The 144179-nt window shown below is 37.0% G+C and overlaps 7 protein-coding genes across 15 annotated transcripts; 4 read left to right on the forward strand and 3 right to left on the reverse strand.

The window, feature by feature from the left end:
• Positions 1-18176: 18176 nt before the first annotated feature.
• On the forward strand, positions 18177-19786 carry LOC109076101 (transmembrane protein 158-like). The gene has a single exon (XM_019091906.2). It carries the CDS (start codon positions 18534-18536, stop codon positions 19194-19196), a length of 663 nt encoding a protein of 220 aa, XP_018947451.2. The 5' UTR covers positions 18177-18533; the 3' UTR covers positions 19197-19786.
• Positions 19787-22099: 2313 nt separating this feature from the next.
• Positions 22100-32978, forward strand: LOC109076108 (CUB domain-containing protein 1-like). 4 transcript variants are annotated; one of them, XM_042740394.1, is made up of 9 exons: positions 22100-22372; positions 23038-23261; positions 24420-24605; positions 24691-25053; positions 29433-29630; positions 30508-30885; positions 30992-31345; positions 31450-31531; positions 32479-32978. In XM_042740394.1, exons 1-9 carry the CDS (start codon positions 22287-22289, stop codon positions 32900-32902), a joined length of 2295 nt encoding a protein of 764 aa, XP_042596328.1. In that variant the 5' UTR covers positions 22100-22286; the 3' UTR covers positions 32903-32978. The 4 variants fall into 4 exon arrangements, with proteins under 4 accessions (XP_042596328.1, XP_042596325.1, XP_042596326.1 ...); XM_042740391.1 differs by having other exon boundaries at positions 22102-22372; positions 24279-24605; XM_042740392.1 differs by having other exon boundaries at positions 22104-22372; positions 23055-23261; positions 24279-24605.
• Positions 32979-38128: 5150 nt separating this feature from the next.
• LOC109076110 (fasciculation and elongation protein zeta-2-like) lies at positions 38129-47909 on the reverse strand. Of its 3 annotated transcripts, XM_019091912.2 has the most exons (9): positions 47561-47909; positions 46129-46237; positions 45932-46048; positions 44948-45071; positions 44628-44878; positions 43280-43360; positions 41856-41931; positions 41678-41743; positions 38129-39841 (listed from the first exon to the last, which is right to left on the reverse strand). In XM_019091912.2, exons 1-9 carry the CDS (start codon positions 47857-47859, stop codon positions 39825-39827), a joined length of 1140 nt encoding a protein of 379 aa, XP_018947457.2. In that variant the 5' UTR covers positions 47860-47909; the 3' UTR covers positions 38129-39824. The 3 variants fall into 3 exon arrangements, with proteins under 3 accessions (XP_018947457.2, XP_018947458.2, XP_042596330.1); XM_019091913.2 differs by lacking the exon at positions 43280-43360; XM_042740396.1 differs by having other exon boundaries at positions 44628-45071.
• Positions 47910-49857: 1948 nt separating this feature from the next.
• Positions 49858-54055, forward strand: LOC109077117 (protein cornichon homolog 4). Of its 2 annotated transcripts, XR_006156667.1 has the most exons (6): positions 49858-50014; positions 50144-50212; positions 51363-51475; positions 51562-51702; positions 51792-52160; positions 52618-54055. XR_006156667.1 is itself a non-coding variant. In XM_019092731.2 (5 exons), exons 1-5 carry the CDS (start codon positions 49946-49948, stop codon positions 51817-51819), a joined length of 420 nt encoding a protein of 139 aa, XP_018948276.1. In that variant the 5' UTR covers positions 49858-49945; the 3' UTR covers positions 51820-54055. The 2 variants fall into 2 exon arrangements, 1 of the variants encoding a protein (XP_018948276.1); XM_019092731.2 differs by having other exon boundaries at positions 51792-54055.
• Positions 54056-57820: 3765 nt separating this feature from the next.
• Positions 57821-74140, reverse strand: LOC109061726 (WD repeat-containing protein 26-like). 2 transcript variants are annotated; one of them, XM_042740397.1, is made up of 15 exons: positions 73302-74140; positions 71414-71513; positions 70774-70830; positions 70552-70688; positions 68937-69034; positions 67301-67306; positions 66937-67093; positions 66395-66533; positions 64900-65040; positions 64708-64827; positions 63789-63934; positions 63624-63702; positions 63085-63214; positions 62805-62999; positions 57821-59798 (listed from the first exon to the last, which is right to left on the reverse strand). In XM_042740397.1, exons 1-15 carry the CDS (start codon positions 73550-73552, stop codon positions 59776-59778), a joined length of 1779 nt encoding a protein of 592 aa, XP_042596331.1. In that variant the 5' UTR covers positions 73553-74140; the 3' UTR covers positions 57821-59775. The 2 variants fall into 2 exon arrangements, with proteins under 2 accessions (XP_042596331.1, XP_042596332.1); XM_042740398.1 differs by lacking the exon at positions 67301-67306 and having other exon boundaries at positions 73302-74138.
• Positions 74141-76366: 2226 nt separating this feature from the next.
• On the reverse strand, positions 76367-104025 carry LOC109090165 (adenylate cyclase type 3-like). Of its 2 annotated transcripts, none has more exons than XM_042740400.1 (20): positions 101363-104025; positions 97974-98123; positions 93452-93582; positions 93263-93374; positions 90463-90590; positions 90184-90342; positions 88399-88564; positions 88198-88314; positions 86950-87092; positions 86321-86482; positions 84845-84932; positions 83985-84101; positions 82641-82909; positions 82041-82122; positions 79822-79980; positions 79604-79750; positions 79386-79502; positions 78405-78531; positions 78202-78326; positions 76367-77638 (listed from the first exon to the last, which is right to left on the reverse strand). In XM_042740400.1, exons 1-20 carry the CDS (start codon positions 102035-102037, stop codon positions 77456-77458), a joined length of 3357 nt encoding a protein of 1118 aa, XP_042596334.1. In that variant the 5' UTR covers positions 102038-104025; the 3' UTR covers positions 76367-77455. The 2 variants fall into 2 exon arrangements, with proteins under 2 accessions (XP_042596334.1, XP_042596333.1); XM_042740399.1 differs by having other exon boundaries at positions 76368-77638; positions 88198-88317; positions 101363-104023.
• A 2749-nt stretch (positions 104026-106774) lies between these two features.
• LOC109090727 (prolactin regulatory element-binding protein-like) lies at positions 106775-119422 on the forward strand. The gene is made up of 10 exons (XM_019104567.2): positions 106775-106932; positions 108119-108273; positions 110042-110237; positions 112175-112407; positions 112482-112562; positions 112680-112807; positions 117448-117621; positions 117714-117786; positions 117958-118117; positions 118874-119422. Exons 2-10 carry the CDS (start codon positions 108139-108141, stop codon positions 118966-118968), a joined length of 1275 nt encoding a protein of 424 aa, XP_018960112.1. The 5' UTR covers positions 106775-106932; positions 108119-108138; the 3' UTR covers positions 118969-119422.
• The last annotated feature ends 24757 nt before the right edge of the window (positions 119423-144179 follow it).

Genomic DNA, 144179 nt, shown 5'->3' on the forward strand with positions numbered 1-144179 from the left:
CTGTGTACATAAAAATAAGAAATGACTTGATTTTTGAGATTTGACGAAGATGGAAAAAGCAAGACCTAACAATTGAATTAACTTGCTGTTTGGACTAAAGTCATACAGGTTTGGAACAACATGACGGTGAGCGAATGTTCACAGAATTTTCGTTTATGAGTGAACTTTTTTCACTCCCTCATTTCATTCCGTCCTCACGGATGGTGTACGTGAGGCGACAGTCTGCAGATCGAGATGTTAATCATCGGAATCTTCGCTATTTACGTGACAGTAGTCCGGTAACATTGTATGATTCCTCTCTGCGATCCTCTTCTTATGCCACTCCCACTCCAGTGACAATGGCTTTGATAAACGCGAGATCTCTGGCAAATAAGACCTTCATCCTGAACGATCTTTTTCTTTCTCATGAAATAGATTTTTTATTTGTTACTGAGACTTGGCTTAATGCTGGTGAAATGACTTCTCTTTCTGAACTCTCTCCTCCTGGCTGCAGTTTTTTCAGTAACCCTAGGTCTGTTGGTAATGGCGGGGGTCTTGCAGTTGTTTTTAAAGACAAGTTTAAATGTAGACTTTCACCTTCTTCGTCCTTTAGCTCTTTTGAATCCCAGTTAATTATGCTGAATTCTTTTAAATCTGTGTTATGTGTTTTGATTTATAGACCCCCAAACTCTCATGGGAATTTTATACAGGAGTTTTCTGAATTTTTATCTGGTATTGTCCCTTCTTTTGACAATATTTTAATTTTGGGGGATTTTAATATACATGTGTGCTGTCCTTCAAAGCCCCTGGTCAAAGAATTTTTAAATTTATTAGAGTCGTTTGATTTTTTTGCAATGTGTTTCGGGTCCAACTCATGAACGTGGTCATACTCTTGACCTTGTATTATCTTTGGGATTTTCTATTGATAGCGTGAAGATTGTTGATACTGTTTTTTCTGACCATAAGACTGTTATTTTAAATTCTAGCTTTCCTTGTGTTGCACCGGGTAATACTGTTTCTGCCTCGATTTCGTCTCGCATACTCAATCCATGTACAGCGAGTAGTTTTTTAGCTGTTTTTAATGTCTCCTTTATTTTCATTGATCGAGTCACACTCTCCCTGTATGGGTTTAGAAGAGTTGGTCGATCAGTTTAACTCTTCTTGCTTAGAGATTTTAGATGCTGTGGCTCCTGTCAAAGTCAGGGGAAGAAAAGTCAAATCACAGCCCTGGTTGAACAGTACTACCCGTGCTCTTAGGCAGGAGTGTAGGAGGGCTGAACGCAAATTGGTTAAAGATAAATTACAAGTCTCTTATGAGATTTTGAAGAACCGTTTGAATGAGTATCAAAGAGCTGTTAAATTGGCTAGATCAAATTATTTTCTCTGTCATCATCTCCAGAAAACTGTAATAATTCTAGAGTACTTTCCTCTACTGTAAATGCTGTTCTTCATCCTACTGCTACTCCTGCACTCACTCCCTCTGCTGACATGTGTGAAGAGTTTTTAAACTTTTTTATTGGTAAGGTTGATGGAATTAGATCTCTAATTTCATCTGTTGGCAATGATTTTATTGTTTCTGTTGCCCCTCAGAACCATTTGACCAGTTTTATGCCTGTTTCTTTGCAGCAGCTTAAGGATATAACTGCTAATATGAAGTCCACCAGGTCTCCTGGTGATGTGCTTCCTTCTTCTCTGTTTAAGCAGGTACTTGATTCAATTGGCCCAAGTATTCTGTCTTTTATAAATATTAGTCTGTCATCTGGTGTTGTTCCGGTTAGTTTTAAGCACGCGGTTATTCAGCCCCTTTTAAAAAACCCCAGCTTAGATCCATTTGACATGAGTAGTTTTCGTCCGATTTCAAAATTTGCCTTTTATTTAAAAAATACTAGAAAAAATTGTGCACGCACAGCTTAATGACTTTTTAATTAGGAATAACATCTGCAATAGATTCCAGTCAGGTTTTATAGTTGGTCATAGTACAGAATCGGCTCTTTTGAGGGTGTCTAATGATATCCTACGAGGTGTTGATTCTGGAAACCATGCTGTCTTGCTGTTGTTAGATCTTACAGCGGCATTTGATACAGTTGATCATAACATTCTCATTGATCGTCTTAGGGATCAGGTTGGTATTCAGGGCTTAGCCCTGAAATGGTTCTCTTCCTATTTGAAGGATAGGACTCTTTCAGTCAGATAAGGGGATTATTTATCTTCCATTGCCCCCCTTGTGTGTGGGGTTCCACAGGGCTCAATACTGGGACCAATTTTATTTTCCCTTTATATGCTCCCTCTAGGTTCTATTTTTGAGAAATTTGGGATTCAGTATCATCTTTATGCAGATGATTCTCAAATTTATGTACAACTGAAAAACATGGGCATAAAAGTGCCCATTCAGTCTCTTCATGCATGTTTGGTAGAAGTTAAGTGCTGGCTTGCAAATAACTTTCTCCAATTAAATGAGGATAAGACTGAGATAATTTTATTTGGAAATAAGGGGTGTGTGGATGATGACTGCCTGGGGTTGTTTCCTGGGAGAAAACTGTCTAGCGTGAGGAACCTTGGTGTCATTTTTGACTCTGAGCTTAAATTTGAGCAGCAAATCAATGCTGTTGTTAAGAATAGTTTCTTCCATCTTAGATCAATATCTAAATTGAAATCTATTCTTACTTTTAATGATATGGAGAAGGTTGTTTTCGCCTTTGTGTCTTCACGTTTGGATTATTGTAATGTATTCTATCTGGATGTGAGTCAGGCTTCTCTCTCCCGTTTGCAGCTCGTTCAGAACTCAGCTGCCAGACTTTTAACGGGTACTAAGAAGAGAGAACACATTACTCCGGTTTTAATTAAACTACATTGGTTACCCATACGATACAGAATTCAATACAAAGCGCTGTTGGATGTTTTTAAGTCTCTACATGGTCTAGCCACTGAGTATGTTACTGATTTAATCAGCCGCTGTCAATCCAGCAGATCTCTGCGCTCGAATGATCAGTTGCTTCTTGTGGTTCCACGAACACGTTTAAAATGTAGGTGATCGGGCATTTTCTGTTGCAGCTCCTAGGCTTTGGAATGACCTTCCTCTGTCTGTAAAAAATTGTCCTTCATTGGGTGTTTTTCAGAGTGCGCTTAAAATTTATTTGTTTTCTTTAGCTTTTGACAATGCTTTGTAAGTGTGTATGTCATATGTCTGTTTTGTTTTTTATGTTTCTCTTTTATACTTTCTGTATAGCACTTTGGTTCCACTTGTGGTGTTGAAAGTGCTTTATAAATAAAGTTGAGTTGAGTTGGTATGGCATTGATTATTAAGAAACATAATGCTTATAGTTTTATAAAGCACTTACATTGTTACAGACACGCCAGGTTCCACCTCCATTCAATCACAGCGCACGCCCTCACCTGAGTACTGAGCACTTCCACCTGACCCTCATCAACAGTCAATCACCTCTGCACTTCAAATACCATGCACACGCACTCAGTCAGCGTCCGGTCTTGTTCGCAACAAGGTCTTTCCTTTATGCTAACTCTAAGGACTAATGCTATCTCTACTTACCTCTCTCCAGCGATCTCCAGGAGTTCCCAGCCATCTCCGTGCGTGTGTGTGGTACACCTCCCTACCTTGACATCTCTACCCCTCTACTATGGATCCATTCATCACTGCCAGTCTCCATATCACTTTTCCCAGCACTACCTGCTCCTCTGCTTGTGCCTGAATAAAACTGTCTTTCTGTTATCCTCAGCCTCCTGGGTAATCCGTAACATACATCAATTATTCTGCTAAACCTTGTATAATTTGAGCTGTATTGTAAAGTTGGATGTATTTCTCAAAGTATAATAATAATATTGATAATATGATTATAACTTTATTTTTAAGGAACTTTAACAGTTAACCTCTTTTTTTTTTTTTTTTAAGCAAAAGTAATGAAAGTTTTCAATAATTGTTACATTTTCATTTGATTACATTTTTAAAGTTTTATGCTATTTGTTTACCAGCGTCTTTGATAAGTTTGTATGAAATCATAAATCCTGAAAAGTTCATTAAAACAGTCAACACAGCATTTCTGAGAAAATATTTTTTATAGAGCATTATTATTGTAAAAAAAAAAAATTAATTAACTACTAAATTGTTTTTCAATGTAAAAAATATGTATGAATTCTGATTGATTAGACATGGTTTTTGATTATTACATTTCAATAAAACCATTAAAAAAACTCAAGAATTGTTTATTTTTTTAATTATTTAAATAAATTGTTGATAAATTAATTAAACAATTTCAGATAACTAAAATGTATTTTAACCATTAAATAGAAATTAAAACAGAAAAAAAAAATGAAAATTTGGGGAAAACATAAAACAGAATTTAGGAGAAACAGGAAGCACTTGGAGGTAGCGTGCAATGATTGGGTTGGATCGGTGTTTTTTTTATTTTCTGTTGTTTATTATTATTTTGTTTTTTTATGGTGGAATACTGTCCTGGTCAAATACAAGCAATCTCATCTAGTGTGGTGGAATCTCAACATCGCCAGGAAGTACTCACAGCAGATCCCTAAAATGAATTCACATGACTGCTGACCAGCGAGACCCGCTTAGGCTCATACATTCAGTCACGCTCTCCACGGCAGTTTTAATGATTCATGACGGCTTTGAAGAAGCGTGCCGCACTGGGCAAGCATTAATCAGTGCAGGTCAAAAAGACCTGAATTATTCAGAAGCTGAAAGAGACAAAGACACATTTTGGGAGAGAATGCATCTCCACCAGAAGCTTTTCCCTTAATCCAGTGAATCAGTCTTCAAGGTGGGTGGAAATGGAAACTCTGATAAATTTGGTTCATAAACAATTGAGGTCAGTTTTCAGAGAGTCGACCCCCACTAAAATCAATTCGGAGTGCAAGAGAAGCATACTTCTTTTTTTATGAAAAGCCCAGTGACTGAAGCCCTTAGCGTGGTGAGAACATGTGAAAACTAACAGTGTGAGAAAACAATAGAAAGAACTGCTAAAAGAAAACAAGGCAGATGAAGCAGGACTGCAGCACATGTCTGGGGAATGAAAACAAAAGGTGTTAATGTTCTCAGCTCAGGGTCAGACTATTTTTAGAAACCGTGCCATGAACACCTTCAAACGACCACAGAAATACCACAGCAGAAACACATCTGAGGGTGTTTGTGAAAAAAAATAAAAAATAAAAAACATTTTAAAGGAATAGTTCATCCACAAATGAAAATTTGTTGGAAGTTTATTCACCCTCAGGCCAACCAAGATATGTGTTAGTTTGTTTCTTCATCAGATTTGTAGAAATGTAGCACTGCATCACTTGATCATCAATGGATGCTCTGAAGTGAATGGGTGCCGTCAGAATGAGAGTCAAAACAGCTGATAAAAACATCACAATAATCCACAAGTAATCCACACCACTCCAGTCCATCAGTTAACATCTGGAGAAGACAAAAGCTGCAAGTTTGTAAGAAACATATTTCATCAAATCATTACGATATTTTTAACTTCTGGCAAAATGAGTCCATAATCCATAATGTTGTTTTCTCCGGTGAAAAATTGGTTTGAATTGTTTACAAACCACAGTCCAAAACAGCTCTAAACAAATTTGTTGGGTGCAATTTGATGTTTGAGGACAAAAAGGGATAGATTTTACACTGGAGGAAGCATTATTATAGATTGTGGACTCATATTTTAGCCAGAAGCAAGGGTTTAAAGTTAAAAATGTCTGAATGATGGATTTGTTTATTTCAAACACACAGCTTTTCACTTCACAAGACGTTAACTGATGGACTGGAGTGGTGCGGATTACTTGTGGATTATTAATAAATAATCTCTAAAAAATATATATAAAAAAATATTAAAACAAATAAAAATTAGAATAGAATAAAAAATAAATATATATATATATATATATATATATATATATATATATATAAAAAAAAAAATCTATATTAAATAGTACATTTAAATATAATTTTAAATATAATACATTTAAATTTCATTTTTTGAATAATGATTAAAATGCTTAAGATTAGTGTACGGGAACATACTTTTTATTTTTTAACATTTTTAATAAATCGAAACTCTTCCTTGAAAGTTGTATTGCAATAAACCTTACATTACTTGGGGGCCAAAAATGAAGAATAATAGGGGCAAAATTATTATATATATATATATAATCATATATATATATATATATATATATATATTATATATATATATATATATATATATATATATATTTATTTTTTTATTTTTTTTCATAATATTGCAACCCTAGTACCCTGGAAACGAGTCCATGTTTTTTAATTTATAGACAATTTACATTATATGCAACTGTTGTGTAAATACATGCAGCATTTAAACTATCTGTTTTCTGTAGCTTCTGTTCCAACTTTCCAGTATAAAGATGATGAAAGTATTTTACTGGTGACAGTCTGATGGACTGCAGTCACTGGTTAAATTTAAGTTCTTGCCTACAAGACAAAAACTGCCACCAACCCTGCTTACAATCAATGACAAGTCGACGGATTCATATTGTTTGGCCATTTCTGATTCAGTCACGTCATTCACAGTGTCTCACAGCATGAGCAGTTCATTCCCTCATAAAAAGAATTTAAACACAACCTTGTACTTTTGTCTTTTATTTTCAAATACTCAAATCAAAGTGTTACTGATAGTTATCGCACTGTAAACTAAGTTGTTATTGCACAAAGCACAGTAAACTGTTCTATAAAAATATAATTGCACTACTGTTATTTTACATAGAATACATTTTAACAATACTTTTTGCACATTCATCCAACTGTATTTATTACCAGTTCTCACATTGCTGCTGTTCATAATGTGTACATATAATCCTACATTGCTCTGTTCATAATGTACATACAATCCTACACTGCATTCCTATTTATATTCTGTATATACTCTGCTCAATACTGTATATAGCAACCCCACTGTACATTCTGTAAATCATAGCTTCACTTACTCTGCACTTTTATGTATATAAAACACTATATTCTTGCACTTCTGGTTAGATGCTAACTGCATTTCATTAGCTCTGTACTTGTACTCTGCATATTGACAATAAAGTTGAATCTAATCTAATCTAATACTGAATTAAACTGTATTGGATTCATCTCTGGGCCGGTTGTTTGGACAGATGAAATCTGATCCACGTACATCTAGAACTGAGCTTCCAGTCTTTGAATGACGACATTAATGAATGCAGCTACAACAACAAGCTTAAAAGCCAGCAGAAACCACCCTCCAACCCTGAACAATAAGCAGCTTCTCTGTGAGATTAACGCTTCAGAAGCCAGGCGTCTCTTTTCTCACACAAAGCTTTTTCTTTCAGATTCTTTGAATGAAAATCCCCTCCTCTCGCCTTTAAAAACAGAATTTCTAATGCATTTTCACTTACTCTTGTCCACATAAAGACAGCTCACGCTGAAACTAGAAATGTATCATAAAAGTGGTCTGTATGTTACCTACATTGATGTAAGAAAATGATTTTTGCTGCGTGTTCAATTTATTTTACTTAACTAAAGCAACACAATTGCTAAGTATTTTATCACAACTTAATTGTCTTCAGTCCTCTTCTCATATGTAAAATTTACTTAAAAAAAAAAAATTGGTGTTAGGACTTAATGAATCATTTTAATTGCATTAACTGAAACTACATACATTTAATTTTAGTTCCCAGCATGATTTGCATATTCATTTATTTTTTTACATCTTAAAACTAAATGAAGCCAGGCTCAACATTCTTGTTTTATTTTGATATATTCACGGTTATGTTACAAATAGGATTTTGGATCTCTTTTTATTACTCCATACATCAGAAAATTATGTCAATAAAACATTTACAATGACAGCGTGGCCTGAAGATGAATACCAATACACATATAATTTCATATACATCATTTTCCTTCAATTCATCTGATAGGGTGTATTGTGTTAGAGAAACAGACTCGGATATATTTGTGCCGTAACTATGGCAACATGAGATGATAGTGGAAGGTGGAAATAAACCTGTCCCCTTGGAAACAAATGTTTTAACACCTACAGAAACTCCTAAATTAGTCACCTTAAAGAAAAATCATTTATCAGTGCAAAGACAATGCATGTGGGCTGTGTTTCAAAGAATAAAGAAAAAGAAGAGTTACTTTCTTTTTATTATTTTCTTTCTAGTTCGTTATAATTCATTGGTGGTCATTCTAATAAATTAGTATCATTTGGGTCATAAATGTGGGTAAAAATGACTTTAACAATCCAGTATAAAATTTCAGCAATTTTATATATACAGGTCAAAAGTTTGGAAACATTACTATTTTTAATGTTTTTGAAAGAAGTTTCTTCTGCTCATCAAGCCTGCATTTATTTGATCAAAAATACAGAAAAAAAATGTTATATTGTGATATATTATTACAATTGAAAATAATTGTTTTTTTAATTTATTATACTTTAAATTATCATTTATTTCTGTGATGCAAAGCTGAATTTTTTTAGGATTATTATCACATGATCTTTTAGAAATCATTCTAATATGATGATTCATTATCAAAGTTAGAAACAGTTCTGCTGCTTAATATTTTTTCAGAAACATTGATAATACTTTTTAGTGTTTGATGAATAAAAAGTAAAAAAAAAAAAAAAAAAAAAAAAAAAAAAAGCTATGTTTTTAAAATATAAATATTTTGTAATAATAATATACACTACTGGTCAGTAATTTGGGGTCAGTAATTTTTTTTTTTTTTTTTTAAAAAAAAATCAATACTTTTATTCAGCAAGGATGTGTTTAAACTGATAAAAAGTGATAGTAAAGAAAAATATATTATTAGTATATATATTATTAGAATTTTTTTTATTTTATTTGAATAAATGCAGTTCTTTTTAACCTTTTATTCATCAAGTATATTAGACAGCAGAACTGTTTCCAACACTCATAATAAATCAGAATATTAGAATGATTTCTAAATGATCATGTGATAGACTGGATGTTACATGTGACACTGAAGGCTGGAGTAATGATGCTGAAAATTCAGCTTTGCATCACAGGAATAAATTATTTTTTTAAGTATATTCAAATAGAAACTATTATTTTAAGTTGTAATAATATTTCACAATATTACTGTTTTTTCTGTATTTATGATCAAATAAATGCAGGCTTGATGAGCAGAAGAGACTTCTTTCAAAAACATTAAAAATAGTAATGTTTCCAAACTTTTGACCTGTACTGTACAAATACTTTTTTTTTAAATAATAAAGTATCTTATATTATTATAATTAAATATATATATATATATACCGATGTGTTATAGGCATACAATACAAAAATGTAAAGTGTATTTTGGAGGTTTTTTTGTTTGTTTGTTTTTTTCCACTAGTCTGAAAGAAGACAAGTTGTGGATGTAAATTAGGCCAAAAATCTCTAACTTTTAGCAGTGCCTGAGACAAACTCTAGTGTCTTGCCTTAATAAATAGCAAATGGAATTCATTACTAGAGCATTTTTGCCATATCGGGTCATATTTATATTTTCAGTGGCGTTTAAAATATAGCCTTCATCCCAAAATATTTTTCAATCAGTGTATTAATGTGGCATCATGCAGTGCGACCTCTGACCACTTCAGCATATCTGGATTTCTTTTCATAATGACCCAGTTATTAAACAGCTGCTCATCTGACGCACGAGGCGACTGAGATACATGCTGCATGTATGTCTCCTTCAGAGGACAAAAGTGTTTCCGTCAGCCGCCCACCAGCTCACACACACACACACACACACACACACACACACACACTCCAGCGCTGTGTTTGTGGAGGAGAAGTGAGGAGAAGAAGCAGTGTCCCGTCGCTATGGTTACTCATCTTCCAGTGAGGAAGATCCACAGCAACTTATATGCAAGTCAAGTCTGACGCATTTGGATGCGTAATACACAACATTACAACATTTTATCAACATTCTCCATCGGTTTCAGTAATAAAGCCAGTATTTCTAGCAGGAGAGGATGTCAAATGGTTAGAGCTGAAGAATCGAGAACATGGATCGCATTCTTCTTACACAGCGGGAGCTATACAGATGTACTGCGATCCGTTCAGTGTCTTCGTTATTATTTATTCATTTCGGAGCCGCGTTAATGCGCTCATCTGACAGATCCACACCGCTACACGGGCGCCGCCATGTTGTTCAAATCACTCGAACTTTATTTAAACCTAAACGCTCGCGCTTGAGGAACGATGGAGAAGATTTCAACAGCATTTTAAAGATATATTATTAATGCACTTTGAAGACAGACGGAAGCATTTTCACTGGCATTCTGTTCTAAACATACCGGAGATGCTTCCTTTGGCTTTTTATTACTTTTATTATTGTAAAGAATTAGAGAGCAAACGAAACATAGCCTACTACTTATTCACGCTCTTAAAGGGATAGTACACCCAAAAATGCGTCATCAAAAAAAAATTAAATAAATAAATAATAAATAAAAAAAATTCTAGATGCGTCGCATACTGAGTAGGTACATCTTAATTTGAACGTACGAGTGTTAAAAAAAAGTACATTCTAGAATATGAGTATTATGAATGAAATTCGGATTTCCGTCATTTTGTTACTGTCTTGTGACCTACCAGAATTCATAAATCTTCTCAGATGGGTCAGTGAAATGCATTGTACACTACTAGTAGCCTACACAGATCTGTAGAACAGTATGATACAGAATGAAATGAAATATGCAAACACTAGCTATGAAAAAGTATATGCTATTTAATTTAGAATAGAAGTGCTAAAACATTCATAAGAGCACTAGACAAAATGACCATCCATATAGCAGTGGTTATTAATGAAAACTATAACAGTAATATGTATTGTTGCATCATGAATAATAAACAAATGATCCACCCCTAACCTATAGTAAAGTATTAACACATTTTGATGTGATAAATATGGTATAATTTAACAGAGTGCATCCCTCTAAAACAGAGAAACCGTCTCTTTTCAAGTCTTTATAATGAGTTGTATTTGTAGGGGTTATTGTAGCACAATTCTTAACCTCACTAATTTAACGGCCATGATGGGATCTGCACTTTTCGAATATTATGAATGTGAATATATACTGTTTTGTTGTACTGTTTTTCGCATACTATAAAGAAAGGAATTATTAGATTTCGTACGCAGCCAGCAACTGTCGTTATTTGCTTATCCTCAGGTTGTTCCAGACCTGTATGAGTTTCTTCCTTCTGTTGAACATAAAAGATGATATTTTGAGAAATGGTAGACTATATCCAATACTGTAAGTCAGTTTCCTCGTTTGATGCTGTAACTTTTTTTTATCAAACCAGTGAAGATTCAACATGCTGTAAAAACCAGAAATATTTCAACAGCATCATCTAATCATAAACATGAGTCATTGCTGCTTGGCCTGCAGTGACTGCCACTTACAGCTGTTTTTATTGGTGCATTTTTATTATAGTTTTATCAGAATTTTCTTCATCTTTGAATCTGACTCTGAATCATCACAGTATTCTTGTCGTACAGTAGCTGCCAAGCATGAAAATTCAGTGCTGGATGTTGCTCCCTGTTACCGTAGCAACCCTTTTATCTCTCAATTGCAGATTGTTTTCTGCTGAAGCATTCAGATTTGTGAAATCGGCAGCGAAGCACAGGCTCCATTTCACACCAAATGAAACAAACAGAGCATTGACTCCTTTACTGTAAGGTCAGTGAAGTTCAGTCATATCTTCACCCACAAAGGCTCTGGCATATGTTTCACAGTCCGTCTGCGGTCAAACTGCACTTGATGATTAGATTTCTTTTGTTTACGTCAAACTGAAGGTGCCTGTTTCTTTCAGATAATACAAAAAAAAATGTTTCTGTGGCTCAGTGGTAGAGCATTGCATTATCAGCGCAAAAGGTTGTGGGTTTGATTCCCAGGGAACATGTTAGGTAAAAAATGTAAGCCTGAATGCACTGTAAGTTGCTTTGGATAAAAGCGTCTGCTAAATGCATAAATGTAAATGTACTACAGACTTGTTGTCTTTCACTAAAACTTAAAATATATTTAAAAAAGGACATCTATGTTAATTAGTAGCCAAAGCAACATTTATAATTTTACTTTGGCTACTAAAATAGTATCCTACTAAAATTATTAAAACTTAAAAAAAAGATTAATAAAAAAAAGTTAAATAGTTATATAAAAAATAATAATAAAAATGACAAACTTAGACTAAAATTACAAGATACTTTAACTGAAATTAACATAAAAATGAAAACTAAATCGAAAGACAAATTACAAAAACAGAACAAAATTACAAATACTAAAATTAACTGCAAATTAAAAAAAAAGAAAGAAAAATTCACAACTGATATAAATGGCAAACATATAGTTAAAAAACTGGAAAAGCATGGTAATTTTCCATGTATACAACAAATATAAATATATATATATATATATAAAAATTAAAGTCTATGTCATGATCTAGAAGCATAAATATGAACGAAAAGAAGGAAACAATGCAAAAGCACTGTAAGCAAAAAATATAGATTTATTAGTGTATTGGTTTACTAACTAATGGGAAGCCTGTATGATTAAACGATTTAAATACGTCCTCTCTACTTCTTAAACCCCATATACAGCATATTGAACAATACCTTTTATCAGAGAAGCAACATGCACACATTCTACAGATGTGGTTGGATCTGAGCGTTCTGCCTCAGTGTTATGAAGATCTCTTTGTCAGGAAATGGTTATAATTTCCCTGATCCTATTTCCTCACGGCCGTCTCGTCTCGGGCCCCGGGCATCTGTGTGATTCTCTCTCTGATGAATGATGCTCAGCGCCTCGGGCTTTGTACAGTGAAGTCGAAATCTGAGATGAAATCTTCCTCCCTCATCTGCTTCACTTTCCTCTCCTATCTGTCCTGTTTAGTGTGTGTTTAGTGACAGATTATCATCCTCTGCAGCCCCATCTCACGAGAAAACACCAGTGTTTTACCAGTTTCATTTCATTGTTTCATTTCATTTATGCATTTAGCAGACGCTTTTATCCAAAGCGACTTACAGTGCATTCAGGCTAACATTTTTTACCTAACATGTGTTCCCCTGGGAATCGAACCCAAAAGCTTTTTAAATTGTATATATATACTATAAAATTGCTGCCAGCAACAGTACTAACAGAAATGCAGCCTGAGTCTATATGGAAGATAAAAGGTAGCTATGTAAATCATGTTATATCTATCCAAGCCCTAGGATTTTTAGTATAATCTGAAACAAAATATGACAGATTTATGAAAACATAGTCCTCCTCAGTGCAGCAGCCCAGTGATGTGTGGTCTGTAATCAGTGTTTTTGATGTTTTCCATCACAGTTCCTGTGGATTATCATGCTGACAGCTCCTTCAGTCCCCTGTGTGCGCATCAGTCTCATCTCTCTGCCCTTTTCCCCTTCCTGCTTCTCATTAATTAATATTATTAATTAGCGTGCTGATCATTTGGCTGCCTACAAGATGTGGGGAAGAGCTGGTGCACACAGGGGATGATCACGTGTCCCGAGACTCCTGTGTGGTGTATTGTCTGCCTCAGCTTCCAGAGTCTAGCCATTTTATTCAGCCAACACTATCATTAAAGGTCAGGTGTGTCATCTTTTCAGTGTTAAGACCATTTCTCATATCTCATTTTAAAGTCAACATGAAATTGTGTTGCCAGCCAATTTCCATAATGTGACTTCTTTTCCAAATGAATATTCAACATGAAAAGATGTAGAGTGGGACTTGATTCATCAGATTTAATTAGTGCTGACAAATGATTAATCGCATCCAAAATAAAAGTTTTGCTTGCATAATATATGTGTGTGTGTTCTGTGTATATATATTATGTATATATAAATACACACACATGCATGTATATATGCAGAAAATATTTATATGTATTCACATATTTATATTCATATAATTGATATTATAAATATATATATATAAATATATAAAAATAAAAATTTTCTGAAATGTATACGTGTGTGTGTATATATATATATATGTGTGTATATGGGGAAGTCGTGGCCTAATGGTTAGAGAGTTTGTCTCCTTACCCTAAGGTTGTGGGTTCAAGTCTCAGGCTGGCAATACCACAACTGAGGTGCCCTTGAGCAAGGCACCGAACCGCCAACTGCTCACCGGGCACCGCAGCATAAATGCTCCGAGTGTGTGTGTTCACGGTGTGTGCACTTTGGATGGGTTAAATGCAGAGCACGAATTCTGAGTATGGGTCACCATACTTGGCTGTATGTCATGTCACTTTCACTTTCACTTTCGTTGGATTACAGATAGCCTACGTGGGATTACACAAATTTCCAGTTCTAAGGAAGAATAATTTTTTGAAGTTGGAATGGTACGACGATGGTAATGACTGTACAGAAACACACACAGTCACGCAATGCTGATGTGTTTTCAAAGTATAACAAAAAAATTTGCACGGTTTTATGTGATATGAGCTAACCGATATCGTTAGTTTTATTGTATTGTGCTTTTTTTCCTCAGTTACTTACTCGTTCAGATGACAATAACAAGTGAAAATTCTTATTTGGGTCATACTTCCAAATCTAGAATGATTCCAAAGTATAGTGTTTAAACCAGACAGCCACACATACTTCTTTAAAAACATTAGATTCATCCGCCTGGAGCACAACCCACATGATGAAAATAATTCAGCAAATAGCTGCAGTTGCAGGTTTCAAACAGAGATGGCGACAAAGAGGTAAAACCTACAGACTGCAGCTTTAATGAAACATTACAAAGGCAACACACCAATAATTCAAGCACAATAAGACCACATGTAAACGCAAATGTGACTGTGGTGCTTTCACAACAAAACTCTATTTAAGCATGTGGCATATGTTTATGTCAGGATTCGTTTGTGTTTGTTTTGGTTTTAGATGGTTAGCACATGACCTAGTTTTCAGTTAGTTTCCTTGGCTACTCATTGTTTAATTTGCACACCTGCTGTTCATTTCTTTGATTGGTGTAGTCTGCCTATTTAAAGGTACAGTTCACCCAAAAAATTTAAATTCTAGCATTAATTACTCGCCTGCATGTCTTTCCAAACCCATAAGACCTTTGTTCATCTTCAGAATACAAATTAAGATATGCGTGTGTATTCTTCTGCTCGTAAACAAGGCGCAGCGCATGCGTGTTCTGCGTCAGCTTAATGGCACCAGAGGGACGCAGAGGAGAAGAATACTGATACATACATTCTGATAAAAAAAAATGTACAGCCTGAAGGCACTGTAAGTCGCTTTGGATAAGAGTGTCTGCTAAATGCATAAATGTACATGTAAGAATTGTTGAATAATGTCATTATTTTTGTTTTCTTTGCACACAAAAAAGTATTCTGGTAGCTTCATAAAATTACAGTTGAAGCACAGATGTCACATGGACCATTTGAACGATGTCCTTTCTACGTTTCTGTGCCTTGATCGCGGTAGGACCCTTGCTGTCTATGCAGGGTCAGAGAGCTCTCAGATTTCATCAAAAATATCTTTAGTTGTGTTCTGAAGATGAATGAAGGTCTTAAGTGTTTGGAACGACATGAGGGTGAGTAATTAATAACAGAACTTTCCTTTCTGGGTGAACTATCCCTTTAAGTACTGTGTTTAGTAACTCCCCTTACTTATACTTGGGAAATCTTCTTGGGTTAATTTCTTCTGTTCGGTCTGTCAAGCTCAGATGCAAATAAAAACATGAACACTCTAGAGCTGCTTCATAGTCATAACTGAACAGCTTAACCACTGTTTTCTCACTACTGTCATTTTTGTTGTGTTTATTTTGCTATTGAGAGGAAAGCGCAGAGCACATACTTACATATTCATTTGGATGGCATTGGGATGTTCCATAAGAGTAGGCTAAGCGAAGAATGACAAAAAGTATGGTCATGAGTATACTGGGGCTTTAGGTAATAAACTTTGGTTTGGGTAACTCTATATTAAGTTTCTCATGACAGTTCTTTCAAAACTAGTTATTAAGGCAGTCTTAACATAGTGGCTATGTGACTAGCCCCTGGAATCAATGAAACATCTAGAGCCTAATCAATATAGGAACTTGAACTGGCAGGGGAAAACAATTGGCAGCCAATACCTAATAACAGTGAGTGTGTGTGTAAGTGTGTGTGTGTGTGTGTGTGTGTGTGTGTTTCGAAAGGGGGAAAAAGGAGGTTCTTCAAAAAACATGCCAACCCAGAATTTACAAATATGTCCCACTCTTTTTCCCGATTTTAAAAAGAAAATAAATATTCAGAATCTTTCATACATTCTGCTTTGACAAAGGAGGCTTTTATCTTGGTCCCATTAGCATTTTTGGCACTGGAGCAATTTACATTTTTATAGCATAATTAATGAACAAGAAAGTAATTTACATTTTTCCTCTGTTCACTGTCACACTGTGTGGATAATATATTTTATTTCAGGGGCCAGTATTTGGGAATTTGGACAGTGTGTGAAGGAAAGGGAACGGCAAGGTGAGAGGATGAATAACCCATTCTTCTTTAAAATCCAGTGCAGGGCAGACGTTCCTCTTTCAGGTGCAAATGGAAGGTAATGTGTACGACACATCAGCTGTCTCTTTCTGGGCCGGTTGCATAAACTGTTTAGACAAGTCTTAATAATTTAGTCACCTCATTTTTTTTTCTTCAAGACTGGTTATAACTTTTAAATTCAGTTATGAAAAGGTTGATTGTTCTTATTTGTATTGGAAAAGTAAGACTGATTACCCCTTGACAACTGCTAGTTGGTCAAACTAGTTCTTAAGACACAGTCTTATGCAACTGGCCCCAGATTTGGAGAAATGTAGCATTGCATCACCTACTCACCAGTGGATCCACAGTGACTGGGTGCCGTCAGAATGAGAGTCTAAACAGCTGATAAAAACATCACAATAGTCCACATGAGTCTTATCTATTAATTATGATTTGTAAACAGTGCTTGATCTGTGCATATTTCTCTCCTGATTCAGACGAGACAACTTTTTCATGAGAGGAAGCACTATTATGGACTAGTTTTAGTATTTTGGCCAGATTAATTATGAAATTCAGCTTAATGATGGATTTGTTTCTTACAAACACAGCTTTTTGCGTCACATGATGTTAACATGGTGGACTGGAGTGGTGTGGATTACTTGTGGATTATTGTGATGTTTTTATCAGCTGTTTGGACTCTCATTCTGACGGCACCCATTCACTGCAGAGCATCCATTGCTGAGACACTGATGCAATGCTACATTTCTCCAAATCTGATGAAGAAACAAATTAATCTAAATCTTAAATTGTCTAAGGGTGAGTGCATTTTCAGCAAATTTTACTTTTTGGGTGAACTACACCTTTAAAACTTCACAGGGCTCATTTTTTATGCCTCGTGTGACGGGTCCATAAATATATTAATATTTGGTTAGATGTTACCTCAGGACATAGGTGAGTCTGCCTAAAGGAAGTGTCACGTGAGACAATTTTTTTTTTTTTTTTACTGGTTTTATTCTCAAAAAGAATGAGAACTAGTGCAGCACTTCTGTGTTAAATTATGATACGATATAATGTAACTAACATGGCATTTTGTTTTTATGTGAAATGAAAACCATACAACAGTAAATGGTATTACAGAGAGAATCCCTGCAGACATGACATGTGAATACACATAAATGCCGAATACACCACTGCTAATACCTGCTGAAAACACTTTAAAAATACAAAAGAGAAATGGTGCTTTAAACTGTTTTTGCTATCTTAGAAAATACCTCAACGTCTATTGAGCACTACTAAAAACTACTGAACATTTCTGCCATTAGTGCCCAGGTAGAATATTAATAGAAACAGTTCATTTGTCTTATATTGACCTTTTGTCACACTATCTGTAAAATTTCAGATTTCAAATTTCACAAATCATGAACATACACAAAGGTATGATATGACATAAAAAATATTTCACAGAAAAATATTCAATAATTATTTTTATTTTTATAGAAGCTTGTCAATTTCATTGTTAGTTTGTGTAGTAATATTGTGTTCACTTCTAATGACAAAATAAAATGATTTTGGCATCATTTTAAATAATAATAATTTAAAAACAAATGATAATATAATCAGGTGCAAGCCACTAGTACTTTTGTTTATTTTTGTGTGGAACTTCCACGTGTGACAGCTTGCCCCAGTCTCTCCAGTGCAATGCATAACACACATCATCTGTGTGTGACATGATCTTCATGAGCCCACATTATCACACTGTCATATGAAGCCTCCTACCCCTTTCGACGAGGACATCATCTCATCACGCTAACAGCTGAAGCAGAGAGGTGAAGGAGCAGAAGTCTGCTTCACAGACAGTCAGTCAGTCAGTCACACGCTGCGGCGCGCAACCGTGCGCTCGGTCACTCGCTTCGCTCTCCGTGCGCGCAGAGGCAGCAGCATCAGCAGCACAGCACACACGCGTAACCGATGGAGCAGATAGACGACGAACTGCTCGGCAGCTGCAGCGGAATAACGAGCGAGAGCGAGAGCATCATGCGCCTGGAGGAACCGCGCGCTCTGCCATGCTGAGCATCTCCCTCGCGCTCCTGCTGGCTCTGAGCGCTTCCGCCCGCTGCGCCCACAGCTGGAGCGACGAGGACCTCCTGCTGCCGCCCATCAACTCCTCCGGGAGACTCCTGGCCAGCCTGGACGTGGATGTGGGCTACTCCAAGAGATCCGTGGAGGAGCCCGAAGCCTCCTCGCAGTGCAACGTGAGCGTGGAGAGGCTCCCCACCAAACTCGTGGCGCGCTGGGACAGCAACTTCGGCTTCCAGTGCGACGTGCTCATGTACACCACCAACAGCCACGGCAAGGCGTTCTTCTCCGCCGCCTTCAACCGGGCGATCTCGCCGGTCTACATCGAGCACCTGGGCGTCACGGGCGGCCAGCAGGAGTTCAGGCTGTGCGTGGGATGCGGTCTGTCCCGGTACCGGAGATTCAGACGGGGCAGGTCAGAGGGTCAGCAGACGGGCGACTCTGTGCACTTCTGCTGCGTGGATTTCGCTCTGGACGAGCTGAAGGGGGACCGGAGCTGGAGGCTCAACCGCAAGCCCATCGAATCCACTCTGGTGGCGTGCTTTATGACTTTAGTCATCATAATATGGAGCGTCGCTGCCCTCATATGGCCAGTTCCCATTATCGCGGGATTTCTGCCCAATGGAATGGAGCAGAGACGGCAGAGGTAATAGAACCGGACAGGACAGAATTCAAATGTAGGCTAATATAGGCTCCTAAACTAGTTGACTTGCCAAACATCCATATGCTTAGTGACACACGTGTCATACATGTGCTTAAACCGTGTTTGAAACTGCTATTAAAGCTGCATCTCCTGATGGATGGAGGTATTTTATTATAGATTTCATTTGTTTTTATAAATTGATTGTAATAGAGATACATTATATCATGTGATATTCAGATATCAATTCAAATGTTTGTAATGTTTTTATCTTATACGATTTCTAGTGTTTATTTAAAAATACGGAGAATGTCTCAGGACGCATGTGCGCATAAAGACAAGTTGGTTGGAACATTTATACGAAAAAAAAAACTAGCAGACATATTCCAATGGTTTTCAAATGTTTGAGGACTGATTTCTTGTGTTTGTATTTGTTTGTAATAATAATAATAAAACGCGATTAGACGTTTCTTTAATGTGGAAAACTCGATTATAGCTTGACAGGCAATCTATTTGTAAAAAGTGAACAAATTTGTATAAGGTTTATACTTTATAGATCTGTCATAACTGTTATTAATATCAATAAAAGCATAAAATATTCCTTTGTGGAGGTTTTGTAGCAGAAGAGCCAGACTCACTCTCTCTGTTAGTATTTCAACATTATGTATACAAAACGTTAGTAGAGACTGCAAGAACTAAACTGGGTGTGTCTGATTAAGGAGACATACAAAAGGTGCAGGGGTCCTCCAGGACAGGTTTGGGAAGCACTGGTCTATGGGTATCATGTTTCATTAGGGCCCGAGCACCGATGTTGCGAGGACCCTCTTGGAAATGCTCCGTTTATTATTAAGTTTTGGATTGCATTGAGAGAATATGTAAAAAAGTAAAAATGGGCAATGGCAGACTTTTTTACGCTTTGATAATATTATTTTGATAAAATTCTAAATAAGACATGATTAAAATGAAATAATGCCAATGGAGGGAGAATGAATGAATAAAAACATAGTTTACATGCATTACTTGACATAAGAAATGCCCTAGGAATCACTGCCACCACTGTAATCATAACTCAGCTCTGAACTGTAAGGATTATTGTCTTGTTGCATGCTGAATTTACTCACATGCATTAAGGAAAGCTGTGCTAACTGACCTCTATAATGACCTTTATTTCTGCCGTGACTCTCTTATAGTGCAGCTCTGCCTGAACAAACACCATCTCTACTGATCTCTCTAAAAGAGTGAAATAGGGTTTTAGATATATTTGTGCAAACATATAAACTGATCATTTCCCACAGGACAACTGTTTAGTTTAAAGTGTTGTGTTTCCAGAGCCTTTAGCTCATCTCAGCCCAAACTAAACTAAGTATGGACCAATAAGAATATTAAAGGGCATTCATTTGAGTGAATGTGTGTTTTCTGCCTTTCAAATGCATTTGATGTGTTTTGATAGTACACTTGTACACTTCATTCACTACCATATAGTGCCTTTTTTAAAATAGTACAAATTATTATTATTATATTGTATTTTTTGTGGAAATCAACATTACGCACCAAGTGCGGCCGTGGAGTTTGTATTGGACCTAGATCATTCATTCAATGTGCACACATTTTTTTTTTGTTTCATCTTGCATGTCACAAATATTCTAAAAAGGATGAGTAATTAAATACTGACTGAAAAACACACATATGGTGTTGATAAATGGTTACATTTGTTATACGGGACAAAGATACTGCAATCTGTTTCCGGATGGCATGCACAGACAGACCGACAGGTTTTGGCCTGTTCCCATTTGCAACAAAGTGTGTGTGGGGGGGCTTTAGTCATAAAAGGGTTTTGATGCAACTACCTGGTGCTTTCCCATTTGCCAAAAATTTACATTGTTCTGGGAAAAGAGACAAGGGTGTTTTAAGCAGCTACTGACCAGGACTTACCTGTTCTGATGAATGAGGTTATCAAATTTGAGGCGGGACTAACACATAACACACTTAGTTGCGTTACTACACGCTGTTTACATGACAAGTCGGTAAATGAGTCTGCTTTCAAGTCATTTTATTCTCTGTCTTAAGTTTTTCAGGTGACCCGAGTGAACACGAGGTCGTTTTGACATGTTCTTTAACCATTTTCACGCTCGAGGCGGACTCACACAGGCGGCGTGGATGGGCGACACTTATTTTGTTTTCGATACGATACCGATATTTTTCAAGGCAGTATCATCGATATCGATACAATACTTCTGAACTAAACTTTTAAATTATGAAATTTATTAAATTATTAAATTACTAAGAGTAAAATGGGTAATGATAACCAATTAACTTTGTTTAAAACGCATTTTAACATTCAATACCCCTTAATTGTAACTTATTAGGTTATATTTTTGTTTACACACGATTCAAATCTACAACTACTACAGTTGAACTATGGTCACTTTAGTAAAACCATGGTTTATTTTCATAAGGGACTGCCAGTGACAGGCTGCTGCACGCATAAAATGCAACCTTTTTTGACAGTGTATGATTTATATTAACATTCAATAAATGTAATTGCACAAACTATGTAGGATAATTTCAATTTGTTTATTGTGAAATAAATCAAACATATATGTTTTTTCTTCTATCCCCTGGTAAGCATTGTTCATGGCTGCCGTTCCCATAAGCTTTAATGCTTTCTTATGATACTTTGTGAAGCGCGGCTCTGTTTGAATGCACTGTCAGAAGTGAGTGAACACTCTCTGTCATGGATTGGTTCTGTCTTGCAACATATTTGTGTGTTCAGATGAGCAGGAAAACAGTTCTATCCTACACGATTATTTACTAACATGCGTTATTCGTCCAATGCAATGCATTTTTTTTTTTTTTTTTTTTTGTTAAATAAATAAAATCACGTAAATAAAACACACCGTAGTATCGATATTTTGGATACTCGCGTCAGTCAGTATCGCTATATCTTCGGATACTTGTATCGATACGCCCATCCCCACGGAGCGGGTGACTAATGTCTGTCGCGAACCAGGAAGCGCTTTCTTCTGAAGAACACCGAAGACTAATATATCTACTGTCGATGGCGCACGCGTACACTTTTAGCCCACTGTAAGGAGTTTTAATGTTAAAAAGTCATGCGAATTTGGCGGTTCACGTGCTTTTCACTCTTTTTTGGGATTTTCCTGTCGTCAGTCCCGGAGCTCACAGGTAACAGCCAAACCCACACATGCGAGACTTACCTGCACAGGTATTAGCCTAGGATTCATCGATGTGATGTCCGGGAAACTGGGATTAATCCACTTCTCAAACTTAAACTTCGACTGATTTTATAAACTTTTAAGGAAATGGTTCCAGTTTACACAATTTGCTTTGATGTTTGGTCAGTATTTTAGTAGTTTTTTAAATGTCTTTTCACTTTAGAAATGAATTATGGTTTCGCAAAAATAGAAAAAATACAGGTCAACAATGTGCTCCGTCTCCTGAGATAAAAAAAAAGTGACAGCAGGGTGTTGCATTCATTGATTTATTGGATTTATGCTGGCTAGTGACACATTTCACTGGATGTTTCAAGCTCTTTTCCACACACACACACACACACACTCTCCTGAGATAAAATAAAAGTGACACACACACACACACACACACACACACACACACACACACACACACACACACACACAAACATTTAACTGCTATTTTGGGGGTGATCAACATGCATAATTTTTTTTATTATTCTTTTTTTTTGTGTGCTTTTATAAATAATTGCAGGCTATGATTTTGTCGAAAAGAGTTTACAGTGGTTAAAGTGTCTAATATATATACTTTTTCTATATATAGTCATTCAGTTTAACCTAACATTTTGATGTTAAAAGTCTGTGCATCATTTCAGGTAGTGCAGAGCTCCGTATTGCTGTTGAACCGGACACAACCATTCTCATTAATAGTGCTCACACAAATACACAGTGCACAGTTTGCATCAGACAGGACACACAACAGTTGTGCCAGTCCTCTGCGGTCCTCAGAAGTGACACGCGTTTGGATTTCAACTGCTCACAGCCAGAGAATGTGTTCACCGTACAGATCATCAGAGATAATGGTGAGAGCTTTTATCCTTTACATTTTCATTTAAACATTATATGTGTGTGTATATATATATATATATGTATGTATGTATGTATGTATGTATGTATGTGTGTGTGTGTGTGTGTGTGTGTGTGTTGTAATTGTACATAAAGTGTGTAAACTCTCAGTACCTATTAACCTTCTGGTGGTCCTCACGTGATGGGCAAAAGTGACCAAATTTATATTTTTATTTCAATCCAAATTATTGTACTAAATTGTAGTTGGATTATTTGTTTAATTTAAATGTTTTTTTTCATCTTACTAAATTTCATTTATGCTGCAGTCCATTTATCGACTGTTAACCCCTTTTTGAGCGTAGACCTGAAAATGTAATATCCAACTTAAATAGCCATAAATCTTTAACACTTTGGAACACAGCTGGTGTCTTTTCCAAGAAGACACTTGGAATATTATTGCTGAAGTCAAGTGAAAAATAAAAAATAACAATGGAAATAAAAAATGGAAATTAAAGAAGTTTTTTATTGTTACAAAAAAAAAAAAAAACAAGAATAGCATTTTCAAATGTTATATAAAATATATATCTTCCAAGACACATTTAACTCTAAAACTGAAGAATTAAAAAAAATAATGTAAGGTTGATATCAGAAAAAAAAAAATCAGTAAGACTTTGTTTCAGTACCAAGCATTTCCACTAGAAACCAATTTCCTTTAATTAATTTTCAGTGCTATCATGTATATATATTATTATTATTATTTTTTTATTATTATTATTTTTATTATTATTTTTTATTTTGGTTTACATAGCAAGTGGCAGTACCTTTACCAAGTTTCATACCATTCCATCAAAGTAAAAAAAAAAAAAAAGACTTCAGTCACAAATGACTAAAGAGCACCAGAGGGTTTTAAAAGCTAACTTTTACATTATTCTCCATCTTAAATTACTAAACAATTATAGCTTGCAGATGTTTATTTGTTTTCAGATTAATATATCTACTGTATTCTTTCTTTGACGCACACGTTTGCTCCACAGTGATGTATAACATTGAACCCAAAGAACACAATGCCTTTCAAAAGTTCAATCGCACCTTCATCTGGAATCTGAAGCCGCCAGATAAAAAGACCTTACATTTGAATTTCAGTAGTACTGGTTTACAGCAGATTCAACCCACAGACAGCTGCCCAGACAAACACGTTTACATGCTCGCAGTGGACAATATCAGCGTTGGGAGGTTTTGTCAGAATGGAACCATTAGACAAGTGGATGTGTGTAACGTTGGCAAACTGTCTTTGGAAGTGTCTGGAGGTCGAGCTCTGGACGAGAAGGTTATCGGTGTGTCACTGGGACCTCTCATTAACTGTAAGCAAACGTGTATATTTAAGCACAAATTGTCTAAACAAAGTCGACATACAGTATATGAGAAATGTTGTACTTTATTTTACAGCACTGGCAAATTTCCATGTTGTTCTCCCAGAGAGGAGTTCAACCCAGGACTTCTTTACCCCAGTCGCTTTTCCTGAAAATGCAGAGACAGTGTGGTATTTCACCGTTCCTCAGGCGTACTACACTGATGTGCGCATTCTGAGCTACACTGTTCCAGCATGCCTCCAGCCTGAAAACATCCCTACAATGAAGTACACTTGGCAGGGCAAAGAGCCTCTGGTGAAGCTGATGAATGTAAGCCAGCCGTCGGTGGAGCCTGGAAACTTTAACCTCTCCATTAAGAACTGCAGACTGTCCGGACCACAGCCTCCATCACAAGACCTAATGGTGCGCTTCCAGATCTCTGCCATCAAGAGAAGCAAGGGTAGGTAACATAAATGATTTGCTTTCATAATTAGAATTGTGTATTTATAGCTACTTTTATAGAAATCATATTGGGTCATTCTGTGTCAACTCAACCAGAGGGCTCTGACTAAGATTGTTTGATTTGTTTGTTTGGTTGGTGGAGAAAAAACAACATAAATGAAGACGAGAAGCCAAAATACTAAATTCTATGGATGCATATTTACTGAGTAATCCACTATTTTTAAAAAGAAGACAAAGTGACAGTTCTTATGTTAGACCTTGAGCTACGGGGGAGGAACAATTCTGAAAAAGAAATGGCAGCCTTATTATTTCATTTTTAAACCGAGATTGATAGGTCTAATATTAAAAATCAGTTCACTTCTGCAGTCCCTGTTGCATTATATGCCAAGGGTCAAAAATCACCTTTCACATTTAATTCCAAAGTTTGCATGCCTGTAACTCAAGAAATATAAAATGTCTCAATATCCTTTCTTAGCAAAAATTTCTTTTGGTATCTTCATTTTTAAGGCCCTATATGATTCAGTTCCAGGGATATTAGCTCTCAATGTGGCTCCATACCCATCTGAGTGCCATAGATTTTTTTTTTTTTTGCAAAGTTTGTCTGCCTGTAACTCCAGAAGTATTAAATATATCTCAATATCCTTTTGGATTCTATACTTAACAAACTGTATTTTTGATTTTGTAAATTTTTAAGGAACTATATGGTTCAGACCCAGAGAAATTGTGGCTCTCTTGTGGCTCCATGTGCACATTTTTTAATTTTACTCATTGTCAGTGGTCAAAAACCTTATTTTCATTCATGTAGTTTATATAGTGTAGCCAAAAGTGTGTTGTTCTCGAACACTGGGTTTAGAAGATTTTAGAAGATATTTTAGATTTGTTGCATTTGTATGTGATTGTTTTCTTGACACATTTTTATTATTATTGATTAATAGCTTTATCATTATTGATTTACTTTGGGTACACAAGGCCTAACTTTGATTGAGCCATCTGTTGTGTCATTGTGGAAAACCCAAGCAGGGCATGACTCATGAATACAGGATATGAGAAGAGAGCTTGCTTTCTTTTCAGTGGATTTTGAAGAGCCTCGGGTCTCGCAGGAGTTGCTTCTTAAGCTACTTTAGTCAGCCTTGCTTTTTCACGTTTGATCAGGGTGGAGAAGGATGAAATATAGAGCAGCAGTCATTGAATCAACACTGATTTCAGGCAGTGTTTCAACATCGAGCAGACAATCATGACAAACATTATATCTTAAATGCAGTAGGGATTTTTGCTTTTAATTTCATCCCTTGTTTAAATATTTTTATCATGTTGGAGTAACATGTTAAAGTTACAATTATAGCAAGTGTCAAGTGCGTATATGCTTTGAGGTGAATAAAGATGCATAAAATGTTCTACTATATAAAATATAAAATATTTTTTTATATAAAAATATTTTTTCAAAGTTTTTAAAAAATCATATGCTAACAGTGCCGATTTCAATTACAATTTCATTATTTCAAATGTAGGCGCGTTGCGCGTGGCAAGCGCGCTCATAATGTAAGAGACGCCGGCGCGACCACAACAGTGCCCAACATCAAATGGCAAACATAATGCAAGAGGAACGAAACTGCTCGTTATTGTGTGGTTGACGGACCGTTTATCAGTTTGGACCAGTGCAGCGCGAGCCGATCGTGATCATGTGACGCTGTTACCACACAGCGTTAATAAGAGATCCAGTAAAGAAAGCATTTGAATTTGCCACAGAAGTAATAACATCGCTGCGAGATCTAGAGAGAAACATTCACATTTCTCCGTTATTAACGGATCAAACAGCGCGTGGAAACCAGGAAGAAACATTGTGCCGCGAATGAACTATACAGTGTCCAGATCTGCAACATTCACCATGGATTTACTGTAGTAACACTGACTGCAACCATGAAAGTTTGGCAGGAATAGTAGGCTATAATGCCTTCAAGTAACATTACGTCGGTTTTATTTTGACATTATGAATACAATTGCTGCCCTCAAATGTTAATCTGAAATAAAATAAACCTTGGTTTATAACTACTTACAATATTTCATTTTTTCCAAGAAGCTGTTTTTGTTTTATATGCTCAAAAGAAGAATCAATTATAGCTCCAGAATTACTCAAAGTAAAAAATATCACACTTTATTATGTTAGTTTTAATATAAAAAAAAGAAATCAAGGAAATTTCTCTGGCATTTCTTTCTTTTTGCTGTATCAAAAACGTACCGAACCGTACCGTGAAACAAGTGAATCGTATCGAACCGAACCATGAATTTTGTGAACCGTTACACTCCTTATATATATATTAGTGCTGGGAAAAAAATTAATTGCATCCAAAATAAAAGTTTGTGTTTGCATAATATATGTGTGTGAACTGTGTATAATTATTTTGTATATAAATACACGCATATGCATGTATTAATTTAATTTTTTTTGCATGTATATACTGTATATACATTTATACATAATTTATATTATAAATATAAATAATTTATATATAAATAAATAAAAATATTAAATATATACATGCATATGTGTGTATTTATATATACAAAATAATTATACACAGTACACACATATATATTATGCAAACACAAACTTTTATTTTGGATGCGATAAATTTTTTCCCAGCACTAATATATATATATATATATATATGGGGGGGGGGTCATGGATTGTTAAATATGTACATAGGGGGGGCCCCAAGGAAAAAGGTTGGGAACCACTGGTCTATGGGACAGTCTTAGGGCCTTTACATAGTCAACGCGAGCAAGCAATGCCAGCGACGCGAACGACGCGCTCCCTTTCATAATCTAAACAGTGGACGCAAGCGTCACGGGCGATGCGTGTATGCAATACACCGCTCAAGCAACAGGGGGTAGTAGAGTCGGGTGATATTAGTAGAGTCGGGTCACGTGATATTCAGATCAAAATGGCAACTGAAGAGGAGTGCATTCTATTGATGATTTTACATCGGCGGCAACAAAGGCAGCGCAGAGATAGGCGGTGGTATGTTATACGTATAAGCTCGCATAATTTTTCCTCTTCGCCCGCCATTGTATTCAAACCTTCTTCTTCTGTAAACACAATATACTTGAATTAATGTACAATACTTGCAATGTCACCCTCACCGACAACGCATAGTATTGCATGCAACGGCGCGTCACGTATCAAAAACTAGGACCACACATTTGGCTACGCGGCTATGCACCGACGCATAATGGCGGCCGAAGCGTAACGATGCGTAGCCTTGGGGACGCGTATGCGTACAGATGCGTTGACTATGAAACGGCCCTCAAGCCTCCCTGTTTTCATCCAAAATATCTTAAATTGTGTTTGGGGTGGAGTATCCCTTTAAATTTATGCTGTTTTTTTTTTTTAAGCTGTTTATATGTGGTCAACTTATTGGACATAATTTGTGTAAAATCAAGCTTGTAAAATTCATCCAGAGGAAAGTTTTTCAAATGTGTTGAGTGTGTCAAAAATACTTCTAGAAAAAGATCATTTGAAACAAATTTGAAAAAGTAACTCTGGAATTCAAATTGCTCATTATACTTCCAAAAAGTTATCAGTTTGCAAAACACACATGACTTGTGTTACCCTCGTAACTGATTATGTTTAACACCAGAAATCCGCTTATTGTGAGAAAGCTGTTTACCCCATAAAAGCGGTGTTTTACATGCACTGTGTTAGCAACATATTCTTTATTTATAACACAATGCGGTGCCATAACTTTAGTCCTTCGATGCACATGAACACACTTCAGAAACCTGTAAGAACACCGCTTATGCATTTACACGACCAGTTCTATAGCAGAAATCCAGGTGTGTTAAACCAGGCATAATGAAAGTGCTGTTTACATTATTTCTGAATACTGTGTTCTGTGAAAACCCTAGAATAAACCGCTTCTTGTGCACGGAAACATCATCTGCAGGCTCTACAGTTAGCTAATAAAATCATTTTTAGTGATCAACCAATAAATTTGACCTTGTTTAACTTTTCAAAATGTTCAAATTTGACAGCTTTGTCAGTTGATAGCAAACCATTATTTCCCCTTCTAATTCTTTCGGTTAATTTTACGAAAATGTTTTCTTTTCAGCAGGATTTATTGTGCTTTTTTTCTATCATAAAATTTAGCCATACTCTATATATCAGCATCAAATCACCAATCAGCCAGCCTGCCTTCCAGGTATCAGCCATTGGCCACTGAAAAACCCTCAATGGTCAGCAACTAGTAAATTAAACTTTAATCAATAATTCATGTCTGTGTAATTATTTAGCCCATTTATTAAGTGAATGGACCAATAATGTTTCATATGTTTTTGTTTTTTTTTAATCTATTTTTCTTACTCTTTCCGCTGTTGCAGGGCAATGTGAAGGGGATCTGCCGGAGAAGCAAGTACTACAGATACGTGTAAATAAAAAGGATCCCAAGTCAACCTGTGTGTTGAAACTGGATTCGGTAATGATGGACACGATCACCATAGCTTCAGGGAACCATTTTGTCCTGAACTCCTTTGACTGTAACAAGGATGAAGTAGAGTTGACTGTCAACCAGACCATAGGTACTCAACTCTGTCAAATGATGCACCCTGCATTTTTGAGCTTTGAGTTTTTTCACACTGTAAAGTACTCTTGTTTCTCCCAGTCACCATTAGAACAGAATAATCACCAGCTATATCGATATTTAACATAACTTACATGTTTATTATTATTATTTGTGGTGATTATCCGAGCCATTTTTGGTGATGAATAAATTTAGTTTTTTGGTAGAAGTCCAAGATGGGGAGGTTACAAACTGATGAGTTCATTCTACTCTGAATTACCAATAGAATCAGAGGGAAATACAAATGTGTCTAGACCCAAGGTCTAAGAATAATGAATTCTGAGCAGATGGTGGAGCTAAAGTGTTTTACATACAGAAACTAAAAATGGTACAGGTAATTTTTAGACCCTCCCCACTCAGTGTGCCAAATTTCACAACTTTCCTTTAAACAACAGTGGCACAAGAAGAAGAAGAAAAGGGCAATAACCAGGACAATAACTATACAACTAAGTTTTAGTAATCATTCTAATTCTATGAGAATAGGGAAAACTAATGATAACAACACAGGGGAATAATATTGTTGGAATCTCTTTTGATATGAATTTTCTAGCTGATAAAACAATAAAAAATATTGACAGCCAATCAGAACACACACAACTTTTTAAAATGCAAAATCCAGAATTTGACCGATGGCAAAATAGTAGTGCACTCTTAGAATAAACAACCTCATTGTCTACCAGTGTGAACACGTTATATAGTTTATTTTTTTGGACACCTTAAATAGTTGTCCTTATAGTTATCGCTCTTGGTGTCAACCGTCCTGTACACTCCTTCTTGGGCCCTAATGCTGAAATATTCCTCTATTCATTAAACTACTTTGTTTTTTTAATCAATAGAATGTAAAGAATGGAGAGACTGTGCCTCCACTCCATTCCCTCTAACTTTCATCTACGAGCAGCAGTGTATCCCAGGAGTTTTGAAGACGATCATCTGGCATCTTCATGGCCCTCAGAACAGTGCAGTGGAGCTGCAGTCTCCTGCGGGAAGTCTGCGTTACTGTCCGCCTGAAGACAAATGCAACAGCATCATCCTGCTTAATGTGGCCCATGTTAACTCCAGCATCACTCTTGGGCAGTATTGTCCAATGGGAACCATTCAGAAAATCCAAATCCGTGAATCCAAGATTGCAATAACTGCCTCCGTCACGAGTTTCAATGACCGGAATTTGGCAACTAAACCCTTCTTAACCTATTCATTTACACAGGCCATATCAGGTAAATGCTTTCATTATAAATCCAATCCATAAACTGGTAGTGTACCTGCTCAGATTATTACTGATATCAAAAATCAGTGTTTGAGTCTTTACTGTTCCTCATACAGAGCACTATATATTCACTGTTGCACCAAAAATGGATAACCCTACCGTGTTGGCGACCCCAGCCTGGCCGTCTGGAATGAAGGCGTCTAGCACCGTGTCCTGGATTGTTAACCTGGAGCCTCAGTTTAAAAGCAATGTGAAGTTCAGAAATGTCAGCCAGCCCAAGTGTAAGGAGGTGCACACAAACATCGCAGTGCAGACCATTCGCTCTCAAACGACCCTGTACAGCACTAAAAGAGATGAGAAGATTAAGGATCTCCTGGTTCCAGAAAGTTTTTACCTGAACATGACTAACTGCAAGTCACCGACAGGAGCCTTCCGGGCGATGATGGAGGTCACGCTGCAAAACAGCACAAGTGAGACCGCCTTAACTGGCAGCGTACTTTCTTCTGTCCACTAGCATTTCCATGTAATATAGAAAAAAACTTGAATGATGATATGAAATTCGTCATGTTTTCAGATGAGCTTTTGGGCATCATCCTGAGTATCGTGGGAGTTGTGTTGGTGATCGTAACAGCCGTGGGGATCTGTTTTTTCCTCAGGTGAGAACATGTTTTAAATAGAACTGCAAGCAACAATTTTTGAACAGGGGTTCAAAAATTTTCAGTGCATGCATAAATATTGTCTGTTATTTAATAAGCCTGTAATCTTTTTTTTAGGTACTTTTCCATAAAAATACATTTTTTTTTTTTTTTTTTTTTTTACTATTTTTAAGCATTTGTTTATGATCTTATGTCATGTCAAGCTGAGCAAAGCTTGAGCAAAACGCTCAGGACAAGTTCGTGAAATTATGTTTTTTAAAATCTTAAATAATTGTTCAGAATGAGGAGATTGACATGATTTGAATAAACTGTAAAATATTTGTAAAATATTGCATAATATACCATCAGTTACACGCATGTAAATTGTGATAGCATCCCCTGGTGGCTGATTTCTTTTAAATTTCTCAGACTTTCGGGGCCATGAGTCAAACAGGCCCATTGAGTTTCATTCCAGTTGGCCTCTGTTAATAGCAGTCTAGTAGCTGCTGATGCCAGGCATGTTTTTAACATCATCTCAATGGCCTCATAAGCAGTTATAGCACCTTGGACAAAAGCATGCCAATTTTCAAGACAATCGGACCAGCAGTTCCATAGTTGGAGACAATTTCATAATTTTTTTCCTGTTATAGTGTCACCAAGTGACACTATGTCACCTTTTCATGTAACCTCATATTTAGCTCATGCACACTTGTACCAAATTTGATAAAAATATCCATTCAAGAGTTATAACCATTTTAGTAAAAGTGGTCATACCCACTACAAACATTTTGGCATGAAGTAGCAGTAAAAATAAAAACATTTTTTTTTTTTTGAGAATTATTGATATTCAGTCTCAAGAAAATTTCTACACTTGTTTGTTTCCAATCAGGAACTGGGCTTCTCTCTTGAAGCCCTTTCAAGTATTTTATCGAAATTGATTTTTAACAAAACATCGTAATATTACACAGGAAAAAGAAGAGGAATAAGGCTCCCCCAGTGTCCGTCTACAATCCCAGTGAGCACGCTTTCCTTCCAGGCCTGCATGGCATCCCCAAAGCACAGGAGGAGGAGGAGGAGGATCCACACACTTATGTGTACATCGATGAAACTCTAATATATAGCCATCTGCTTAAAGATGATGATGAAAAAGAAGAATATGAAGAAGCCACTGCAGATGAGAGTGATCTCAAGCTGGATTATTCACCTCTGAATAACCCAGCTTTAGCTGAGAGACCAGTCAGAGAAGGTGAAAACCTCGTCACTAAAAGCAGTGCCTTGATTGACAATGAGCTCTATGGTTGTGCTCAGGGACAGTCAACTACATCTGACTCCCCGAAGAGGAGAGGGGCTATGAAACAAGACCGTGTGTGTGAGGGGAACAGTCCTGATTAAATAGAATGCACTACTGTAAACTAAAGTTTCTTTTTGACTCTCCATCTAATTTGTTTTTTTTATTTAGTTTTTTTTGTTGTGAGGATGCTTGTTTTTTTAGATTGCATGTAATTTTTAAAATTAAAACATCTGTTTATTTATTCACAGCTAAAAAAGTTAAGTTGTATTCTCTAGAAAAAGACTGAAAACGGTTTGTGATTAGGGCGTGACCCAGGGGTTTTGTTGCAGACCTTAGAAAATTGTTTATGATAGCAAAGTCTTCTAATAGGCCAATGGCTTCAATCACAGAAATTTGAATGGTTTCCACTACAAATACCATCACAGACATTACAAACCATCAGCTTTTAACCATTAAAACCATAAAAAAATGGTTTCCTGTAGTGTTTTGGGACATATTCCAGTAGAATTTAGTGGTGTTAACAAGCTGCCAATAGAAGGTGGCCAATAACCAGTAGAGATCAACAGGGACCATTACAGTTTCCATTAAAACCAGTATAATTCCCATTATAACTAATAAAACCATTACAAATTCTGTAATGGTCTCTCTCTCTCTCTCTCTCTCTCTCTCTCTCTATATATATATATATCAATTTCAGCAGGGTCCGCACTCATCTCTTCTGGAAGTTTGGTAAACAGGTGTGAAAAACCATGAAAAGTGTGGACTGGTTTATGGCAGCAACTGCACATGTACCGCTATCCATCTTAATTACGAAAGTATTACAGCCTAGCAATGAATTCCACTCACTTAACTGTAGGGGTCCCAAATGTAGCAAAATACAAGAAACTACACACATCCAAAATCCCGTACTGACTGGGTGCTATATTTCAATTTGTGACAGTTAACAAATACGTTCTATACATGGGTAGATGCCTTATTAGCAGCTGTTTTTATGGCCGGCCCACATCGTCCGCCATTTTGGAACGGCCAAAGCCAGACCATGAACACTCGAGATCAAGCTGACTGTGTTTCTGCAACTGTAATTGTACACAGCTATGAATATTTAGCTCTGCAATAGACTAGAGCTTTTTTTTACTAAACTAACATAATACAAGACAAAGCTGTTAGTTAACACAACATAAACATGTTACTTAACATAGTTTACCAGAGGCTTGCAGCGTTGTGGCATCTTGAAAAATGATTTTTAGAAAAAACAAAAAAACACCTGTGAGTGACAAAACATTGACCTATCCAAGATGGCGGTTGTGGTATCTACCTATACACAGGCTTATCATAGGCATATCTTTTTTCCCATTCACGGTAAGATTACTGTATGTATATGTATGTATGCCTAAGCTGAGGTGGTGCATTAAAAGAAGGGTGTGGTGCAATATTATGCACTCTTATACATAGACTATCTATGATTAATGAAATTCGGATGTACTTCATCCACGTTGTTACTATTAGCCTATGTTGCTTATTAGAGTCAGTTGTGTCGCTTCACTGCCATTCACAAATATACTATGCAATACTACTATGAATTCGGACTTGCTATTTTTTGGAGGGTGTACTGTTTTTTTGCATACTATATAGGGAAGTCTTCCTTTTTTGGGATGCAACGAATATGTAAGTTTCACCACTAGACCTCACTTATTCAAAACAACAACAAAGCCATAGCTCGATGGTGCTGTGACAGAGCGTTGAATCATGGGAGATCTTGTGTTCACCACCGTCAACAAGGGTAGCATGGATATGTGCACCATTGACATGCCAATGACCATTTCACTTGTTAAAACGGCATATGTCTCTGGATTTAAATGTTGGAAATATTTATGGCCTCCTTTGGGCTTGAAGCGTATCTGTGAGCCCGTCTGGTCGGTCCACTTACCCTCCTTTAGTATGTCATTCACGCCCAACCAGATGTGTCCTTCTGGCCCGACGGTCTGCCGCACGTAATCATACTGCTGCTCGTTCTCGTCTCCAGAAAGATGGCTGCTGAGTATTATAAAAATAATATAAATAGTAAACTATAAACTTTAAGCTTGCTTAAAGAAATCTATACTTTGCAATATAAAAACAGTAGTTTACTGAGAGTATACTTCAAAGTTTGCAGTACACTATAAGTTATCTTGTATAGTTTTCAGTAGTTGCAATACATAGGAAAACATGAGAGGTAAACTAGTTTTTAAAAAAGTGGGCCAATTAAGTCCCAAGAACTTTTTGAAATAGTACTTACAAGTATACTATTACTCTGATTTTAGTATACTTACTACCTAAATTATACTTTGAAAATATACTTGCGCTTTACTTAAAGTATACTACTTGTTGTTGTGCATCTGGGTGTCAATCATTTAACACTAATACACTGCTGGAAAATGTGCAATGAACCACTACACCAAGAAATGTTTTACAATATACCACCAATATTTAACTGGAGTTGATGTTTCACAAGTAAGGACTTGATTTTAAAGTTCAAGGACACACTTGACTTCCACAATTTTTATGTGTTTATTGTTATTATTAATAAGAAGATAATAATAATAATAAAAAAATAGTATATGTAACTTATGACTGTTAGTGACACATTTCAATGTCTTTCCAGATGCAGCTTCACTCAATATCTGTTTGTAAAGCTTGTTGTTCCTCGAGAGCAGCACTGTTCTGCTCTTCATTACCAGAACACAAGCACAAATTTACACATTATACATGAACAAGGTCAATTCAGATTCACAATGTACAATATATTTTTAATTGAGAATGGATTAAAAACTCTAAAAATAGAGAAATTAGATAATTTTGTAAAATCTATGTAATGCAAACGGGCAATTGCATAAAAACAAATAAAAATGAGGGCACAGAAATGGTTTGCTGTGTAGAAATTGTGTAGCTAGACAGTTAATGAATGATTTGACCTTTTTTTGCCTTTCTTTCTCTTTGTGGAGCTCTGCTCCGGGCTGCAGCGCACCAGACAAACCACACAGAAAAGAAACTTGACAGCTCTGAATCCATCTTCCTCACTGAACGTGAAGCTGGAAGCGTTTGAGACACGAAGCACTCTGATGTGTTGAGCTGAAGTGAACCTGCCCATCATCAGCTGCGTCTTCAACAGAGCAGCAAGCCTTATTCTGGCCGACATTACTGCAGTTATTTTACAGTATTGTTGTTATTTATTATTTAGTAGTAAGAATGAGTTATTATTATGTAGTATTACCTTATTTTGCATTGCATAATTACACATCAGTGTATCAGTGGCTTCTTATTACAGTTATTAATTACCAGTAATAATTATATGTAATATGTATTATTGTTATCGTTTTATTCTTTGCGCTGTTGTGCAGTATTTCTATTTTTGTATTACATCAGTGCTCTAACCTCAGTATCTGTCTGTTCTCTACACTCACAGACGCTTGGCAAGCGTAGAATAATAAATGAAAACATGGGTGGATATTATGGGTCTTAACTAGAAGCACATGCAGCAGTTAGATAGGACATGAACTTTGTTCTCTCTTCATAAGTATCTTGCATAAATGTCAGCTTGAGGGAGAGAGTTACATTTGCACTACCAGTCAAAAGTTTAATTAAGGACCAGCGCTGTAAAAACAGCAATATTGTGAAATACTATTGCAATTTAAAATAGCTGTTTTCTATCTGAATATATTGTAAAATGTATTTTATTGCTGTGATCAAAGCTGAATTTTCAGCATCAGTACTCCAGGTTTCAAATGTTGTCAGAAAAGATATATTAAATTACAATTTTAATTGTAAAATACATTCAGATAGAATACAGGTATTTTAAATTGTTTTTATTGTTTTTGTGGTCAAATATATGCAGCCTTGGCGAGCAGAAAGACCAGTAATGTGTATCTGGGCAACAAATATAGAACTTTATTTCTTTCCATCCTAAAAACAAAATTCTATTGTGTTTTATAATAATTTTAACTCTTTAAATTTTGCTAAAAAGCCTATAATGGGTTGTTTTAATGACAGACTCCCGCTGTGACAACATCTATGGAAGCCACTTTACTTAACTGAATAAAAAAGAAAAAAGGTATTGCGGCTTTTCATCTCACAATTCTGACATGAAAAAGAAGTCACTTATGTCACAAATGTTTGCTTATCAAATTTGTCTCTGCGCATGCAGATATATATATATATATATATATATATATATATATATATATATATATGTATAATTAAAGCAAAAAAGAATGAGAAATAGATCAACATTTTTTTATATATTTTAATTTTTGCTTTGAAAAGTATCAATGAAAGTAAGAAACATAAATTGCCATAATTTATACATATAGAAAACTGTTAGACACATTATTAGTCACCGTTCATTGATAACAAAGAACAAACTAAACCTCTGAAATAACTGACAGCTGATTGCTGTCCAGCTAATTACTATGTCTGGTTAGGAGACCTATTTAAAGAATAGCTCACCCAAAAATGACAATTTGCTGAGAATTTACTCACCCTCTGGAGATCCGAGATGGGAACAGATCTGGAGAAATGTGTCATCACTTGCTCACCAATGGACCCTCTGCAGTGAATGGGTGCCGTCAGAATAGATTTGTTCACTGGAGAAAGCAATATTATGGATAGAGGATTTTGGCCAGAAGCAACAGTTTGAAGTTGAAACGGCTTAACGACAGTTCTGTTTCTTACAAACATGCAGCTTTTGTCTTCTCAAGACATAAATAACACCAGCTTCAGTCTGGATCCAACTCTTAAAGCTCTGAGGTGACCGAACACCTGAGAAGAGATGATGCCAACCCTGAAACAACACGCAGAATGAACACATTTTGCTTCAAGTTTGATTGAGACATATAACCACCGCTGTTAACAGTGTTCATCGCCTGATTACGTCATTAACTGAATTTTACCATACATTTCTGTCATATGGACATCAACTTGACATAGTCACCACTGATAAGCTACTACTAAATATATTGTAGAAACTTAATTTCCTGTAAAGCTGCTTTGCAACGATTTGCATCATGAAAAGCACTATACAAATAAACTTGAATCGAATTGAATAAACTGATGGACTGGAGTGCTGTGGATTATTGAGATGTTTTTAATCAGCTGTTCGGACTCTCATTCTGATGGCACCCATTCACTGCAGAGGATCCACTGCTGAGCAAGTGATGGTCCAAATCTGTTCTGATGAAGAAACAAACTCATCTACATCTCGGATGTCCTGAGTCCTGAGTCCTGGGTGAAGGGTTCATTTAACAGACACACAAGCAGACCGTACATTCAAACACTGGCACGGTAACACAATCTCACCAGCATGTAGATTTATTCATTTGTTTAAGGCTCAATGTGTCTCAAGTCAAGAAGATACGCTCCGATCTGTCTGTTTCACACAGTGCATAGATTCAAACACACAACCGTAACAGCAGAAGCACTGGAGTAACGCTCAGCTGGAGGCGAGTGAATAGATGTTTAGTTATGTAAGGCATTATCAGCTGATTCACTCGCTGGAGTTCAGTCAGTCTGAGCAAAACAGCACACGTTTAAAAGAACAGTAAGTGCACATGTTACAGGACAACTAATCAATCCGTAGGATTGGAACAGTAATACAGCATGCTTTACATCAGCGGTTCTCATCTGGGTTTGCATCAGGACCAGGACGGTAACCACCAAAGACAGTAAGAGGGACAAGTCCTCCCCAGTGATTAGAAATGGCCAAACTGTCCCCCTAATGTTGTAAACTCTTGCACTGATCTGCTGCTCTCCGTTACACAGTGCTCTGTTTGTTGTTAGGATGACAAAATGTTTTCAAATGACTGCGATGGCCAATCAAATCAAAGTAGGCGGAGCTTAACGGTTCACAAAAGCAGAGAGGTACCGAACATTCAATATTTGAAATGTTTTACGATAGAAATGTTAAACAACAGTAATATCCAGGGATACAAACTGCTCAACTCTGTTTTTGTAAATATGGCCATTTTGAATTGAAAATACGGTATCATTTACAAGATTAACGTACTTCCTAACTGAATGTGACGAGACGAGAAACGTCGTGTTTTCAACAAATTATAGTGCATGTGTTTTAAATATTATTTGCAAATAGTTCATATTGATTCCTTCCCAACTTGAATTAGACCCAGAATTCACATATTCAATTTTTTCATGCTTTCATGTTCAAGACACGGTAAGAGAGAAGATCTGACACACACACACACACACACAAAATATGTCAAATTATTAATATGATATGAGCAAAAGTGTCACATATAGTGTGTCTAAGTTACATTATTTGTATGCTATTTTAATGACTTTTTATTGATTTATACTATAATTATTATTAATTATTTATTAGAACAGGCCTGCAGATAAATATTGTGACCCACCAGTTGAGAACCACTGTTTTAGATCATACAAGCCACATCTCTCTCAGACGGGACTCGCGCTGCATTAGTACGTTAATACTGTCCACCTCATTTTTACTGTAGGAACGGATGCAGCTGTTTATAACTTGAATGTGTGAGGCTTCCGGTGTCATTCATGTCCTGCTCTTCTAGCCCTTACAGCAGTCTAGTTTGCTGCTTGATATTTCAAACTGGTATTTGTTATCATATTATTTTATTATCACAGTCTTAAACACAGTGGATTATAGTGCAAATAGTTTTACTGTTTCTTGCATGTTGTTTTTCTTGTATATACTGTATTTACCTGCAGCAGCTAATGGATCAGAAGTCTCACACATTCACAGAAATGACCTTTCTAAGCTGCAAAATAAGGTGGACATTTACACTGAGACGAGTCCTACAGTCCAGATCTGGATTTTTCCTCCAGTCACACAAACACTGAATACTGCAAACTGCCATGTGCGGGAAAACAGGCACAGTACAGACCATCACATCAGTACAGAAGAACTGAAGTCGAACACACATCATGCAGTGAGAAGAAGGTAAAATCTGAGGAACACAGTGAGTAACTCCCTCCAGGGACGCTGCAGAGACGAGCCTCTCTCTACGTGGGGCAGAGCACTGTAAAAGAGAAACCATGATCAAAATCACCAGATGAGTGTCTGCTTATATGTTACAGTAAAGGGAGAAACTAAAGGAGATTTTCTGAAGAATCTTAAAGGGTTACTCCACCCCAAAATGAAATTGTCGTTCCAAACCCATAGAAGCTTTGTTCGTCTTCAGAACACAATTTAAGATATTTTGGATGAAAACCGGGAGGCTTGTGACTGTCCCATAGACTGCCAAATAAATAACAGTGTCAAGGTCCAGGAAAGTATGAAACTCATCGTCAGAATACTCCATCTACCAACATTATGAAGCGACGAGAATACTTTTTGTACACAAACAAAAATAAAGACTTTATTCAACAATTCCTCTCCTCTGTGTTTCTCCAAATCACCGTATGCTGTGTATGCTCTTCTGTATCATCCGCACCACAAGGATGCACTGTTTTCTTTCAAATCAAAGCTAAATACATGTAGAAACAGCGCATCCTTCTTGCACGGATGACACAGAAGAGCATACACAGCATACAGTGATTTGGAGAGACACAGAGGACACTGTTGACAAAGGAATTGTTGAATAAAGTCTTTATTTATTTTTTCGCTTACAAAAAGTGTTCCCGGTGCTTCATATAACCCAGATTGCACGTCTGATGACAGATGGAGTATTCTGACAACGACTTTCATACTTTTATGGACCTTGACACTGTTATTTATTTGCCAGTCTATGGGACAGTCACAAGCCTCCCGGTTTTCATCCAAAATATCTTAAATTGTGTTCTGAAGACAAACTAAGCTTTTACGGGTTTGGAACGACATGGGGGTAAGTGATTAATGACAAAATTTTCATTTTGAGGTGATGTATCCCTTTAACGCTGCTTTTTTTCCCAATGCAACAGTTTATAGTCATCATGTCTGTCAGGATCCTAAAAAAATCCAAAAACACTATAAAAAGTAGAGATGCTACAATTCAAGCACACTTCTGAAGCCATACAAAAGAGTCATCAAAGATTCTGCATTACTGGTCAAAAGTTAAGCATTATTGGAATAAAATGTTTTTGAAAGAAGTCTCCACTGCTCACCAAGGCTGCATTTATTTGATATTGAATTTATTTGGTATAAAAAGTGATGTATTTTTAAAATTTATATATTTTTGTTTTTTTTGTTGGCTGTTTTCTATGTGAATATATATTAAAATGTAATTGATATAAATCACAGCTATGAATTACATTTACAGTATAGTAACACAAAATACAGTTAGTTTAAATCATTATAATACTTCACAATATTACTGTATTTTTGATTAAAAACGCAGCCTTGGTGAGCAGAAGAGACTTCTTATGAACAGTAGTGTATATAAAAGTCATACACATTATATAATGCCAGAATTCATAATTCTTTTCCTTAGACATGTGTTGGGCCACTAAAAAGAGACTAAACTGACTCAGACGCAGGGTTTACTGATAACAGCTACGTTTAGAGGAAGAGTGTAAGTCACTCAGCAGTCAATGCTATCCGTTGCTATAGTAACGGCAGGTAGACACATTATATAGCAAACACAGGCACAGTGTGATCTAAATGCTCATCATTACATCTCTTACAAACCTCACATCAGCAGATGAGAAGATGCCATGCAGACAGCGAACAGCTTAAATGTGAGCGGAGCAAAATAACAACATCTACACGATCACTATTCTGTCATTCAGAACTAAACTGAGAGCAAACAGATCAATCTTTAAATCTGAATCAAAATGTGCAAAAAAAAGGACCATAAATAAGCTAAAAAAACACACATTTCATCTCACAATGCTGATTCTCTTTCTTTCAAATTCTGACTTTTTGTTACTGTTGCTACCTTTGAGGATGTAGTCTGTGAGGAGGCTTGGGACTTTATCGCTCTCATCTCTCATGGCTTCTAAAACTGTAGGAAAGAAAAGGTTAACAATGACATGATTTAAAGTACGTACGTGCTACTAACAACCTGCAGCAGAGAAAACAGGGTATTCATGTTGAATAAAAGCACAGAGTCTCACTTTTGGTAAAGATCTGAAGGTCTTGGAGTGACGGCGGTCCGTCTTTTCTCTCGTAAGGGATGACTGTTGTTACGTACTGAATAAAAGCACAGATGAGAAGGGTTGAACATGCCACACAGACACGGATTCGTCTCAAAACATCTGCACAGTCTTGGAAAATCACTTAAAATGCACAATCTCTTTATATAGATTTCTGCAATCACGGTAGTATTTTGTGATGCAACAACAATGAAGATGTATATATATACAGTACAGGTCAAAAGTTTGGAAACATTACTATTTTTAATGTTTTTGAAAGAAGTCTCTTCTGCTCATCAAGCCTGCATTTATTTGATCAAAAATACAGAAAAAAACAGTAATATTGTGAAATATTATTACAACTTAAAATAATAGTTTTTCTATTTGAATATACTTACAAAAAAAAATTATTCCTGTGATGCAAAGCTGATTTTTTCAGCATCATTACTCCAGCCTTCAGTGTCACATGTAACATCCAGTCTATCACATGATCATTTAGAAATCATTCTAATATTCTGATTTATTATGAGTGTTGGAAACAGTTCTGCTGTCTAATATATTTGATGAATAAAAGGTTAAAAAGAACTGCATTTATTCAAAATAAAAATAAAAATTCTAATAATATATATTGTAATAATATATTTTCTTATTTCATCACTTTTTATCAATTTAACACATCCTTGCTGAATAAAAGTATTGATTTTATTTAAAAAAAAGAAAGAAAAAAAAAATTACTGACCCCAAATTACTGACCAGTAGTGTATATTGTTATTACAAAATATTTATATTTTAAAAACATAGCTTTTTTTTTTTTTTTTTTTTTTTTTTTTACTTTTTATTCATCAAAGTATCCTAAAAAGTATCACATGTTCTGAAAAAAAATATTAAGCAGCAGAAAACTGTTTCCAACTTTGATAATGAATCATCATATTAGAATGATTTCTAAAGGATCATGTGATAATGATCCTAAAAATTCAGCTTTGCATCACAGAAATAATTTAATTTAAATAATTTAATTAACTAATTTAAAGTATAATAAATTTAAAAACAATTATTTTAAATTGTAATAATATTTCACAATATTACATTTTTTTTTTTCTGTATTTTTGATCAAATAAATGCAGGCTTGATGAGCAGAAGAAACTTCTTTCAAAAACATTAAAAATAGTAATGTTTCCAAACTTTTGACCTGTACTGTATATAATGTAAGATCTCTATTATGGTGAACAGATACATTTACATGAAATACAACTAAGTAACCTGATTGACAGAACACCTATAATGGCCAAAAGATAAGCGGTATCCAGCTGGCAAGGTTTCTGCAGATACTGTATTAGATGGGAATATCTGGAGCAGATTCAACACTCCCAGAAGAGCAGAAGAGAGAAAGCGAGAGATAAAGGCACCTGTTTCTCCCCGCCCACACTGCCAAAAGTGTGGCGAAAGCCATTCTGAATGGCAGACGAGATTCCCTCCATGCTGAAGCGCTACAGGCACAGAACAGAAGAGAGAGAGAAAGAACAGAAAGAACAGAATGAAAGAGAAAGCAAATCACATCAACTACAGCAAGAGGTATCTGAGGAAGAAGAGAGAGCTCGTCAGAAAGACCAGCGGCCACTTGTGATTGGATTTGGGTTTCAAAGTGTGTTTGGGTTGTGATGGGCATCGACATATAAACACACACAGAGCTCATCAAATACAGTACGGCGAAACAAAGCTCAAATATGCTCAAGCGCAGTTTACCATTTGTGTTGATGACAGGTTTAAATATGCAAATCAGGCACTACATATTTAAATATGCACTAATTTACATACATTTCCTGAAAAGAAATCTGAAAACTGGATAAAGCAAGGTTTAAAAAATCTTCTTTGATTTTGCTGACATATTAGAGTTATGTTTTTAAAAAGTGGATTATGGAAAAATGTTGACAACGTTTTCTAAAAAGAGGTTTTCTCATTTTATAACTCTACAAATCACAAAAACACATCCAGAAAATAAACATGCTTTTTAGAATTAAAATGTCTAAAATCATGGAAATGATATATGAACAAACCCCTTTATAAAAAATAAAAAAAAACCTTCAAAATTGGTGTTAAGTGCTACTGATTTAAAGATCTGCTTTGTAATTGAAATATCTGGATGCAAATTGATACATAATTTGTTCAATAAGATAAACACTTTACCCAAGAATAGTTAACCCGAAAATGTAAATTCTGTCATCATTTACTCACCAAACAGATGATGGTCCCCATTCACTTCCATAATTTGGAGAATATACATATATATGTTATGGAAGTCATTGGGGACCAGAAACTGTTTGGTTATGAACACTCTTCAAAATATCTTTAATGTTCAACAAAAGAAGGAAATTCATACAGGTTTGGAACAACTTGATTGTCATAATTTGATGGATTGTAAATTTTGAAGTGCATTTTGGATGTTTTCTTTCCACTTGTCTGAAACAACACGTTACGAAGCCAAAAATCTCAAAAGTGACCAGTACAAGGAAAAGAAACAGTTGTGCCTGGAGTGACTTGCCTTAAGAAAACACATAGGGTCAATTTTGACAAAAGACTAGTGCTGTCAAACGATTAATCACATCCAAAATAAAAGTTTGTGTTTACATAATATATGTGTGAGTACTGTGTATATTTATTCTGTATATATAAATACACAGACAAAAAGCATATATATTAAAAATATTTACAAAAAACACAAGTACTTCTGCTAGACGTCCCAGTGTAGCTACTCACAGAAGAGGGCAGTCTCTCTGATCCAGACGCGTTCTTCACTTTCCTCTTCTTCCTCAGCATCTCTCGGTGGAGCTTCTGCCGGTTTTGTACGTCTGTGAGTACTGAGATGAAGCTGTTCTTCACCTCCTTCTCAAACTCCAGCTCATCTCTGATGGCCAGCTGCTGGATGAGCTCCTCTGAATACCTGCGTATGGCCGTCTCCACGTCCTCCAGCTCGTCGTTCAGCTCCAGCGCAGACATCAGCCTCGCTCCTGCACAGAGAGCACACCTCAGACACGCCTCCACAGCCCTGCACCGGACCTCCAGAGGGACGTACTCACGCTCCTCGTCCATCTGGCTGCTGTGAGACCTCTGAGAGACGAGCGAGAGCTCTGAGTGTGGAGCCATCCGCTCTGATTCCAGCTCCGGGGAGTCCTGCATGAGCTCCTCGAGCTCCTCAATCACCTGAAGATGCATTCAGATTTGATCAAAAACAGTACAAATATCGTGAAATATTATGCAATTTAAAATAACTGTATATGAATATTATTTAAAATGTGATTTACTCCTGGGATAGCAAAGCAGAATTTTCAGCATCCGTTACTCAAGTCTTTAAAATATGTTTAATAATTTAATTTTATTTTATTTTATTTTATTTCAGGTTTTTGATCATTTTTCTGGAAACCGTAATACTTTTAGGGCCCTAGGAATTAGGAAATTTGTTATATCTCGCGACTAACTAATTGTGAGATAAAGAGACGCGATTACCTTTTTATTTTTTATTCTGGAATAAAAAAAATTTTTTTTAAAGAAAATAACATTTTTCGAAATGATCTTTTTTCTGTTTTAATTTTTCCGGATTCCATTTTAATAGATGAATTTAATTTCAGTAATCAAAAAGCATGTCTAATTCACAAAAAGCCCAAGCAATTTATTAAAAGTGTAAACCCCTCCAGAATTCTTTGAGGGATAGAAAGTTCAAAAGAACAATTATTTGAAATCTTTTGAAACATCATTAATGTTTTTTTACTGTCACTTTGCATCCTTGGTAAATAAAAGTATTCATGTCTAAGTATTATTCTTGTAGTATTCTAATGTTTGTTTGTAATACTGATGTTCATTTCCCTGCTGGTTCTCAAAAGTAAAGTGTCCATGAGCTCTGGAAAGGCACCGTATGAATACTTATTATTATTGTATTCTTTTTAAAAAATAATAAAATCTTTAATTACAGTTGAAAAGCATTTGCTTGGCCGAAGCTGTCCAGTGTTTTCTGGTTACTGGTTGACTGTAGAGCTCTGTGAATGACGTGGAGGTTGGGTCCGCACCTGTTCAGCAGTGAGCAGCGGTTCCTCGCTGATGCAGGACACGATGATGGAGTGCGTGTCCATCTGCTCCCTCAGGTCCTCATCATCAGACAGGTCCAGGTTCACACTCTCCATCCGCTGGAGGACGAGACAGAGGAAGAGTTACTGCGGGCTGAAAGCTGTCTCTGGCAGGACACAGGCTGGAGACTGAGACTCACCGGTCTGTCCTCAATGCTCAGCGCTGAGAGGTGAAGCGAGCGAGCTTTAGACTGACTCCAGTCCACAGGCATGACACTGCCGTAGTTATCTGTGAGAGCCTTCCAGATCCTGCGCGGAGGAGAGGGAGTCGATGAGCAAAACCCCATTCACACACAGAGGAGCCACCAACCCTTCAAGTGCATGCAGATATAAAATGTTTTCAAACTCATTCACATGGCTAATTTTTTACATTTGGTACAACTTAGTTGCAACCTCTACTGATTCTGAGGAACTACATTGTTTGGTGGAAGAATACTGTTTTTATTAATATCATTACACTTTATTTGATCTCCGCTTCGCATCAGCGCCCCTTAGCTGTTATAAATTCACTGTAAACCACGGCTTCTTGGGGCTTATTGCTTTAATAAGCAACAGTGGCGATGGACACCTAGTAGATGTGGAAGACTGTTTGTGAGGAAGAGACCAGGACTCAGCTGGGAAGCCAGTCTCCTGGGGATGGTACGAGTTTAAATAAAATAAAACAACACATTTAATACCACTCAGAAGATCTGGGCTGGTAAGGGATAGTGTTTTTGAAAGAAGTCTGTTCTGCTTGATACAGGCTGCATTTATTTGATTGGAAATACAGTGAAAACGGTTATACTGTGAAATATTATTACAGTTTAAAATAGCTGTGTTTATGTGAATGTATGTTAAAATATAATTTATTCCCATGATCAAAGCTGAATTTTCAGCATTATTACTCCAGTGTCACGTGATCCTTTTGTGATGGACGTAATATAGTTTTAACGTAATTATATATTTTTTAAAAATAAATGGAGTTTGGGTGTCACCCAGTGGCTATTTTTGGTATAATTCAACCTCGATTTTTGTGATATCAACTTAAAATTTGCAACGTAACTTAAGTTTTTTTTTTTATAGCAATTCCCGAATAACGGCTGCCGAAATATTTTGTCAAATATATATTTTATATAAAAAGAAATCATTTTAGAGCAGTACCTTTCCTTTACTGTAAACTTTTATACCTTTTTACACCTTCATAATTTGAAGCACCTTCACTTCAGCACTAATCTGCTCATCATGTAGCTTGTATAAACTATTACTGTACAGCTGTTTCAGCTCTGCTTCATGATGAATCATGGTTGTATACATGAGACACTGTAAACAACATCCAGTCACGTGACCTCCGCTGATGCAGGGGTTCTTCACGGCGCGCGCTGACATCATAATCAAACTCTTGTCTATCGATAATCTGTGAACATTTTACGAGATGAACCATGGTGCATTAGATTTTATCCCATTGCAGCTTCCTGTCATGACTCGCGCACTCATTAGACGCCGCTACTATGCTCGGACTGGTCACTGCTGAAAATAACAAGCATGAGGATGCACATTAATGCATTACACTGATGCATGCTTTTCTTCACTTACTCATCGCATCTCAGGGTCGTATCCTCATTTATCGGCGTCACTGGATTTATCGCGTCTGGTTTAGGGTTTAGGTTTTGGAAGCATAACTGTAACTTCTCCTCGAAGTGTGTGATCATGTCCTCCGTGTAAGGGCTGGTCTCAAACGCGTGCTCTGGGAAAGAAACCCCATCCAGCAGCAGCGACATCTCTTCAGCGTTCACACGAACCCGCTCCATGTGAATATTCCGTCCCGTTCCACTCTTGAATTCGTTAAAATCCTGCCAATCGCCATCATCTCCTCGAGCCGAAGGCTCCGCCATAACTGCGACTGGAGAGATGTGCTCGGTTCCGACGAAGCCTACTTAGTAGGGAGAAAAGGCTCATGAATATTATTTATTAGATAATTGTTGTGCTTAGTAGAATTCTTAGTAGTGCGGCGTAGTATAATTAATATTCATGAGGTTCTGTCGACGTATGCTTCGCAGCCAAAGTTAAACAAAACCCGCTTGAAGGTACAATAATAATAATAATAATAATAATAATAATAATAATAATAATAATTTCTCAACGGCTCTGGTAGAAACCTTCAGAGTCCAGAAGCGTAAACGAATTATTATTCATAAATTTCATTCAATGTATGTTTTGCAGGTAAACCAAACAGGCTTGAAGGTATACTACTACTACTACTACTACTAATAATAATAATAATAATAATAATTATAATATATCTGGTTAAACCCGTTGAATGAACCTCGCTTTGCGTAATTAATATTAATGAGACATGCCTTCGTCATAGTAAGATTGTAGGACTGTTAATCATACCTTTGTTAAGTATTTGATGAATTGGAATATATATAAATAACTGGAATATCAATGTATGGATTTTATAATGCAACGAGACATTTTACTTGTATAAACATGGAAATTTTTGTGGGTTTTGTAATAAAAATTAATATTAATTATAATTAAAAAAAAAAAATGTGTCAAAGAGCTAGCTATATTTAAATATATAGTTTTTGTACCGCAATGAAAATAAAAATATGAATGCCTAAAACTATCCATAATTTAGAATGATTAAAATGGTGTATATTATAAATGTCTGAATTTATCATATTTATGCGATCAAATTAAAAAAAAGTGAAATCTTGCACTTTCTGTTTGGAAATACTAGTTTTATGTTTTAGATAGAAGTTCACGTTTCTATGGTTGTCCGATTCATGAATGAACTTTTCTGTTGAGTCGAATCTTTAGTGTTAATAGACGGAACTGACCTAATGACTCATGAGTCACTTTGAATCAGAGTTTCTCCAGCTGTACTCATCTGTTCTGTAAGCGAGTCATAGTTCAGTGAGAGCATTTGGAGTGAAGTGAGAATTTGTCGGATTTGACAAGATTAACTAATAAAAAGATGAATTAATAAATAAATAGCAGAAATAATACAATAAAACATACTAGAACTATTTGTGTATAGCAGGTTTAAACACATCCAAAACAATTTAAGGCAAATTATTTAAACAATTGTTTTGCCTTTGTTTGTTCATTTATTTGTTCATTTTAATGGTTTTTGACACTATTATGATTTTATTTTTAATTATTGAGATATGTTGAGTTTTTCATGCAAGTCATAAAAGTACATTATCTTGTGAGCAGTGTTGGGATGGTTATTTTGGAAATGTAATAGGTTACAGATCACAACCCCATCTAAAATGTAATAAGTAGTGTATTTAAATTATTTTATTAAAGTAATGTCACTGATTACATTTCGATTACTTCTTGATTACTTTTCTAAATTTCTAATGTTTTCATTAGAAAGCACAGCCACCACAAAATAAGACTTATTTGAGATCATTCTGAGGTTAAATAAAACCATAACAAGAAACAGCTTTGGTACTGTTTCTGAAATCAAATCTTTGCATAGCTATGACAGGAAACACTGGCTTAAAAAAAAAAAAAAAAAAAAAAGAAAAGAAAAAAGTAGGCTATATACATAAACCCAAATAGGAAATAAAACATTTATGGAATAAGCATGTGTCCTAAACTCCTGAAACATTGATGTCTCGTATATTAGAGCAGCTGCTGCAATATATAAAATAAATCAATTAAATCTGTATCTGGGTGTGTGTGAAAACAAAAATCAGATGTAACCCCTTTGGTAATGGTTAACATTTTCCTAAGTAACTGTAAGTCAATTACGCATTTTTCCTCAGTAACTGTAACTGATTACAATTAAATTTATTTTGTAAGTAAATTAGTTGCATGTAACTAGTTACTTCCCGACTGCTCGTGAGGCAGCGGCGTGTTGTTGCAGGACTCGGTTCCTCCGGAAGGGGGCGATAGTGACTCCACACTGACGCTGCAGCACCGCGGGAAGAAACAACCGGAAGCGGCGAAAGCGGACGCGCAAAGATGGAGGCAGCCGTGTTCATTTCATCCCTCGTCGACTGCTGTGCTTTAATCTTCCTCTCCGTGTATTTGGTATCCTTCACGAGCTCGCGGGGTTTGTCTGTCAGGATGAGTTCTCTGTATAATGTGTGTTCCTCTAGGCTCGACTGAACCTGTGCTGTGTTCAGTGTTGTGTGTGTGTTTCCTGAACCGCGCGCGCAGATCATCACTCTGTCTGATCTGGAGTGTGACTACATCAACGCTCGAGCCTGCTGCTCCAAGTTAAACAAAGTGAGTCTATGGCACATTCCTGTCTTTACAGTTCATTCATTCATTCGAGAACACCAGCAGATGTGTACAGTGGGGTTCATCATCTGAAAGCACGACTCTGAGCTGTTGTTGTTTGTTTACTTAAACACTGAGCAAATCAAATGCAGCTAAGAAAGTGTTTGTAAAAATTAGGATTCTGCACCAATCCTGTAATTAAGTGAATTTTTGATTGATTATGATTTACAGACCGTGTGTTCATGCTTTAAAAGGTGTGCTGGAGAACATGAGCTCAGGTTTTGCTCAGCTCCAGGCTTTCTGTCATTAAAGCAAAGGGCAACCGGAAATTCATGTGAAATTATTGCATATATACAGTAAGATTTGTAATATTTTTTTAAGCAAGACTCTTCTGCTCACCAAGGCTACATATATTTGATCCAAAAATACAGCAACCATAGTAATATTGAGAAATATTTTTACTATTTAAAATAACTGCTTTCTGTGTGAATGTGTAATTTATTTCTGTGATGTGCAGCTGTATTTTCATCATCATTGCTCCAGTCTTCAGTGTCACATGATCTTCAGAAATCATAATAATATACTGATTTGCTGCTCGAGAAACATTTCTGATTATTACCAATGCTGAAAACAGCAGAGTAGATTTATTTTTCTTTTTTTTTTCAGGTTTCTTTGCTGAATAGGATGTAGAAAGGAACAGCATTTAACCAAAATAGAAATCTTTTGCAACATTATAAATGTCTTTATCTTCACTTTTGATCAGTTTAACACATCCTTGCTAAATAAAAGTATTGAAAATGCTGATCTTTGGATGATTTCTGAAGATCACGTGACACTGAAGACTGGAGTAATGATGCTGAAAATACAGCTGCGCATCACAGAAATAAATTACAATTTTAAAATATATTCAGTTATTTCAAATAGTAAAAATATTTCACATTATTACTGCTCTTACTAATCTTACTGTTTTGACTGGTAGTGTATCATTTCAGCCGAGGAATGTGATTTAAATTGAACTGAACGTGATTGTTAGTGCATTGCTATTATTTGAAGATTTCCCTTTTCAGAACAAATCAAACGTACTTTATAAATAGCGTTGGAAGTGCTCTCTGTATATTCCTATCTGAATGTAAAAGAGCTGATGTTGTGTGTTCAGTGGGTCATTCCTGAGATGATCGCTCAGGCTCTGGCCACGGTCCTGATGCTGGTCTCCATGCACTGGTTTGTGTTCCTGCTCAACCTCCCCGTGGCCTCCTGGAACGTTTACAGGTGATTCAGCCCGATCCCACCGAGCTCTCACACTGCACACATACACCCGAGGAACGCTCCAGCTAACTGTCGATGTGTGTGAACAGATACGTCAAGGTTCCCATGGGGAACATGGGAGTGTACGATCCCACAGAGATCCACAACAGAGGCCAGCTCAAGTCCCACATGAAGGAAGCCATGATCAAACTGGGCTTCCACCTCCTCTGCTTCTTCATCTACCTGTACAGGTAAAACTGACAAAACTAAAGAGCTGCTAACAGCTGCTGTAGAGTTAATGTCGAGTGTGTAAATGAGGTTTATTTTCTCTGTTTTGCAGCATGATCCTGGCTCTCATCAACGACTGACCCGCAAGCGTCTTCACAACACAAACTGCCAAATCATGAACTGGCCTTTACATATAGTGAATGATCTCCATGCATCCCAATCAGAAGATCAGCCCAGCTCTCCTCAACACATCCTCACTAAAGACCCCCAGAAACGGCTCGTCTGCGGACCACAACCCCCCCGCAGGCGCTCTCGTCCCGTCACGTGTCTGTACCTCACTGTGGTTTCTCTGAATCTTGCACTGCTTCTCAGGGCTGAAGCATCAAGACAATCGCACTGAATCACTCGCCGTCTGTTTGACCAGCAGCTGCTCACAAAACAAGCTCACAGTCTCCACCACTGGATAAAAAATCTAATAAAGGTAACTGTGACTATCACACAATTCTGATTTTTTTTTTTTTTTACTTGCAATTCTGAGAGAGTAAATGAGAGAGCTAGATGTAAACTTAGAATTTTGAGATATATGAGGATTTTGTTTCAGAATTCCGAGATTCTGAACTTGACAAATTGTAATTGCAAAAAAAAAAAAAAAGCCTGAATTGTGAGAAACAAAGTCGGAATATATTTCATAATTATCACCTCTTCCCCTCAGAATTGCAAGATTTTACAGAACAGTTCTGAGTTCGTATTGTACATTTCGAACATTGTTTTTCACGTACAGCATTGCGAGATAAAAACTCAGAATGAACTCACAAAAAGTCTGAATTGCAAATATTCCAATTATGTGATTAAAAAATAAAAACTAAACTTGCAATTGCGGAATTGTGAGGAAAAAAGTCTAGTTTCTAACAATTCTGACTTTTTTTTTTCTTTCTCAGAATTGCAAGATACAAAGTCTGAATTATGAGATATAAACTACATTCTAATTTTTTCCATCCCTTGGCAGAATATAAAGATAACAAAGCCTGTTTTAGGACCAAGATTATTTTTATGACAATTAAGCACATCGTCATTAATGTAAGGTCTTTTTTTTTTTCATAATTCTTAGTACACTCCATGTTTTTGTTTTAAAATAAAAGTTAAATGGTACAACTATTACTGTGATGCACATGTATTACCAATTACAGTTTTTATGATTTAAATATTGTCTTTTTTACAGCAATGAGAAACAGTTTTTTTTTTTTTTTACATTACAATAATAATGACAAATTAGAATCAAAACATCCTTAACTGTCGCTTAAATGTCAATGCAAGAAGTCTTAATGGTTTAAAATATATGCATTATTTTTGTTTTGATGAGCTGGACATGTTCTTAAGTTTCATGATTTTTATTTTTTTTCCCTCATCCTCATCCACTTGCATGCTTTTGTAAACTGTCTGTTATTGGAAGTGTTGTCTGTGTATGTGAACCTGTTTACAGATGAATGGCGTGTGACTCAGAGGAACTCTAGAATAACCAGAACAAGCACTAATGTGTTCATCACAGCCTCTCTGAATCACATCTGAGCCGTTTCACCAACTTCCTGCTAATGACATTTCAATGGCTTGTTTTGAGCAGATATCATTGATTTTTGTGTCTCCTGCTTTTTATGATGTTCAAGAACGAGTCAGAGTTTTATCAGATCAGACAAGCTGATATTTGTTGATGTTTAAGTGAAATTTCATCCATGTAGGGGTGAATCTCACAAAACCTGTACCCCAAAATCACAAGAAATAAATGATATTTTGTTTAAAGAAACTGAAGGCAATGTTTAGAACCATTAAGATATTTTTAAATGTTATTTTAATGAAAATTAAGCACATTTTTCTTACAGAATTTTCATTAGTGTGTCTGTATGTTTTAGTCTTTTTGTTTTAATTACAGTAATAAATATTCAGTTGTCAAGGTTCATCAAATTTAAATCATAAAAATGTTTTGTATTTATGTATCATAGTATTTACTGTGCTGCCTCTTGATTTAAAATCAAAGCTTAATCGAGGAAATACTTTACAAAAAATCTAAATGATCCTTAAAAACGGGTGTTATTTTCTTTACACAAGATATTTTTCTCTGATTTTGAATTGTGGATTCACCATTCTAGAGGTTGATGAATGCTGGGTAAGCAGGGTTTTGTTCAAACACTACGCAGCGTCACATGATCTTCTTTGAGTTTTATCAGTCAGTGTTCTGCGTTGAATAACTCTGTTCAATAGCTGTTCATGTCTCATCGTTTGAGAGGGTTTGGTTTGTAAGCATGTTAGATCTGTCATCAGTTTTATTAGGTTCTTTTGAATTTTGCATTTGTGGGGATTATTAAATAAAAAGATGATCTTGAATAGCATGTTTTCACAATTCATTCAAATTCAGTTAATTGCACATTATGATTCACAATCCAGCGCTGAATGCCATTCCATCATAATCTTTCTCTGTCAACGTGAAGATAATCTCCTCAACTCCCGAGAATTAGATAAAGAAGCAGCCTTCCTCCTCGCCGTAGAAGAGCCCCAGCAGCTGATCATGGTGCTGCCAGCTCTCGCAGCTGAGAACAGTGCTTCTCCACGGCTATCCGGCAAAACTATAAGAGCATATTTCACCTGAGAGAGCATAGTTCTTGTGCCATTTGTTACAAAATGCCTCACCACAAATGTGGCACATGCAGAGCACTCCTGCATTCAAATGTGCATTGCCTGTTTGGGCAAAGCCCATCCAGAGGCTGCTGTCACTGCGAGAGCAAGAGTCACAAACAGATGGGTCTGAGTGAGCTCAGTTCAGCTCAGATCTCATAAGTCTCAATCTCCCCACAGCGAGAGGACTCCCCAGTGCTCTTTTCCCACAAAGACCAGCACCCTCTCACTTGGTCCCTTTAGGGCTGCAGCAAGTTGGAAAAAACCTGCCCCGTTCCTTCCTGAAGTTCACAATGATTGTACTAGGTTGTGCCATACCCCCTCAACTCTTCAGCATTGGCCACCCTCACCTCTGTTGGTGGTGCTGAGGATCAGAGGTATGAGAAGCTGCGAGGGGTGTCAATAACTGGGTTTCCATCACCCTGCTTTTATGCGCATTTTGTAGTATCGCATCAGAATCAAGTGATGGAAATGCTGAATTTGGAATAAAAATCCCTTAATTCGCAAAAAAGTTTTTACAATCGCTTGAGGTGGTTTTTGACGTGCGAAAAAGGGTTGATGCGAATAAGGGGGATGGAAATAAATTTTGCGAATAAATTCCTCCAAGCGCATCAAAAAAGGCATGTGACTCCTCTATGGAATGGCAAAACCTGACTAACCAGCGGACCGATCTCATTCCACAGCATCTGAAATATTGTTATGGTCATTCGGAAATACACAAGCAAAGTCTGTCATCAAATGAGCTTCTCCACCCTTCCTCCAGACTCTAGGACCTTGGTTTCTAAATGAAATACAAAACTTGCTCTCATGTGAAGAGAGGACTTTGGACCACTGGACAACAGTCCAGTTCTTCTTCTCCTTAGCCCAGGTAAGACACCTCTGATGTTGTCTGTGGTTCAAGAGTGTCTTAACAAGAGGAATACGACAGCTGTAGCCAAATTTGGTTGGTTGTGCATCTTTTTCTTCCACACTTTTTTCTTCCACTTAACTTCTGTTAACATGCTTGGATACAGCACTCTGTGAACAGCAAGCTTCTTTGGCAATGAATGTTTGTGGCTTACCCTCCTTGTGGAGGGTGTCAATGATTGTCTTCTGGACAACTGTGAGATCAGCAGTCTTCCCCATGATTGTGTAGTCTAGTGAACCAAAACTGAGAGACCATTTTGAAGGCTCAGGAAACTTTTGCAGGTGTTTTGAGTTGATTAGCTGATTGGCATGTCACCATATTCTAATTTGTTGAGATAAATTGATGGGTTTTTGTTAAATGTGAGCCAAAATCATCACAGTTAATAGAACCAAAGTCTTAAACTACTTCAGTCTGTGTGCATTGAATTTATTGAATACGAGTTTCACAATTTGAGTTGAATTACTGAAATAAATGAACTTTTCCACAATATTATAATTAGAGGTATAATTGCCTCCCAGAAATGTCTTACACGACTGCATTCCCAAACATCATCATCCACTTCCGAAAGCAATGAACGCATTCATTGTGTTTCGTCTGCTTATTCTGAGGCGCAAGTAATTTATTATATATGAAAATTATTATATTCTCCTACTTTTCTTAGTGATTTACAGTGCCAGTTAATCAGGAAGTGGCGATTTTGTTCTCTTTGACTTGTTGGATGGAAACGATGCTTGTTCGCAAATGTTTTATGTGATATTCCAGTCTTGCTCATAAGTTAAATTTGCAACATTGGATGGAAACCCGGCTAATCGAACTCAGTTCCTGGAGGGCTGCAACCATGTTTTTTTCAAATAAAGCTAAAGGACGTGATTAGCTGGATCGGGTGGATCGGGTGTGTTTAATTAGGATTGTAGCAAAACTCTGCAGGGCTGTGGCCCTCCAGGAACAGGAGACACCCCTGCTCTAAGGCAGTGGACAACCTGCTGGTTCTTGAGTGGCTGAATTTAATGGAGATCAAGAACACTGACAAGACCGCTTTCCTTGACTCCATGGTCTTAGCTCAGAAGTTGTCTCAAGCCATGTACCACCTCCTGCCAAAATGATTCAGCTCGGCTGCTGTTTCAAGTGTCCAGGGGGCCTTGTCCACTCAGAAGCCTGCCATGCCAGCATCAACGACTTCTCCTCTTCGCAACAGTGCGAGTATCAGCCCAACTCCTAACCACCCAAAGCCAAGCTTGGGAAGCCATTCCAGGTGTGTCAAAGTGTTCTTGGAAACAATCAAGTGAGACTGCTTGCTCAAATTGACTCACATACCTTGTTTCGGGGGCGTGGTTCAAACTTCGGTCCTGGGCAGCGTAGCTTGCATTCTCCAATCCAAAGTAGAGAGTCTGCTGGCAAAGGGTGTCATGGAAATAGCTCAAGGTTTTACAGCTACTACCTTCTAGTTCCAAAGAGTGGTGGCCTCAGGCCCATCCTTGCTCTAAGCAGGGATAAAGCAGCAGTTCAGGATGTTAACCTTAAAACAAATCCTCTCACACATTTTCACAGGGAATTGTTTTTTTGTCAGTAGATCTGACAGATGCATACTTTCATATCTTATACGTTTTCACATTGGTTTTTTTTTTTTTTCCTGATTCAGTTTCATGTACACATACTTTTACAAAGTCGATGTGGCCCTCTTTCCCCCCCGAGACAGAAAGGAGTGTGCATGCTTCACATGCTGAAATCTCAGGTCCTGTCCCACACTTGGGACGCCTCAAGGCCCTGGCCCCTTGGAAAGCCCCTCATCTGTACCAGACAGGAATGGATTTGAGGCTGGTCTCCAGGAGGAAGGTAGTCACGATAGACAACTCCAACACAGGTTAGGGAGCTCTGTGCAAGTGCAGACCAGTGATCAGGTCCTGGTCAATCCTGAAGCAGCACTGGCGTATCAATTGCCCGGAAATGATGGCAGTTCTTCTGGCACTCAGAGCCTTTCTGCCAGACCTGAAGGGATACCATGTCTTGGTCTGTTCGGACAACATGATAGTGGTAGCCTACATAAACCACCAAGGGATTGCAGCCCCTGTACAGGCTGGTGAGGCACCTGAGCACAACACAAATTTTGTTCACAGAAGAAACTGCATGTGCCGGGCAGATTGAACCAGGGAGTGGAGAAAGATTCTGGTGAAATGCATTCAGTGGCTACTTTCAATAGGCAGCTGGCTCCACCGGTTTGGCGGACTGAAATGTCATTTGTTCATATAGCTGCACAAACGTGATTCAATCAGGCTTCAGTATTACAGAGAAATGGAGTTTTCCCAAAGTGTCAGCTAAACTAACGCAGTGCTCGTTCCTGTTATCTCAGGGAATTGCGGTTATGTTAGTAATCGAGACAATTTTTTAATGTTTCTAATGTTAAAAGTACTAAAAAACTGAATAAAATTATTATTTCCAGGTCTGTTATTAAGAAAATATAAAATCTTTAAAAGTCATAAACATACCAGTTCATCTAACAGGTTCTTATTTGATGTCTTCAGGATCGATTCCAAATTTTGACAGAAACCACAAAAGTAACGGCTTACTCCGGATAGTTTAAAACCCTGAATGCTTTATTGAAAGTATGTATACATAACACCTCTCCTACAGAACATTACATAATAGTACAATCACTTAGAATAATAACACACTGAAATGCAAAACAGATCCTCAGAACCTGACTGCAATAAACTTAGTCGTAGCCCAGAACTCCACCAGGGCGCTACCGTTACCGTCACCCTGCCTCAGAGCACAAGAAAGTCAAACTCAGACTGAAATGAAACACAAATATTCAGAAGGAAAGGAAAGTTCAGTTGCATAAACCAGAACGTACAACACCACGATTCGGTGAGATCTCGCATATGTGTGAGGGTGTTTCTGCATGCACCTGTTTTGTCTTTTTGTTTGTGCGCGTCACTCCTCGCTAACGGAACAGGTTCGGCTGGTCAGGGAGCAAATAACCTGTACAAGGAGTTTACCTGATGCAGGTGAGAAACGGGTAACATTTGTAAGGGAGGATACATGGCAAGAAATACACACACATATTTATATATCTATAGATTCTTCATATATATGTATACGAAGAGCACATAATTACAGAATGAATCATATTAGGCGAGTGATGACACTCTGAAAACCTAAACCATTAGGGGTACACCTGCGTGTACTAATGCGTCATATGGTACGAAAGTATAAGAAATTCACCAATAGAAAAAAGCATTTAAGAGGCCACTTGCCAAGACATCCGTTATACGATAATACAAGGGAAAAAGCAATAAAGCAAAACAAATAAGTCAACCCAAAATAAAAGCCAATAAAACTAAGAAAAGCTGATGAGTAATCATATATGTCCGAAAAGCATAAAAAAAAAAAAGAAAACATAAAAAGTCAAGATGTGATAATACGAGTAGAAACGAAACCAAAGAGGAGGGAAAAAAAGGAAAAAAAAATAAAAAATCCGGACCAACATCATGGAAACTGAACTCAGAAACATCTGGGAGTCTGTTCTGACGTACTTACCGTGACAAAATCACTCGTCTCACACCGAGAGCCTGAACATTCACTGCAAAAACGACCTCAAGCACGTCACAAACACCTAACGAAGGCAAAGTATGCACGCTGCAGGCCCGTATTTACATGTGGAACGTGACGTCGGCTCATTCGTGTGTCATTAGCATCTTATCGAGCCTAGCTTAGTTTGTCTTCAACCCCGTTACCAAAAAACAACCTGTTTTGCATCCTTTTTCGTAAATCTTACATCTCAAGACTAAAGAATAACAATCCATCACTTCCCGCTCTCAGAATAAAGTACTTTAAGCAATGAAAAATAGTGGGGTCATGATTGGACTCTTCGAATCGAAACGAATATCAATCAGTTAAAAAAATGCCTGTAAATTCAGTCATTTAAAATTGTCGTGAGGGAAACGAAAACAATATCTTATATCTGCTGGTGAAGACACTTACTTTCAAGCTTACGAGGTGGCTAAAAGAAGTTCATGCTGGAAAATAAAGATATGATTTGTTCTCTCTCCGACACGTGCGAGAGTTTGCACTTTTTTTTGTCCCCTCGCTGAGTCAATATTGTACAGAACACAAAGCAAGCCTGAGGCCTTGATTCATTCACAATAATAAATTAAAGCCGTAATAAATAACGATCTGAGTGATGTTTGTCCATGTGTGTGTGTGTGGGTGGGTGTGGCTTCAGGAGGCAGTCATCCACTCAGGATGCAGTGTAGGGGAGGGGGAGGAGCTTGAGCCAAGGAGGGGCGTGTCCTCAGCGAGGCATGTAGCGTGTGCGTTTGGCGCCGCCACACGGATGTGAAGTCAGATGATGAAGGGCAGCCGCCGGCTTCATGTGTCCGCTGCGCTGCGGGTGGGGATGTGAAACCGCCAGGAAAAAACATCTGTCTGCTGTTAGAATTACTTCATTTCTCTTTCTTCATTCACAAAGTCTATAGTGTGTCTCACTGTATATTTTCCAAAGTGGACATCTGCTCCGGAGTCAACATCAACTGTCCATGCTATAGCACTCTACAGGAGAAGAGAAGCAGAGATGGAGACCAGAACCACAGCAACAGTTTCATTCCTGAATCTGAAATCCATCTGAATTCCAGAAGCATGGGTAAAAGCTATAGTTTAGAGTTGTTAAGATTGTATATGAATCATAAAGTCCAGATTCGACACCTATTTTTTTTTTTTTTTTTTTACTTCACAAATTGGCTAGTTTTCTTTTTATTCCTTATTGATATTCCATATTGGTTTTAGTTTCATGTAGTAGTTATGGAAACTGTGATTTTTGTTCCTGTATCATATCCTACTGAAACAGGAAGTTTAAGCAAGTGTATATGTCACAGTCTTTAGTTTGTCAAAGCCCAACAAAATAATAATTTGCTACTTGCCATTCAAAACATACAGTATATATTATGAATATTAAGTTGTTTGAGAATGCAGAGAGATCGCAGTGCCCTTTGTCTTTTTAGTGTGAATTTCTTGTCGTAATTCTCAGATTAGTGAAAATTTCTCTGCAGAATCATGGGTAATGTAGTTTATTAGGTGTTCTGCTGTTGAGCATGAATGCGGTTGAAATAAGTGTGTGTATATATATATATATATATATACACACAGTGCCCTCCACAATTATTGCCACCCCTGTTTAAGATGTGGTCGTGGACTTCTAAAAATTCTCCTTTTTTTTTAAACAACATAGAACCCAAATGCAAAAAAAAAGAAAAAAATCCAACCTTTTATTTAAGTACATTACTTTGGTGGTAAAAAAAAAGAAAAAAAAATCACACATTTAGAAAAAAAAAAAAACTTGAAATCATGTGTCCCACAATTATTGGCACCCCTGAAAAATTTAATTGATTTTTTTTTAAATTTTTTTTTTTTTAGTTGCTAAAGTTGGTCAGGGTATCTAGGAACTTTTAATTAGTAATTCATGACCTGGGGTATAAATATGATGTGAGACAGAGGCCTAATTCTCTTACCGATTTGTCAACATGGCAAAGACAAGAGAACACACCATTCAAGTGAGGCAGATGTGTGTCGACCTTCATAAGTCAGGCAATGGCTACAAGAAAATATCCACTCGCCTTAACTTGCCCGTATCTACAGTCAGAGAAGTTTAAAACAACTGGAACAGTGACAAACAAGGCTGGAAGGGGTCCCAAGTTTATCTTGCCACAACGCACAGTGAGGAGGATAGTAAGAGAAGTAAAAAAAACTGTCACAGAATTGCATCAAAGAGTGGCATCTTGGGGTCACAAAGTCTCCAAAACAACCATCAGACGCTCTCTACATGCCAACAAGCTGTTTGGGAGGCATGCAAGGAAAAAGCCTTTTCTCACTAACACTCACAAACATAAACGTCTGGAGTTTGCTAAGCGGCACTGGGACTTCAACTGGGATCGTGTGCTTTGGTCAGATGAGACTAAGATTGAGCTTTTTGGCAACAAACACTCTAAGTGGGTCTGGCGTAAAACAAAAGATGAGTATGCCGAAAAGCACCTCATGCCCCACCGTGAAGTATGGTGGAGGATCTGCGATGCTGTGGGCCTGTTTCTCTTCCAAAGGCCCTGGGAACCTTGTTAGGGTGCATGGCATTATAAACGCTTTGAACTACCAGGACATTTTAAATAAAAACCTGATGGCCTCTGCCAGAAAGCTGAAGATGGGTCGTCAGCAGGATAATGATCCAAAACATGTGGCAAAATCTACACAAAAATGGTTCAGCAGTCACAAACTCAAGGTCCTCCCATGGCCATCTCAGTCCCCAGACCTCAACCCAATCGAAAACCTGTGGGGCGAGCTAAAGAGGAAAGTGCATAAGAGAGGACCCAGGACACTGGATGATCTAGAAAGATTGTGCAAAGAAGAATGGTCAAAGATCCCTCTCTGTGTTCTCCAATCTTGTCAAATGTTATAGGAGGAGATTAAGGGCTGTCTTGGTGGCAAAAGAGGGTTGTACAAAGTATTAACATCAGTGGTGCCAATAATTGTGGGACACATGATTTCAAGTTTTTTTTTCTAAATTTGTGTTTTGTTTTGTTTTTACCACCAAAGTAATGTACTTAAATAAAAGGTTGGATTTTTCTCTTTTTTTGCATTTGGGTTCTATGTTGTTTAAAAAAAAAGGAGAATTTTTAGAAGTCCACGACCACATCTTAAACAGGGGTGCCAATAATTGTGGAGGGCACCGTGTGTATATATATATATATATATAAACATGAAAATGCGAACAGAAGGCTTCAATAAATATCAAAAAGCATATATACCATCAACTAAGAACTTGGTAGTTCAGTTGGTCTGTCTTTCTTGATTAAAAAAGTAATTAAAAATCAGGCAGAAATTCAGAACTGTAATTTTTCACTGTATTTATCTGAGAACGTTGCATTATGAGTACACTAGCATATAGATGTTAGGCTCAGATCTAATTTAAATTTCATTGCATTTCAGTTTGTAATGCAAACAGCCAGGTGCACACTAAAATTTATTTAACTTTATATTTTCATTTTAGTATCATGACAATCCTACTTAATACTTTAATTTCGGCAACTAGCTGAAATAAAATAAGTTCAATTTTTTTATTAAATTAGATTTTATTTCAAGTTACAATTTATTTATTTATGTATATGGTTATAGTTTTAGTTAACTATAATAACCTCATCTGGGTAGTGGACGTGTTGCTTGTCCATTTATTTATTTTTTAATTAACATCAAGATTTCAGGTTTACTATTTTTTGTTTTATTTGAATGTGTAAAGGAAAGTGCATATTTAAGTTTAAATCATTAACTACAAACAATTTGTTTTTGCCTTCGCTAGTTCATTTTAAATGTCCCAGTGGTGACTTTTAAAAGTAGTACAAATATCAATCTCTTACTCGTATGAGCTCATAAAATCTGCATGCATAATAATTAGAAAATAATTAACAAAATGCTGTTTAAATTTGTTTACCAGCCAAATATTTTTCAGATGGAGTTTAGCAATTTTACGTTACAACAAACGAGCAGCATGTTGACTGATGAGGAGGTTCATACCGGTGAGCCCCTCGGTCTCCTGGGAGTCCAGAAAGGGTGCGGGACCCCAGACCCTCACGGTGCCGTCATCCGAGGCGCTGGCCATGAGGCCCGGCAGCGCGGGGTTCCAGCTCACGCAGTTGACCGTGCGAGTGTGACCCGTCAGCTCAGCTATGGGCAGCTCGCTGCGCTTGTGCCAGATGTACACTTTGTGGTCTAGAGAGAACACACATATCACAAACCCCTTTAGCTCTCTTCTGGATGCGTTCAGTCCGTTATACTGAGACGCAGACGTCCTTACCTTCACTGCCACTGGCGATAAAGTCTTCGTTGTAGCCGCCAAAGCAGGAGTGGATGGTGTAGAAGCCCTGAGTCACACCCTGGTACTTCCTGACTAACACCCGGTCCTGCAGGTCCCACAGATGAACTCCCTGCAGACACCAACACTCAGCGCTGAGACTAAATGACACCCTGACATATGACTTTCATTGTGTGAGCAATAAGTCAAACATTCCTAGCAGTATCACCAAAAACTTATATAATGTGGTAACAGTTTACAAAAAAGTAGTTTTACTCAATAGCAGTAAAAGCATTAGCAGTGAGCAATTTGTTAGACCTGTTCCACACAAAGGGCCATAACTATATCAATATTCCGAAAATTGCAATTAAGAGTTCTATGAGAACATCAGCATTTTTTAAAGTGATTCCCTGAATGCACTTTTATTCACCGAAGTTTAGAATCACACCATAATCTCAGACTGTTGATAACAAATGAATAATAAGTGAGGCATCAGTGCAAAAAAGCTTCACATTATGAAAAACTTGTGCTCTCACACTCACCTGAGTTGCGACATTTAACAGAGCTAATCTCCCGCTCTTTGACACGGTGAAGGACATTATCGGATGGTCCTCTTGAACTCTGTGAGAGACCACAACCAAACTCACACCAACACATCCACCAAAAGCTGTAACAAGATCTAGGAGTGATAAACGCAGTCCACGTACATGTTCCTGTCGGTCAGATCTTCAAAGTTATACCCACGGATGCGCTGGTGTGTATCAGAGGCCAGCACGGTCCTGCCGTCACTCACACACCACAGACACTGAACACGAACCCCCTCCCAGGAGTCCAGCAGGTTTCCGTCCAGATCCTGACCGATAACATCAACACGTCACCATTTACCATCACTTAGCAATGTGTGCCTTAAACTGCACCAGAATTCTCACTGGGTCAATCTCATATTTCACTGCAAAAATATACACACGTACAAGTTTGTTAAAAGGTTTGGTATGAGTGTGTTGAATAAATGAATGCATTTTGATATTTCAATTCAGCAAAGAATCCTGAAATATAAGTTTTTGGTATTTTATTTAAGAGAAGAATTGTTAAATATAATCATTTTAATGTTTATTGTGGAGCAGATAAGCATATTAGTGGAGTTATGATGCTGAAAATTCAGCTTTGATCACAGGAAAGTTATTTTTAATTTTTATAATATATTAAAATATTAATTTTTTTTTTTTATTTTTGATTATATATATGAATATTTTTTTTTTTTCTTTATTTTTGATTTGTTTGATGAGCAGCGCATTTATTTATATGTATACTTAATTATATTTATTTTTTAAATGATTTTTTTATTATTTTAAATGAAAATTAAGCACAAATTCTCTTTATTTTAATGTGAAAAAAAAAAAAATTAAAAAAAGTGTAAGCATTAATCAGTTTTGGATTTGTTCAAGTTTGTTTTGTTTAAGCTGGTTTTAATGTTAGATGGTATTATAAAAATAAAATGACTATTTTCACTCACTATGATTTCTTACTTTTTCCTTTTGATGTCGGGCTGAAATATGACCCGGACATTTGCTAACGAGACTCCCCCAAATCCATGCGAGATCACTGTAACTGTACAGCGGCACTTACACACTGGTAGAACTGGCCTCTCTGACCTCCGGTAACGAAACGCTTGCCGTCTGGATTCCAGGCCACGCTGGTCAGGCTGTCCTCATGGGACTGGCTCATTTTGGTTCTCAGTTCCCCTGTCTGGAGGAGCAGAGCGGCGGATTAGACACGAGACGAGCCGCTGGAAGGAATCTGAGCGGGCGAGACCCTCACCTGCACGTTCCACAGCCAGAGCTCGGAGCAGTCGTCCGGGCCGCACGCTATCAGGTACGTGTCGTCGGGGCTCCAGGCCAGATAGGAAACCCCATAGGCATGACCCTCCAGCGTCTTCAGCTGCTTGAGCTGGTGAGAGTCCTGTCAAAACACCTCAGAACATCAGACTCTCGCATCCAGTGCTGGGTGGAAACTGATCACATGTGATCTGGATTACGTAATCAGATTCCAAAATTAAGTACTTGTGTTTAGATTAATAAAGCAATAAGCCCCAAGAAGCCGTGGTTTACAGTAGAGATGCACGAAATTGGATTATTTTTAATCCTGATAAGGATACCGATATATAATTCTTTTTAATTTTAGTTAGTTTTTAACAAGAACTTATTTGTTAGAATTAAATAAACAACAATAAAGTTCTTTTATAATGACAGTACATTGGAGTTTTGAAAATAACTATATAAACTATATATTAATCACTGCATTCTTTTTTTTTTCTCAGAAAGATGCAGTGGTAACCTTAACATTTTATTTTATGATTTAACATTTGTAAACGGTCTAAAGCAAGAGAGTTGTAAAAATTCTGAAAATCTTTCAGAGCTCATAATTTGTTTAGAAAATATAAAACTATATCAAGAATTATCCACAATGCTGACTTGATCTAATCGCTAGCACATGTGAGTTAATGTATTCCTCTTATCGGCATATTTTTTATAGATTTGATGTTATTTACATTTAAGCCATTATCGGCCGATTCCGATATTGGTCCGATAATATCGTGCATCTCTAGTTTACACTGAATTCATAACAGATTGCGTTGTTAGGAATACTGTTAAAACAGCTTTGAACAAAGCTCAACCAGTTAGAATCAAGGACCAGAACTATCCGTTCTATAAATTACATTTTACAGTACTCATAATCAGATTACAGTTACTTTTTTACTGATTACATTATTCACACGATAGCAATAAATTAATAATAATAGACTGATTCTCCCTAATTCTTCTTACCTAATATCATTTTTAAGACTTAAGTTTAAGGTAATACGTTTCTATTAAGCAACACATTTGCATGTTCACGGTTCTCGTTAATTAATGGTCACATAAAATATTTCATCTTTTTAGTAAGTGTTTTACGTCGATTGTTATTTTAAAACCATTTTTTTCTTTTTTTAAATCTTTATGATTCCATTAAATGAATTATTAGCTAATGTTTAATTGACATATTATATGTGTTTAACAACAGTTCATGTTGTTAATAACAGCAAATCTAACATTTTCTTTTTCTGTGTAATTTTATATCAATATGGTACAATATTATCCTTTTTAAATCAATGTGATAAACGAGTTAGGTCAAAAGTAATCAAAAAGTAGTCTGCTTATATTAACTCTACTGTGTAATGGATTATGTTACCGACTACAACTTTTCTCTTGTAATTTGAAATCAGTACCAGTGGTCTATCCAGCACTGGTTATCTCATGAGGGAAAGGTCACTCACAGGGTCAACCTGCCATATGATGACTGTTGTGTCTTTGGACCCCGAGGCCAGTTTGGTGCCATCGTGGGAGAATTTGCAGAACCAGACTTCATTGCAGTGCTCTGTCAAGATCTGCTGGGTGTAGCAGGGGAACTGTTTCCTGGAGATCACAGTCAACGCATTTTAGAGAGCTCAACTTCGTTAAAGAGCCTACGTCAGACTACACTGACAAATGCAATGCCACAATCTCATATATATGAAAAAACAAACATATATGACCACTGCTCTGTTCCAACACAAAGTGAGCGGAGCCGTTTCAGGACTAATTTTGGTAACAGAGGACAAACATATTCGCTGTTGCTAAGTTAATTAAAACAATAGCATGTAGCCTTCTCAGAATAGTAAACACAACTAACTAACTCACTATCAAAAAGCAGCAAATTAGGAGCTTATTAAGGGAAAACTCCTAACCCTAATCTAAAGTGCTACCAAATATTCAAACGATGCTAGTAGAGCTGATGTCTGACCTTGTTCATATCATTTGCATAAACACCAAACTGTACCTGCTGCACACGTGGTCTATGAGCAGAGACACGTTGTCCAGTCCGCTGTCCAGTTTGGTGTTGTGGTAGAGACAGCGGTCTCTCTGCAGCTCCACGGCCTGCCGCAGGAGCGCCTGCAGACGACGGGGCGGCAGCATCACAGACGGGGGCAGGTACGCTGTGTGAGAGACAGACAGAGACGGAGCAGAGAGGTCACGGAGGGTTAGACTCAGTTTCATCTGAATTCAGCCAACACAGGACATCAAGTCAAAGTCACATCTTGGATTGAGACTACGCAGGTCCCTCCACCCCGATTCAGTTCATCTCCTGGATTGGCTGAACTGAAACAGAACTGACCCGAACCCTAGCTGAAGAAAAGAATTACATGAAACTGTACAAAGGGGGAAAAAAAGAGGAAGGGATGAAGAGAGGAAGAAGTGAACAGAATGAATGAAAAAGTGAATCATATTAATAATGTTTAAACAAATAATAAAAAGAATTCTCAGATAGAAAATTATTTTACCAAAAGGCTTTGACTTTGTTGAATTAACATGAGCACTGCACGTTTCAAAGTCAAAACGCGGCACGGGTGTTTTTATATGAATGTATCTTTTATTAAAGGGAACCGATTGTCTTCAGTAAAGTTTTGATGTCTTTTTCATTTCATCTTTTCTATAATGCCTGATAAAGCAGCGTTCATAAGCGCAGCCGTTACCGGGGAAAACGCTAGTTCTGCCGCTCCTAAAGCGCCTCCTGCTGGCAGAGAGTGAAACTGCACTTTCAAGAAGCCAGTCTGCTGTTTTATATTTACATTATATACATATATATTTCCCCCAGGCGAAGTGCCGCCACACATAGTGTGTAAGTAATTGCATCTTATTGAATTGCTGAATAAACAACATTTTTTTGTGTGTCTATTAACTTGTAACTATAGTCACAAATTATAGCACAGCCTCTCATACCTAAATTCATAAATATTAAACTCACTTTGGGGTGAATTTTAAATCGTTTCAATTAAATAATTAAGCCAATGTTGACATTTCTGTCATGACGTTACACTAACCTCTAATATGAAAAACTGGCCATTTATTAAGATCTTTAATAAGAACATTTTCGTCATTTTCATTATTAACTGTAAAGTTTTCAACAAAACATTGTCATGGACATATTTTAACTGGTAAACACTTTAACCCTCTTGTTGTGTTTCAGTCGTTTTGACCCGGAGAGGATTTTACTAATTTCTACTGACTTTATGTTTGTACTTTTTTTGTATTTTTCACTTTGTTACACTTGTGGCTTTCCCGCTCAAAAATAATCAGCCTACAAAGAAAATTGCTTGAAAATCTCTCATTATGCTATTTTATTACCAACTTTTGGATTTATTGGACTGTTAATCAACTTGTTTTCTTTCAATTAACACAGGTTTTGTATTTCTTTTTCGAACTGATTTATTGATTTATGTGATTCATTGATCTGAACATTGCCAAAACTATCCATAAATTATTATTTTTCACTCAAAAACTGCTCAGATAAAAACTAAATACAAAACCTGTTCTAACTGAAAGAAAACAATTTGACAATTTTTAAAAAGGCCAGTCCCTCTAATATCACACCCGTTACTGTTGCTCTCTAATAATATCTCTTTAACTGACAACAGTTCCTGAACGACATCATCCTCCAGGAAGTGACATCAACAGCACTAACATCAGTAAGGTTCAGCAATGAGCGTTTTGTTGAATTTGTTGTTAAAATATCCAGTTTGCTCAAACTACATAAGACAGCAACATTCACATAACACTAAAATAAACCTCAACATCCCGCTTCAGCTCTTTATTTCAGTCCTGTTAGCAATCATGTTGATGTATAATAAATAATTAATTAACAAATCAATATGCTCAAGTGTCCAAATGATCACAGAATGTTTCTAAAGGTCTGTTTGATATCTCCCCTAAATGTGTTTGTTATAGCTACAGGAGTCAACGGCCGGATGAGCAGAGCCGTATGTGTTCATGTGAACTCACTCTGCAGCTTGTCAAGGAGTTTGGATCGTGAAGCCGTCCCTTTGCCTTCCCACTCAGCTTTAGCTCGCAGGTCATCGGGAAGACTGCACATCAGGTACCTACAGCAGACACCGTGATGAACAACAGCACACACTGATCAAATCAGGCCGGAGCCACAGAGCGCTTTCAACTGTAAGCGTTCATTAGATTAGACAAACACAAAACACACATGGGACACAGGAAGGGTCAATTCTGAATCTGGATTAATATTCTGCAAATCACATCATGATTAACCCTTTTACTATTCTCACTGAATAAGTGTTATTTTGGTATAATTTGTATACTATTATGGTTTTTGTTTATATTTTGAATTAGATTTTTTATTTTTATTTTATGGAAGATTGTTTTTCCTTCCACTGAATAAAAAAGTTAAAAGTAATTGTGACTTTCTCTCACAATTCTGACATTTATTCGCATGTCTTGCAATAGTGACTTTTTGCTCAGAATTGCGTGATGTAAACTCATTATTGTAAGAAAATGAAAAATGCAATTGCGAGTTCATATCTCACAATTCTGAGAAAGGAAGGCAGAACTGTGGGATATAAAATCGCAATTGGGTTTTGCATAAAATGAGTGATTATTTTTGTTTTTTTTTGTTTTTTTTATGTTTTTTTATAGATTTTTTTTTTTTTTTTTTTTTTTTTTTTTTAAATTAAATCAAAATGAGAAAGGTTTGCTTTGACAACTAGCTGAAATAAAATCATTTTAAAAGTTCTTTAAAAAAATCATTTGGTTTTAGTTTTTCATTGGTGATAATAATCCTGCACTGAGGTCTAAAATCAGTCAAAATTAACTTTTTCATGACCTACTTGACTCCTGAAAATAAATGGGTCATTTTTTTGCTTCTGGGCTTTTGAAGTCAACACCTTTTGCAAACAGATTTTATTGCTATAACATGACCTACTTCCAAAAGAAACAGAACAGACGTAGAGTGGGACTTAATTTTAGAAAAGCGGGGCAACTTTGGTTTTGATTTAATTTTGATTTCATGTTGACTTTAAAGTTATTTTTTACATGTGAAATAAGAAACAGCGCTGTGCTGCTTTTGGCAAGCTCAACAAAAAACTAACTATTTTAAGATGATGTACACTACAGGTAAAACGTTTTTGAACAGTAAGATTTTTAATGTTTTTCGAAGCCTGCATTTATTTGATCCAAAGCTTTAAATATTGATTATAATCATAAATGTTTCTTGAACAGCAAATCAGCATATTAGAATGATTTCTGAAGATCATGTGACACTGAAGACTGCAGTAATGATGCTGAAAATACAGTTTTGATCACAGAAATACATTACAGTTTAAAATACATTCAAATAGAAAGCAGTTCTTTTAAAACAGTAAAAATATTTCACAATATTACTGCTTAAAACTTACTGTTCTTACTGTTCAAAACTTTTGACTGGTAGTGTAGTTATGTTACATGAACAGAAAATTATGCATAATTTAATAATACACAGGCAGAATTTCTTTCAGTTGCCTTCTTATGACAGGACACCTATGAATAAAACATTCAAACAAACGAGGAAATGACTTCGCTGTTCTAATGCCCCCAAAACAGTAGTGAAGTGTGATACCCGCTGAGGACGTGGATGCGCTCAGTGTTGTACTTCAGGGGCGTGAGTTCGGCTCGGAGCACCTGCAGCGCTTCTAGAATCTTCCCGTCCTCCAGATACTCCAGATACTTCTGCTGCAGGAGCAGGAACTTCATCCGCTGCACACACACACACACAGGAGAACATCAGTCAGGCGTTCACACACCGGACGGTGGAGATGCTCAGAGGACTTTGGACTCTTACCACCACAGCGCTGGGAGAATGCATCAGTGCTTTCAGCTCGTTGAGGTCGCTCTCGGCCTGTTAGAAACCACAGACGGATTAACTGAGTGTTCACAAGCTGACAAACCCTTATTGCTTGTTTGGCTCGTTGTGACCCACATGACCATTACATACACGAAAAGGGCAAAGTTTAGAAACACACACAAGGTGTAATCCTACTAGCTATTTATGGGAATCATAAGCAGTTTAATGATTCTGGTTCCCGATTAGATTTCTCCGAACTGTTTTAATGGGGTATTTAACCCAAATATGAATATTTGCTGGAAATATCCACACCAAACAACTTGCTTAAAATACATTGATTAAAAAGACGGATGATGCACGCACACGGCAGACAGAGAGCAAGACGAATAAAGGCTGTCATCATGACAATGTTATTCAGATGTGTATCCGAGTAATACCATGCCATTCTTTAAACTACTTTAGTGCTATGGAAGTGCTATTGTAAACGCATGCATGGTATTAAAATCCGAGGCCATTAATGTTACAGCATTCATGTCAGATTCAGAACATGTTGAGAGTGAACAAAACATTCCGGCGGTCTCTCATCTGCATGCCACGATGTTAAGACATTTCCTAGACTGGCCACACGAAGACTCACCTTTTCCCATTCCCCCTCCATCACATGATTCCTGAACTTGGTAGCAGCAGGATGCTCAAGTCTGCAGCCCGATTCCTGCATCAACAGGTCCACAGTTTGACTGAAACAGGAGAGATGTTAATGAATGTTGTGAAGTGAATTCAAACTCCTTTCACATGATAGCCTCAGGATTACAGAACTGATTCAGAATTTTATACTTCACACACACACACACACACACACACACACACACACACACACACACACACACACACACACACACACACACACACACACACACACACACAGAGAGAGAGAGCTCCAATCTCCTAGCAACAAGAAGTCAGTGTTTGATTCATGAACACAATAATTAACACATAAACTCCTGAATGTGTCATTTTACTTTTCTACACCAAAAGAGAACAGGACAGTTTATGCTAGGCAAGACATACTGAAATAAGAATATTTTACCTTGCTTTTACCTCGTCAACAATAACAACTGAACTAGTAAACTAATAAACTAGACATGTATATATACACATGTGCTTTTTTTAACTTATCAAACTCAGATTTTATTCAAAAACAGTTCTTGTTTGTCATTGTTCTTTTTGTTATTTGAAGGTCTTGTGTACTCTGTCCAGTCCTGGCTCTTTGAGTTCTGTAGCAACATTAAATTATACTGTACTGGCTAAAACAATATTATATTATAGAGTGTCTGGTCATTTAGAGAAACAATAGCATGAAAATACAAAAATACCACTGCAACAGTCATGACAACACAAAAACACCACTGGCACGGTTATAAAAACACTGCTGACGTCTTCATGCAAGCAAAAAAAAAAAAAAAAAAAAAACCACCACTAAAAACTTTAAAAGAATCAACTGACACGCAACTGACATTCAAACACTGTCATAAAAATATAACACCAATGATTAAAAAACACTACTGACACCATCATAACACAATAACACCACTGACGTGTCAAAAACACTGCTGATATCTTCATGAAAAACAAAAAAACACCACTAAAAAACTTGATCATGAAATCATGAAGACACAATAACAGCACTGAAATCTAAAAAAAATCTACTGACACCATCACAAAAGCACCACTGACACTTACTGAAAAAACAATAACACCACTGACATGGTACAAAAACACCACTGACACCATCATGATGAAAGCACAACAACACCACTGAAGTCTAAAAATAACACTGACACCATCACTGAAGCACACTGACAACACTGACACTGTTGTGAACACAGTAACACCACTGACATGTGACAAAACACCACTAATAAAAATAATCAACACAATCAAACAGCATATTACAAAAACACTACTGACACCATCATGACAACACAAAAACACCACTGACATGATCATGAAGACAAAATAAAAGCAGTGAAATCTAAAAAAAAGAAAATCTTACATCTTAAATTTTACAAAAATCCACTGATACCATCACAAAAGCACCACTGACACAGGTTTGAAAACAACAACAGCACTGACATTACAAGAAGCCTACTGACACCATCATGAAAAGACAAAAACACCACTAATCAGAATAAAAAAAAAAATCCACTGACATGTTACAAAATAGTAATATTACGATCACTACTGATACTGTTATTAAAAAAAACTGACTTGGTACAAAAACACGACTGACACCATCGTGCCGACACACGAACACCACTGACACTGTTGTGAAAACAATAACAGCAGCACTGACACGTGACAAGAACCATCGTTAAAAGACTAAAACATCAGTGACACCTAAAAACACAACTGACAGCAAGCTGAACACACAAACACGCCACGGACAGCATCATGGCTTCATGTCGCCTGACCAATCCGATAATAACCCGCGGATAAGGCGCTGATCGCGGCTGAGCTTCACTTACTTGAGTCCCAGCCCGTGGAGATGCTGTCCGATCAGCCGGATCACGTCCTCGTCGCTCTGGGACAGTCGTTTCTTCTTCTTCGTGCTGGTGTCAGACGCCGGGCTCTCGGTGGACGGCAGCCCGTTATTCGCGGAGGACTGCAGCCCGTTGGAGTGCACTGCTCCCGCGGCGGAGGACGAGGACTCTCCGTTCCTGCAGGACAGCTGCGGCTCCGGCTCCGGCTCCTGTCCTCCGGTCCCGTTGGCCTGCATCTTATAAAACGCGTTTACAGCGGCGGATCTGCGCGACTGCGAGCTGTGATTGAGACGGATGGCCGAGCGCTGGTGGGGGGTTGGGAGAGACGCCGCAGAGAGGCCCGTGATCCCGGCAGCAGACGCCCCGCTCTCTCCTGCTCCCTCCGCCGCCGAGCCTCGGCTTTTCTTCCGCGGGGGCGGCGAAGCTCCGCCGGTTTCCGAGTCGGAGGAGGAGGCAGCGGAGGCCAGAGTTTCCTCGCCGGCGATGTCAGAGTCGAGACGCCTCGCAGGCTCGATATCAGCGCGATTACAGACACGGAAGCCGCCGCCGCTCGCTCTTGTTATTGTTTGTCAGAGAACAGCTGCAGGTCCATTACGGACGTCGGTCGGTGCGCGATGACGTCACCGGAAGCGCCGCAACAACCTTGAACTCTCTAGAATCATGAAGCCACTCTCAAGAATAGTGCTGGCTTCAAGTCTGTTATACAGTCTGTTACAGTACTGATGCTGTCAGATAGTAATACAGTGATACTTTAATACTTTCTGAATGATTAACGCAATGAAGTGATATTACAACAAGCTTGTTAATACCTAGGTATTAAAACAAACAAACAAACAAAAACTACAACAACAACAAAAAGCTGGTTGGCTGGTTTTAGCTGGTCATCCAGCCTGGTCTAGGCTGGGAGACCAGCTGAAACAACCAGCTAAATCCAGTTTGACCAGCCTGGGAGACCAGCTAAAACCAGCTACTTCCAGTTTAAACCAGCTAAGACCAGCCAACCAGTTTAGGCTGGTTTTAGCTGTTTTGTTAGTTTTTTCTGCAGGGACATGGTACTTCTCCAGTTGACTTACAGAATAGTTTTGTATCCGATAATACCGTTACCGATAATGCTGGTATGACTGTTTTCACACGGTAAATAGGCCTACCAATATTTATATATAACACATTGTCAAAAATATAAAATAATTAAGCTGTGTCTACAAAACTATAGTAATATCATGGTAATTTTGGTATGTTTTCATGCGTTTTGGTATGTGCTTTTAAATAAACAGTCAATATGCTAATAATATGCATGCTAGTTAATAGTGAGAACTGGTCCTGAAAATAAAGTGTTACCCTAATATTTTTAAAGATTTTTTTTTTTTTTTTTGCTTTTGAAGGCTATGTTGGTCTGGATTTTACAGTGTTTGCGAGGTGTAGTGAACATACTGTACAATGCGGATGTTTCTGGGGACAGGAGAGCAAAAACCGGGACTTTAAAATCTTCTTCATTTATGATTTTGCTGAAAAAGTTGGTTTGCTGGTCTCCCAGAACAAGTGCCTAAAACTCCTCCAAAACCAGACCAGCAAACCATCTTGGGCTGGTTTTAACAACTATATCAAGGGAGTAATGCAAACATTGTTAATGAACGATTTGCCCAAACAGCTGTCAACTGTTAACTATTCTCAAAGAATCCTAAATATCAGCTTTCCTCGAAACAGCAGAACTTTATATGTTGCTTTAATTATTTTGTTGATGACAGTGTTGTAATACCACATCACCAAACTTTTAATGTAGGAGTAGCTGTGGAATTTGGTCAGCCATTATGTTGAATAAATTCAAAAACGCTTTTAAATTAAACATTTCAAATCGAAACATTTAAAATAATCAAACTCAGCCAGCATTTGGTAACGGATCATTCAAAGTGCCTTTTATTCCATATCTAAGGATAATTCAAAAATATCAAATTTTAGCAAAATCCTGCATCAAACCACAGCGATTGGCCACAATGTCATGCCTTCATAAACCATTTCAACATCTGAAAGTCAAAATCAAACACATTTCTGCTTACCGACAGAGAAGGTCCCTGACACTGGTAATAAATGAACTGTCTGGCCAGTTTAAAGACACACCGATCCAGCCTCTAGCGTCCTGTCTCTGTGTACAATACTCTTTAACTACAACTTTACATCATAATATAAAAATATGACTTGCTGGGAGAAGAGGGCTCTTTTGAAAACTGTACCGGAGAGCAGAATGCCGTAAAAGAATAAACTATTGCACATTCATCTAATCCTTGAGGAAAGACACCGTGGAGAATATATTCTGAACTAAGAAACGTTCATCCCTGCAATACTGCCCATGAACCGTTCACAGTGATACTCATACACCTCTGCTATACGTGCATCCTCAGAGTACCACAAACTGACGCACACAGTGGCATGTATTTGGCACACGAGAAACACTAGAACGTACGTATAATGGGGTCCAAAAGTCTGAGACCCCCAGTGAAAGTGCTTTGGGTTTTATTTGTAGAATTTAGTACAGTATTTTTTATCACTAATTACACTGACAGTATAATAATTTTAGTAAAACATAATGGGGTCAAAAGTTTACACCCCCCTTTAAGATTCTGCTAAATGTTAAATATTTTGCCAAAATAAAAGGGATCATACAAAATGCATGTTATTGTTTATTTAGTACTGACCTGAATAAGATATTTCACATAAAAGGTGTTTATATATAGTCCACAAGAGAAAACAATGACTGTATGATTTTGAGATGCATCTTTTCACACTGAGGACAACTGAGGGACTCATACACAACTATTACAGAAGGTTCAAACTCTCACTGATGCTCCAGAAGGAGAAACCATGCATGAAGACCCGGGAGGTGAAATTTTTTTGAATTTGAAGATCAAGGTAAATTTAATTCATTTTGTCTTCTGGGAAACATGTTACTATTGTCTGTGGCCTCTGAAGGGCAGTACTAAATGAAAAAAAAAAAAAAAATCTCTCTCTCTAAAGATGGATCTCAAAATCACAGTCATTGTTGGAAAGGGTTCAAATACACAAAATATGCTGGAAGACCAAAGAATCTGTGGGTCCTGAAGGATTTTTCTGAAGAACAGCAGGCAGTTTAACTGTTCAGGACAAACAAGGGACTCATGAACAACTATAACTAAACAAACAAAAAAAAAAAACGCACAGCTGTGAGTCATTCAGCTAACGTATCGAGAATCAAGGGGATGTAAACTTTTGAACGGGATCATTTTTATAAATTCAACTATTATTTTCTCTTGTGGACTATATGTAAACATCTTTTATGTAAAATATCTTATTCAGGTAAGTATTAAATAAACAATAACATACATTTTGCACAATCCCTCTTATTTTGGTAAAATAATGAACATTTAGCAGATTCTGGAACTTTTGACCTCAAATGTAAATATTCTTATTTTTTATGTATTTTAAACATTTTAAAATCCTAGAACTGTACAGTTATTTCCAGGGTTAAAACCCATGATTTAATGTAGTCTCAGACTTTCAATACCTCATGTATGTCCATTATTAATGGTTGAAAGTAAAAAATAAAATAAAGGTGACTATAGACTTTAGAAATGCATAAACACACACACACACACACACACACACACACACACTTTCATAAGAGGCAAAGGCAGTCAGTATGCTTTCCTACACAGGCATTCGGAGAAGCTTTTCAATAGCAAACAACATTTCAGGGCAATCTTTAAATAAGGATTAAATAATAAAATGATTTCAAATAAAAGAAGAACAAAAATAGGTAATTAATAATTTCCTTTGAGCAGCGCAGTGCGTAATATACAGAAGAGTTCATTGTATTCGGTGCGGTTTGAGTTTAAAAAGAATGTTTATCACTTCAGCAACCTAATAAAATCATTCCGCTTGTTTGATTTCACTCATTCATCTCTGTGCACACTTCCAAATATATATTATATAGTACTTCTCTCATATAAACAGAAAGTCTCTCTCAACATTTCTTCCCTCAGCCTAATAAATAGAGAAAACACATTTGAAAGTACTAATTACTGGAGCACATGTACTCGGCAGAAGAGGAATGAGGTGAGGTGTGCGCGAGCAAGAGTTCTGTGTAGGACAGTGTGTGTGCGTGTCGGTCAAGAGCTGTCCACCACTTGGTGCGGCAGGGTGACAAAAGAGCCGTTAATGAAGGAGCCTTGTTTTTCACGTCCCTTTAGGAAGTAGGTGAGCAGCTCTCCTTTGCCCTTGACGAATATGGGTCCTCTCCTGACGAAGCGGAAGCCGTAGTCCTTCAGGATGCAGTAGCAGTCCTCCACCACCTGGGGGAAGCAGAGTTTGTCTCTTTTTAAGTACATTTAATTGGCTGGTTACTTCATATTATATCTGCAAGTCTTTTTTTATATATACATGTATATATACTTTAAAGAGTTGAAGTACACTACAAATGCACATTCAATACAGTTCAGCACGCTACTTTCTCTCAAGAGTTTCCGTATGGCAGTTGTTGTTGTGTTCATTTGTGAAGATTATCATGATGAACAAAACGTGTAACGATCATAAACCCATGTTGGCCACGGAGCTTATTTTATGCAATAATCCAAAAGCCAATGGAAAAATCTGTCCTTTTGATGGGTGAATCACAGTGAGGCTAACTTTGGGCTGGCCTACAAAAACACATCATTAGCACAGAGCTCTGTTTCTAGTGTTGGGGAAGCTGCTTTGAAAGAAGCTCACCTAAAGTCAAGCTAACTAGCTTTTTTTTTAATAGTCAAATGAGATATGACAGCCTGTAGCATTGCTACCTTTAGTATTCGAGAACCTGATGCTAACTAAATTTAGGAAAGGTGTTTCCAGAAGGTATCGTTAATGTGAAAGCCATCACCTGGATGTTCCCCATCACCCCTGTGGACTCCATGCGACTGGCCACATTCACAGTGTTTCCCCAGATGTCAAAATGAGGTTTACGGGCCCCGATCACACCAGCCAAAACGCCCCCTTTATTCAGCCCTATGGAGAAAACACACAGCAAAACATGAGGCATAATCATTGTGTCGTTCACACATGGCTGGATGTCAGGACACTAACCGATGCGGAGCATGAAGTTATTGAAGGACTGGTAGTTGATGTTCATCAACGTGACTTTCATGGCCAGAGCAAAATCAGCAAGATCTGCCAAGTGCTGCCAGCGTTCCCGCTCTGAAATCTCTTCTTTCTGTTGGGACGGACAAAAAAAGATATTTTTTTCCTCTGTTTTATTACAAACCCAGTTCCAGAAAAGTTGGGACGTTTTGTAAAATGCAATAAAATCAAGAATCTGTGATTTGTTCATTCTCTTTAACTTTTATTTAAATGAAAAAAGTGCACAGAAAAGATTTCCAAAGTTTTCATTGACCAACGTACATGTATTTTGTAAATATGAACATATTTTGATGGCTGCAACACATTCCAAAAAAGCTGGGACAGAGGCAAAATAAAAGTGAAAAGGTTATAGAATATCCACGTTAAACTGTTTTGAAACAGTTCACAGTAAGCAGGTGAATCAAAAATCACATTTCACAATGTAAAATCGCAAAGAATTTAGGTCTTTCGCCAAGTACCATATATAATATTGTGAAAAGATTCAGGGAAATCACAGTACGTGTAGGGCAAGGCATGAAAGCTCAGGTGAATATGCATGACCTTTGAGTCCTCAGATGGCATTGCATGAGAAACCGTCATGCTGCGGTGTTAAATATAGCCACATGGGCTCAGGAGTACTTCAGAAAACCACTGTCATTTACCACAGTCTGCTGCTGCATCAAGAAATGCAACTTGAATCTCTGTTACTGAAATCAGTTGATGTGACAGTCTTAAACGTGTTAAATGTGTTGCAGCCATCAAAATCAAAATTTGTCTATATTTACAAAATAAAATTAAGTTGGTCAGTAAAAACATGGCAAATGTTTTCTTTGTACTTTAGTCAATTAAAATAAAAGTTAAAGAGAATGAACAGATAACATATTCAAAACATCCCAACTTTTCTGGAATTGGGGTTGTAGAACTTGGACTCACATGTACCTCCCTTACCTTCATACAAGCATAACCGTTCGTGTTAATGTCTGAAGTGACTCCTGATGCTGCCATGTAGGTGCTGCCAATAGTCTTGATCTTGGTTATACAGCGAAACTGTGGCTCGTCTAAAAGCTAAAGCGCACAAAAGCAAACAAATAACAGTATAAAGTCTCAACTTCTAGCTACTTTTATTGGCAACAACTGGGTGAAATATTCCTACAACTAGTACTTACGCTATCAAAATCGGAAATGATTTCATTGAGGAACCTCAGACACTCAATCCCTCCGTTGTTGATGCTTTCCTCCGTATAGAAATCAGAGAAGTTTGGGATGGAGGCGAACATGACTCCGATCTCATCGTAGGACTGGCTGTAGAGTTCCTGGGACGTGTGCATGGGAAAGTTAATTGAGTTTGACAGAATTAGTGCGACTGACAGGCTGGATTTCTCACCTCATCCCTCTTTTTGGAGCCCAGGAAATGCCGGGCGACGTGATCCGGAAGCATATTAGTGACCAGAGCCTCGTTCCAGCGCCGCATCTCGTACACCTTCTCCTTCTGCTCATGCACTTCAATCTTCCACAGGAACAGTGTGCGTGCCAGCTTCTCCACCTGAGCCAGCCCAGCAGAAAGAAAGGTGACCGCTCAAAAACGTTTTTCAAGTAGGGATGCATTATATTGATCAAAAGTAACAAAGAATCCTGAAAAATTAAATGTTTCAGTTTCCACAAAAATATGAAGCAGCACAACTGTTTTCAACATTGGTATTAATCATAAATGTTTCTAAAGCAGCAAATCATCATATTAGAATGATTTCTGAAGGATCATGTGACACTGAAGACTGGAGTAATGATGCTAAAAAAATTCAGCTTTGATCACAGGAATCCATTACATTTTAAAATATATTCAAAAAGATAAGTTATTTTAAATTGTAATAATATTTCCCAATATTGTTGTTTTTACTAGGGCTGCCCTTGACTAAACATTTGTTTGGTCAACTTGTAGTCATTCATTTTAAGCATTAGTCGACTATTAGTCACACTTTTATTAATAAACCATATAAATCATAATAATGAGCCTTTAGTTGCTTTAATAAGCGCTCAAAAAAAGAAAAAAAGTAAGGCTTGCCACAGCGTACCGGCAAATATAATAATTATGAATGTGTTAGGGAAAAACAGCAAATACACTACATTAGCATTTTAATAATTTATTGTTACACTAGTGCTTTTTTTGGTTTCACTTGTTTTCGGTTTAAGAGATCAAGTCGGCAAAACTGACTCGTCATCTCCGCAGTATGCATGTTTCATACGGATTACATAATCTGGGTATATTTGTTTTCTATTTGAATTGGTAAACATTTCACTCTCTATAGATATATTTTTCATGTCTGTAATAAGGCAAGAATACACAAAGTTTCAAAGTGATGTGCTCAAGTTCCCAGAGTCCGAAACGGCAGAAAGCGCATCCTTGCTTTGCTTTCATTGTTATTCTGAGTGCAAACAAATAAACGGAGAATCTTTAAAGATACAAAAGATGCATTACTCTTATCTGTATGACCAAAAATGCTGAACTATTTTAAGAGCAAATGATTGCACCGGCGCCTCCATCTGTCCTGCAGTAACCCAGGCGCGCTACTGTTCAGCTTCCACACTCCGCACAAACACGTGAACTGCACACTTTTTTCAAGGCTAACATTAGATTGAGCTGGCATGTAAAGTTGCTACTACATATATATTTCAGATGATAAGCCATTTTTGAGGTTGATGAATGTTAGGTGAGTATATGGATGTCCTGCCCGATGTACTATATTGCTACATAGACCAGCCGTTAACGATTTGTCCGCCACGGACTGCGTGATTTCACCACTTCGTGTGGAATTTTTTTCTCTGCGACTAAGCGGCTGATAACATTTTGGTCGACCAAGACTCTTCTCATCGATTAACGGTTAGTTGACTATTAGGGGGCAGCCCTAGTTTTTACTGTCATCTTTGATCAAATAAATGCAAATCTTACCAACCCCAAACTATTGAAATGTAGTGTAATTTAAAAAAAGTAGTGTCATTTTCTTCTATGGAAAACAAAAAGTGAGTTTTTAAAAAATATCCTGGATGCTCTTTACCATATAATGCTGGTAAATGGAAACTAGGCATGTCAAGCTCTAAAATTTTGAAACAATCATCCCAAAAGTAGATTGTTTTACTAGTTTACGATAGGTATGAGGAATAGGCTAAAATTTAAGTCATTATTTGTTGAAAACGTCCCCTCTGCCGAAGTTCAAAAACAGTCTACACAATCTGTTCAGACAAAAATGATGCATTAATGTCATCCGATGCAACAAACATCTCTTCTTGCATCTTCTAACCAAATGTCATTGACGTCAAACCCGACAGATCACATCTAAAATGGCATTTTTCAAGGAAGCTTCAAGGAACCTGACAGTTTTGGCAATTAATAACAACATAAATTTCAGCTTCAGAAGACTTGGAATAGAACACACGAGTTGTATGGGTGTCATTTTATTTTTAAGGTGCTTTTATGTCATTTTGAGGCTTTCATTATATGGAAAATTGAGGCCTGGATATTGTTCAAAAGTTCTACTCACTAAAGAAAGAAAGAATCTCCATTTTTGAGAGAACTAAAAATGATCACAGAGAGAGAAAATGAAACCTCACATGTCGGGAGAAGTAGTAGAAGCTGACCATCATGATGAAGATCATCACACTCATGGTGTATTTGGAGGGCACAAGATGAACTCTGTAAAAATAAATAAATAAATTATTGAAAAGTACCACACAATTTCTCTATGATATTATAATACCTAGAGACAACAGGAGAGAAGAGATGTTTCACAGTTTTATAATCCACCAGGTAAAAAATCCCTGAAAATCACAAGTCTGATCTGATCTTAAAGAGACAGTTCACCCAAAAATTAAAATTCTGTCATTTACTCACCCTGAAGTTTCTTTCTTGTGTTGGTAACCCAACTGTTGGCCGTAACCATTGACTTATGGGGCAAAAAAAATACTACGCAAGTCAATGGCTACCTCCAACTGTTGGGTTACCAATATTATTTAAAGTATCTGCTTTTATGTTGAAACTCATTCATGAGGGTGAATTTTCGTGTTTGGGTGAACTATCCCTTTAAATAAGTAACAACACACCTCTTCTAAACAGACTGCTTGATTTTAGATGTTATTCACATAATAATAGAGTACTAATGGGTGATAAAGGTATAATACTGCTAATCCTGCTGTGATTGGTGCTTGACCCACCTGTATTCTTTAAAGCGCGTCAGATCGTACTGGTCAAAGATGTCCCTCCAGCTGTAGATGTTGACCACACCTGTAGCTCCGGTGATCAGCAGCATGAGGGTGAGTTTGACCATGTGGCTGACCTGCACCAGCATGGTGGTGGCGATGAGAGCCAGTACTGCGATGTAGCTGTAGTATTTAGGATTCTCTGCACAGCAGCTGGCGGCCGGAGTGACCGGAGTGACCGCAGTCACCTCACTTGTGGAGGACTCTGGTGGACGACAGCTCAACTACAGAGGACATCAGAAAAAGTACAGCTTTCAAAAACACCATCTTAAAAGTGATGCGTGTTGTGTTTTTCTCTGTTTTAGATGTTCAAATCTGTCCATTTATTTAATATCACTAGTGTAATAAAATATTGGAGTTGAACGAGCATTCAAAAGTTTGGCTTGTTTTTGAAAGAAGTCTCTTCTGCTCACCAAGGATGCATTTATTTGATCAAAAATACAGTCAAATCAGTAATATTGTGAAATATTTTTACAATTTAAAATAACTATTTTCTATGTGAATATATGGTAAAATCTAATTTATTTCTGTGATGTGCAGCTGTATTTTCAGCATCATTGCTCCAGTCTTCAGTGTCACATGATCTTCAGAAATCATTCTAATATGATGATTTACTGCTGAAGAAACATTTCTGATTATTATCAATATATTTTGCCAAACCATATTACTTTTTCACACAATTTGTTGAATAGAAAGTTAAAAAGAACATCATTTATTTGACAGAGAAATCTTTTTTTACAATTATAAACATCTTTACGGTCCCTTTTGATCAATTTAATGCATCCTTGCTAACTAAAAGCAGTGAATCTTAATAAGTATTAAATCCTGCTCACAAACTTATGAGCGCTAGTTTATATAATCCATGTCAAAAAGTAGTATTAACTAGCAAATAACTAGTAAAGTTTCACATAATGATTTACCTTTATTGTAATCCCATTTTTTGGTAAATATGTAGATGTTTTAAATCATACATAATTAGTAGATTCATAAAATATATGTAAAATGATCAGAAACCATAATTAATCATAAAATATAGGACAATATATATTTATAGAATTTAAAGATAACTGTAAGTCTACCAAATTACTATAAATAAATACATACATACATAGGCCCCAAATTACAATTAGTCTGAATATGCAACACTGTTACTTGCATCCCAATTTCCTTATTTATTTAGCTATTTATTTTAAAGAAAAAAATAAAATAAAAGACTTCATTAAGATTAAGCACCTCCTTTCATTATACATTTCTTGAATAAGAAAAAACATACTTTTGTTTACTTCACTTGTCTCTTACCATATCTACTATGTCGGCTGTTGTGACTATGAAGATGGCTGCCATGGCCCAAGTGTTGCGAGCCCAGCGCGTGTGATCAATCCAAGTAGAGAATGACACCAATCGCTTTGGAAATACCTTTGAAAACAAGACAAAAAAGCTACATAAACATCCAATAACAGCAAAAGTTAACCTTGTACGCACATGACCTGTTCTGACAGTAAGTGAGCAGTGAGGTCAATGGAAAGGCTACATGTACAATGATTGTGGAAACAATTGATTTAATTCACAGCAACATGCTTTTTAAAATCAATAAATTCTTCAGTTAAGCCATATGGACTCATACGTCCTTCATCTGTTGTGTGTGTGACCGTCTCCCCTTCCAGAAACACATTATCTCTGTGCTCGCTCAATCTGTGTGTGAGTGTGTGTGTGCTTGAGATGGAATCAATACCAGGAACTTTATTAGTCAATGGGGAATGTGTTGACCTAACTAATGAGGATGAGTCAAATAAACTGCTGCATGCTCCAACAGTTAATGGAAGAGCCTCGGGAACCACATTTCATTCATGTGACTGGTTATATTAATATTATGTGAGAAGTCGACAGAGATGCATTGGAAATGGAAACATTTTTCGTCATGATCCCGGCGACTAATAGAAAGCAGAATCGTGCAGGTTCAGGAAATCTCATGGCAAATGAGGGCTAAAACCGTCATGTTAATGTATTTCATGTTAAGGTTGACATCACACAGAAGCTGGAACCAACTTTACTACCGTATTTCTGAGTGAAACGAGAAATTCGCATCACGTATGAAACCAGTTGGCATCCAAACAAGTGGACAGATGTTCTGTGTGATTGGTGTAAGGACAGGAACTCACCCGAGGGAAAATGGCTGCCAGCGAACAGATAGTAAGAATGAGTAGCAAGACTTCACCTACGGCCAGAGTCACATAGTTTGCAACCAACCTGCGCAGAGCAAAAATACATAGACAGAGGAAAATGAACATTGGCCACTCCTACCCTCATGCTTTTCAAACACATACTGTATGCACAAGAAGTGTGGTTCATTTGTATTAAATGTGCCTTTATATCAGCAGAAGATGCCTTTGTAGAATGCAAAAGATTAAAAAAAAAATAAGAATTTTCCTCCCACCCCATATTTTTTCCAACACCATGTCCCTTTAGGGGCTCCGAAGCTGCATGCAAAAACATACAGCGTGATCCGTGTAGTCCGATTCATGAATAAATTACTCTGTTAAATCATTTATCAAAGCCATTTTAAAGTTTACTTAAAAGGATACTCCACCCCAAAATGAAAATTTAGTCATTAATCACTTACCCCCATGTTGTTCCAAACCCGTAAAAGCTTTGTTTGTCTTCAGAACACAATTTATGATATTTTGGATGAAAGCCGGGGGGCTTGAGACTGTCCCATAGACTGAGAAATAAATAACAGTGTCAAGGTCCAGAAAAGTATGAAAAGCTTCATCAGAATACTCTATCTTTCTTCAGTGATTCAACCGTAATGTTATGAAGCTTCGAGAATACTTTTTGTACGTGAAGAAAACAAAAATAACGACTTTATTCAACTGTTCGTCTCCTCTGTTTATCTCTTAATCATTGTTGTTATGGACACAGAGGAGATGAATTGTTGAATAAAGTCGTTATTTTGGTTTTCTTCATGTACAAAAAGTATTCTCGTCGCTTCATAACATTGGCAGATGGAGTATTGTGATGATGTCTTTCATACTTTCCCGGACCTTGACACTGTTATTTATTTGGCAGTCTATGGGACAGTCACAAGCCTCCCGGTTTTCATCCAAAATATCTTCAATTGTGTTCCAAAGACGAACAAAGCTTTTACGGGTTTGGAACGACATGGGGGTAAGTGATTAATGACAAAATTTTCATTTTGGGGTGGAGTAACCCTTTAAGTTGGCACCCAAAAGGTTACTTTGTTGTGCTGATTATTTTATCAGTTAAATAAATAGCAATTAAACTTCTTAGTTTGGGCCTTAGTTTTTATTAATATTTTTGTAATGTACAAATCTAGAAGTGTACTTGTTTTTCACGAGGGTCTGCACAGATGAATCGATATCAAATCTAAATCGGGAAACTGAATTGAATCAGGAAACCTGTACGAAACCCAGCCTTGAATGAAGGTGGATATTTCAAAGCCAGAGACAAAGGGGAACGCCGAATAGCAACAGGACCTTATTTTTAGACCAACAAACAGATGCTATAATAACTGTAAACAGATTATGACTGGCCTCCGTTGACCTTTGGCTGCTAAAATAGGGGGCTGGGCCGGGGCTGATGGTGTTTGTGAGGTGAAGTGTTAATAGTTAACTGACCAGGGGTCAATGAGAGCCTCCATGACGGCGGTGAAGAGCAGCACCACACAAGAGCAGCTGAACGCCGCTCCGCTCTGCTTCTCCTTCTCCACCGAGAAGCGCGTCTCCAGCTCCGGATCAGTAAAGCGCAGAGACAGACGATTAGTGTACTTCCCTTTCAGCCTGAAAGCACACACTTGTATTTTCATTTATGTATTTGTAAGAAGCTTTTATTAATGGTTTCTTACAGTGCATTCAGGCTAACATTTTTTAACCCACAACCTTTTGCGCGGCTAACACAATGCTCTACCACTGAGCCACAGGAACACATTCACAAACATTGTGAAAACGAAGTGCGCAGAAGTACTAGCAGATAATATAATATTAATGAAATAAAAGGCCACTTAAGTATACTTAAAGAGAGAAACTTTGATGGCTGTGTTTCTTAACACACTTAAGTACACTTTTAAAGAGTGCACTTTATAACAATGTCATATTAAAAGTTTAATTTGAAATCATTGTTTTAATAATCATTTGTCATGTTTTAGAGAAATACACCTGATGTGTTGACTAACAAATGCCTATCAAGTGTCTAAAAACAATACATTGGGTTCATGCTTCTTTTGAAGTATATTAAGTACACTACATACGCCTGTACTGTCTCTCTCTCCAGCAGAGCTTCATTGAGGAGTTTGTTGAGCTCCTGCTCGTTCTCCTGAGCGTCGATGACTCTCTCGGCCAGATCACGCAGACGCAACCGACGCCGAGGGTTTGGAAACGAGGGGTTCACCACCTACAGTACGACCAAACACATGCTGTCTGTTCTCTGTGATCAGCGAGCTTATATATCCAAAATAAAACCATTATCATCCACAACACATAAAAGTTTAAATATTTGCCACAAATTTTCAACAGATTTAACTATAAGCAATGCATTGATGGATTTCTTCACACTAACTGTGAAAAGTTCACACACTGAAGGATATTTCTGACCAATAAGAACGAAACTTTTTTTGGTCTGGTACCATCATGCTAATATATGAACACACTGAAATATACTGTTTGAAGGGCCATGTTGATACCAGTACAGTAATTATCCAGGGCTTCCTTAAGACCAATAAGTCAACTTCTTGTCCAAATACAGGAATAAAATAAAATAAGTTTTTACCCCAGATTCGCTAATAAATGCTCTAGATTTCAGAAGTAAAATGAGTTGTAACTTGTTCATTATACTGTAGCTAGAACTGATCTCTGATCTCTTATCATGTGTTCTCCAAATCATCTAGTGCTGTTAAACGATTAAACGCGACTAATCGCATCCAAAATGTGATTTATTGTTTGTTTGTTTTTTTTTTTTGTACTGTGTTTATTTATTATGTATATATAAATACACACACATCAAGTTTATATTTTGAAAATATTTACATGTATATACATTCATATATTTTTAATATTATATTTTATATTCTATGTGATTATTTTTTATTTATAGTTTTAAAGTTTTTATTTATTTTTTATATATAAACATAACATTTTTCTTGAATATATTAATTATTCACAGTACACACTCATATATTATGTCAACAAAAACGTTTATTTTGGATGAGATTAATCGTTTGACAGCACTAATATATATTTACTGTATATTTGCATATATATATATATACACAGACATACACACACAAGAAGTATATATAAATAGTGTAAAATATACAATTTGCACCTAGCATTATTAATACTAACAGAAATTTTGTTCATTTATGCATTTTTTTCAGGGACTGAAGTGAAAACCTTTGCGATTTGAATCTGTTATTAAGTAAAGAACTTCTAAAGTTAACAGACTCCACTGGCTTTAGCAGAGTTGCACATGTCAGTGTGTGAGATCATCATGTCATTACCCGTGTGTCCAGCTCCTCCGGCTCCTCCGGTGTGGTGCAGGCCGTGTGGACGCTCCCATTACACTCCGTAGTGTTGATCAGCAATGGAGAATTCCCATTAGACGACGTCACTGAAAGCTTCTGGAGGAAACCACCGGCGAGAGCGTGAGAATGAGAGAGACACAGAGAAACCGAGACGACAGAAACAGAAATGACACTCACTACCCCGTTGATGCCGTTTTTACCCACAGGTCCCTTGGGCACCACCACCAAATACGTCTCAATGCCCCTTTCCTTCAGGTACTCGCAGCGGTCTCCTCCGTTCCCCGGCTCCACATCAAACTCTCCATGCAGACACTCCAGTGTATTCTGGGAGATGTGCACTCGCCTACCAGACACACATTAGAGTTCAAACACAGCCTGAGTGTGTTACTGGCAAACACAACCAGCTGCTTCACTCAGTACACAATACTTGCAGACAACAACTACAGGACAAATTCATGAACCAGTTTTAGGATCCACAGCTGATCTTTTTCTGACTCACTTAAGTAGGACTTAAGTGTATCTTTATATGTAATCTCATAATTACTTCTATTGGCTACTGAAATATGGTTAAAGTGAGCTGCTGAACATATGACAAGCGTTTATGATTATAAACTAAAATATACTTTAGTGTCATTTCTATTGAAACATATGTCATGTATTTAAATGTTTGCTATTACACATTTGTAAAGAAGTTGTAATTAAGTACATCTAAAATATATTAACCTTAAACAAAATAACAAATAAAACACTAATTATAATCAAGTACTTTGCATGTGCTTTAGTATGCTAGTCAACAGCAACAAAAAAATTAGAAATAAAGAAAAAAATAATTATATAAATACTTTTCAGTTAGGGAATGGAACTTAATAAATGCTCTAAGACTCAGAAAATAAACATTATTATAATATTTTTTTTTATTATTATTATTATTTCAGTTTTTTTCTATTATTTTTAAGATGCATCATTTTTTAAAAAGGTTGCATCTTTTTATAAACATGAATTTCTATAGCGGTTGACGAACCACTGCAGCATGAAAAATGAATCACTTAAATCAATTTATTTTGTTTGAAAACTTTACAGAGTAATATTTATGTTGTTTTGATGTTGCTTTGTTAGAAATACTTAGGTAGGTTTGTATGTAGGTTTCATAAATGTGGACTGTTTTGAGCAATCATGAGTTATAAATTCAAAGGAATTTAATACATTTTTTATTCCAAAAGGGTTAATACTGTTAATTCTCAGATTATATGTTCTGATAAATTTCATACAATGATTGCTCTATTAATATATCTATATCTATATCTATATCTATATCTATATATCTTTTTTTCTAGATTTTCTGGTATGCTTTAAAAAAAAAAAATTAAAAATGTATCCTGGTATCTGTAATTAAAGAAGTAAATGTTGTTTCACAATCACTCATTAATCAGAAGATGTTGAGCACATACAATATGGTTTTAGTTGAAAACTATTATGATCCAAAATGTGAAAATAATATACAAATTATGAATGCAGGGTTAAGTGTGTTAGATATGAAAAGCACACTTAAGTGGCCTTTTATTTCATTAATATTATATTATCTACCAGTACAGTTAGAAAAAACTTTTAAGATCTTCAGTTTCAGTACAATTAGGCAATTAAGGGTGGGTCTCATTCTAATTGAGTCTTACTAATGATTATGACAGATAATAATCAAACATATCTCCAGATGTTTCCGCCCATGACTGCAGCGCTCCTGTATTCAGGCGTAGTTCATTTAGGGAGGAGTGAAGTTTATATATGACCTGAACAACCAGACACATTTACACTCGTCTGAGTCACTTCTTGGATTCCTGTCTGTCTTGACTGGATCTCAGAAGGCATTCACACTTCATATTTTTATAAATGGATAGCTAGTGAACTTCCCCCAGCATTCAGAAGCAAACTCAACCCTTTATCACTGGTGCATGTGCAGGATTTTACCCTGGTATCCCTCCTGCCTCCATCTTGTTGGCCACCGTCACATCAGTCGACCACACGTCATACTGCCAGCGCTTCTGTCCGAGCACGCCTCCCAAAACCGTCCCAGAATGCACCCCGACACGCATGTCCACGTCCGTCTGCGTCTTCTCTCGAACGTATCTGAAATCCAGATGAATGTGTCAGACCTCGTCATACTCAAGCACGCCCAACTCCAGCTATTTAAAAGTCATTAAAGCAGTCATCTAATTCTAGAACTAATTCCCAGCATGCATCACTCACGAAATGGCCTCAACCATGGCCAAACCCATCATGATGGAGCAGGCCGCATGGTCATCGCGGTAATCTGGAAGGCCACAGATACAGTAATAGCAGTCGCCCAGGATCTTGATCCTCAACTGGTGGTATTTCTGAAAGTAGAGCATCTTATTAAGCTTCAGACTTCACCAGTAATTAATTGAGCATCAGTTGAGAGCAACAATGTGCGTCCACTTTTCCAGCCGCCTGGTTTCGGATATTCTTCAAAGGGAATTGAAAATTCATAATGAACAAATGATAAAGTAACCAAACCAACTGGATCCAAGAACAGTCAAAACATTACCATGTTTGATTTAAAAAAAAAAATGCAAAACCTAGGTTCTAAATGTCTTTTATACACTGCAAAACAAATAAATAAATAATTGTTGAACAAACAATTTTCCCTTAGGAAACATATTCTATTAATACTACTACTAACTACACTACACTTTTCAACTAACTGAATAAAATCAAGTCTGTTTAGGCTTGTAACGGGTCTGGTTCTCATCTTACGTGTCTGACAATAAAAGAACAGTATTCTTTATTCTGATTACTTTTCCTGGTAACGCAGTAAAGTAATGCGTTAGATTTTAAATTTACATAATTTGATTACAGTTACTAAAGTCATTAAAATTATGTCATTTAAGTTACAAATGCAGTGTTAAGAAAAAATATGAAGTAAAATGCATTTTAAAATCATGTTTGCGTGTCAGTTTGCCCTTTAATAAATCAATGGAGAATGCGAGCTAAAATGCAGACGAGTTGTACAACACTTCGATGGAATGGTAATGAAATCATATTTCAAAATGTTGCAGTAGATTTCACATCTTTTAGTATGGAATTATAGTTTGGGAACTAGTAAATGTGTAAGTTTATGTCACAATAACACTAATATATAATATATAGCATTCTTCTTCTTTTGAGGTAAATACAAGGCTTATTCCTGACGGTGCAAGAAAACATTACTCGATATATTACACTACATTCCTCAAGTAGCCTTGAAGAACTTGATTAATCTTAACGCTTTGTTTACAGAGGTGATGTGTTCATTTATGTTTAAATTTACATTTAAATTTATGCATTTAGCAGACGCTTTTATCCAAAGCGACTTACAGTGCATTCAGGCTATCAATTTTTACCTATCATGTGTTCCCGGGGAATCGAACCCCCAACCTTGCGCTTGTTAACGCAATGCTCTACCACTTGAGCTACAGGAGCACTATTATATGTTTGTGCATCTCAAGTGGATGATTATCATATACAGTGCAATGTGCGTGGGTGTGACCACATTACAGATGAGCTCAGGCGGTGGTTTCATACAGATTATTTTATCAGAAGATATTTGTTTTCGGCATGACTTACTTAATTTAAGTAAATAGACACTTCAAGCTTTCTTTAGATATATTTCTCATGTCTGTGTGTCATTCAGTTTTCGTTCATTTAGTCAAGTGTTTCAGAAAGATATTCGCGGAGACTGACTGCTGAAAGCGTTCCCTATTGTTTTCTTTATTTTACAAAATCACAATGTTTTGTTGATATTGCGTGTGCATACAAATAAAAGTAGGCCTTTTATTTTCAAATGTTGTATTAGTCTTATCTGTATGATCAAAACTGATGAAATATTTGAAGTTCTTTTCATGAAAAAATGCAAGTGATTGTTCAAGTTGCCGTTTTAATAATTGTAATTTTTTAGTCAATATTAAATTACTGAAAGAACTATGAGCTTCACTTTGTAGTGCATTTTGTAGATTTGATAACTTGAAAAGTAATGTAAACTTGAAAGTAAACTAATTAGTAATCTGATTACTTTTTAAACACAGTCATCAGTAATGTAATCAAATTACAATTTTAAAAAAGTAATTAGTAATTTGTAGTGGATTACTTTTTTTAAGTAACTTATCCAACACTATACATGACGTAAGCATAAACCGTGTGTGAGTACACCCTAAGATACTCATCCCATGAAGCATTGTGGATTATGTTATTAAATATATATAAAACTATACAATTTAATAAAAATTAAATATACTGTATACACTTATAGATATAAATTATAAAGTTGGAGTTGGTAAGATATTGAAATGTTTTTGAAATATGTCTCTTCTGCTCACCAAGGCTGCATTTATTTGATTAAATACAGTAATATTGTAGTATTTTTGTTTTTCTATTCTAATACATGTTAGAATGTAATTTATTTTTTTGTGGTCAAATCTGTATTTTCAGCATTATTACTCCAATCTTCAGTGTCACGTGATCCTTCAGAAATCATTCTAATATGATGATTTGCTGCTCAAGAGACATTTCGGATTATTATCAATGTTAAAAACAGTTGTGCTGCGTCATATTTTTGTGGAAATTGTGATTCAGTATCATATTTTTCAGGATTCTTTGATGAATAATAAATTCAAGTTCAAGAAATCTTTTGTCACATTATAAATGCCTTTCCTGTCACTTTTAATCAATTGAATGCATTCTTGATGAATAAAAGCATTAATTTATTGTCAGAGGGAGACATGACTATGTCCTTCATAATGTGTTATCTCTTCACGGTTTAATTTGGATTTTAACATTTGTTGGAAAGAAGCTGAAATCATTCTGATCCATACACTGTAGTAAAAACTCAGATTCTCTATGGAGAAAATCAATGTGATTTTTACTTTAAATTCCACTGGTGCACTCCACATGAATAGCTTAAGATCATTAGTCATCAAAAACGATTTCATCTTGTAAAAATGACTAATAACGTGTGTTAAATAAAGCTTGCATACAGATATCAGTAACTCACAGCTGCGAGCTTGTCGAAGCGGGCGAACAATTCGTTCAGCAGCTTCACCAGCTCGTGCGCGCTACAGGACGAGGACAGCTGAGTGAAGCCCACGATGTCTGCGAACAGAATACTGCAACACAAACACAGTCAGAGTCCAGGTCAAACCACGACATCATGAAACGCTGCTGGTGATCGTAACACACTGACCTGACGTTCTCGTGCCGATACATGTACATGGTGTTGAACTGCTGCATCTCTTTCTGACTGGCTTCTTTCTTCATGTCCTGAAGCATCTCGTCTGCGATGTGCTTGGGTAAGATGGACAGCAGGAGACGCTCCTGTACGCAGAAGAACAAACACTGATTATACACCTATATACTATCTGCAACTGTAGAATTGATGGATATATTCACACAATTCTGCACATAAATCACCTCTTGCATTTTTGCAAAACAGTTTTGGTTACTAATATGAAAACACAATACTCTTAAATCAACACAAATTTTAAATCAATTTTACTGTGTTTAATTTCATTTGATGTTGTGTTTAATTCCAAGAAAAATACAAGAAATTAAAACAACAATAACATAATTTTTTTTTTGTGCTGTCAAACGATTAATTGCGATTAATCACATCCAAAATAAAAGTTTCTGTTGACAAAATGTTTGAGTGTGTACTGTGTATATTTCGTATTTATATACAAATACAAACACATGCATGTATATATTTAAGAAAAATAGTATATATTAAAGAAAAATAGTTTAAATATTAAATATATTTTTATACAAAATAAAATATAATAATATAAATGTATATACATGTAAATATTTTCAAAATATATACTGTATGTGTATATATTTATATATACATAATAAATAAGCAGTACACACATATATTATGTAAAAATGAAAACTTTTATTTTGGATGCGATTAATCGCGATTAATCATTTGACAGCACTAGCTTTATATATATATATATATATGTATGTATGTATGTATGTATGTATGTATGTATAATAAATTAAATTAAATTAAATTAAATTAAATTATTTTAATAAAATTATAATAAAATAAGGAATATATTTTTTAAAATTTTAAAAAACTGACCAGAAAAGATTTTTATTCTACAAAACAAGAAAAATAAAAAGGACCAGAAAATATTTTTTCAAAATAAAAAAAAACTGAACAGATGATTATTTCTAAAAAAAATCTATGAAGAAAAAAAAACTATACAGAAAATATTTGTACATTTTATAAAAAAGGAAATAAACGGAACTGACCATTTTTTTAACAATTCTACCAATAAAAATAAAACTGAACAAACAATCATTTCTAAAAATTTTATACAGAAAAGAAATAGAAAATATTTTTGGAAAGTTCTAAAAAGAAAAGAAAATCCAGACAAAAATTATTTTTACAAATTCTGTGTAAAGACAATGAAAAAAAAAGTTAAAACCTGAACAGAAAATAACTTTGTAGACATTCAACAAGGACACATTAAATTGATCATAAGTGACAGTAAAGATACTTAAAATGTCAAAAAAAAAAAAAAAAAAAAAAAAAAAAAAAAAATATATATATATATATATATATATATATATATATATATATATATATATATATATATATATATATATATATTATATATATATATATATAATATATATATATATATATATATTTCAAATAAATGCTGTTCTTTCTGAACTTTCATCAGAAAATCCTAAAAAAATATTAGAATCAAGAATTCCACAAAAATAATGGGCAGCACGACTGTTTTCAACATGAATAATAATCAGAATTGTTTATTGAGCAGCAAATCATCACATTAGAATGATTTCTGAAGATCATGTGACACTGAAGACTGGAGTAATGATGCTGAAAATACAGCTGCGCATCACAGAAATAAATTACACTTTAACAGATATTCACATAGAAAACAGCAATTTTAAATTGTAATAATATTTCACATTTTTACTGTTTTTACTGTACTTTTGATCAAATAAATGCAGCCTTGTTGAGAACATGAGAAATCTAAACAAATTTTGATTTCTATCTATGCTAAAAGTTTAAGTCAGCTTTTGGTATGACCTCTCAGCTAACAAACACTGACTATCATTTACTCGCTCAAAGAAAAGGAAAAGTAAATTAACCTCTTGGGGAAAAAAACGCACAAATATATGCAAATTTATTGGTCAAATATGTTCCCTGACGCATCGACGGCACTAATCATTAACTGATGCTCCAGATGGCGACCTGTTAACACAGCAGGCCCTTCCAGGCCCAAACACATTTCACACGTGAACACATCAAGCAGCTCTGCTTTGACTGGTGCGCCATCGACGTGATGCCACTCTGACACACACACACACACACGCGCGTGAACATCAGGTCAGTGTATTCACCCGAGAGTCTGACAATAAAAGAAGATAAAGGTTGGGAAGGATCAAGAGGAGGGAGTCGCTAGTGTGATTACAGCTGACATCGTCTCAGGAGGTTGGTCGCCATGGTAACCTGCCGTGGCCGGATGCTCCTTGATTGGCTGGCGGACCCTGTCTCCCAGCAGCCCCTGCTCCTCCATTAGTATTCAGGGAGTTTCTCCTCATATGCTTCTTATCGGCCTCTCTCTCTCACACACACACACACACACACACACACACCTATTTCTCTTCTCAACTTGCAGCTAATAGCCGTTCGCTCTGTAAGTGTCGCACTGACTGCTGAATCTTTCACACAGACACAAATCACCTCCAGAAGCATTTTCTGTCCTCACAAAAACTGAAGCTGCTGTATTACACAGTCTCAACCAATCAAAACAGATGTTTGATAGACAGTTTTGTAGGGCGGGATTTTAGGCCAATAAGATTTTGCGGTGGGCGGGGCTACAAGGTATGACATCACAGACAAACAAACCAGGCAATTGTGAAAAGCTGAAACGAGTTATTACATTTTCATTAGTGCTAAGCAACGATTAATCGCAATTAATCACATCCAAAATAAAAGTTTTTGTTTATATAATATATGTGTGTACTGTATATTTTTATTACATATGAATAAAGACATACATATGGTATATATTTTGAATGTATTTATATGTATGTATTTATATTCATATAATTTATATTATATATAAATATATTTAATGTTTACAATTTTTCTTAAATATATACATGCATGTGTGTGTATTTATATATACATACAAAATATACACAGTACACATACATACATTATGTACACATAAACTATCGCGATTAATCGTTGCCCAGCACTAATTTTCATATAACATTATGAAGGTTCAGCGTGAGGAAATCTTTCACAGTGACTCGCAGAACAGCGGTAAATGTGACCATATTTTGTACTGCAAAGTTTCACCACCTTAAAATATTTTCACACGAGGGAGAAAGATTTCCTTAAGCTGATTTCACATCGGGTTCGCGTTAGTCACAATTCACCGCGTTGATCAACAGAAAGCTGCTTGATGCTTCACACATCCCAGCACAACTGCAAACAACCTGCTCAATTCACTTATTCAAAGTTCACATTCACTGACTGCATCTGAAGACCAGGAATATGCCTGCATGATGGCTCAGAGCGATTAACAAACAACAAAGGTGTGATTCAATTAAATAGACATGGTCTGCATGTTTCTGAGTGAAGCGCAGCACTGTGTTCAGTTACACACCAGCAGCTCAAGACTGCAGCATCTCACAGTAAATGCTGCGTGAAACAAAACACGTGCCGACCACTTTCCCAAACGTGTAATGAGTGATTCTCAACAAAAGAGAAGCTTTGAGCGCTTCCTGGGGTTTTCTGTCAAAATAAAAGTTTGCAAGTTGATAAATTAAATATTAATATTCTAATTTTACAGCTGCAATGAAAACTGTATTTTTTTAATATAATATATATTTTTTGTTTTACAATGAGATATAAATATAGTAATAAATGTTCTTTTAATTACTATTATTATCATTATTATTAGTAGTAGTAGTAGTATTTTAAAGCCATATTTATATATAACCACAACATTTTGGTGAAATTGTCCAGCCTTACAAACAAGCACAGCAAACCTGGATTTCACACACACACACACACACACACACACACACACACACACACACACACACACACACACACACACACACACACACACACACACACACACACACACACACAAAACTGTAATTAATTTTTTCCCCACAAATCGTGCAGTTCTAACCAGAAATATATATCCAGAAAGTAAATAAGTTTTATTTGCTAATGCTAAAAACTGTAAAAACAAATCAAATAAAATGTTTTTTAGGCGTAACTTTTACACTATTTTCATTATTCGGTCTTTGTTTAATTCAACGTGTTACTTATTATTTTCTAGCAGTTCTGATGTTTCTCATGTATGTGTACATACGTATGTATTATTCAAAGTTGAAGTGTGATTTGTGAAGTGTGTATGTGATTTCTGCACCACTAGTGGCATCAGTTGGAACTGCAAAAATAATGACTAGCTTTGTTGAAAATTAAACACTACCTAAAGGCCTTTCCACACTGAGCACCAAAAAGCGAAACAAATATCAGACGTGCTGGAATAAAACAATAGATTTCTGTGGATGCTTCCAAAAATGCTACGCTCAAGTAAAAAACATGTCTGGAGACCTCGCATCTCTGGTGAAGGAGCTGATTGGCCAGCATTAAATTCCACACGCTGGTGTTGGTTTGGTCTGGTTGTGTCTCTCACCTGCTGCTGGCTTTGCTCCTCCATGTTGAGCTTCACCTCCAGCGACTGCCGCGCCTCCAGAAAGGCCTTGCGGTGTTTGCGGTCGGCCATGTAATACGACATGACGCCCACAGTGATGGCACAGAAGTAGATCACAATGTTGGCCAGCAACTGCAAAACACAACAGCACATCATGACATGACAAACAAGCCTTTCTCAACTAGCATCTGTTTCTTTAAGACTACTATATATTAATGTGTAGATATAATTTAGAAAAACACGGTTAATCATCATGAAAATATGGTAATACTGGAACAACTTAGTAAATTATCAAATACTTTAATATTTTTAAATCAACACAAAAAAGGCAGTACAATAAATACTAACATTATGTATAAATACTATATTTATTAAAAGTTATAATTTAGAAAACATAATTAATCATAAAAATGTCAATAATTCAATAAATACATAAAAATGTTGTAATACTTTTAAATCAACACAAAAAGGCAGTACAGTAAAATTACCATTATGTAAAAACGCTATATTCATTTGTATATATAATTTAGAAAACATGATACATAATTATGAAAATACAATAATTGAATAACTAAATAAATACAAATACTGTAATGTTTTGTCAACACAAAAAAGGCATTACAACAAATACTACCTTTACGTAAAAATGCTATATTAATTTGCGTATGTTATTTAGAAAACATGATTAATCATCATGAAATGTTTATAAATGAATAACCGATTAAATAATTTTTTTTAATGTTTTAAATCACCACAAAAAAGGCAGTACAACAAATACTGCCATTATGTATAAATATTATATTTATCAGTAGAAATAATTTGTAATACAAGAATAATTTTCATTTAAAATACTGTCATAATTGTAAAAAACATTACTGTAATAGGTTTTTATTTTAGCACAAAAAGGCACTACTAAAATACAGCCATCACGTATAAATACTATATATATATATATATATATATATATATATAATTTTTGAAAACATGATTAGTCATCATGAAATACTGTAATTATTTAATGTCATACTGTAAAAATACTGTAATTAGTTATTGAGTAATTTAGTAAAAAAGACTGTACTTTTTTTTTGTTTTGTTTTGTTTTTTAAATCAGCACAAAAAAGGCAGTTTCACAGTGCAATAAATAAATAAATCGTGATGGTTTTGATTTTGGGTTCTTCACAGGTTTCATGAGATTCACCGCTATGAACCATTGATCTCCAGGATCTTGCTCTGAAGTGTGTTTGAATAAACTGCTTCCTGTGTTCTGCCTCTCGCGTCTTGCTGAGTAAAGAGTGAGGCACCTCGGCTGGACACCCACCTGCCGGCCCTTCTGGCCCCGTCACCATCTCATGAATGCAGCGACACAAACACCATTGAAGCAAATATCAGCTTACTATTTATGATGTATCAGCTGAATCTGATGAACTCATGTCCAGTCATATTCCATCCCAAAAACAAAAGATATTATATTATATCAAGAAGACCAGATTTTCTGCATTGTAACATTATTTTCATGACAAATACGCATATAAATGTCTGCGTCTGTTGACATCTTTTGCACCAGAAACGTCTGTGCTTTTCTTAAAATGCAGTACAGAACAATTTCGTTGTCAAGTAACTAACATACTTACAGTGATGGCCAAAATTATTAGAACACTAGTATTTTCATCAGCTAAACATGGTTTTAAGTCATAACTTCTTCATTGGACCATCAATGCCAATACAGAACCTTTATTTAGATTGTAGCATGTGAGAACAGATGCAATTCTATCCATAAAATAATTGTATTACTAAATCTGAAGTTCAGACTATTAACATTTAAACTTTCTGATAATAATTTGTACAATATAAATATAAACTATTCTAATTAATTTGTTGTATACATTATTATGCATTAAATCCTATTATTTGATCAAATCTGTTGTAATATAGTGACACTTTATAATAAGGTTTCTTTTTTAACATTATTTAACTATGTTAGTTAACATGAACTAACAATGAAAACACTTGGTTTTGAATAAACTAACATTTATTAATCTCAGTTCATGGCATTTCAACATTTACTAATCGATAAAATAATTAATATTATTTAATACACATGAGCTAACATGAACTAACAATGAACAGTTGTATTTTTATTAACCAACATCAACTAAGATTGATAAATATAACAACAAATGTATTGCTCATTGTTAGTTAATGCTAGTTAATGCATAAAGTAATGGGAGCTTATTATAAAGTGTTACCTTAATATCAATATTTTAATAGTACCAATATTTGGTGTTAGTTATTATATTTATATTGATATATAGATATCTATGTGTGTGTGTGTGTGTGTGTAAAATTGTCCCAAGTCTACAAGGCTTTTTAAGATGTATTCCCTTCAAAATGACTAAGACAAGTACTAACTGAATGTCACATATCTTAGCAATTTAAGATTTAAATGACTGAGATATATATTAAAGAGAGTCAAATCTTCATGCAGCCTTTAGACTACAAAGCATGTGCTTGTTTGATGCCAAAAATGGTTGTCATTGAGTCTTTCAGGTTCTCAGGTTTTAACACCAGTTGAATCGGACTTTGATCAGAAACCTCTGGAGGAACTGTGAGAAGATATGAACACATCATTTACACCATTACAAAATAAAGCTTTAAAAAGTTTTCTTTTCTTTTTTTTTTTCCAGTGACACAAGAGGTATCATTTTTGGTTGCTCAAAGCACCTTCCAGCGGTTGGTTCTTAGAAGAACCACGTTTTTCTAAATGGTTCTAAATTTTCTAAATGGTGGTAAATAGTTCTAAAATTAAAGGTTCTTTATTGGCATCGATGGTTCCATGAAAAACCTTTAACATCCGTGGAATTGTTTCATTCCACAAAAGGTTGTTTTTAGTGGAAAAATGTTCTTCACACTTAGCAGAACATGGTTCTTTTAAAAACTGCACTCTTAAAAATAAAGGTTCTTTATCAGCATCAATGGTTCCACAACCATCCATGGAAACTTTTCATTCCACAAAAGGTTCTTTACAGTGGAAAAAGGTTCTTTAAATTATTAAATGAAAAAAATTGGTCTTTTATGACCTGTTCACTGAAAGGTTCTTTGGGGAACCAAAACTGGTTCTTCTATGGCATTGCTGTGAAACCCCCCCAACCCTTGACTTAATTTTATCAAGTCAAAATTTTCTTCACTCAAGAACTGATTACTGAAAGGTTCTTTGGGGAACCAAAAATGGTTCTTTTGGACCTTTTGTGGATTGGAAAGGTTCCATAGAGATTTTAAACCTTCTTCATGGAACAAGGAACGTGGAACATGATCATTCGAATCTCTCAAGACCCATCTTTACTCCTCCAAACTGCTGACATCATTTTTCTCACCTGTCTTCCCAGAGCCGCCCCCTGAATGTCCTCCTGCTGCTGCTGGGCAATAGTGACGCCCAGGACGAGCGTGTGCACGCCGCAGGACACGGCCGTGATCAGCACTATAGGGGTCAGACGCAGCGGCAGCGTCAGAAAGAAAGAAAAGCTAAAAAATGCCTGCCAGCCCACCGTGTCGCTGGGCTGATGGAAGCGGGCAAAGTTCAGTCCTAGGTAACAGAAGTTCTGGGCCGCTATGAGCACCCACAAGGCGTAGGGCACCAGGCGGCGCGTCACACGGTCCGGGAGCAGACCGAACCGGCACAGCAGGTACAACAGGACATCCACCGCCAGCCCCACCGACGCCACGGCCACAGACGCCAGCTTATCGCCAGTGTAGAGCACAGCACACATCACAATGATGTAGCAGTCGAAGAGGGCCGCGAACACCACCAGCACCAGCAGGGTCTCGTGCCGCTGACGGCGGAAGTAGGTCTGGTAGAGGTTCTCCAGAGAGTCCGGCGCGAAGGTCAAGCGCATGAACCGCGGCAGACACAGGCAGCAGCCGGAGCTGCGCACAGTCACCTCGTGGGTGCGTCCCACCGCCTGCCCGGGGTCCGAGGGCAGGGTGACCGAACAGTCCGCCGAATACTCCGCAGAGTACTCAGGCTCTGAAAAGGCCCGGTTCCGGTGCATTCTGGGGCGCTGGGTTGTAAAAGATGCTATTAAAACTAAGGGTGTATTCACACCTGTCTTGTTTGGTTCGACAGAATCAAACTCGAGTCCTACTACAGAGAGATGAGAGGGTCTGTATTACTTACTACTGGAGAAAGCGTAATGGCTAACTTGTATCACGTGTATCACATTACAGCCTTGACGTCATTGAATTTCAGTCAAGAGTTGTGCGACACTCAATCGCCGTTTATGAATCCCATAGGAATGAAAGAGAAGTGCTGTAAGCTGAATCCCACCTGTCGCACAAAGTCAGTGACTTCTCTTGTAAAACTGCATTTTTTTCGGGGTGAACTCTAAAAATAGTTCAATCCAAAAGTATTGTTTAGTGTAAAACATGTTGAAGATCAGCAGTTAGGGTGTGGATTCATTAAATGATAAGCCGTTTCCTCTTAAAAAAAAGCTGTTTATTCAGCGTAGTGAAGCCTCTTCTCCATTGACATGCATTAAAAAAACAGCCTCTGGTTTCCTTCCCCACGTACTGCCTTAGCATTAGCTGTTGCTTTTTTGGCTAAAGGTTGCAGGCTTGCTTTAGTGGCTTTGCTCAAGTTCGTTTCCTCGCTTGGTGCAGATCTTTAGGGCAGGTGTGAATACAGCAATCGCACTCAGAACGATTCTGGTACGGTTGAATGGATGAACCAATGAATGGATCACCTTAGCACACTTGTGGCTTTGTTTACAATTGCTGGTTCACTTGCAAAAAGTGCAGTTTGAAAGCGAACCGCACCAAACCCCCAAAAAAAATCAACATTGTATTTGGTCCAGACCAGAGCACGTGAACAATCAGACTTTCCTGGTGTGAATACTTTCCTGGGTTTTAATGCATTGGATGCTGGAAAAACATTGCCTGGAAACGTTTTTACCAATGTCCACACTTGAGATCAGATCCGAAGCGGCCACCTGATTGTCATGCCTGGCATGTTTAGACACCGAATCAGATCTTGCATGCATGTTTGTGGCCTCGGCCCCGCCAGCGCCAAGAGCACTTGTGTTGTGCTTCCAGAACAAATGCCCCCAGCTACACGCCTTTGTTTTTCTGAGATCTGCAAAGACAAGTCTCAGCAAGTTGACATGAAGGCGACAAAAAGAGCTGTTTACACATCCGCCAGCCTCTCTGTTTCCAATCCAGGATCCAGTCTCGGTGTCCACCAGCGCTCACTGTGGGTTTCCATGGTGAATCCTCGCATGGATGAAGAACATCAGGACTCAGGAAGGAAGCGAGGCGACCATTGAACGAGATGTTTCGCCCCAGATCAGCATGACAAGCAAAATAAAACCCGAACGGCAGCTTAAATAGAGAAAACAGCCCCGATCGTGATCGGAGAGCGCATCTTGGCCTGATACGATCTGATAAAATGCATCCTGTGCATTAACGGTGCGTACAGGATTCACGCAGGAAATACATGTTGCGCTCCGGTGCTGTGTGAAATATGAAAATGCATGTCACAATACAGCGCTAATGCCTTCTGTTATGCTTAAATTGTACATATCCTCAAATTTTATCTATTGGAATTACCACAAGACGTGCAAATTAAGATTTTCGCAGAGGTTCAGTGATGAAAACGCGGATCTCTCTTCAGACTGTCCGTATCTCATGGAAATGCGGCTGCGTTTATCCATAACGTATACATAGCACGCTCCGATCTGTGGCTCCTTCGAGGATGTAGAGTGTGCCAAAGATCAATCTCAAAATGACCCGTGAAACACATGAAAAGCCACCGTGTGCTCGATCCGAAGGCTGTTTTCAGCAAAAGTCATTAATAATCACGCGACTTCCCGTTCCATGGATGAAAGAAGGTGATACTGGCACAGTCCTGATAAACCAGATCTGACAAACGTGACTTTTCAGGGAGGCTGTGTGTATGAAGCCTGCGGAGGGATCACTTTCTAAATGCAAACGAACATGATGTCCGATTCGCGGAGGAATTGTTGTGTTGAGTCGGTTCTTACTAACGATTCGTACGAACCGATTCTTAAGGCTTTCGTGAATAATTCGGTTTAAATGGAGAAAGTTACGAGTGAAGCTGACATATAGGTTACATATGTAATGTTAGCATAAATAACGCCAAACGCTATTTATATTTCGTAATCGAAAACATATCATTAATAGCAGTATTTATGAAAATGTCATATCCCCTTCATCAGTTCGACTGTAAGTGAGACGTTGCTGTCATATTAAAACATCAGTCTCTGTAATGCAATCACAAGTTATAAAGGCAAACTAGGCTATTTGTGTTTCTACGAAAAAATAAAAAATAAATAACTGGACGTTAAATGCCGCGCGCGACTTTTTAGAAAGCGTTTCATCTCTGACTCGTTTGAATCGACTCTCTAATTCGAGCGAACCGATTCGCTTAACTGAATCAGACTTCTCCACTCTACGAACGAAAATTACCAATCGTACTATGGCGACGGATCGCTACATGAATATTCATTCGATTGTGCTGACGTATCTTTGGAAGCGTCCAATCACGCGCCTTGCTTAATATTCATGAGCGTGACCTTCTCTATAGTAGGATCTGTAAACTCGCGTCGATGTCACCCCCTCATTTTCACACCCCCTTCCGTGGGCACGGATTGTGGAGCAAGGACACAGGCCAGCCCGTGTCAACAGCTAAAAATATGCAGCCCATCTTATTACAAAACCTATAGGGAGTTTTTATAGATATATAATGCAACACTATGTGAATAAAATTGGGCTTTTTCAATGTATTCTCAACAAAACTCTCAACACTCTCGGTGTAAACAAAGCATATTACTAATTTACTTGCAAAAGAATTCAAATTTAATGCATAAATGCACATTTTAGGTTCTAGAACAAGGAGTGAGAAGTTACAAAACCGCACAATTAAGTCTGTAAATGTATAATAGCCTATAAAACACACACAAAGGGAAGTTGGCTAAATGTATGCCTTTTTAGATAGCTGTGGACCAATATCTAGCTCTAGGCTTGTTTTAAAAGGCTTGGTTTAATTTTTATCATAAAAACATTACATAAAATGTCATGTTTTCGCTACTGTTAAAACTGACACGACTGTCTGACATCGCCTCAGGGTCATATTGATTATTCCACTGTAACCCTTTATTGAACAAGTAATCAATAGTCAGACAGCTGACCTTTATAAAGCATAGATAGAACACATCAACATCACATCATGCCTGACAAACACATCACATCACCTCGCACTCCTCAACCATGAATGTGACATCACATTATCACCGAGCAAACTCCTCTGTTATGAAAGCGCTTCATAGGCCTAACATCCTGACCGTGCCGTTTACGGTAATTAATATATATTCCCAGGCTCTTGTTGCTAAGTACACAAAGAGAACCTGAGGGAGACCAGGAGCATGGTAATTATTAAATTCGCTCTGCCTCAGAGGTTCACAGGGGAACAATTATCTAGTACTTCATTATACATGTGGAAGTTTGGGACTTTAAAGCTTCAGGGAGAAGCAGAGTGAAGAAACTGACCTTTTAGTACCTCGTTTAGTCATCATCTCTTCTGCTCCTCTTCTAGTACAAGCATTGCCCAGTTCTATGCTAAAATCCAGGTGATAAGCTGTTTTATTCAAACAGTGCAGTATGAAACTGCACAGAGGGTCTTTGGAGGGCGAACAGGGGGTTAATATATTAGTCTCTATCATTGTGCTTCTGGGTTGTTGTAAATAATGTTTCTCAAATGTTGATGTCACGCCACGATTTCCCAGAAAACACAGTTTCGTTTTTCTCTCTGAAAAGGAAAATGACAATAAAACTCACTTTGACAAAAATGTGCTTGTGCTTTGCATGTAGTAAAGGAGGTGATTTCTAAAATGCATTTAAAATTGAAAAATTAAATATGAAATTAAAAGTATAGTGCAAGATGCATGTCACCTGGTTAGATTTTATTGTGCACTTTCCATTTGCATATAACACCATTTTGTGCTACAAACATGTATTTTATGCATATCATTTGAATACAGACATTTTCCTGGCAGCTGCCTGTCTGCTCCTCAGCTTGAGAACAGCTTTGACAATTTAGACCCTCGGATTGCCAGCTAGAGTACACTAGTACTTCTAAAGTAATATTAATTAATGAATGAAATTCATTTTATACTATTCTTATAATTTCAGTCACATATAAATGATTTAATTTGTTCAGTTTTCAAATTTGATATTGTATTTGAATTAGATTTATTATCTACTTAAAGTATTACATTTAATTAGAAATAATTTACTTAATTTTATGTAGGCCTATTTGTTTATTTATTTATTTAACCATTTCAAAATTGCACCACCTTTTTAAAAATGGCTTGGGTTGCCATGGACTGTAGAGTAGTAACGAATTTGAGCAGAATATTTAGTCTAAATTTAGATTTTAAATTACTATTTATATATAAAAAGTCTTAAAAATGTATTTGCTATTTTCATTATGTAGTCATATTATATTTCATTTCGTTTTTTTAATAACTTTATAATATATGTATGTTATAGTTAAGTATGAAATTAAATTGAATTAAAGTAATTGATTACATTTTGTTTCATTGTTAAAATATTTATTTATGAATTTCCCTTAAGCGCTTGATTAAAGCTCGGTAGGTGTGTTTATTTTACATTTAACAACCTCGCTTAATGCACAAATCACTTCAGTTTGCTCCAAACTTCCAGTGTAGCGTTGGTACTAGGTTCGTTACGGTTGCGCGTCTGACGCCATGCACGCAGGCGCGTAGGATGTGACGCTCTGCTGACGTGTATCTGGGGAAACTGAGGAAGTAGATGGTGGCTCTTTGACACATCCAGTGGGAAAAGACAGTGGCATGTCCACTAGACACTGGGATCACTGGAGAAAGAGACTGGAGCGCGTCCACAGACACAGGTGCAGTTCCTCACACATCTCGAGTCTGAGAGAGAGAGCGCGAACACAGCACACATACGAAAGAAAAACGGAACCGAATGTATCAGTGCAGTGCTGCTTGTATCCGTTGTCTGAAGGAGTCTCTCTAGAGCAGGATGCAACGTTACACTGTTTTGATGTGTCTGGAAAACTGAAGTGATGAAGGAAACGGAAATGGAAAGGATTAATATGTGTTGTAATTGAAGTCTGTCTGTGTATAAGAGTGTATACTGTCAGAAAGAAGTTCTTAGGACACAGTGTGCATCTTGAGACAAATCGTTGACACTCACATATTTTAAGATATGTCAGTGCAAGTTTATTTCAGTTATATTACTGTTTAATCAAACATGAACGTTTTCTCACCCTCAGAACACCCCAGATGTTGATGAGTTTGTTTCTTGTTAAGATTTGGTGAAATTTTGCTTTGTATCGGTGTATTTGAAATGGATGTTATGATTTGATTGGGTTGTGTTAGATTGAGGGTCATTTTTTGTTTTTTAAACATCACAATAATCCAAAGCACTCCAGTCCATCAGTTAACAGCTTGTAAAGTGGAAAACTGTGTTTATAAGAAACAAATCTCTAATTTTCAAGACATTTTATGTCTCACTTAATTCAGACGACACAACTTTTTTTTTACTGGAGAATGCAATATTATGGATAGACTTGTATTTCATCCAGAAGCAAAGGTTTGAAGTTCAAAATGCATTATGTATGATGGATTTGTTTATTGCAAACATGCATCTTGTGGATTATTGTGATGTTTTTATCAGCTGTTTGGACTCTCATTCTGACGGCACCCATTCACTGCAGAGCATCCACTAGTGAGCAAGTGATGAAACAACATACTTATTCTGACCTGTACTTATTAAAATATATAAAAGAGTCTATTTTTTTCTCTGAAAAAAAAAATAAAAATTAAACAGAACACATTCTAATGTATGGAAATAAAATGTAAAGCCGTATTAAACTTTTATTGTTTTGATGCTTGAAAACCACTTTTCTTCTTTGACCCAAATGCATTCATACAAAAAATTTGTACACTGTGCACATTATATATACTACAGAATTACTAACAGTTGTATGGACAATAATATTGAGTTGTGTATTTATTTTTTTATTTATTTTTTTGTAGAATTGTCTGTAACAATCAGTAACTTACTTTCAGACCAGAGTTCACAGAGCAGCATGGGTAAACGGAGAGCGCCTGAGCTGTACAGAGCCCCCTTCCCTCTCTATACTGTGAGAATCGAGCCCAAGACCGGCCTGATCATCACAGCCGGAGGAGGAGGCGCGTCCAAGACCGGGATCAAGAATGGAATGGTACTGTCTCTAACAAAAATTCACAAATGACTTACATGGCCATACACATGTGCAAAACAGCCTGATTATATAATCGTAATTAATTATTCAACGTAATTGCATATTTGTAATTTATGTTCTTTACATAGGATATATAAAGTATTATTATGAGGGTACAACCAAGCGGCAACCTCCCGCTCTCTCGTGAAGTCCATATGGAAGTGACTTAAACTGTAAATCATGGACTGGCCGCTAGAGGCTGGCTGCAAAAGGGAGTCAGTCCCATAGACTCCCCATGTTAAAATGACCAACTTTACAGCAGAAAAAAACATGTTTACAGCCTGATTCAAAAATGATTTCCGTCTATATACAGTAGCTAATTTTGCCCTTCAACTGTGAGGGGGGTGAATTTTTTTTATAACTCATCCGTTTAAATTATATTAAGCCTTAAAGTTCTGCAAAGTTAAGGGCGTGGCCACTTGAGTGACAGGTGGATTGCCACGGCTAACATTGCCGTCGAGCTAGGTGGGTGTGGCTTCAGCAAGCAGCTCCCGCCTTTTTGCCCATTTTCGATTAACCGGGAGTGATGCGCTGCCAAGATGGCAATGGCAGGCTCCGCCTACTTTGAGCTTCAAAAACGCTCTTCAGGAGTCTACAGGTGATGCCACGGACACTACCTCCATGTTTTTAAACAGTCTATGGGTACAATATAGAATCAGGTGCTTTATATTCTCGACTCTTCTGAATTATGAATAGCCTTCAAATAATCTTTTTCATTTGTCTTCACATAATCAAATAAATGAATTCAGTCATTAATGATTTTTTTATTGTTTTATAGAAAAATTATATTTGTTAAGAATAATAATCAAATATTTGATTTAGTTAGACTTTGTTAGATTACTTCATTCTATTTTAACAATTAAAATGCAATCCAGAAAAATGTAAACAGAAGCACCAAATTTGAGAAAAGCTGCGCCCTCTACTGTACAGACGTGGATTTACATTTCCTTCAGCCTGAAGCGGGATTTAAACTTTCACCTGGCTCCGCTTCGTGAGCCTCTGCTGACTGCGTGCACGTTCCCAAATGGACGAGGCTTTTATACTTGTTGCGTTCGCCGTTGTACTATTCTTTGAAACGACAGAGGGCGACGAGGAGTAATTGTCCTCTAAAACCGTCGTGTTGTGTAAGCAAACAGTGTAATAATAGTATCTAAATTAATTCTAATTCTATTTTTATACAATAAAAATAAAACATACTTCAAATAATAAAAAAACTATGCATTGTTTTCCGTCAAAGCGTCAAAAAGCACTTGATGGAGTTTGAATTTCATATTAAACTGCTTCTGTTTCACACAAATGCCTACATAGACGTGCATGTTCGGCTAGACTCACCCTGAACTCGTGCATCTTGGATGCGGAGCTGCGCGGAAAGTTACAAAAAAGGCCGTGCATACTGCCAAGCGAAGTGAGTTCACGCGCACTCAAAGTGAACTTCTGGCAACACCACGATGACGTCATATTTACTCCGCGCACCCAAGCGAACTTGCGGACACGTTGAGTATAAATCAGCCTTGAGGTGTATTTTTTATTTTTTTTATTAAAAACAAACAATCAAGCCCTGCCCAGATATAAAAAGTAACACAGTGCATTACTTTCCATAAAAAGTAACTAAGTAATGTAATTAGTTACTTTTTTTAGGGAGTAGCGCAATATTGTAATACAGTTACTTTAAAAAGAAAATTTTGCCAACACTGATGATGGGGTGTTTAGTGTTACCTTTTCGTTGCAGCATTTCCTGAGTCTGGAACTGGTCGGCGGTGTGCACAGCGCCACCTTGCTGCACACTCATGAAACGGACACGCGAGCCACCATGTGCATGTCTCTGGCTGGGGACGTGATCGCCGCGGGACAGGACGCCAACTGCACCCTGATGAGGTTCAGTCAGCAGGCGGCCAAACAGGCGAAGAAACCCGCAGCCAAAGATGGTCAGTAGACGCTAATTGATGAATTAACCCTCTGGAGTCTAAGGGTATTTTTGGGGCCTGGAGAAGTTTTGTCATGCCCTGACATTTGTGGTTTTTTCAGTTTCTTATAAATATCTAAATGGCTAAAGTCTAATCTCACTGTAATCAGCACAAACTAGGCTATAATAATATGTGAGCAGTATGTATGTACATGATTGTGTTTTTTGAGAAAAAAAATGTTATGCGTGGTTAGTGAAAAACTAAAAATGTTAAATCACTTGAATAAGGCAATAAAAAACACATATAGAAAATTGGTTCCCAGGAATTTTGAGAACTGGAGCCTGTAGCCTAGAATTTTTTTTTTCTAAATGATGTGAAAATCATCTTGTTTACTCACTTACAGAAAAACAATATATTGATTTAAATTTTCTAAAACACTTTTTGTTGGTAAAAGTCATATGCGAGTAGGCGTCAACTATCATGAATTCACACCTGAGAAGACAAAGGCCTGCATAATGAGCTGCATAATGAGCCATTCAGTCAGGTGTGTCACTGAGAGGGAAGAGTTACAAGAAAGAATGTGAGGACAAAATAAATGTATATAATTTTATGTTTGTAGTTTATTTAGAATATATTTAATTATCCCACAACATAATTTAATATTCACTTGTGAGTGCAGTTAAACAGTTTATTAGGAAAAATCAAAGCTGACTTTCAAACTGAATTTTTTGCATCATTACTCCAGTCACACAATCCTTCAGAAATCCTTTTAACAAGCTTATTTTCTACAAAAAAACATTTATTGTTTTTTTTTTCATCATTATCATTATTATTATTATTATTATTATTATTATTATTATTATTATTATTATTATTATTATTATTATTATTAATGTTGAAAAGAGCTGAGAATATTTTTTTTTCAGGTTTGTTTTTTAGGGGGGATAAATTGAAAGAACAGCAATGATTGTTACATTTGTTACAGTTACATTTATTGTTACATTTATATTATTTACATCAAGCTTTTGAATGGTATAGTAGTGTATATTGTTATTGAAACTTCATAATATTTCACTTGATTATACATTTAGTCAGGAATTATAGTTTGGGAAAAAGTCTTTGGAAAAAGTCCAACTAGTAAAATGTTTACACGTTATGTGAAAACTAGTACAAGTATATAAATAAATAAGAGACTTACTCATGTTTATGATCTCTGCTGAATAAAGTGCTTCATTCTTTTTTCTGAGGAAATCCAAATCTCAAATCCTCAACCACATCACATCTTTTTGGGGTGAATTATGTCTTATTCCTCTCATCGCGAAGCAAACAGTAAAATAAAAAAAACTTGAAGAACAGTCTCGCTGCGTTGTCTTCTGTTGTGTGGGCGTATTCAAAAGCCGCGCGCTTCAGTGAAACATTTGAATCTCAAAAGCGCGCTCGGCGCGGGGGGCGTGGTCGCATTAGAAGATAATGAAGGGAGACGTGAAAAACGGACATCGCGTTGTTTTCATATGGATTACTTTATCACAGAATATTTGTTTTCGGCAGCACTTGTTTAGTTTAAAAGTAGACATGTCAGGCTTTCTATAGATATATCTCTCATGTCTCTTCGTTGAGTATTCACGGAGTTACAGTTCATTTTAATGACGCATTTGTAACTGAAGATCAGCGCAGACAAAGGCTGCAGACAGCACTCCTGGTTTGTTATCTTTATTTTATAAGTGCACAAAGTTTTGTTGTTATTATGTCTGTATACAAAAAAAAGTAGACCCTTTACAGATTCGATTGATGTATTGCTCTTATCTGTACGATCAAAACTGAAAGTGTAATTTAAGTTCTTTTCGGGGTTATCAGGAGAAAATACCCCAAAACGCGTATACGCGTTAATCGACTTCAGAGGGTTAATGGTCATGCATACCCACCTTCATGTCATCTTTTCCTGTGACACCTGTCAATAGGGGCTGGGGATAAAGGTGCAGCCAGGAAGAGAGGCAGGAAAGGCCAGAACGGAGATGGAGGAGGAGACGTGGCGCAGATGAAGGAGGATTCTCCTCAGTTGGTGGTGGAGGATGTTGGAGCAGTGCAGGCCGACCTCAGCCCGCAGGACCCCTGTGTGAAGTGTGTGCGCTTCAGCGGCGACCTCAAGCTTCTGCTGAGCGGCGGGGCCGACGGTTACGTCAGAGTGTGGGAGGTGAGCGTCTCCCATGAGTCTGTGTGGTTTTTATCAGCACTGTCCTTGTCTCAACTCGTTTCTTCTTTCTCCAGTTCCCCTCTTTGAAAGAGAAGTTCAGCTTCAGAGCTCACAAGGATGAGCTGGAGGATATAGACATCAGTCCTGATAACAAGGTGTGTTTTGTGAAGATTTGTTCTAGTTATTAAGAACTGAGAAAAAGCAACTAAGCAATTAAGAACGGCTTCTCTATTGTGCATTTCACGCTGGTTGTGTTCTCTTTCTTGATGTAGCACATTGTTACAGTTGGCCGTGATTTTGAGTGCAGCGTGTGGAGCGGCGATCAGCTGGCCGTGGGTTTGTGTTGGCATGAAAACATGCCTCAGATCACAGAGAAGATGTACCGCTACAAGTCATGCAGGCAAGTTGTGCACTTCCTGACAGCTGCCACTTTTCATAAATAGGCTAAAAGTCAGTTTTTTTTCTTTCTTTTTTTTTCTGTTGTCAGTTTTTTTTCAACAGAAGCTCAGGGAAAGCATGTGTTGTTTGCCAACCTCTGGACTTATTATTGTCTTTAATGTTACATTCTTATTATGTTATTGTATATTTACACTACTATTCAAAAGTCTGGGGTCAGTAAGATTTTTAAATGCTTATTAAAGAAGTCTCTTCTGCTCACCAAGGCTGTATTTAATTTTTCAATTTTTTTATTATTTTATTTATTTTTTTGTAATGTTATTTAATTTTGAAATAAACATTTTATATGTGGATACATAGTAAAATGTAATTTATTCCTGTGATGCAAAGCTGAATTTTCCAGTCTTCAGTGTCACATGGTTGTTCAGAAATCATTCTAATATGCTGATTTGCTGCTCAAAAAATATTTACATTTACATTTAATCATTTAGCAGACGCTTTTATCCAAAGCGACTTACAAATGAGAACAGTAGAAACAATCAGATCAACGAGAGAACAACAACGGTATACAAGTGCTATGACAAGTCTCAGTTATACTAGTACAGGACACGTAGCCAGGGTTTTTTTTTTTTTTTTTTTTGAATATGATAGACAAGAAAATAGAAAAAGGTAAGTACTAGTATTAGTTGGTTAAGTGCAGGCGAAAAAAGATGAGTCTTTAGATGTTTTTTGAAAATGAGTAACGACTCAGCTGTTCGAATTGAGATCGGGGAGGTCATTCCACCAGCTGGGAGCAGTCCAGGAAAAAGTCCGTGAGAGTGATTTTGAACCTCTTTGGGATGGCAACACAAGGCGTCGTTCACTTGCAGAGCGCAAACTTCTGGAGGGTGCATAAGATTGAACTAGTGAGTTTAGGTAAGTTGGCGCCGTGCCAGTGGTCGTTTTGTAGGTACCTTGAATTTGATGGGAGCGGCTACTGGTAGCCAGTGTAACCTGATGAGGAGAGGAGTAACATGAGCTGTTTTTGGCTCATTGAAGACAACCCTTGCTGCTGCATTCTGGATCAGTTGTAGAGGCTTGATAGTACATGCAGGAAGGCCCGCCAGGAGAGCATTGCAATAGTCCATTCTGGAGAGAACAAGAGCCTGGACAAGAAGTTGGGTGGCTAGCTCTGACAGGAAGGGTCTAATCTTCCTAATGTTGTATAAGGCAAATCTTCAGGACCGGGTCGTTGTAGCAATATGGTCTGTGAAGCTTAACTGATGATCCATCACAACTCCGAGGTTTCTGGCTGTCCTGGAAGGTGGGAAGTTATGGTTGACGAACCCAGCTGTATAGAGAAGTTGTGATGAAACGATGGGTTAGCTGGAACCACCAGCAGTTCAGTCTTAGTAAGGTTGAGCTGAAGGTGATGGTCATTCATCCAGCTAGAAATGTCACTCAGACAGGCTGAAATGCGAGCAACTACCGTCGGGTCATCTGGTTGGAATGAGAAGTAGAGTTGAGTGTCATCAGCGTAGCAGTGATAGGAAAAGCCATGCTTCTGAATGACAGATCCTAATGACGTCATGTAGATGGAGAAGAGAAGCGGTCCAAGTACTGAGCCTTGAGGAACCCCAGTAGCAAGTTGTTGTGACTTAGAAACTTCACCCCACCAAGACACCATGAAGGATCTATCAGAAAGGTAGGAGTTAAGCCACTGGAGTGCGGTTCCAGAGATGCCCATCTTTCTGAGGGTGGACAGGAGAATCTGGTGATTAACGGTGTCAAAAGCAGCAGACAGGTCCAGCAAAATGAGTACTGAGGATTTTGAAGCTGCTCTTGCCAGTCGCAGGGCTTCAGTAACCGAGAGCAGGGCAGTCTCAGTTGAGTGGCCACTTTTGAAGCCAGATTGGTTGCTGTCCAGGAGGTTGTTCTGTACAAGAAACATAGAGAGCTGGTTGAACACAGCTCGTTCGAGTGTCTTTTCAATGAATGGAAGAAGGGATAACCGGTCTGTAGTAGTTCTAGAAGTGCTGGATTTAGAGATGGTTTCTTCAGCAGTGGGCTTACCCGAGCCTGCTTAAATGCTGAGGGAATGTTCCAGAGTGAAGAGAGGAGTTGATAATGTGAGTAAGTGAAGGTATGACTGAAGAAGAAATCGCTTGAAGGAGGTGAGTGGGGATCGGATCCAGTGGGCAAGTAGTAGGATGACTGGACAGGATAAGTTTGGAAACGTCCGTCTCTGAGAGTGGAGAGAAGGAGGAGGAGAAAGAGTGAGCATTAGTCGTTGTGAATTTATCCTCAGTCTGCTGTGTGGAGAATTGGTCACTGATGGTTCTTGTCTTATTCGTGAAGAAAACTGCAAAGTCGTCAGCTGTAAGAGTCGTTTGATGAGGAGGTGGAGGCGGATTAAGAAGAGAAGAGAAGGGTTTGAAGAGTGTCCGAGCGTCACAACAGTTGTTGATTGTTGTGGTTTTAGTATGATGTTTTAGCAGTGAAGACGTTTGCAGAGAAGGAAGAGAGTAGAGACTGATACACACTGAGGTCGGTAGAGTTTCTTGATTTATGCCATTTCCTCTCTGCAGCCCTAAGTTTAGAGCGATGTTCACGGAGTACATCGGACAGCCAGGGGGCAGATGGGGTGGTGCGTGCTGGTCTAGACGACAGTGGGCAGAAGCTGTCACAACCAAGAGGTTAGAGTGGAACAAAAAGTGTCCGTAGCACTGTTCGTGTCCAGAGCTGAAAACTGCGAGAGTGAAGGAAGTGAGGATGAAACCACAGAGGATAGGCGAGATGTAGAGAGTGAGCGTAGGTTCCGTCGAAAGGTGACCCGCGTTGGAGCGTGTGCCGCTTCAGGAGTAAGTGTTAGGTTAGCAGTAATGAGGAAGTGGTCTGAGGTGTGCAGTGGAGAAACTAAAGAGTTGTCCACTGAGCAACAGCGCGTGTAGATGAGGTCCAGTTGGTTGCCCGATTTGTGAGTCGCTGTAGTAGAGATTCGCTTGAGATAAAATGAGGCGAGCAGAGTGTTGAAGTCAGCAGCCTGGGGTTTATCTAGGTGGATGTTGAAGTCACCAAGCAGTACCAGAGGAGTACCATCTTCAGGATAGTTTGATAGCAGCACGTCCAACTCCTCCAAGAAGTTTCCCAATTGACCTGGGGGATGGTAAATGACCACGAAGTGGATTTTAACAGGGTGGGTTACAGTAACAGCATGTGATTCAAATGAACCGTTACCTGTAGGTCGTGGTTGAAGATCAAATTTCCAATCTTTCGATATAAGGAGACCAGTACCTCCACCCCTCCCAGTCGTACAAGGGGTGTGGGAACAAGTGAAATTAGCAGAGAGGGCTGCGGGAGTGGCAGTGTCCTCAGGTTTGATCCAAGTCTCAGTCAGTGCCATGAGGCTGAGACCGGAATGAGTAGCAATAGAAAAAATGAAGTCTGCTTTGTTAACAGCGGACTGGCAGTTCCAGAGACCAACTGGAATAGAGAGCGTTGTAGTAGAGGTCAGAGGGACAGGCTTTAGATTTGTTGGGCAGACCTTCCTTTGGCGTACTTAGCGTGCTCTCCGAGTGTTGGTAGTGATAGTAGAGATCTGAAAGCACATAGTGACTACAAGTGACCAAAAATAAGTAATTGCGGAAGAGCTGTACAAAAATTGAAGGGGAGAAACGCAATACTCAAGTGCCCTGTCGTCTGTCCTTGCTCGGTGGAGTCGCGCAGGTAGAGTCGATGGTCTTTACACTCGTCGGTCTTCACACGAGGAGGCTTCACACAAGGGCTGCCGCGACCGCTGCCGCGGTGACACCTACCACATATATATTTGCCTGATTACCTGTGATTGAAGTCAGCTAGTCACGCCTCTCTATTTAGCAGACCGAAACTGTCCAGTCCCGCGATAGGCAAACGCAAAACCAAACGCCACTTCACACGTATTTACCAGGGTAAAAAGACACACAGTAATTAAAGCAAAGTTTCCTTAGCAAAAGTTTATAGTGCAGTAGTCTAATGAGAAAACGAGGCAAAAACACTTACAAACTGCTGTCCTTATCTGTCGCTCGACTGTTTCTTCTATTTCTTAATATTAAGACTGTTTCTTCTATTTCTTAATATTATCAGTGTTGAAAACCGTTGTGCTGCTTCGTATTTTCATGGAAACCATGATATATTTAGTTTTTCAGCATTCTTTGATGAATAGAAAGTACAAAAGAACAGCATTTATTTGAAATGGTAGTATTTTAATTTCAGTCCATCTATTAACACCTCATGAGAGAAAAGCTGTGTAGCAAATTTGTCATTACAGCAATTTGTCGCTTCTGGCTGAATACCATGAAGTCCATAATCCATAATAACACTTCCTCCAGTGAAAGAGTCGTCTTGTCTGAATCAGGAGAGAAATATGCAGAGATCAAGCACTGTGTACAAGCCAAAACAGTAAAAAAACAAAAAAAAACAAATACAACTACAACAGCAGCTCTAAATAAATAATAATAGATTTCTATGTTTGAGGACAACAGGAGATTATTAACTAATAAATCTAATAGTTAAAACACATGTGATTTGCATCACTATAGCTGTACATAAATAATGAGACTGCTGGTAACGGACCAGGAGCTGTCGGATTCGCTAATGTTTTGTCATTATGTTCTTGCTCAAACCTAGGTTTGCAAAGGTCGAGGACAAGAAAGATACTTTAAGACTCTATACAGTCCAAATCCCCCACAAACGGGACCGCAAACCCCCTCCGTGCTACATCACCAAATGGGACGGATGGGCTTTCCTGCCGCTGCTCACGAAGCCTTGTGGGAATGAAGTTATATCTTGTCTTGCAGCGAGGTAGAGGGGACATGTCTGCATCTCTCATGCGTAATTCATTGTTAAGGTGTATCATCAGTATGTTTTAATGGTTGTGTGTTATTATTCCTCAGTGACTCTGGAACATTTCTTGGTCTTGGAACGGTGACGGGATCCGTGGCCGTCTATATAGCGTTTTCCCTGCAGGTACAAACAGCAGAATCAACCTGTTCAGCTGCTTTTCTAGGCTTAGCATTTTAAGGCTGAAAAATTTCAAGACGCTTTCTTTTGTGCCAAATTCTAAGGCAGCATTGATTGATTGATCACAGTAATATTGTCAAATATTGTTACTGACGTCTCTTCTGATCGACCCTCCAGAAATTGTACTATATCCAGGAAACTCACGGCATTGTCGTCACGGACCTGACGTTCCTTCCTGATGCTCCTAAAAGTAAAGCCTTGAAGGGCAATAATGAAGTGGTCATGTTGAGCGTAGCCGTCGACAGCCGCTGTCAGATGCATGCCGTGTCCAACCGGAGTAAGTATGATGCCCTCAGATATATGTATTCATACATGTCCAACTTCATCTGCATGAAGACGAAAAACTGAATGAAATGAACCCTAATGTGGATACAATTCACATCTGTATTTTCACTAATCACTGGGATCAGATCAAATATATGACCCTGGACCACAAAACCAGTCATAAGGGTCAATTTTGTAAAAATTGAGATCTGAAAGCGGAATACATAATTTTTCCATTGATGTATGTTTTGTTATGATATGACAATAATTGACTGAAATACAACTATTTGAAAATCTGGAATCTGAGGGTGCAAAAAAATCAAAATACTGAGAAAATGGCCTTTAAAGTTGTCCAAATGATGTTCTTAACAATGCATATTACTAATCAAAAATTAAGTTTTGATATATTTACGGTAGGAAATTTACAAAATATCTTCATGGAACATGATCTTTACTTAATATCCTAATGAATTTTGGCATAAAAGAAAAATCGATAATTTTGACCATACTATGCTTTTTGGTTATTGCTACAAATATACCCCAGAGACTTAACACTGCTTTTGTGCTCCAGGGTCACATATACAAGATGCCAAATAGGACATTTCAAACTCACACACAGAACACCAACTAACCAAAAACCACGTAAAACAATATATACTATATAGCAAATCTCAACTGCCTGATTGTAATTTAGAACAACTTGTTGTTTGTGTGCACTGTATATTGCGACTGCTGATGCGTCAGTAATGCTGTTATATTTCTGCTTCAGGGTCATTCCCGCTGTGGCTGGTGCTGTTCTTCTGCGGTCTGATGGTGGTTGGAGTGATTCTGCTCCTGCAGTCTCTCTTCCCAGGATTCATTTAGCGTATAGTGTATCCATCACCTAAACGTGACATTTTATATACTTAAAAAATGATGTGAATCGATGAAATTGTTTGAATCAATTGGAAATAATAATGGAAATGGGAATGACGGTGTTTGGCATCATGTTTTTAACTGAAGTATCAGCTCTGGAGTGTGAATTTGAGCTCTGAATTCTTATGAATCAGATCAGATGAAGAATTTGGGCATGACCTGAAGACCCTGAACTGCTCTTTCTCCTCATCGGTGAGAGAAATGTTTCAGGATCAATGAAAAGCAGGTTGGAAACAGGACTGGATTTCCTCATATGGACGGCGACTGCTCCACCAGCATGAAATGCCTTTTAATGGAGCAATATATATATATATGCAGGGAATTTCAACAGTGGATTCTTTTAAATATTTAAAACCATGTAAAAAAATATAAATATACATCTGAACAGCATATGCTGTTGCCACGTCTGTCCAGTTATTTCTGTTATGATCAGCATGCAGCACAACACTTTTCTACAAACTAACAGTCCTCATATGTAAGTCGCATCCCATTGTACTTGCATAATCCAAGATATTTCAGAGTAAAATCTGATATTTAGGGAGAAAGCGGTAGGATGGGATTGAATTTAATCCATTGGAAATTGATTGGATTGTGAAACATGGGTGTTATGTCATGCTTAGTGGATTTGTGACGTCATGCAAAAGGGAAAGTACTTTCAGTAAACAGATTACAGAGCCAAACATTTTTCTTTTTTGGAAGAACATGCAATAATGAATCACCCAAATAGTCCGATGTGAGGTGACTGGTGTTTTCATGCACTCCACTAGGGGACGCCATTGCAGTGCGTTTATTTGACCAGCTGTTCTCAGATACTGATTGAACATTGAGCAGTGAGCCAACATCATAACTGAGTATTGTACAAAAATATACACATACATATACAGTACTGTTAAAAGTTTGTCATTCCAGACAGATTGGATATAATAAAACCATTATGTCATAAAGTCACATCATATATAAATCATGACTTTATGACGGTTTTATTAAGACAAAAAGTGCACTTTATAATGTAGATGTTTTACTTTAAAGTATATTTTTCAATAATCTTTTGTTGTGCTTTAAAGAAGTGCACTTATTTTGAGGTGTTGAGTAACATCATAAAGCACTTGTTGGAAGTTTGCAATTACAAAAGTGTATAATGAACAATTATGAGATATTTAAATACATGACATATAAGTTTCAATAGAAATGACATTAAAGTATATTTGAGTTTATCATAAATGTTTATCAGTACATTCAGCAGTAACACGTTAACCGAATTTCAAAGAAAAAGGAAATAATTCTGAAATTACATATGAAAATGTACTAAAATGGGTCAATAAACACTCTGAAGTTCAGCTTATTGCATTTAATGTACATTTAAACTTTAATACATTTCAACTAAATTACAGATAAGATTCAGATGAGTGTCCGAAGACATTACATTAGTATATTATTTTTTAGTTATATTATTTCCATAAATAAGTACTCTTTTTAACACTACGCTAAAGTAGGATGAGCTTGAGAAGCAGTGAGAAATGCACTGGAGGAGGGTGAGTACATTTTCAGCAAATTTTCATTTTTGTTGAACTATTCTTTTGAGCAGCGGTAATTATAAATCAGCTTTTATCCAGTAACTCTTCTGTTCAGGTAAAACAACAAACCCAATTCTTTTTCTCTTGCAGACTATTTGAAATGTTTGCATGCTAATGCTTTCCAGACTCGTCTGGGTAGTTCAGAGAGTCATTGTGTTGAGACTGACGCATGATAACGGTCGGTGTTTGTCATTCTCAGTCCTTTAGGTATTTGTGAGGACTCAGACAGTTGTCTACATTCCCTATTTAGTGCCGGGAAAAAAGGGAGAGGGAGATTTCAATAGCTGGTTGACTTCCGAAGAAAGCTGGATATGGAGCGGAGTTAATCCAGAATAATTTAGAACTGAATACGCCACAATTTAAACCTGGACACCATGACATTGAAAGCCTCGAACCCTTTGAACACTGTTGATATGTTTTACAGCAGTGCCAGGGTAATTATTTTCATCTAATTACTCTCTTTGTCTAAGTTTATATTTGTTGCTTAATGGCCTTTAAGTGAACGTCTTACATTAGTTTTCCCTTTAAAACTTGACTGTGGTCCATTTAACCACGAGCTGATCCACAGCAACATTTCTCAATCTGACACACTAACTGTGTTCCAAAACCTAGTGACCTGCCTACATAGGCAGCATTTTAGGTACTGCAGGGATTCACTAACTTTTTTTTTTTGGTCAATCAAACCTGTTATTATTTTAAGTGTATTTAGTATTTATTTTACATTTTTATAATGTAATTAATTATTACATTTTACAGCCCACCTCCACGTGTACAGGACATATGACTCCACCACCCTGTGTTATTTTAGTGTCATTGTGATATATATATGTATATATATGTATATATGTATATATATATATATACAGTACAGACCAAAAGTTTGGAAACATTACTATTTTTAATGTTTTTGAAAGAAGTTTTCTTCTGCTCATCAAGCCTGCATTTATTTGATCAAAAATACAGAAAAAAAATGTAATATTGTTATATATTATTACAATTTAAAATAATTGTTTTTAAATTTATTATACTTTAAATTATCATTTATTTCTGTGATGCAAAGCTGAATTTTTAGGATCATTATCACATGATCCTTTAGAAATCATTCTAATATGATGATTCATTATCAAAGTTGGAAACAGTTCTGCTGCTTAATATTTTTTTCAGAACATGTGATACTTTTTTAGGATACTTTGATGAATAAAAAGTAAAAAAAAAAAAAAAAAGAAGCTATGTTTTTAAAATATAAATATTTTGTAATAACAATATAGACTACTGGTCAGTAATTTGGGGTCAGTACTTTTTTTTTCTTTCTTTTTTTAAATAAAATCAATACTTTTATTCAGCAAGGATGTGTTAAATTGATAAAAAGTGTTAGTAAAGAAAATATATTATTAGAATTTTTTTTTTTTTTTTTTAATAAATGCAGTTCTTTTTAACCTTTTATTCATCAAATATATTAGACAGCAGAACTGTTTCCAACACTCATAATAAATCAGAATATTAGAATGATTTCTAAATGATCATGTGATAGACTGGATGTTACATGTGACACTGAAGGCTGGAGTAATGATGCTGAAAATTCAGCTTTGCATCACAGGAATAAATTATTTTTTTTTAAAAGTATATTTAAATAGAAAACTATTATTTTAAGTTGTAATAATATTTCACAATATTACTGTTTTTTCTGTATTTTTGATCAAATAAATGCAGGCTTGATGAGCAGAAGAGACTTCTTTCAAAAACATTAAAAATAGTAATGTTTCCAAACTTTTGACCTGTACTGTATATATATATTCCATTTTCATTTAAATTTTAGCTAAAGTTTTAATAATTTTGTTAGTTGTTAATATATATATATTTTTTTATACTGTATACATTTTTTTATTTCAGTTTTTTAGTTATTTAAGAACAAAGTTCAACTAAATTAAAATGAGAAATGTTACTTTGGCAAACTGAGAAAGTTTTATATATGTATATATATATATATATATATTATTTAATTTCAGTTAAAATTTGTTTCAAGTACATATATTTTATGATTTACTATAATAACCCTGTCTATTTTTATTGCCTTTTATTTTTAGCTTAAATTTTAGTAGTAGTAGAATTATTTCTATACTATTATAGTATTTCATAACATTTTGTGAGGTAGCTTTTATTTTCATATTTGTAGTTTTTAATCTAAATTTTTGTTTTAGTAATTTTGTTTTGTGCTTTTGTAATTTTATATTAAAAATATGTATTTTATTACATTTATTTTTAGCTTTACTTTTATTTTATTTCAGTTCCACCAAGACAATATTTAGAATTTTCATTAGTTTTTTTTTCTTTAGTTTAAGCTTTTTATCTAATATTTATATCTGATTTTATTTCTGCTTAATTTGGCATTAACAAAAACATTTTTTAAATAGTTTCTAGTTAATGATAAACCTGCTTGGCTCTATAGAGTAGAACCTCCAGATGGCGCTGTTCACCAGCGCTGTGAGCTCCGGCTGTATTTTTGACCTAACCTATATTTCCCAAGCGCAGCACAACAATCTTCCCACACACTAGAGCAGCGCTGAGGCTCGTCTCCAGTCACTCACCTCACACTGCTGTCCGATCCCACAGAAAACCAACGTCTGGCGCGCGGAAAAGAGTGAAACCAGAAGCCAGTGTTTGCAGAAGTACTGAGGCATCCGTCAAACAGACAACACGATGTGGTAAAAGGTTGGAGGCTGGTGTTTGTTTAGGTCTTTGGAAATGTCATCCTGCAGGCCACACTGAGGGACTGAAACACTCTCTAAACGCCCTCAGCAGTGGGCAGGAAACACAACACCCGCCTCGCACCTACGCCTGAGCCGGCAGGAAATGAAGGGCCAGACAGAGCAACGTCTCAGACGCTGCAGGAACAAACAGCATTCCTCTTTCCCTCGCTCAGCCTGTTCAGGGAGTCTGGGTTCATTTCCAACACCATGAAATCCCAAAGATTTGAGTGACTAATTCATCCACTATTTTTATCTCTTTGCTTAATGTCAGTTTATGCCACGAGATGAACAGCTGGAGCTCTGTTCAAGGCTGCTGACATTCACCTGTTAAATAATAATGCCTTGATCTCTCTGACATATTGAGGGATTGACATCACTGAACTCTTTTTGACCACATGGTTCAAATAGAATTTTGATTGGTTACACTTTATTTTAAGGTGTCCTCATTACAGTGTAATTATACATTTAAATAGTGTGTAATATTCATTAACTACATGTACTCAGGGTTAGGATTAGGGTTTGGCTTAGTGTAACTTGCATGTAATTATGCATAATTAGTTGTTATTATCATAGTAAGAACATGTAGCATGTGTAACAAGGCACCTTAAAATAGTAAAAGTGTTCGCTTTGATTCTCTTTCATGTTTTATCAGTATTTCAGGAAGCGGAATCTGTTTTATTTATTTATTTTTATTTTTAACAATATAAAATAATGGTTGTAGCTTGTTTTACAGTACAGGTGCTGGTCATATAATTAGAATATCATCAAAAAGTTGATTTCACTAATTCCATTCAAAAAGTGAAACTTGTATATTATATTCATTCATTACACACAGACTGATATATTTCAAATGTTTATTTCCTTTAATTTTGATGATTATAACTGACAACTAAGGAAAATCCCAAATTCAGTATCTCAGAAAATAAGAATATTCCTTAAGACCAATACAAAGAAAGGATTTTTAAAAATCTTGGCCAACTGAAAAGTATGAACATGAAAAGTATGAGCATGTACAGCACTCAATACTTAGTTGGGGCTCCTTTTGCCTGAATTACTGCAACAATGCAGTGTGGCATGGAGTCGATCACTCTGTGGCACTGCTCAGGTGTTATGAGAGCCCAGGTTACTCTGATAGTGGCCTTCAGCTCTTCTGCATTCTTGGGTCTGGCATATCGCATCTTCCTCTTCCCAATACCCCATAGATTTTCTATGGGGTTAAGGTCAGGCGAGTTTGCTGGCCAATTAAGAACAGGGATACCATGGTCCTTAAAGGTGCCATGTGTAAAAATTGAGGTAAAAATATCCAAAAAATGACCTACACGCATCAAAAGAATGAGAAGAAATAAGGGCGATGATGTCATTAAAAAAATGTCAAGTTATAGTGCTGCAGAGATATCAACCTTAATTAGCATTAGCATTACTAGCCACGGCCCGACAGGTGTCGTAATACCAGTTTCGGCCATGGGAGGCGGTATGCGGGCAATATACCCACCAGCCAACCTGCAATACACGAATAACTCGCACGGCTTGTGGGCGTACTTGAACCTGATGTCAAGCAACCGCGCTCGGAATCACAAATCAAATCCGATAAGAAAAGGAGCCGAAACAGAGTAAATATCGGCACTGCTTTCCATCGCTGGAGACAACTGATGGACTTGAAAGAAATGAGCTTCGACTCCGAACTTGCAACATTTCTTTTGGATTGGTAAGTAAGATGCTGTTAGTATTTCGCTAGAAGTTTGTTTTATATGTTTGCGTATTTTTTTTTTTCGGGAAGTTATAACATAGAAATGTATCGAAGGCTGTTCGATGGCTAACCGTAGCTGCGTTTGATAGTTAGCTAGCTATAACTTACCCACAGATCCGATCCGGTTTTCACCTGTTATCTACCAAAGCCCGTCTCTACCAAGCTGATGCTAAAATGTAACATTACCTAAGAATCATGAAATGTCTTCGATGATAATGAGAGAGAGGGAGGGAGAGAGAGAGGGATAGAGAGAGAGAGAGAGAGAGAGAGAGAGAGAGAGAGAGCGCCCCAGCCGCGCGCGCTCACTCACTATATTCAGAGCGGTCAAGTTTTTGAAAGCGTGTTAAAAGAGTCAATTGCGTGTGTCTCACGGTGAATGCTTGAGAGTTGGCAGCTCTGGTTACGTTGGTTGGCGCTAGCTTGGTCAACATCAGCTGTCTGATGTTGACCAATGATGTTGACAGAATGCTGTCTGTCAAATTAATTTAATTCAAATAATGTGTATATACAATTCAAAATGTAATATGAACAAAACGAATATGAACATATTCACTGGTAAAGGTGAAGGGGAGTAGCTTGAAGATGTCATGTTTCAAAATCACTTGACATCACCCAACGTTCCTCTGGAGGCAAAACGTCCTTTAGGCTTCGGCTATGGCTCTAGGGTTGTGGTGAAGGTAGGGGCGGAGCATAGAGACTATGCCGTTTCTCGTTTGTTACTCTAGAGTAGACCAATTCACTTTATTGAGGCATATTGCCCCATCTGGTATGGAATGTGGAGTATGACTTGATTTTTTTGCCAGACATTACACATGGCTCCTTTAAACCAGGTACTGGTAGCTTTGGCACTGTGTGCAGGTGCCAAGTCCTGTTGGAAAATGAAATCTGCATCTCCATAAAGTTGGTCAGCAGCAGGAAGCACAAAGTGCTCAAAAACTTCCTGGTATACGGCTGCGTTGACCTTGGACCTCAGAAAACACAATGGACCAACACCAGCAGATGACATGGCACCCCAAACCATCACTGACTGTGGAAACTTTACACTGGACCTCAAGCAACGTGGATTGTGTGCCTCTCCTCTCTTCCTCCAGACTCTGGGACCCTGATTTCCAAAGGAAATGCAAAATTTACTTTCATCAGAGAACATAACTTTGGACCACTCAGCAGCAGTCCAGTCCTTTTTGTCTTTAGCCCAGGCGAGACACTTCTGATGCTTTCTGTTGTTCAAGAGTGGCTTGACACAAGGAATGCGACAGCTGAAACCCATGTCTTGCATACGTCTGTGTGTAGTGGTTCTTGAAGCACTGACTCCAGCTGCAGTCCACTCTTTGTGAATCTCCCCCATATTTTTGAATGGGTTTTGTTTCACAATCCTCTCCAGGGTGCGGTTATCCCTATTGCTTGTACACTTTTTTTACCAAATCTTTTCCTTCCCTTCGCCTCTCTATTAATGTGCTTGGACACAGAGCTCTGTGAACAGCCAGCCTCTTTTGCAATGACCTTTTGTGTATTGCCCTCCTTGTGCAAGGTGTCAATGGTCATCTTTTGGACAACTGTCAAGTCAGCAGTCTTCCCCATGATTGTGTAGCATACAGAACTAGACTGAGAGACCATTTAAAGGCCTTTGCAGGTGTTTTTAATTAATTAGCTGATTAGAGTGTGGCACCAGGTGTCTTCAATATTGAACCTTTTCACAATATTTAAATTTTCTAATATATTGAATTTGGGATTTTCCTTAGTTGTCAGTTTGATCATCACAATTAAAAGAAATAAACATTTGAAATATATCAGTCTGTGTGTAATGAATGAATATAATATACAAGTTTCACTTTTTGAATGGAATTAGTGAAATCAACTTATTGATGATATTCTAATTATATGACCAGCACCTGTATGTGCACTTATTGTGAACTTACCCCAAAGTGTACTAACATAAGGGTTTTGGGTTATTGCATAGTTAAACACAGTTATTACACAGTTACTACTATAGTAAGTACATAGTAATTATGTGCATGCAGAACAGGACTGTAGAATTAAATGCTACCAAAATATTTTTAAAGGGGTCATATGATGCTTTTTTAAAGACCATTATTTTGTGTATTTGGTGTAAAAGAATATGTTGACATGCTTTAATGTTCAAAAAACACATTATTTTTCAAATACTGTACATTATTGTAGGTCCTCTATGCCCCGCTTCTCTCAAACGCCTCGTTTTCTACAAAGTCCCTCCTTCTGACAAGCGCAGTCTGCTCTGATTGGCCAACTAACCCAGTGCATTGTGATTGGCCGATCACCGCAAGCACTTGTCGGAAATGTGACGCCCCTTTCCATAATCGTGAGCTTCATCTTTCAAAATAAATTTAAAGACTGTTAATAATATCCTTAGTTTTACCATCAGTTCAAGCCCGAAAGTGGAACTCGTATGTGTTTGCAGTACACAAGCCACGGACGGTTAAAACAGCTGACTCCACTGTGTGACCCTGTCTCTCTCTCTCACACACACACAAACACATGTGTGCGCATTCGCACACACACACACACACACACACACACACACACACACACACACACACACACACACACAACGCAAATACTTAAACTAATAACAAAACATACTTACAGTAGCTGATTCAGAAGCGCCAGATTGTCGTAGCAAAGTCAGAACTATCTCCTCTCCTAGGTTCACGAAACAGTCATCCATTAAATGCGTTGCTGTTCTGTTGTATCATAAAGATTCCTAAATGCATCTACTTTCGGAAGGCCAAATAAAATGCTTTTGCTTTCGTCTAGATACACACAGCATCTCCCCGACATGACTGCTTCACCACTAACTGTGGTTACTGAAACCACGCCTTCTTTCTTTGCGTGAACATTTGAGCGACATTACGCAAATATTTCCACATAGTGACGTAGAGATGTGGGGGCGTGTTTGAATGAGCTGTTTTAGGGGGGTCTGGCAGAGTCTTAACTTTGACAAAGAATATCTCTTTGGATTTGAGAGTTTAGTTTTTGCAACTTTACAGATCTACTTCATGCACCAAGAGCTTGTAACACTCCAAAGAGAAAGGAAAAATTTTAATCGCATCATATGACTCCTTTAAAATAATCTTCAACTCTTTCAACCTTGAAATATTTTAAATGTAATAAAATTAAATTAAAATGTACAAATGATATACTGAATATACCATGTGGTGGTAGTCTGGCTTGAGGTGGGAAAATATGCTTTAATGTTAAGCAGTAACTTTTTCAAATGAACATTTTTGGGTTCAAATGGCAATGACCCGTATATATAATGAGTTACATGTACCATCTTGCTTTTCTGAAAGAATGATTGGTTCATGGCTGGTCCTCAGTACTGTAAAATCATAAATCAGAGTTGGAGAGAGTTATGGGTTAAGTGAGAGGCATTTATGATGGGATTTCAAAGGTGTGATTTAAAATATGGGAAACATGCACGTTTTTTGCATAATTAATGGTGGTCTCTGATGCCGCCCATAACATGCACAGGAAGATCAAGCATTTCAAATTAAGGAGAGAAAAATGCATTCTGCCAGATGAAAAAGGTTTCCTGGGGTCAATTTCACATAAAAAAATCCTCTTAAATGTAGAACAGCCAAGTAACCATGAAAGCTAATGTAAAACAGACTTAACCTGCTTCTGCTGGTGTCAGCAACACAAACAACACACACACACACACACACACACACACAATATCTGACAATTCTGCTCCAAATGTCAAGTACTTAGATGTGAATATTTTTGCATTTTATTCTTTCTCTTTCTTTCTTTCTTTCTTTCTTTCTTTCTTTCTTTCTTTCTTCTGATTTTTGTAATTTATTAACACAGCTTATATAAAAACAATATAATGTGAATTTCATTTATTTTATTTTTATTTTATTTTTGTATACTTTTATTCAACAAGAATGCAATAAATTGATCAAAAGTGACAAGACATTTAAAATGTTACAAAAGATTTCTATTTCAAAATAAATGTCAAATAAATGCTATTCTTTTGACCTTATATTCTTCACAAAATCTATCTATCTATCTATCTATCTATCTATCTATCTATCTATCTATCTATCTATCTATCTATCTATCTACAATGTCTATCTAAAAAAAGTTGGGACACTGTACAAATTGTGAATAAAAACAGAATGTAATGATGTGGAAGTTTCAAATTTCTATATTTTATTCAGAATACAACATAGATGACATATCAAATGTTTAAACTGAGAAAATGTATCATTTTAAGGGAAAAAATAAGTTGATTTTAAATTTCATGGCATCAACACATCTCAAAAAAGTTTGGACAAGCCCATGTTTACCACTGTGTGGCATGCCCTCTTCTTTTTATAACAGTCTGCAAACGTCTGGGGACTAAGTTTAGGAATAGGAATGTTGTCCCATTCTTGTCTAATACAGGCTTCTAGTTGCTCAACTGTCTTCTTTGTCGCATCTTCCTCTTTATGATGAGTCAAATGTTTTCTATGGGTGAAAGATCTGGACTGCAGGCTGGCCATTTCAGTACCCGGATCTTTCTTCTACGCAGCCATGATGTTGTAATTGATGCAGTATGTGGTCTGGCATTGTCATGTTGGAAAATGCAAGGTCTTCCCTGAAACAGACGACGTCTGGATGGGAGCATATATTGTTCTAGAACTCGGATATACCTTTCAGCATTGATGGTGCCTTTCCAGATGTGTAAGCTGCCCATGCCACACACACTCATGCAACCCCATACCATCAGAGATGCAGGCTTCTGAACTGAGCGCTGATAACAACTTGGGTTGTCCTTGTCCTTGTCAAGCATGTGATGGAAATAATACGCCCCTTATCATACTGTGATGCCGGCTCCCTGCGTGACGAGACAAAACCATAAAACCCATTACAAACGAAGCATTTGTTGCATCCAGTGGGGACATAATTACTGATTATAATGACTTATACTGTTTTTACGTGTTGAGTTGCGTATCGCATTGTGTAATCATAAATCCATGTCTGCAGTTGTGATCTGAGAAACGACAAACAACAAGCGCTACTCTACACTGCTCAAAACTTGTGTTTGAATTTTCAGTGGCAAATCTTTTACATATGAAAACGTACTTACAGTCTGTGAGTCATCAATATTTTTTAGAACACTGGAATTGTATACTACTTTCACAGGAAACAGTCCTTGTCCTCCGTAAAATGCATTGCACAAATCTGAATATTTGGGTTGAACTGTTCTGGAACAGTGTTGTAAATATACCATTATATACCATGTACTAAATATACCAAATATACCATTTCTAATTGTGTCCTCTTTTGGAAGGCCAAACAAAGTATTTTCGCTTTCACAACGAAATTTCATTTCATTTCATTTCCCTCATTTGGGAAAACATACATATGTGAACTGTGTGAGAAACTTTACTGTATAAGACATTAACAGTAGATCACAGCTGGACAGTTTTAGGAATATATGTCTGTAGGTGCCCTGTGAAGCGTGTGTGTGTGGAGTCGTATATAGTCAGAGTGGCACCAGGTACAGCGCTTTATGAGAGATGGAACACATTAGAGCATTATTGCTTCAGCATGTTTAAAGCCACACATTATTTCTGTCTCACTGACTCCTATCATAAGCAGCATATACCGGATGGGTTAGAGGCTAGCTTTACATTTTGCAGATAAAACTGTAGGTTTATTTTTGTTGAATCTGTTGTGAGTGTGCCCTGCTGTGCGCATGGAAACTCAAGATAAACAGAGAACGACCGCTAACGAGGTTGTTGGTGGTAATGTGTACAGTAAAATGTGATCGGCACGCTTTCATTTTGTGGTGGGCAAAACCCTGAAGAGCTTCCAAAACCAGTTTGTTTTTGATTGAGGGCTGTAGGGCATGGCATGGAAGAAAATAGCAAAAATGTGTGTCAAGAACTTTAATTGCGGGGCCCCTGATCTGGAGTGATTCAGCCGCGTCTGGGTGGCAGACAATGACTCAGTCTTTAAATGTGAACGAGAGGCTCATCTCTGTCTCACCGTAAACTCTGTTTGTTCTGGATTGGCCAAGCATTTCTGGGGGAGTTTATTATTCAGTTAAACTAATTTTGATGATTATTTTTTGTTTGTGTCCTACTGTATATTTTAGATCAATTAGACATATATTAGTGTCACTGAGAGTTTTTATTTATTTATTACTATTTTGAATTAGCTTCTATTTTTTATTTTAATATTACTTTTTTATTTAGTTGTGCATTTCTTTTTTTATTTATGTTTTTTGGGTTTTATCATTTTAGAACATCAAGTTAAACTAAATGCAAATGAATCTTTGGCAACTGGCTATATATTTTGTATATTTTATTTTATTATTATTTGCACTAACAAATTTCTTTAATGGTTTTAGTTTTGGTTAACTACAATAATCATGGTTCTATGCTGTCAAAACAATGAGCAATGAACAAATAATTAATGTTTTATTTTATTTTTATTTTTTTCTAAACAGCACCACTAAATGGACACGGCAAAATATACCTATGTCATGATGTTATGGCATTAAAGGGTTAGTTCACCCAAAAATGAAAATTAGCTCATAAATTACTCACCCTCAAGTCATCCTAGGTGTATATGACTTCTTTCAGACGAATCCATTCGGAGTTATATTAAAAATTGTCTTTGATCTCTCAAGCTGTTTAATGCCACTCATTGGTTGTTGTAGTGCTTCAGTCCAAAAGAAGTTAAATAAAAAGCGGCTATCCATAAAAAAAGTGTCTCACATGGCTCCAGGGGGTGGGTTGAGGTTCCTTCTCCTTGCAGACGTGGCTGTACTGAAGTTCGGAAAAAACAACAGCGTGACATTATCCTGCTTATATTTCACCGGGTATGCCTGCCGTGCACCCTTCAGGATTGCCGATCTGTCTTGACATCTCAGCACACGAAAGATAAGCATATGCGTCCGCTTGGAGTTAACACTTTTTCTTCTGTCATACACGCGATGAGCCTGCTCAATCTCACTATCGCATCCTTTCAGTGCAGGAATCCACTTGGAAAGACTAGCTCTTAGGAAACCAGCTGCATCAGAGCCTTCCACCCCTTCTGGTAACCCAACCAGTCATACGTTATTTCTATTTTTTTTATAAGTTGTTCTAGCTGTTTTCTCAGGTTTATGACTGTTCTTCTATCCTCACGTGCAGCTGCTTGAACAGAATTGACCCGGTCACGTGTCTGTTTCGCCGTGATTGCTAGCTTTTCAACTTCTGCTTTTAGCTCTTTTACAGAATTGTTGGTCGCTAGTATGTCCATATGTAGGTCACGCAATACCGGGGTCAGTACAGAGTCCACAACCGAATCCAAAGTACTTTGCTGCCCTTTAAGTGGTAGCTTGATACCATTAGCAATGGTGCCATCAAGCTCTTCTTTAGTGATGGTGGAATCTTTAAATTTTTTCTTTATTGGCGATTGCTCAATCACTCTTTTCCGATTGTCCTTGACCGTTGAAGTACTCATGATGGAGTAAATAGAAAGTGGTTTGAAATTTACTATCAGGATTGTAGAATATTTGACGAAGTGAGCATTTTGAGGTTGTGTTTGTGCGTAGTTGTTGTGGTGTAGTATGATCTCGTTTGACTTCAGTTTTGTGAAACTATATTTAAAAAATATCTGCATGAATCAGAAACAACAGACGAGCTGAATGAGACGCAGATGCACTCTCTGCCAGCAGGTGGCGCTTAAAGTGTTTCCTTGGCTTCCGCTGTAAACAAAGCAGCGTTGCTGTTATGCATTGTACAGAGGCAAGATGAAAAGAAAAAATACCATTTCAATTTTTCTAAAGATAGTAAGTTCCCCTCAGACATACATTCATATAAACTCCTTCCCCTAATTGAATCGCGATTTGTTTAGCATCTCAACCAATTTGAATCGTCACATATTTGAATCGATTTTCAACCTGCTCACTGTTAATCGTTACATCCCTACTCTACAATACAGGAAAAAGAGAAGAACCAAACTGAGGGCTTATGAGGAACAACAAGACACATGTGAATGTAAGCAATTAACCAATGAGTAACCATAGAAACATAACAAAACAAAACATAACAATTTAGCAAGCAGAACAAAGGGAACAGGAATTAAACACTGGAAACAAACAAAACATAGGATTCCACAAACAGAGCTATTACAGTAGCTATACATAACCTTTTTTTATACATTTTTTAATATTGTTTTTAAAATGTTTTTAAAAGTTGTACTGCCCTGTAACAATTGCAATGTATTTTTTTTTTTTTTTGAATTGTAAAAAGTTTTGTATTTTTGGGTCCTGTGGCTCCACACACAGATGAGGAAGGGAGGCAGTGAGTAAGCTGGGTGTTGCAGGGAGAAAATCCAATCCTATTTACAGTACATTGCAAGGGTTTGTGGAGTTCTGACGTCAATCCACCAGTCACCACACAGCCAAAATGAAAAAGATGCAGCATAAAGCTAAAAGTAGACAAGGCAGTGTGTAAACATGATTAATGCAAGACTACCAAAAATATACAGATTCCTTTGACCCCTCACTGAACTTTAGCGTTTACAACTCTACATATCTGAATATTTCAGTCATAGTTTATGGTGATCAATACTCAGTAAAAAACCGCTAATCATATTTAGAATCAGTTTGAGCCATTTTGTAAAACACAAGGCTTAAAAAATCTAAATATTGTCAATTTCTTGGCACTGTAATGAAAGCTTTGAGCAGACAAGAGTTTGAAATGAAGACAAAATCCAATGGCAATGAAAACCCCAAATCAGCTCCAATCAATCAATCAATCAATCAATCAATCAATCAATCAATCAATCAATCAATCAATCAATCATGCTAACCAATCTTAAGAAAATTCCTAACTCTTTTTTTTTTATATTTATTTTTTATAATTTGCTTATGTCCCATTGGCAGTTATGTTGAGGGGGATCTTCCTGTTTACATTTTCATATCAATGTACAAAATCATATAAAATTGCCACCTCACCATTAGTTGTTTTCCCATGAGATCAGGTTGATTAACTTCCATCAGGTCCACATATATTAATACCTGATACATTGCTAGTCAATTTACATCTTTTTTGGTTCATTTTGTACACAAGACTTTATGCTCAAGCAGTAGTAAAAATAAATTTCATGTCGGTAAATGGGTCATAAATTTGGAGTCGTACTTTTACAAAGCAAATTTTAAGTCTGGAAGTTGTTTTTGGAAGTGAAAAAAAAAATGCACAAGAATTTTCTTGACAGACAACTGCGTAGTGGGTTACATGTGTGTGACCCCTTCTTGATTAGACAATTTCAATTATTTCATTCAAGCATAAAATGTGTTTAAATTATTATCTGATAACTTTCTAGCAGCTCTGTTTAAATTATTTAGAGGTATAGGCGATATGACCAGAATCTTTACCATGACATACGTTTTTTTTTTTTTTTTTTACCAAAATCTTTACCACAATATAAATCATTTTCAACCACACTAAAGAATCTCATAACATTACAATAATTCTGCCTGAACTCAGTGACGATACTAACTGAAATTAAAGCCATACCCTATATTTCTCAACATTGTTTCTTAAAGGACTGCTAATTATATTTGGAAAAGTTTAAACTCACACCTTGACAAATTAAGACAACCAAATCATATCTTCATTGATGGTTTTTGAAAAATGTTCAAAATCTACTATTGGTTTAATAAATTTTTTTGCCCACCATGTGCCCAAGCATCTGACTATTTACAGACTTTTCACTTGATGTCCTATCGCATTTTCATTAATACTTTTGAGAACTGCTAACTCTCTCTTGAACAAACCCAACCAACTTTTACTTCTCCTAACAGATCAAAACCGACCATTACTTTACAGTTCACAATACAGTCACTTTACAGGTCAAAACCAAACAACATTTAAATCTCTTAACAAAACTGACCAGAACTGAAACCTCTTAACAGAAAAAAGACGGACATTAAAATCTCTTAATGGGACAAAACCAACCAAAATTCAATTCTCTCAACTGAATGTTCAAGTCACTGTGGCACTGACATATGTGCTAGACAATGCTATAAATACAACAAAGCTAGATGTAAAATCCAACTTGTATCATCATTTTGTATTGTCAAATTGCCCAACCCTAAAACATATAGGGCATTACTTGAATTTGGCTATAATTATTTATAAATTTGATTTACAAACTACTAAATTAATCACATTTGTGCAATATGTCAAGCCCTCAACCAGCAGGGGAAACAATTAACCTCGACAATGATGTAAAAGTAGCTCGATTTCAACACTTGTTTGACATTACAAAACTTTCATTTCCAGGCTTTCACAAAATAATCTTTTCTCTCCTTCATCTAGCAAAACAGCTTGGCTTAACTGTTTGTCTGTGCCGTGTGTGGAGAGACAGATGTGGCGTTTTCATGGGAGAACTGAAATATACGTGCTGTTTCATTTCATCTGATATGATACTGTTTCCGTTTTTGGCGATTACAGCACACGAGGTCTGACCACAATAAAGGAGTGAGCAGCGTTTAGTGGTTCTGACCTAGACTCTGGTTTCCCCCCGTGTTTTGCTGTTGTCTGACCACTCAGCCATGACCCACCCGTCCTGCCCAGAGAGCGAGGGGGCACAAACCTCGCAATTTGTCTTCCACTGGCTCGCAGTTGTGCTAATGAGTCAGACTTGCGAAACCCCAAACCATTGAGGAGAGGGGGAAAAGGACGTCACCGCATTTGGCTCTGTTTAAGTGAGCGTGGGAGAGAGAATTTTTAGATGATGAGTTTAGTTTGGGTGCACACACATGAGCAGAGGGCAAAGTGCCTTTTAAACGTGACTTCCAGGGAAAAAACAACACATTTGTAGTGAGAGCCAGAGCTCAGGTTTCTGGACGAAAATGACAGTGTGAGCGGAACAATCGTGTCCCCACGTCTGACTCGTTTACGTCCCCTTCCACCCTCTCCCGTCGCTCCCAGAAAGGTCTGGAAAGTGGGAAATATCGCCAGACAGTTGGAAAACTGATTTTGTGGGGTAACGGGATCACCATGCCACATCACAATTCAGACATGTCAAAGGATAGACACACTTCTCTTAAAGTCTTATAGAGCTGACATCACAAGCTTAGAAAGCTTAAAATATAGGACGCTGACAGGGAGAAGAGGATGAGTGATTACGCTAATGATAAAAATAAAGGGTATGCATTAGAAGACGCAGGCTGAGATACCCCGTTTGTAGAGACACCCAGAGACATACAGTCTGGCCCCTAATGCTCCCAATGATGAGGAAGATGTGCGGCTTGGAGCCAAAGCCGTGTGTAACAGTACATTTTAGGCTGCTGGCTTTGTGGCGGGGGCTCCTCTCGTGCTCATGACATCACTTTCCCTGCCGCCTGCGCGCACGCTTTCGCAAGTATAATAAAATTATACGTCTGGTTTATAAGGCAAACATGTTGTGATTCAGTGCGGCGTGGTATTTCGAGAGACGTACGACCAGACGTTTGCTTTCGTGGGAGTTGGGACTGAAAGGCCGGCTGAGAAAACGAGATCAGGGGTCATTTCAAGTGAAATAAATGGCTCTCTTCCCCGTCCCAGATGGTGGCTGCTGCTCACATGTGGGCAGCCTCATTATCATGAGGTGAATTACAGAAAGACATTACCAATCTCTAGCCTGTAATGAGCTTTACAGATGTGGCTCAAACTTGTGGTCTTGTTTCCCTACTGAGCACTCATTTCGAAAGCTCATTTTACCTGGTTAACATGCCCCTCGGGCTCAGGGTGGGATGGGACAGCAAGTGAAGCCCTCAACAATGGCATGTATTGCTTTAGAGAAATATGGACTCTGAGTAATGCAGCTAGGCCATGTTGCTTTCAATATCTTATGTTCATTGAAATTTGTCCGAAATAAATGATAGCCCTCAAATCACCTTTAAAGAATTCAAATGCAAAACTAGCAGCATTAGGCCCAAAGTATACTTCGGGTTTTATGCATACGTGAGGGTCCGCTGGTCCATGCAGGCTATTGTTTCACAGTAGAAAATAAAACTAATAGAAGAAACATCAACATAATAGCGGAGACTGCAACAACAACAGACGCCACATTGACAAGCGCTTGTGTGAGAGGGTTATTAGATAGCAACAACTTAAATTTAAAATAGTACAAAGACATTTTTATTGCTAATAACTTCTGGAGAGATATAGAGCAGACACTGGACAAAGATAATGCTTTCTAGAGCGCATGTGTCAACTGCCTGTGTCCGCATATGAAAGGATACATGTTCGACTGCATGAATACGCTAGCATGCATGTCCAGTTGTATAATTTTTGTAACCACGCACACTTTGTAAGTCACTTAATCTCATTAGTCCTCCTGGAAAATGGGTCCAAGGCACGTAGGTAAAATGCTAAAAATCTGTAAAAATAAATTATTATAAATATAAAACTATTATAAGTTTCAGTATTTGGCTGCTACAGTCAACTACTTGCACTGTTCAGATCCACATGTCCATTAACATAAACCTTACCAAACTATTTATTGACGCTGGTGGCAGTCCAGTTTAAATGGTACATGGATGGACCCGCATCATCTGGGTTATAAAATGTAATATTTGGTGTACTGAGAAGGATAACCAAGATAATAGGATTCAAATGAGGACAACCTGGACCTTGGATTGCAGACTTAAAGAAATCATCCAGATCCATCTGCTTCTAGATCCAAGAGCTGCTCTTAGAGAGTGGGGCTCTGCCACATCCACACCAATCTTTCAAATTTACTGACAAAGGATTGTAAAGGCATTTTAAGAACTGGCTATTGAAAACACATAATCATCTGTCACTAAATTTCTATGGTAGTTACCAAGGGTCATGGTTTGGCTGGTTGTAATGGTCCAGTTGAAGGTAGATGGGATGTGGGACTGCATCAGCCAAGCAGCTGCCATTGAGATAAATGGGAATATTAGCAGATAGCTTTCTCCAGGAGTTATAAACCTCCTTGGTGGCAGCCTTGGCCAGAGGTCCTCATCTGAATCACTTGGTTCGGAATTAAATCTGTGATCCTTTTCCCTTGTGTTTTGATTCACAATCATTATCATATAAGAACATTGCATTTTGCTATTTTGAGTGTTTTTATATATAGTTGTTTTGTAGAGTTCATAGAGATGTTAAACCTTTATAATAGTTATCTCAATTCCTGCATAGTTTCCACTCTTTAAAAAGCTTGTATGGATTTTGCTATATGTTTATAGGCACATATGGTTGGTCACACCCTTTCTATATTACATTAGTAAAGATGTCAGTAATCATCTCTCGACATATAAAATGCATTAAATGGCTTTTCACTTTTTTAGAGTTAAAATGGCTTAAACAACTGCTCCCTGTTAAGAATGTATTACATAACAGTTCAAGTTTTTATGACACTTCTATAAATAAAGCAAAAACAAAAAAGAAAATTCTCTGGTAAAACCATCAGTGGTCTCATAAACAACACACCCCTGAACGCCCTGTGAATCTGGCTCTGAACGTCACAGCTCATAGAACCTGGCAAAGAAGGCCTATCAAAAATCCATGACAAATACAAGAACAGTCTGTCTGTAATGCAATGCCATGTGTCAACCACTGGATGGATTCAGGCTGCTGGAATGCGATCTAGAATGTCTACAACTATTGGCCAGATCACCCGTGATATTAGTCAGGCATTATGTGATTGGCTAAAGTTGTAATACCAGCAGCACTTTGTATTTTTTAACTCACTCTCAATAGGAATGACATTTCATAAATCTCCATGCGGTGTATCCTACAGTCTAATCGTTCACTGTTATTTTTTTATTATTCAAGTCAAATCACATGCATTTCTACAACACTTTATACAATATAAACTGTTTCAAAGCAGCTTCACATTAATAAACAGAAAAATAACAGTGGTAGGACCAGATTTACTAACAACTTGCATCAGCAATTTTTTGGCGCTAAAAAACTTCTGTCAGGATTTACTAAAGCCACGCAGTAAAAAAATGTGCTTAAACTTAGTTCTTTTTGTGACTGACATTATTGCATGTGCATTTGTGGGAGTTTCCCTTTCAGATGCAAAATTTATGGGAGAAGAGTATTATATGATTCATGCAACATAATTTATTGAAGTTTGCAGTTAATCAGTTTACTGGTATTTGCTTCATACTTTACCACCCAAGAAAAGCACATGCGCTTGACATGGCTGTGATAGTTGCTAATTTGTGCTGCTCTTGGTAGACTACATCTTTATGGACATGAGTCTTTATATATACTGTACGCATTGTCAGCACATCAACTTTCCACTGTGTGCAAAATGCTCAACTTGCATAGTGCCCCAGAACCACCAGGGGGCCCCCTTGCTCTCAAAGACTGTGTGATTATTTGAATTTTAGTTGTTTTTGATTTTGGTTTCCAACGATTATCATAACACAATGTTCCATTCTGTTTCTTTCCTTTAAAGTGGAGCGCTGATACGTAACATCCAAATCAGTCAAATCATGTGACGTGACTGTCATAATATACACCTTTGAGCCATTACGTTATTACCACCTAGTCTCAGCCTCAGACGTCACGCCCACAGGCCGCTGGCTGCACGTCTGATGCATATGGCGCACAAAAGTGGAAACACTTCAGGAATTTCAAAGTCATCATCGGATTGGATAGATTGTACAGGATTTCTGGGAGACTTGTGTGTCACATTCTTTAACGTTCCACCTGGAAACAAAGATGCCTTGACACCAAACCCTCTCACGAAAGAAGAAATCCGTCACAACTGTGACGTCGACCACTTACCAGGATCAACTAAACGCTGGATTTTGTATGTGAAATATTTAAAGTTCGTGGCACAAAATCTTTTAAATACGTTCAAGAGTTTTACATACCGGTCTGTTATTGTGGCGACATTTCCATGCCCCGAAACTTGACTTTGAATGAAATGAACTGTGATTAGTTGTTTGACATGTCGGTCAAACGGCCTCATGGGCGGGCCTTGGCCAATGAAAGATGCCATGGATTCCAGACGTTCATCTGTCAGTCTGAAGGTCTGGCAACGCGAGACTAATGACCACCTAACTAATAACCTGTAGGACCTCCTTTAGCCCAACAAACAGTGGCAACATAGCAAGGCATTGATTTGATGAGGTTTGATGATAGGTTCCCAGGCACTGTTGGGTGGTGGTGATAGTGTGAACACACTTTTCAACTGGCTGTCAGGTGAATTTTGTTGTAGCTGCTGGTGATTTGTTGCACTGTGGCCCTGTGGCCCTGCAGTCGCTGTAAACAATGCGCAACAGTCTCTGTTCCCAGCTGGCATCAATGAGCTGCAGGCGACACATGGCTGGATGACGGTTATATGTACTCACTACAGTGGCATGTGAACAGTTAGTGTGCAGTTAGTTACATTTTAAGTGAACACAAACAGTTGAGAAAGTTATCAAATGCTTGTCAGAATATGAGATTTGTTCATTCAGTCTTAAAGTGACAGCAGCCAGTAAACCAAAGACTGAAAAAAAAAAAAAAAAATCATACACTGCTCTTCACTGAACAACTTTATGAACTTTAATAAGCATCAGTATATATTTAATTCCTATGGAGAAGACTACGCAGTTTTATTTTGATATTTGATTATTCAGTTTCTGTATGGTAGGCTATTATTTTATTATTTTTAGTAGGCTTAAGTATCTTTTTTTCTATTTGCTATTTGCTAGTACTTTACATCTTTTTTAATTGTATTACGAACAGGTTTCAACTCACTGTTGTTCATTGACTGTGAAAGAGCTCTGAAAGAACAGATTAAGGGGTTGGGGGCATTTTAAGGTTTTTATGAATGCACTGTCACTGGCCTCCTGACAAAGTTTTACTTAGGGCCCCCTTTGCTTAGGACTTTAATGGGATTGTGGTCTCAGGCTAATTTGTCCAGTTTATTAAATATGGCCCTAAATGTTGTGAAATGCATCAGTTATAAAACAAATACAATTTTTGTTATAAGCAACTTCATAGTAGTGTCATTATTCAGTCCAGTTTAGTTCAATGTTGATTCAATTCAGTTCAATAACTGTAGATGTTGCAAAGTTCAAATTTTGTTCTCGTCCAATAGTGTCAGTGCAGCATTGCTGAACTAGTCAAAGGTGCAGTGACAAGGAGCCAAAACTCCGTCAGCTGACAGTAATCAATGGAAACACATTGTGGTGAAAGTCAAGGTAGAATTACAGAGCGCACCGTTCCCATTGTGTAAACTGAGGCTATAAAAAAAGTTCACTGCATGACTCCACCTTACATTGGCAGCGAGATCAGACGAATATTTGTGTGGAGGTGCGAGGGGTGTGATCTTACACTGCCTTATGTTTAGCTTAAAAATGCATGATGAAAAGGGAAAATAGTGCATGTGAGCTACAGATAAACAAAAAAGGAGTGTAAAAGAAAACAAGGGGAGTTAAATGGATGGCTGTTTAATTGAATTTGTGCACCACATCAAAGCATCACTGAATTGCTTGTGCGGTACTGGCTTTGTACTATACCACAGACCTTAAATGGGGAAGGCCATCTATAGCATCTTTGAATACAGTGCAGGCACCGACTCATGATAGCACAGACTGTAGAAAAATATGTGTTTTGGAGGAGTGCCCACCCCTAAAGTACCTCCTTCAGGCACTAATGTAAACGTTTGGGGACTTCTACCATCTTATTGTGTCCGAAACAGACACACAGATGCACTGTCTTCCATGAATTACATGTACTAAGACCAATGGCGTGTATTTTTTAGGTTGGTCCAGCCAATGTGCATGGTCTTATCCTTTGTTGTGCACTGCACAAGTTTCACAATGACAAGATGGTGACTTTGCCAGTTGCTGATTAGCTGTTGTATTTGGAAGCCAGGACTTAAATTACTAGACCTGCCATATTAAGCGTTCCACTTTTGTCTCATTCATTGTAATTGGTCCATTGTCCTGTCTCATATACTGTATAGTGTCTCTGGTGATACTCATATAGTTTCCCATTATATTACAGTGTATTTGTCCCTAAACAATATTTTCAGTTTGTTTCGTTGCAGCATGATGTAGAAAAAACAAATAAAAAAAACCCTACTTTACCTGAACCACCATATTGGCCATTTCAGTTTCTCCAGTTCATTGTAACAGTCAACAGTTTAGCCCAATAAATTACAATGTATTTGTCCCAAAACATTAACATTTCAGATTGGACTTTTGCACCATTTTTTAAACCTTTTTTTCAATTGCCATCAATGACATTCAATGTTCTTGAATTGCTAAAATGGGAACACTTTATTTAATGCCTTTAGATGTAATGCATTATAGTTCTAATGCATTAATTATGCCCTGTAATGCAACTTATAATGCATTGTATGATCAAATGGATAATTGTAACCACAGTTATAATACATTATAATACTTATCAATTCATTGTTACACCTTTAGAAAGTACAGTGAATTTAAACACATGACAAATAAACCTTCAAATATTATAATGCACTTTAACTTTGATTACAGTTGTTTATGAAAAGATATAATGCATAACAGTGTACGTTAGGGATATCTTTATAATGCATTATAATGTGTTACCAAAAAAACTTAAAAAGATGAAACTTTTTTCTTTTTCTCTGCATACTCTCACCTAGTGGGGGGAATTCATTTAATGTACAGTACCGGATAACGAAAAATGAAGTGGGGGGTGGGGGGGACACTGAATCATATGCCACAGTTTGGACAGTGTTACTTTAAAAAAGGAGTGTTTTACATAATTAATAATATTTGTTTTGTTGTATTGTAGTACTGATCACCTCTGAATCTTTGTGAGGAGTCACTGCCAGGCACTACATTAAAAGTAATGTGTTCAGCCATTTGATCATGCTTTGAAATGTTAATAGTGTGAAATCTGAATGTGATCCATCTTTAAAATAAGCAGCAATGGGCAGCATGTGTTGTGATTGGAGAGAGAAGTGTTTACCCTTGTGCTGGACCGCAGTCTCTGCAAGCAAGAGGTTTTCTCTGGCAGGAATGGCCCCACGCAGCCCAAATAAAGTGGCGGATGATTTAAAAAAAAAAAGGTTGAGTAATTTTCTGTCACCCTGAGCGCTCCAGCTGCCTGGCCCCCAAACACCGAATGAAAACATGAGCGGCCCTCACGGGGCTCTGAGTCAATACTGCCTCCTTCCGCTTGTGGATGCTTGCAGCTGCTTTTGTAATCACAGGAAAACCTATCAGCAGAGCTCTAGATGAACCAATAGTCACATATGCATACAGTCACGCCTGTAAATGCACAATACATCAGTGTTGGAGACTAACTAACTAAAGGTAGAGACGCTATTAACTGAGTAAGCAGTGTGACAGTAGCAAAGCCGTTTAGCTTTTCCAAGCTAACTATTTTTTCCAAGTGAGCGTTGTGAGGCATCATCAAACATTGGGGCAATAATCAAACACACTTCAGACTACTTCGTCTAGACTGTCTCGTTCTCAAATAGGGTTGGGAAGTCTGACTAATTTTTAGTAAGTAGTTTGTTTGGATTGTTCATTTTAGATGAATAGGTTCAAAAAGCCAATTCATTTGGATCATCACCACATTTACATTTAGTCATTTTGCAGACGCTTTTATCCAAAGCGACTTACAATTGGGGGATACATAAAGTGATTCTTCTTAAAGAGGCAAACAGACAAAGGAAGTGCTTGTAATACCAAGTTTTAGACATTGTTCAAATAAGTACAAGCTAGAAAGAGAAGGAATAAATTATTAAAAGTTTTATACTTTTTTTATGATGATGAAATCAAGTAGCTTCGGAAGAGATGAGTTTTCAGCTATCAGATGTGTTTCTGGAAAACACCATATTTTGCACCTTGCACCATATTTTATGACTAATATGAACTATTATGAATAAATATTTCATGTACAATTAAGTTTTTGATTCAGCTATACATATATTTGGTGAAAACAGTTTGGTGTAAGATTGCTAGTAAATTTCACAAATGATTACAAAGAAATGGCTACAAATTGAATTAAATGTGAAAATGTGAATATCTATCTATCTATCTATCTATCTATCTATCTATCTATCTATCTATGGAAGCAGATTAGTCTCAAATATAATTCACGCAAA

Source organism: Cyprinus carpio, chromosome B16 (genome assembly GCF_018340385.1).
Source record: "Cyprinus carpio isolate SPL01 chromosome B16, ASM1834038v1, whole genome shotgun sequence".
NCBI classification, from domain to species: Eukaryota; Metazoa; Chordata; class Actinopteri; order Cypriniformes; family Cyprinidae; genus Cyprinus; species Cyprinus carpio.

Excerpts from the sequence above, each read along its gene's own strand:
- LOC109077117 (XM_019092731.2), top strand. The coding sequence starts at position 49,946 with ATGGAGGCAGCCGTGTTCATTTCATCCCTCGTCGACTGCTGTGCTTTA. Across the intron at positions 51,476-51,561 it reads GCCTCCTGGAACGTTTACAG|ATACGTCAAGGTTCCCATGG; the intron begins GTGATTCAGCCC and ends GTGTGTGAACAG. Across the intron at positions 51,703-51,791 it reads TTCTTCATCTACCTGTACAG|CATGATCCTGGCTCTCATCA; the intron begins GTAAAACTGACA and ends TCTGTTTTGCAG.
- LOC109076101 (XM_019091906.2), top strand. The coding sequence starts at position 18,534 with ATGCTGAGCATCTCCCTCGCGCTCCTGCTGGCTCTGAGCGCTTCCGCC.
- LOC109076110 (XM_042740396.1), bottom strand. The coding sequence starts at position 47,859 with ATGGCGGAGCCTTCGGCTCGAGGAGATGATGGCGATTGGCAGGATTTT. Across the intron at positions 46,238-47,560 it reads ACGACCCTGAGATGCGATGA|GATCTGGAAGGCTCTCACAG; the intron begins GTAAGTGAAGAA and ends TCCTCCGCGCAG. Across the intron at positions 46,049-46,128 it reads TGAGCATTGAGGACAGACCG|CGGATGGAGAGTGTGAACCT; the intron begins GTGAGTCTCAGT and ends CTCGTCCTCCAG.
- LOC109061726 (XM_042740397.1), bottom strand. The coding sequence starts at position 73,552 with ATGCAGGCCAACGGGACCGGAGGACAGGAGCCGGAGCCGGAGCCGCAG. Across the intron at positions 69,035-70,551 it reads CGCATCCACGTCCTCAGCGG|GTACCTGATGTGCAGTCTTC; the intron begins GTATCACACTTC and ends TGTCTGCTGTAG. Across the intron at positions 63,703-63,788 it reads GATCTGACCGACAGGAACAT|AGTTCAAGAGGACCATCCGA; the intron begins GTACGTGGACTG and ends GGTCTCTCACAG.
- LOC109076108 (XM_042740391.1), top strand. The coding sequence starts at position 22,287 with ATGTTAAAAAGTCATGCGAATTTGGCGGTTCACGTGCTTTTCACTCTT. Across the intron at positions 31,346-31,449 it reads CACGCTGCAAAACAGCACAA|ATGAGCTTTTGGGCATCATC; the intron begins GTGAGACCGCCT and ends TCATGTTTTCAG. Across the intron at positions 31,532-32,478 it reads GGGATCTGTTTTTTCCTCAG|GAAAAAGAAGAGGAATAAGG; the intron begins GTGAGAACATGT and ends AATATTACACAG.
- LOC109090727 (XM_019104567.2), top strand. The coding sequence starts at position 108,139 with ATGGGTAAACGGAGAGCGCCTGAGCTGTACAGAGCCCCCTTCCCTCTC. Across the intron at positions 110,238-112,174 it reads GAAACCCGCAGCCAAAGATG|GGGCTGGGGATAAAGGTGCA; the intron begins GTCAGTAGACGC and ends ACCTGTCAATAG. Across the intron at positions 112,563-112,679 it reads ACATCAGTCCTGATAACAAG|CACATTGTTACAGTTGGCCG; the intron begins GTGTGTTTTGTG and ends TTCTTGATGTAG.
- LOC109090165 (XM_042740399.1), bottom strand. The coding sequence starts at position 102,037 with ATGCACCGGAACCGGGCCTTTTCAGAGCCTGAGTACTCTGCGGAGTAT. Across the intron at positions 90,591-93,262 it reads GCTTCGACAAGCTCGCAGCT|AAATACCACCAGTTGAGGAT; the intron begins GTGAGTTACTGA and ends CTCTACTTTCAG. Across the intron at positions 78,327-78,404 it reads TAACTTCATGCTCCGCATCG|GGCTGAATAAAGGGGGCGTT; the intron begins GTTAGTGTCCTG and ends TTTTCTCCATAG.